The following is a 112767-nucleotide window of genomic DNA, read 5'->3' on the forward strand; positions in this document are numbered from 1 at the left end:
CCCAAGATTTCACTTTGGCTTCCTCAAGGAAGGGTCCTGGAGCACAGATGGTGGTGTGGAGCCAGCCCTGTTCCTGGCTCCTGGGCCAGATAATCTCCCTGCACTTCCCAGCACCTACCTGCTGCCAGGATCACCTCCACCCCACCTCTGGTCCTTCCTCTTGCATGAAGATGAACGCTAAGAGAGGGGTTTGCTACCATGAGGCTCAATGCCCCACCAGGATGGTGAAGGGCAATGTGGCTGTCCCCAGGATGCCTGGGCAGGTCACTGTCAAAGGACACTGGGGCTCAGATTGCACCTCCTCTCCCTCCCATGGAGGCTACGGCTGCTGCCCTTCGGTCACAGGATCAGGCTGATGCCTTTACCCTGGTTCTCACATATCAGACACCCAAGGATACAGCCAGCAGCAGCAGGGGGGATGTTACACCTGCAAACAGCAGCTCCTGCAGCAGACACCCAGCACTGTTCCTCCTGCCCTGGGGAAGGAGCAAACCTTCTGTTTGGCCTTTCTTAATATTTTTCAAGCAACACACCATTGCTTCAGGAGCAGAACCACCTCTGTCCTGCTGCCTCTGCCACACATGGGCCAAAGATCTGCTCCATTCATCAGGCTGAGATTTATGAGGTGCAAAGGGCTCTGGTTACACCGCTGCCCCCAACCTCCTCGCAGAGACTTGGATGAATGAGATGCTGCTGCTTCCTCCCACACCAGAAGCAAAAGGAGCCCAGAGGAGGGTAAAGCCATCATTTCACCAAACTCAGCCCCACCAGAGCACAAAATCTTCTGCCATGAGATGCTCTGGGTCCTGCAGAAGCCAGAGGAGCCCCTGCTGGGTGTGCATCGTGCCAGCCCCTCTGCACAGCCTAGCTTCACTCCTGTGAGACACTCCAGAAATAGAAAAGGGATTGAAGGGTTTGGCTACTCTGGATTTCTCAGGCCCATGGGTCCCACTGCCTCCAAGTGGCACTGGGCTCTGCTCTGCCATCCTCCCTCACACACTGCTCTTCCCCCCAGCTGCCATTTCCCCACCCCCTGTGCCTGGTTATCTGCTCACTCTGGCCGTTTCAAGGGGCAGTGAGAGGACAGACCATGGGTGCAGAAGAATCACTCCTCTCCAAGCCCAAGAGGACCATGGCACTGGAGAAGCAGACAGAGATGAGATACACAGCTTGGAAGAAACCTGGCAGCAGCCCTGGGGTCGGGAGACAGCAAAGGGACTGACAGCAGCTGTCTGCGTGGCCTGGGCAGGCTTTGGGCCAGAGAGCTGCCTTTCCTTCTGGCCCCAGGCAACCTCTGGCAGAGGCCAGCAGGATGGCAGTGCACAGAGCTTGCTCAGAGAGCTGGAGGTGACCTCAAATGTCTGGCATCAAGCTTCTAAAAAGCAGGAAGTGAAAACAATTCCCTTTGCACCGTAACCCTCATCAACAACAACAGCAACAGTAAGCTTTTCAAAACTGATATTTAAGACTGGAGTGAATGTGTCAACTTGGAAAGCAGAAACCTGGAGAACCCCCTGCAAAGATCCAGATGGGTACAGTGAGCAGATAACTGTTTATTATTGCACGTAATCCAGCAGAACAACCGACAGAGAACTCGGGACAGCAGTAGGCAGGTTGTAGTAAACAGCTCACAAAATCGGTGGTGAAGGTATTTTTGTGTGAAGAGTGAAATGTATCTGCATCTTTGTAAGACCTGAAAAGTATAACACGACATCCTAGTCAGTTTTGAAAGCATGCAGTTTGAGGTAAATCTGTTATCTTTGCATCTAAGAAAAGGAAATCCCTAAGGGGCTATATAGATATGTCTATATACCCACATCTCAGCACGACGTGGATATATTTATACGTCACATACAAGCAAATCTACCTACTTTTCTCAGAAGGTTACTAGGAGGAAAGCACAGTACTGAGTGCACATCACATGCATAAAAAATTGGGAGGGGGGAGGATTATCTTAGCACTGTTGAAAAAGATCCATTTCTTGTGCTTAAGAGATAAATAAAAGCCCCTCAGGTCTCTCAACAGAAATTGTCTTGGTGGTTAATAAAAGCAGTTGGCATATTGAAACTCCAGAGCTGACAAGTGAGTGCCAGCCAACAGAGATAAAACATCAGAGGCAGCAGAGCCTGGGGTTTGCAATACATTTATACTTAAGAAAAAAGAAAACAAACAAACAAACAAACAAAATAAAAGAAGCAAACTGCTACTAAACTATGCTCTGTGGAAGTGTAGGTGATGCTGCACAGCTTTCTCAGGACTGGTACAGCCACATGGCTTTTAGAAAGGGATCACATTCACTTCTCCCACAGGTAACACCACATATTTGCTACTGTGGCAGGCAACATTCCTGAGCTGAGTAAGGTTAAAAAATAAACTTGGTTCACAAAGAAAAGTACTGAATTATTCTCACTCCCTTATGCCATAATTAGAGCAGATAAATGAGGCAGGTTTTGCCCTGTATCTCCAGTCAGTGTAAACCCCTGTCTGTCTGCCACCCCATCTCTGAAATCCATCCAGATTGACCTTTGGAGCAGATTGGGCATCTGGGTTTTTTTCCTTAACCATCATTTCCCCGTTCTTTCCAGTCCCTCAGGTTTTCCCACCCAGTCCTGTGCTGTGGGATTTCAGGATACACAGAGGTGTACAACTGACTATAAATAATGTTTCCAATGATCTTCAAAAGGGAGAAGGCAACACGTACCGCTCTTAAAAGAAGGAAGAAACATGTCCAAGCACTCAGCCTCACACTAAACTGTCACTTCATCCATGCTGACTTTCTAAGCTCGCATTGCTAAGGATCAGAGCAGAAGATAGTGGGAACATCTCCTTCCAAAGGCCACTCTGTGTTGCAGCTTTGGGAAGAATCGGTGCAGGTCTCTCCACCTCACACGCAAGAGCAACAGCTACAATAATCCCCACTGTGCTCTGCTGTTGCTGAAAGCCTGGCCTCACATTCAAACACAGTGGAGTCACTCCAATCTCTGCACCTTGTTTTTTCTCTCAGCCATCACATAACCTCTCCCACAACAGCCACTCTCTATCCTCTGGCTGGAAAGTCTGGTCACTCTGGTGCAAGGAGAAAGCGCGAGAGCCCCCCTGCAGCCCGGCACACCAAGGGGAGGAAACTGGGGGCCTCTGGAGGTATTTTTCACCAAGTACCTCCTTTTCATTCTAACTCACAACACTTACAGAGAAAACAAAAGGGGGAAAGGGACAAATGGAGCACAGCTACTTCCTTCCCTGTTACAGTGGGACGCCTCCCACCGCAAAAGGCTCCCGCGCAGGGCACCGCTGGTGATGGGAGCGCGCTCGGACGGCGCCTGGTCCCACAACAGGCCCCATCTGCACCCACAGCACCCCCCACACACACCAGCAGCCTCGGACCAGCCCGTCCCTCACCCCCCACCCTGTGGCCCCGCTCTGTGGCAGCCATGGGCAGGACTCTGGTTACACTTCAACAAGCACAACTTCAACTTGCTCCTCCTCTCAGTGCTCCATACGTGGAAAAGCGACTCCAGGCGACGGGGAAAAAGGAAAGATTATTTTGGTTTGTCCCTTTGGATGACATCCCAGCACAGAAGGTGACATTGTCCACCCCTCTCGTGAGTCCTTTTGGTGGCTGTGTATTGCTCCATTCCCATGTCATGGATGATAATTCTTTGGGGAATCGCTGACACTGAGTCAACCAAGAAAGTCACAAAACACATCAGTGTGCACGCACGAGACCTTCTCACTTGTTTTCCTACAGCTACAGATAAATCCCTCGTTCCTGGCACGACAGGACAGTTGATGGCTCTGGGGAGAACAACTTAAGGCAACTGCTATTTTATACAAAGAAGAGAAGGAGGCTGAATGGCAGAAACCCTGGCTTTTCCATGGTAGATCGCAGAGGCCAGCCACAGCCTGGGAGCAGGGAGACTGAACTGATCTTCAAGTGCATTCCTTTAAGGTTGGTATTTTAGTGCAACCTTGAGATCACAAGTCCTCCTCTTAGGTGTTTCCAGGTGGCTGAGATTGAATCCCCGCCAAGGTCCGTGGTCTCCATCAGCAGCAAGGCCTGTCCCAGACACAGATGAACAGGAGAGTCAAGGGGAAGCAAAACACGTGACTGACATGTAATCAAGGCTGTCTGCAAGGCTTTCATCTATGCAGGCTGAGAGGGGACGAATAACATGACAAAAAACAGTTTTGTCCCCAGGAGGCCCTGGGAAGGCAGCCCAAAACCCTCACGGGTGCTTGGGAGCTGCCTCTCACATTATGCTCACGGGAGGCCCAAGGGTTGGATGCAGCCTTGAAGGTGGGGCTTTTTTATTCAACATTTGAGCCCAAGGTGACAGAAATCTTGAGCAAAGCCATGACACAAAACCTCACAAGACTTTATTGCCACCAAATCCAAATGCAAACCTTCATTCCAATTCAAGTGAAGACCTGAGCAAGCTCCAGTTTAACCTGAGTCAGACACCAATATTTACCTTTAGTAAAACAACTACATAACATCAGCTGCAGAACTTGCTCTTACAGTGCAGTTAAAGCTGCAAATTTCCCAGGTAGTATTTCCTTTGTGTTCTTGTCTCTTGCTGGGCCGACTGCCAAGAAACACTGCAAGGCACGAGTTACCTGGCAGCAGCCACCACAGAACAGCAAACTGAAAGTGTTTCTTGAAGCATATTGGCAGAAAACAAATCTCAAAGTTAGCAGCAACGTTCTTGCACTGGAAGCCTCACTCTATGAATCATGCCCATGCAACTGGGAAAGCAAAACTCTACTGTGGGATTGTATCTGATCAGCACAGTTCAGTTTCTCAACTTTGAGGAAATGATCTTACAAAAAGACTTGAGAACTTGAACTTGAAATTTATCCTGAGATCATTCTTGGAACAGACAAGGAGTAACTGAGAATCAAAATGCTCAGTGCAAGGTAATTGCATCCACTGAATTAAATGCCCACACATTTTCATCACCATCAGTGACTGACTTGTGTTGGATGTGAAGCTAGTCAGCCCTAAAACATCCACAGTCACGCCTACAACGTGAGGATAAAAATCTCATTGCTCTCCTTACCTTGTCTGAGGGGCTCATCATGTCAAAAAATGTACAAACAGGATGGCCAGACCAATGTTCAGTAAGATGACCATGCAGATCACGATTGTGTTGGGTCCCTGAAAGAAAAACCACAGCTCCAGGTGAGAGACAGATACAGCTTGATTCTGCTCTTCAAAAACACCAGAGTTGTCCCCTCCTCGACACACAGAAATCTGGCACTTAACAACCAGCCTGAATTTCAAACTAGTTGAATTTCTGCCAATCCCTATTCCTACTTTTTCCCTGAAAACTCCTTCTAAGGAGGTTAAATCAGGCTTCTTCTGAGACTAAATCCGATTAAAGCAGACCCTGACAACAGGCACACGAACTGCTAAGTCTGTGTCAAGCTGCTCCTCCCAACTCCTTTCTCCACCCACGTTGCCCATGTTTGTAAAGTCACCATTTTTAAGATGAACAAATGCACCCATATGAGATTGCTCTAACTTCAGCCCCAAACATTTCCAACATATGCTTTTCTAAAGCCTCATTGGAACCATTCAAAGGGCTGCAAGATGGGAAGCAGCAGGCTAATGAAATACCTGGGTTTACAGCTATATTTGCTAACAGCAAAATTCAATTTGAGGGACTATATTTTAAACCTGGGAAATCAGCTGGTGATTTGGTACCACAGTTCAGCTCATCAGGTGTCCCTGCTGCAAAGAAAGGTAGAAGTAACAGGTAAAAAAGAAACTCCACTCAGATTTTTTCTTCCCTGTCCTTACAGTTTTCTCCCAAATTTGGGGAGGAAAAGAAGGGAAGAAAAATGTAAGAAGTTAATCAGGGGATGCCTTTTTTCCTCAAATTTTTAAATAGGGATGTGTCTGAAAGTGTCTCAAAGTGTATCTGCCCTGGTGCAGAGGAAGTTAAAATGGCAGGGTTATGAATGCCAGCCTCAGCTGCCAGGGCAGGATGGGTTGGGAAGGCAGCAGAGAAAGGGAAACCAAGACCCTCCTCTAGCACAGTCTGGGGTCCCCAAAAGAGCCTCTGGGGATGTTCGAGGCTCTGCATCCCTCTGGGCCCTGTCAGACCTCCTGGGGAAAAATAAACAAAGCACCCAGGCAAAGACAGCTCCCAGGGGTGTCTGTCCCCTGGGCTACCCCACATCACCTCTTCGCACTCCTCTGCCTCCTTCGCTGCCGCCACCGGGGTCGGGCCCCGCTTGGCCCCCGCCTTGGGCTCCGTCCGCCCGGGCGGCCTGGCCTCAGTCTTCCTGTCGGCAGAGGGCTCGGCTCGGCCCACGGCCCTGCGCTCGGGGCCGGGCCGCTGCTTCGGCTCCTTGGGCCGGGGCGGCTCCGCCTTGGCTTCCACCTTGGCTGGCGGCTTCTCCTCCTGCTCCTTTGGCGGGGACGGGGTGTCCCCCCGGCGCTGCGGGTTCCCTCGGGGCTCCGGGGAGGGCGGCTCGGGCTCGGGGAGCTGCTCCTCCTCATAGTCCATGGCTGGGGAGACAGAGGAGGTCCGGACAGCGTAGCTGTGGTAGCCCTTGACGAGCTCCACGTCGGGCTCGTGCGCCATCCTCTGCAGCGGCCCGATCTCCATCTGCTCGGTGGGACGGCCCCGGCCCCGCGAGGCCGGCCGGGACTCCCCCTCGGGGGGTGCGGGGCTCCCGCCGCCCGCCTGCCCGCCCGCCTCGGCCCAGCTGCCTGGACGGAGGGCTCCGTCCTGGCGAGGGGCCACCTTGGCTCGCTTGGCCTCAGGAGGGGTGGCGGCAGGGCTGGGGGCCGGGCTGGCACGGCCACGGGCCTCGTCCTGCTCATGGAGCTGGGGGCTCTCGGGGGGCGTGGGGGGCGGCGGGGCGCCCTCGGGCCGTGGTGCCTCCTCCTCCATGTTGATGCCATGCTCAGCGTTCTCCATGATCTCCTGCAGCAGCTTCCGCTTCTGGTACTCGGGGCCTGTGGAGAGAGGGGTTGGTGTGAGGAGCTGCCCCGCAGGCTGGAGGGACAGCGGCTCACTCCAGCTCTTTGTCACCATCACGGCTTTTAAAGCTGTGCCTCCAGCCCCAGGTGGTTTGGGGAGGACAGAGAGGGTCCAAGCTGGAGGCTGGGAGAGGAGGTACTCCCAAACCAGAGCCTGATTCCAGGAGTGATTTCCACCAGGAGAAGGTGGAGGCTCTGAGCTCCAGCACATGCTCTATGGCTGGGAGGAGACTGAGGAGCAGACACAGAGCTCCAAATGAGGGTAAAGAAACAGTGAAAATCTGCAGCCCAGCCAGATGAGGTGTCCTCAGGATAAAGAGTGTCCAGCTCCCATACAAGTTATTGGTGGTTTTTTAATGGCTGGGAAACTCTTCCATGTGGCCTTTTTGGTGTCTAATAACATGGCATCTTCACGGGTGATATAGGAGATCTTCCCTGGGAAAGGCAGGGATCCCCAAACAATCTACCTGTCATCCCTCAGAGTGGGAGAAGCATGTTTGTCAGGGATGGAACAGGGCTGGCAGCTTCATGGCCTTTCAGTCTGCACTGAGCCCTGCAACAGCAGAAAAAATACCTGGCAGCATTGCATGAGGTGACTCAGGGCTTTGGCTTTCATTCTGGCCTCATCTCCCACACTGACTTGTCAGCTCTTAACAACATTGCCCTTGCTTCAATTATTCATCTATTGTTAAATCTTTACTGCTTGTTAACACTAGGCTGTGTCCACAAAGCAAGTTGCAGCCCAGCTTTGGTCTGGGGAAGTCAGTTGGAGCCTGATAATGAAGATACTCCATCGTGCTGGGAGGCTGGCTGAGCAAAACCCCTCACTGAACAATTGGGAATAGCTTTTGGAATAACAACTCTGCACATTGGGACTTGTGCTGAGAAAAGGAGTCCCTGCGTGTCACCATGATGCTCACAGCAAGTGAGAACAAGAAGAGCACGCTCCTTATGGGCAGTGTCAGGTCACAAAGTGGCTTGTCTGAAAGCAAAGCACCTGCTTTTGAAAGAGGCTTTGGCCTCATTCTGCTGAATCCAAATGATGCTAAGGGGTGCAGACACACAGGGCTCCTGAACGGCACAGACCCTGAAGCTGCCTCAAGGCTCATCTCCTCCACCTCATGGACTGATGCAGACTTGAGCCTGGTCAGGAAATTGGGATTGGTGCTCTTTTCCCTCTAATAAATCAGTGGTGTGATCTGCAGGCTGCTCCCTCCTGGCCACACAGGCAGTGCCTCCACTTGGAGGGGGCAGTGGAGAGAAAGAGGGCACTGATTTTAGCTGCCCTGCCCTGCCTGCACCCTCCTGTCAATCAGCAGGCAACCCATTCAGGGCCATTTATTTCTGGCTGCAAGTGGATTATTTGGAAGCCGTTTCAACAGTTGTTCAGACTCCTCAAAATAGGCTGCCTGCAGCTCTAGGCTCCTTGCTCTCTCCTGCTGCTTTCTTCTCCTGAATAATTCACACCAAAAAAACCCCAACTGCCTGGAGGGCACTGCACAGCTCCAGTCCTCCTCACTGCCGCACCTTCACCTCCCAGCATGACATTTCAGCAAGGGCTTTGGCTTACATTCCTCTCCTCTAAGCTACTAGGGTTGATATCCTAATGAAACCCAGGGCTCAATATTTATTAGTGACATGAGGCTTGCTGAGCTGGATTGCCCTGTGCCACACGTAGCAGGGTCTATCTGCCAGGACAGCAAGGAGAAAGGCAGCTGCCCAACACTGCCAGGCACTCCTGGCTGTGCCACCAGCAGCTCTGACTCCTTGTAAAACCCAAGGGTGGACTTCAGTCTGTTCAGTCGTGCAAGAAGAGATATTTCTCCTTGTTGTGCACTTAGGGAATTTGGAGATTTTAAAGGTTCATAGAAGAAAATGGTGCACCAGCAGCTTACAAGGCCATTGAGAGAGGCCAGGACCCAAGCAAGGCCCTCCATAAAAGTGGTGAGGGGATTCAGCACCCAAGGAGAGAGGAGCAGAGGCTGGGCTGCTTCAGGCATTTTGCAGAGGCCGTTTCAATTGTCTCATTCAATTGCCACGAGTGGAAAAAATAATCTAGCTAGATGTCAAAAATCTCCCATCAGGAATTCCATTTTCCTTTGCCTCTGTGCTATAAATACCCCAGTGTGCAAAGGGTGAGTGTGGAGCTGTGAGTGGCAGCTGGGGGGCTTATGTCAGGATCAAGAGACATTTAGGTATTGTTAAATGCAGTGCCATGCACTGGCTCAGGCCCATGCCCGGGTGCTGTGGTGTTTCCCCACTCAAAGCCTTGCTGGGCAGTGGGGAGGAACAGGCAGCCCTCCAGCATGGCACCTCCCCAGCTGTAGGTGTAAGGCAAGGTGAGGGTGCAGGGAATGTAGGCAGATCTGTCAGCAGGACTCTCCTCAGCCAAGAGCTGAGTGTGAGCTGTTCCCCTTTCCCACTGTGTGCCCCACAGGCACCAAAATCAGAGCAGGAGGCAGGTTTTGCTGAGTAGGAGTCAACCTTTGGCTTCTGCTCCCAGTTCTGCTGCTGTGATGGTCCCTTGTGATCCTGCCTCAGCAGCCACAGGGCACTTGTTCCAGGTAACGAAGCCGGATAATAAGAAAGACAGGATAAAAATGTAGGCACTCAGAGCCTTGTCTTCTGCCCTGTTATTCCTTTCCCTCTCTGGAAAGGAAAGCTTTCCAGGAAGAACATCTCTCTAGCTAATTCAGTCTACAGAAAGGTAATGGCATTCACAATGCTGCTTCTAGTATTACACTTCCTATCTACTAATCCTGAGTGCCTGGTCTCACAGCAGGAACATCCCAAGTGTTTTCCCAGCCAAATGATCAGCAGTGATGCTAAGAAACAAACAGGGAATTGGGAAAGCAGTATTTTGTATTAGAAACTTTCTCATAGGCTATTACTAGCTGAGTCTGATCTTACCCTGGTGCAGTGTGGGGCCCCACAAAATATGGGCTTGTGAGTCAGTGTGCAAAGCCATTCCAAGAAAAAGCCCTGAGGGATATATCTACAGGAGCACTGCAAACAGACTCAAGCTCACTGCCTGCCCTGCCTGGTACCAGGAGGGTTTCAGTGTGGGGAGAAACACCAGGGAAGTTGAGGGACTGTGTGTTTTTCCTTAAGCTTTGGTGACATATTCCAGCAGGTACAACTGGTGTGAGGAGGACAGCAAATCATCCAGGGCAGGGGCCTGGCTGAACATGCATGCAAAAGGATTTAGGATAGACAGGGAGGCAACTTGTGGAGTTATAAAGCAGATGAAGCATTTGGGCAACTTCCCCAAGAAAATTGCAAAATCCCTCTTAGAAGATGCCTCTGGTCCTACCTGGCTGGTAGAAGTCTGGGGAGAGCTCCCTGGCCATCATTCTGGCTATGCCCGATTCGTTGTTAGCTGCCTGAGCTGCCTGCTCAGAGCCTTCAGCCTTGGCTTTGGCATGAGCCGTCCTGCAGAGGGAAAAGGGGACAACAGTGAGCACCATCTGTGCCGAGACTGTCCCGGCTCGGGCAGCAGACCCTCTCCAGCAACAGAATCAAATCAGCCCATCGTGCATAACAGCACGATGCTTGCCCACCCGACCCAAAAACCCCCCACTCCGGGAGACAAGACCAGATTCTCAACAAGAGGCACAGATGCTGAGGTGTTGAGCTTGCACAGAAGGGCACAGAGCAGGTGTAGCTGCAAACGCCAGCACGTTCATGTGTTGCAGCAAGGTGGCAGGTGCTGGGAAAGGGGCTCCCTGGGCTGCATAGCCCTGAAAACTCAGCTCAGAGCAATGCCTAAAGCATTGCCCCAGGTGTCGTTGGAGCATAAGGGGACAATAACCTGAGGGCTGCACACTGCTGTGCTCTATCCAGCCCCGAGTGGCTGCACCTCAGCACAGGCAGTGTGCCCCTGCCTAGCACACCAGACACAGTTTACTCCAAATTTCTCTCCATAGCTCTCCAGCAAACAACACACATTGTCCAAGGGGTTCCTTTACCCTTCACAGCCCAGAGGGCTGCTCTCACAGGTGCTGGGAAAAGCAAAGCTATTGCCTCCTTCTGAGCTCGGCTTCCCGAGTCCTCTCCACTCCTCAGCACATCTCCTTGCTCCACAGGGCTATAGGGCTATCAGAGCTATTTTGCTGGCCGGCTGTCGTATTCCTCACATGCCTCACGCTCGGGGCCCTGTGATCTTTATGCTAAAAGCAGGGATGGCTTTACAGTCCAGCTGCTCAAAGTCTGGGAAGGAGCTGACTTCAAACAGCAAAATTGCACCTTAAAAACAAGAGAGGGTGAAGCACCTTGTATTCAACTGCTTTTTTCTGCCTGGGTCTTGCAGAGAGCTGCTTTCCCCATGCTCTCACTACGATGCTTGCCACAGCTCCCCATACCTCCCTTGCTGCACAGAATGGAGCATGCACTGGCTGCAAATGTAAAACCACAGCTTTCTGTGTGTACAGTTAGATAAGCAGTTAGCAGTCCTCAAACACCAATTCACTATGAATTACAACCTTTAATGAGGTCTTAGGGTGTCCAAGGAGCCCTTTTCAGACTCAGGTTGGTATCTGGTCACCTTTTAGGACAAAAAAATGAAGAAATAGGCAGTTCTCCTCCCTGCACTGGAAATGCTCCAGAATGAAATCAGAATTGACTCTTTCCCATTGAACTTAGCCTTAGTAGGCAGACTAGATTACCTTTAGTCTGAATACTCAACAGGTGCAATGAAAAGGTGCTAGAAATGCTGTTTGAGACACTTAGTTGGCAGAAGATATGTATATGCACATACTTACATACACACATCCCTCATTTTGAGTAGCTGCAGTGAAAGACCAAAATGTAGGGCATTAATCCCAGCTGATACAGGCAACAGTGTGACGTGCCAGGAAGATGAAAATGCTGTTCAGGGCCCTGGGATAGAGAAGAGGGTGTAGAGCTGCTGTGGCTCAGTCTCTCTCCCTGGGATGACATCCCTCTTTGCTGAAACCATGATTCATCTCCCTGCCTGCACTCACACCTTATCTCCCTGCTTTTTCTCCACGCTGAGATGCCTGGGATTGTTGCTACTCTTGGTCTTTTTGTCCAAAATTGTTACAGCTCCCGAAAAACCCAGAGACAAGACATGATGAGGCAATTTTAAGCTGCTGCTCACAAGCAGGAGGTCCGAGGCAGCTCTGAACAGAGAAAGCACCTCCTTTTTTGGTAGCATATAATCAGTGTGATTAATTCCCCTATAATCTGGCAGGGGCCAAGGGGGATGTTTCTGTGCTCTCCATGCCTGGGGGATCAGAGCAGGCTGGGCGTGTGGGGCACAGTCTGCCTGGCGCCAGCCCCAGCAAGAAGTGTGTGAAGTGAGGATCCAGCTCTTCACCCTGGCAGGACATACTCCAACCCCTGGCTTTGTCTTGCTGCTCTCAAAGGATGAGATACACCATGCAGAGAGAATATGCTCTGTCCCAAACACTTGCTGGGCCAGGCAGAGGCTAACCCAGCTACTTCCCAGCCAGGTATTCAGCCCACTAGCCCTGGCTGGGGGAGCAGCAGGCAGCTCCTGGCAAGCCAAGGGATGCTTTCCTAAAAGTGAATTCCAAAAAAGCAGTCTGGAAGTGGACTGGAGGCAGGGTTTGCTGCCTCTACTACTAAGGACAGAGCCAGACTCCTGCTGTTGTGTTACCAAATGGGTGCAGGTGGCTCCTGCATGCTCAGGTCTCCTTCAGCATCTGGGGCCAGGGCAAGGGAGGTGTTGGTGACAAGACAGCTCCCCAGATATGCTCTTCTGCTGGAGATTTCTTCCAGAGAAGTTGCTGTCTGCCAAATAGGCCTTGAGTACAGCAATGCTTGCTGGTAAAGAGACCCCAGCCTGGGCTGCAGAGGCTGCAATGAGGATGCTGTGGGTAGTGTGGTGAGTTGAGCTGTCACTGTGAGCCACCATGGCCCCAAGGCTAGGAGAGCTCTACAGCAAGCCCTCCTGGGCATGACACTTAAAATTACCTAAAGGGTAGGTGTCAGGAGGATGGGCAACACTATTTTCTGTAGTGTCTAGCAACAGGACAAGGGGTCATGGGCACAAGTTGGAAGATAAAAAGTGGTACCTGAACACAAGGAAAAAACTCTTTAGTGCTGAGGTGAGGGAGTCTTGGCCCAGGCTGCCCAGGGAGGGTGTGGAGGCTCCTTCTCAGGAGGTTTCCAAACCCACTTGGACACATTCCTGTGTCCCCTGATGGAGGGGAACCTGCTTTAGCAGGGGTTGGGCTGGATGAGTTCTAGAGGTCCCTTCCAACCCTGACCATTCTATGATCCCCCACTACCCCTGGGATGTGAGCTCCATGGCAGCTTTGTCTGTCTCCTTCTCTCTGTGGGACATGTCTGACCTCTGCTCTTGTTCCCCTGCTTGCAAAGTCATCCAGAAGTGTTTTATTTAGGGGCAGCTTCAGATCTGGTTCCTCTGGCACACCACACGTTGGTCCTGTGGCATCCCAGGGAGCCCACAGCACAAGTCAGAGCACGGAGTTCCCCTTGCTGCAGCCTGGCACTGTGCTGATACAGGGATGCTGATACCCTATGCCAGGTACCTCCATCACTGAGATCATTTACTACAGCAGCAGCCAGGAGATGCACATTTGGCGTATAGAGATGTGGCACAGCATTTTAAGTTTATGTCCCCTAGCTGTGCTGCACATCCCCAGGACACAAAGGGAAGGCACTGCTGTTCATAGCCCTCCAAAAAGCCACACTGAGGTTTAGTAACACCATGACAAGTACAGCCTGAGGAAAGGGCCCAGCCATAACAGTAACATCTAACTTTGCCTAGACTATTTCTGAATTTATTATTTATCTGCTGGCAGAGCCTGGGAGTTCAACACAAAGAAAAACTTGGCCCCAGCTACAAAGCAGGAGCCAAACACCAGCTACCTTGGCAGAGCCCAGCATACAAAACCCACAGCACAAAAGCCTCTCCCAGCCTACATCCCAGGGTCTGCTGGGCACAGGGGTAAAAAAAGTGCTCAGGCAAGATTGAGGGAGGCAGGAAGGTGATATTCAAACCTTAGACATCAAATAGAGGAGGGAAAATTTATTTCAAGGTTAAACCTACTCAATAAACAGAATCAGCTTTTGCAAAGAGGAAGATGCTGGCCTGCATGCATACAAATTTGATACTTTTCAGGCAGGACTTGAATCAAGGCCTCACTTTTTAATTTGCTGCTAGTTGTGCTGTCAGCTCCCAGCCCCTCTGCAGAGAGCAGCTTGTGGAAAAAACAGCTTTGGAGAAAGTCTGGAGATGGAGGATGTCAGGGTGAAGCTGAAACAGAAGCCCAGGCATTTTCTAGCACCCAACAGCAGAATTCAAAAAGCCTTTTTCAAGGCAGTACTGAAATTTGAGCCATGAACATCAAACACATCCGAACAGGGACAACAGACACAAAGAGAGGCCTTTACAAACCAGTGCTGGTGCTCCCATCCCACGCGAGGACACACCGCCCAGGGCAAGGGCTTCCCTGCTTCACCCTCAGCCATCTGCCCAGGCAGGGCCCTCAGAAACCCTCCTGGTGCAGGACTTTTCCCACAGAAGAACCACACATTGCCAGGAGCAGCAGCAGCCCCGTGCTGAGGCGAGGGAGGTGTGTGGGCCATGGCTGCAGCCCCATCCAGCCCGTGCGCTTCCCGTGGCTGCGGCACTGCAGAGGCTTCACCCCCTGGCTGGTGGGTCGAGAGGGAGAGGTAAACACATCTGCTCTTTTATTTGCTTCTCTGGCACGACTCTAATGCTCTAATTGCTTTTGTACTAGTGCAGGACAGAGCGCCTGTCCTTCCTGGCTGACTCCCAGCGGCACTGCCCGAACCATTCCTCTGCCTGCCGCTGAAATCCCCTGCGGACACACGAGCTGCAGCTGAGCACTCTGCCAACAGGTGAGGCCCGACGCCGAGCCAGCGTGCCCATCTCTTTGGACAGTTTATGCAGTTTTGCACATCCACATTGGATTAGACTGTAAATGAGATTGGAATTAGCAGAGAATACTGCAAATACCAGACAGGGCTGGGGCGTCTGCAGGTGCAGCAATGACCTTGTGGATAGAAATAGGGAAAGAACTCAGCTCTCTGCCTGAGCTATTTCATGTTTGCTTATTAAGGGAAAGACAGACCTGCCCAGTACTGTCCCACCTTCTCCAGTGTCTCTCTCTGCCTATTAACTCAGCAAACCTTGAGAAAAGAGCAAACACCCTTTTCTTGCCAGTCTTGATATCACGGGCTGCAAAAAAGGCCATTAAGCAAATGTAATTCATCAGCCAGATCTAAGAGGAGAGACTTCTGCTTAATTCCCCTCTCCTGGAAACTAGTTCTTTCACCTTCAGCCAAATCCCTGCTCCAGCATCCAGACAGGAATTATTTTGTCCTTCTGAAGAAATTTAAGATAACAGTTTGTCTTGGCAGGAATGTTTGCAGCACTCAGAAGAGATAGAGGGAAAGCTGCAGAAGTGTTTTTGCAGATGGCAACGTGGTCCCTTCTGTGTTCACATCGTGAAGGGCAAAGACACACAAACCTGATTAACACTGACCTGTCTTGGGGGTTGCATAGATGACCAACTCAACTCATTCTATGGTTTTAAGACCTGACCAGGACAGACACTTTCTGGCTTCTCCATTTTCCACAATGTCTTCGGACTGTGTCACCTCTATAGTTGGAGCATTCCTACTCAGTCCCAGTCCATCTTGTTTGAGCCTCTCCCTCCATGTGCACACAAATACCAGCAAAGCTCTGCAACCCTTAGTAACCAGCCCATGTGATTAAATACCACTAGTTTCAGTTCATGTCTTGTTCCTCTTTTCCTGCCCTTCTTTGTGTCCCACCCCACAGGCATCCTGCCCTGAGAGCCAGTTGTACCTTTCACCTTCTTTTTGCTCTCTCACTCACGTGCACATACTCTCTCAATGTAGACTGACATCCCTGGGGTGTGTGAGTCTTTGGTGGTTTATATTATGGACTCTGCACCTGCAGTGTGTGATATCAATTGCAAATTAAGCATCGATCAACACAGACTGCCTCCTAAAGAAAACACCTCCATGCCACCGTGAAAGAAATCCAAACAGACAGCCACCCTGACCTTGCAGAGCAGCTCTGTCCTCCAGCCTCCCTTCCCTTGCAGGTGTTTCACCCATGGTACCAGCACTGACACAGAAGTGGTGGCACTCTGTACACACCCAGGCTACTTAGCTGAGTACATCCGACCCTTTCTCCTCTCTTCCACAGAAACAGCACAAACAGGCCATTCAGAAAAGCATCCTTTTCTGTGTGGTGCTTCAGAAGCACAGGCTGCCAGAGCTCCCTGCCACCTAACGAGCTCAGCAAGTGTTTGCCTTTATGATTACTTGGTGAATTTTTTAAATACCGAAATGTTATCCTCGGCTCTAAATAGCTCAGAGCCACTTGCATCTTTCACCAAGGGATACTTCCCCTTGGAACAGCTAAAGTGATATTAATCTTACAGCAGACAGATCTGCAGCTGTCTTCAATAAGGTGACAACCTATGCAGCCCAGCCCTGTGTATGGGAGATTTGCTCAATTAGCCTCTGCCACCCTGACTGCTCAGGGAGAGGAGAGGGGCCGGGTGGGCAGGTAGCCCTGAGAGCTGGCTGTGCTAGCCCACATGGCAGCCTATGGGCTGTGGCAGGCCAGCAGGGCTGGCACAGAGCACAGCTGCTCACCGTTTTCCCTGCAGCCCTCAGATGCCACCGGCAGCTGCCCAGAGATGGCTCTAAACAGGGCAGTGTGAGCCAGAGCCTGTCTGCTCACAGGGCTGCAGCCACTGGCACAGCTGTGCAGCCCTGTGCTCACTGCACTGGCCTCAGGCTGGCACGACAGGCAGCTCCTTACCCTGAGTGAGCTCATCCTTCCAGACAGAGGCCAGCACAGGGCTACCAAGATGATCAGGGGACTGGAACATCTTTCTTATGAGGAAAGGCTGTGGGAACTGGGGCTGTTCAGTCTGGAGAAGACTGAGGGGGAATGTCATCAATACTTATAGACATCTAAAGGGTGGGTGTCAGGAGGGTGGGAAGATACTTTTTTCTGTAGTGGCCAGCAATAGGACAAAGGGCACAAGCTGGAACACAAAAAGTGGCACTTGAACACAAGGAGAAAACTCCTTTGGTGCTGAGGTGAGGGAGCCCTGCCCCAGGCTGCCCAGGGAGGGTGTGGAGGCTCCTTCTCGGGAGGTTTCCAAACACACCTGGACATGTTCCTGTGCCCCCTGATCAAGGGGAACCTGCTCTAGCAGGGCTTGGGCTGGATGAGTTCTGCAGGGCCCTTCCAATAAGAGCATCCACAGAGATACCTTTGGGGAAAAAAAATAAAGAAAAAGGGAGGATTTGCAGCTGCCAACTGGACTCCCTCTTTCTGCTCCTGGTTTTCAGGTCCTCCCTTCTCCATGCTGCCCTGGGTGCAGATGAGGCAGAGCCCAGAAGAGCGAGTCCCCCCGAGCAGCACAGCCTTGGGACTATGCACAAACACCAATTTACTTCAGCTTCTACCACACCATTACCACAGGGGCTCAGCTAATGCTCTGGGGATCCTTACTTAATTAGTTATCACTGCAAGATCAAAGCAGACAGTTTTGTCCCACTGGTAAGTGCACCAAAACATCTCTACAGCACTTATGCAATCAGGCCCTTCCAGCCTTTTGTCCCCTGTGTGCTCCTGCCTCCCTGTTTGTACCTGCACTGCTCCCTGTCCTGCTCAAGGGAATGAATTCCCATATCCAAGAAAACACCAGTGCTGCAGCAGTTTTTTGTTCAAAGGAGCTGAGCCTGACCCAGGAGCTCCTGCCCAGACCCAAGCTCTGCCAAACAGATGGCACCCAGAAGCAGAGCGTTAATTAACCTGATTGCCAGATCCACCACAGCTCAAATGGGTCAGAAAGTGTTTGTTTTCTCTCTAAGACTGCTGTTTATTTTCCAATGAAAAGTTTTAACTCTAATATCTGTCAGATTTCTGCTATCCAAACCAAAAGGGTAAAGAACTGTACTATCTGTTTTGTGACTTCTTTTCCCAGTCATAAGCCTGTTTTTGTTAATCTTTTCTTACTCTTTTTCTTTCTTAATCTTAAAACAATTGTTTTTTTAGGAAATGAAAGCAGGCAGATTTCTTAGAACATTTGGTCATCTGCATTTGGTCAGAAGCCTCATTATTCATCAAAATTTAAGGCAGAAGCTTTTTTCTGCCAGGCCTCTGGGTCTCTTGAGTTGACATTCACAGATCTGAAGTCCAGGAGTAAGAAGAGCAGAAGCAGAGAGCTGTGAGGGCTGCCAGCCCATCACAGCCCCCACAGATGCACCCACAGGTGCTGAGGGCACCCAGGTGGATGGGACACCAGGTCCCTCCTGGTGCTCACTGGGGGCTCAGCAGCCTCACAGGAGCAAACCAACAGAACCCTGGGACTCCAAAAGCCAGAGGGCTCTGGCTCAGCACCAGGAGAAGCTGAAAGCAGGTCACCTCCTCCAGGAGGAGGAAGGGTTTCTGTATCTCAGGCTTTATATTTAAATTGGACATTTTACTTGGATGTTTTTTTCTTTTCCAAGATAAGCCTACTCCACATTCCATTGAACTGATGATAACCTCTGAGCAGAGCCTGGCTGAATCAGATGATTTGTAAAGCCCAGCTCCCCACTGGCTGGTTTCAGGCCCTTGGATGGGAGTCAAAGCTTCCCTGCTCCACACAGCACCAGATCAATTGAAGGAGAAGCTACCATTTTCCACAGTTGTTTTTGCAGATTAAAGTCACACTTCATTTTTCCCTTTCTCTGTTTGTAAGCTCTTGAGATAGGGATTTCCCACAAGGTCAGAATGAACAGCCCATTAATTCCACTTTCCCTGCCTGGCCTGCTATCTGAGTCGTACCCATCCCTGGGGCTGGCAGGATGTCAGCCCCACTCTGCTCCCCTTGAAGGGATCCTTGCAAGCCCCACTTGCTGCAACCCCAAAGTCCCAGGAAGCCCTGGAGAAAGCAGTTTGCCATCCAGCAGATGCTTTCTCCCTGGAACTACTGAAAGTGCACACTCCCTCTTACCCTAATAGGGCATGAAAGTGCCTAAGGAAATTCATGTGAGTGGGGTGGAAAAGAGATAAAGCCGTGTGCACCCTTCTCTGGAATCAAAACGCATCTCAGCGTAATGGGCACGGTGGGCCAAAAATGTGTCAGTGCTGGAGCCACAGCCAGCCTGGGCTGGGGATGAGGTTGTTCTGGGAAAGGGCTAAAGGCATCACGTCATCACTTGTTCTAGGGCACTGAACCCAAGCTGCAGAGCCCCACACAGTGGGGACACATCATGGGAGTCCCACAGCTGGAGCAGGTGTCTGATCCCAGTGCCAGACCCAAACACTGGACCCACTGCCTGCTCAGCACAGCAAGGGTGAGCTAGAAGCAGGGGTGAGTCCAAAGGTCTTCTGGGGTGGGACAAAAGAGGTGATACAGGGGTCAGGCAGCAGTTCAAAACAGGCAACACTGCTACAGAGCTGGTGATGGCTGTTCTAAGGCAGCAAAACCAAAAAGCCAGCCCACCCAAGGCCAAATCATCTCCATTCAGCCCAGATCACGAGGCTAAGCCCTGGCTCTGGGACAGGAGAGACTGGCTTTCTATTAACCAAGAGTGAATGAAACAAGATCATCCTCTTTATAAACACATCGAGCTCTGTGGGAAACATCTTTGTTTGGGAGAGCAGGACCAAGCAGTGTCCCCTCACCGCTGTGTCCTGGCACTCAGCTGCGGTGGGAGCCATGCCCCTGTTTGGCCGTGCCCATGTGTGCACTGGCTCTCTCTGAGCTCTACCTGCAGGAGCACCAAGTTGCTCATTCCCATGACAGGGGCTGTGGGGCAGCCAGAACATGCAACCATCAAGGACCTGCCCTCAGCTCCTGCCGCTCGACTGCCTCCAGGTATGTCTGTACCTTGCGTGGCATGAGCCCAGCACCCCAAGAGTCTGGGGGGAATTTAATGAAGCCAAGGTAGTCCTGTCTCCTCCCTTCACCTGCAGCCACCTATCTTTTAAGCCTCCTGAGAGGTCAGGCTGTGGCATCTTTGGTGTCTGATCATACAGCTGCAGAAACACTGTGCCTGACTCCCATGCCTCTCCCTGGCAGTTCCAGAAGCAAATTGCAGCTAACATCCCACCCAGAGCCAGGACAAGCTCTGCCCATCTGCCTCTTCGATACACACCCATACATCACACGGTGTACGCAGTCCTGGGGCAGAGATGTTGAAGCAGGGATAGCAGAGGAGGATCAGCAGCTCTCCCAAGCAAGGAACCCTCCTGGCAGGGACTGCTGAACCAATGCTGCTGCCTGCTCTCATGAGGTGGCCATGAGCCACCCTCCAGCCTTGGACCTAAAGGAAACGCACTCCTGATGTGTCTGACACTGTGACTGTCTGAAAACCCAAGGAAAGCAGAGAGAAAAAAATCCTAAAATCCTTTCAGAGCAAAAACCTTGAGGACAGGGGTGGAACAGACAGGAAAATGCCAGGTGTGAGCCCCCCGTCTCAGGGAAGCCAAGCTATGCCCTCAGCCAAGGATGGCAGAGGCCACCAGGGCGATCAGAGCAGCCCGCTCTGCCCTGGACACGTGCCGTGCCTCATCAGAGGTGCATCAGGAAGACATGGCTTTGGTTGCCCACCATCCCCCTCATCAGCATAAACTGCTGAGAGTGCTGGGGACAAGGGCAGGAGCTCGGCAGGGCAGAGCTGTGCCAAATAAAGCCCCTTATCGTTGGAGGCATGGGGCTGAGCTCCAGCAGCGTGGGCTGCCGCAGGCCTTGGCCCTCAGCTGTCGCGCAGGGGGAGCGCTGATAAAGTCCTGCTCTGCCTGCCCTTATTTAGTCAGGAGGCTCTGCTGACTCCAGCGATTTCAGGACGTCATTTGCACCACACACCCGCATTCCCCGAGGAGATGCTGGCTGCCGCGGCCACGCAGGCTGGAAACGCTGAGCGCAGGCAGACGGGAATGCAGCTGGGCAGGGGAGGGCCGCAACGCGATACCGGAGCCATCAACCACTCTGCTTATTTGAAAGGAGAGCTAAGGCATGCCCCAAAGACAGAAAATGAACCCAGGCTTCACAAGCAGCCAGCAGCTCACACTGTGGGCGATGCCCGTGTGTCGCTGCCGAGGGAAGCACACCGACATGATCTCTGGGCCGTAGCTCTGCGACACTTCAACGCAGCCCAGGCTCACTGTGAGGAGCAAACCCCACGGTCACAGGAGTCAATGTCCAACACTGCAGAATGCAGTCTACAAACTCTTGCAGGTATCTATCGAAGCAGCAGTATTGCAGGAACTCTATAGATGGTACATTGAACCCCAAAATAAATCCCAAATCTGCTTCCCAGGCATAAAACACCTCAGCTGCACAGGGACTTCAAGGCCAGCACCCGAAGACAAGCAGGTGAAGCCAAGAAACCTTTACTGCCTCGTTTGTCTTGCTTTACTGTTGATCCTGGAACATCTGGCAGATATAACTGAGGTGTTGTTTACAGGATATACACCCATCAAACAATCCCACTGTGCCATGCAGGACATACACCCTACGTTGATTTTGGTCCAAGTCACCAAGAAGCACAACTGCATGCAGAGGGAAGCCATGGCAGATGCTCTTGCAGTGCGATGGAGGTGGAAGTTACAGTATTTACACTCATTTTGTCCCCTAAAAGTGCCAGTGAGTAGGAAATCCCCTGTACAAGCTGCCTGGCTACTACAGCTTTCAAAAAAGCACTTTTTCCTCTAGTGCCCAGTGACAGGACAAGGGGTGATGGGCACAAGCTGGAACAAGCTTGAACCAACCACTTGAACCACACCTCACCTTTATTGCTGAGGTGAGGGAGCCCTGGCCCAGGCTGCCCAGGGAGGGTGTGGAGGCTCCTTCTCAGGAGGTTTCCAAACCCACCTGGACACGCTCCTGTGCCTTCTGATTGAGGGGAACGTGCTTTAGCATGGGGTTGGGCTGGATGGTCTCTAGAGGTCCCTTCCAACCCCACACCATTCTATTACACAGCTCAGGATGACTTTTAATTGGGTTGCTCATGCCTCAGTGGTGCCTGTCCCCTCCTCACAGGGGCTGGCAGGGAACAGATCTGCTGGCTTTCCTCCAGTCAGCTTGTCTCCTTCAGCACCAGGGAGATGACATCCCAGCTGCGATCCCAGGACCTCATCACCTTTCACACCCACACCAACATTTTTTTGACTAAGTCCCCAGGCAGGGCAGAGGGTGGGAAAGGGAAGGCTCTAGGGAAACAGTAGGTGCCTTCACCTGGCACCACAGGACCAGCTGCAGCCCAGCTCCGATGGGAAACCCTTGAGATCACACCAGTACAGGCCACGGCTAATAGACATCGTATCCCCTGGGCAGGAGTAAAGCCATCTCCACTGGCTGCTGCACTGACTCTTCTCCTGAGTGACAGCAGTCTGGGCCAAGATTCAACATACTTTCATTTCCATTAGCACCATCCTATTAACTGATCCCCAGCACCACTGACAGATGTGCCCTGGGTTTCTGCCCGAGATCTGAGCAGCACCAAAGGGCTTTGCTGGCTGAGCTGGGTTGTTCAGGGCAGCATGATCCCACACCAAATGATTTTCACAAGAAGAATGAAAAAAAAGAGTGAAAAAACCCCTTGCTGTTCCCTTAGCTGGCAGCAAGGAGATGCCAGCTCTGTCCTCAGCCTCTTGCACAAGGGGGAAAGCAGATGGATGCTGACCCAGAAGAATTTGGGAAGGGGCCAAGGAGACCAAGTCAGTGCCCCTTGGGGAGGACAGGTAGAAGGGCAGGCAATAGCTGGCAGAAGGGACAGGAACTGCAAAGCAGCCTGGTGCCTCAGGTGTCCTTAGAGCAGAGTGTGGGACAAGGAAGGTTTGCTGATGGTGGATGGGCATCGACCCTGAGCATCATTGCTCTCCTGGCTGTCTCTGCAGGGCAGGTCATGGGGCACACAGAATCACAGAGTCACAGAATGGTGGGGGTTGGAAGGGACCTTTAGAGCTCATCCAGCACAAGCTCCTGCTAAAGCAGGTTCCCTTCAGTCAAGGGGCACAGGAATAGCAGCTCTTGCCTGCACAGCCCCAGAGCTTGGGTATATGCCTGGGATTCCTGCCATGCAACTGGCCATGGCAGCTTCCAGAGCCTGTGCTTGTTTTCCTCAGGATTTCAATCCATAAAGAGCCTTTTATGGTACAAAAGAGTAAAATCTGTTCTTCTCCTGACACTTCACCCCCAGACAGCAGAAGGCTGGATGTTATGGTAGTTTAGGTCTTCAAGGGGCTCCCCTGAGCAAATGAAACTCAAATATCCATGTACAACAGCACAGGGGGAAGCAGTCAGATGTCTGTACGGCCCGCCTGCTGTGTCCTGCTAATTAGCTCCTAGCAATAATCTTACATATAGACATGTCACATCTTTCCCCTAAAAAAGGATTCTTGTAGCCTCTAAGATTTTTTTCAAGGGTAAGGTACACACTGTCATCTGAGGAGAAATAGAGGTACTCCAGCTAGAAAAACTGCACCTCGCAGTTAGGAGCTCGGGCAATGCTAATGATAGAACAGCCCTTTTGTAAAGCAGAATAAGTGATTTTCACAATCTGTCTGCAATCAATCTCTGTCCTAGGTGTGGAAACTAAGGCAAGGTTCAAGGCCAAAGCAAAAGTCAGTGACAGAGCTGGGGTTTAACCTAAAGGACCCTCTCAAGGCAAAATCATCTAGATTTACTCTTGACCCCAAAGCTGAGCTGAAAGGGGGAGGGAAAGCACGAGTCATATTTTCAAAAGCCAGTAGGTAGAGTGGCTCTGCTCAGAGCAACACACACCAGGAATAAATGTTGATGGAAACAGTGAGTTACAGTTCACAGGACAGAGGAGCCCAGATCCTCCCAGCTCAGTGATGGGCCCTGCGGCGCTGCAGGAATGGGCCCAGGGACACCGTGCTGAGGGGGCCCAGGGACACCGTGCTCCTCTTCCCCTGCCACAACTGCCACACTGCAGGGTCTGCAAGGGGAGGACTCGCTGGAGGAAAACGGCTTTAACGCCTTATTTCCTCCAGCTCCAAGGTTTCCTTAATAGGCAATGAATAGGCGCTGGGGAGGGATGCAGCCCTTGTCGGGGCAGCGGGCGCATTCCAGCCCCGATGGAAAACACTGCAGAGCCGCCTTTGATCCAAAGTGTAAATAGTGTATAACAAAAAGAGGCTTGTGTAAACTGGGTGAGCTCTCCAGGAGCAGCTTTTGCAGCTCCAGCCTTCTTATTTACAGGCACGGAGCACCACGGCGGTGCAAAGCTGGTGTGGGGCTGAGCCTGTCCTGCCAGGACGCTCTGGCAGGCCCCACGCTGCTACAGCCTGTTATTTTTATCCCAGCTGGCTCTGCATGGCATTTCACTTACAATCCCACTGGTTTCTCTCCACTGGTTTCTGAGGCAACTGGGTTTTGACAGAAAAACAATCACACTCCCTGTAAAACTTCAGAGCAGAAATGGATACTGGGAGAGCAAAGCTGTGGTTTCTTGGAGGGGAGGGATGGGGTTTGGGAACAGGCATCTTCCTCACTGCCATCATTTCCCACCTCTGCTTGGTAATGAAGCAACTGATAACTAAAGAGCACTAAAGAGGAGCAAGGTGGGACAGCCATGGAGTCCCAGTCCCAGCCCAGCTGCTGAACAAAGCCTGTGCAGGATAAGACCTTGATGGAGAAGCAGAGGGTGAAACCTCAAGGTCTGTCACAACCTCATTTTCCCAAGGAAGAGGAGAAGAGTGAAGGTTCTGATCCTGCCTGATGATCTCAGCTCTCTGTCAGGCTACTCTGAGACTGGCAGGAACACTGTGGGAGGAGGAGCATGCTGCTGGCACAGCTCAGACACGAGTAGGGGCTGAGCACGAGGCTTTCTCCCGCCCTTCCTGAGCAGATCTTGGAAGCTGCTCTTTTATTTCCTGCCTCCTCCATCCAAGTGGGATGGTGGAGCAATTAACACTTTTCTTTCCCACTGATTTCTAACACAGCTAACTCTGTCTGGTCCCAACATCGTGGGTGGTGTAGGGAGGATGTGGTACCCAGTAGTGCCCACAGGTCTGCCCGTGTGAGGGACACGGGTGCAACGGGACATGCCACATGCCCATCCCTGTGACACATCCCAAGATATGATCAGGACAAACTAGGTGGACAAAAGGGGACAAATCCAGCTGAGTACTCCCCACTTCCTCCTTTCCCAGCATCCCAAAGCATCATGGGCTGCTGGGACAGGCTCTGTGTTGGGGGATTGGGCTCAGCCATCCACCCTGGCTCCAGCCACTGCCTTCATCACGGCAGAAACACTCACCCAAAACCTGGCTGAGGGCAGCTGGGTCCTGAGAGGCAGATAGGACTCCTCAAGACAGCCCCCTCCTCGGTTTGGTACCTGCCACAGGTCCTGCTTCCCCACCTGCAGCATCCCAGCACAGCACTGCTTGTCCCAGAGAGCTCATTACATCAAATTGATAAAATTAAGTGACAACCCTGATGCACCCCATAAACTCCCCACAGAGCCACATCAGAGGCTCTGGGGCTGCAGGCCCAATTTGTCTGGGACACGTCTCACTGCTCATCTGCCTGTTGGATTTATCACAGTCAAATCTTACTGGTTCTCATACTGTCCCATCAATGATCCAGCAGCCTGGCACAGCACCAGGGTGTTCCCCAGCCCACCAGCTCATGCTCCACATCCTACTGAGCACCGGGGCCGGTGCCAATCCTTGCTGCTCAGCAGCTCCCCCCTGGACCAGGGGGACAGGACAGGGAATGAGAAAAGGTCCTGAACTCCCCTAAGCTGCCATGAGGGCCCTCGGCCCTGCTCCACCAGCATTTAGGACAAAAAATTTGCAGAGTGGAACATTTGACTCCAGCACCAGTGCTCAGCATCTCCAGAGGGACACGTGGGATGGAGACCACCACCACCACAGAGACCTGCGCCTCAGAGTCCCAAGCACCCACCTGGATGCTGCAATCTCCGACTTCTGCCGGGCGATGGCCGCAGCCCTCTGAGCTCCCTCCACGCTCCTGTCCACCTTCTGCCGGATCTTGGCGCTCTTGAGGGGTAACACACGCTTCTTCATGCCCTTGACGAGGACGTTGTGGCGGTACTTGCCCTCCTCCTTCTTGCCGTCGGGCAGCGTGGTGCAGCCGTAGCCGTGCCGCAGGTTGTCCAGCCACTCGCCCTCGTACTTGAGCCCGCTGGAGCGCTCGCTGACGCCGAAGCCGGCACGCTTGTCGTTCTTCCACTCGCCCATGTAGGTCTCCGTGGTGGTGGCGTCGATGTCGGACTCGAAGGGAGGGTACTCCTCGCCCTCGGCACCCTCGCCCAGGCTGACGGTGGAGGTGGCGTCGCTGGCGGCCGAGCTGATCCCGCTCTCGCTCTTAAGGAAGCTGACGCGGCTCTTCTGGCTGGCCAGGGAGGACTTGGACTCGGACTTCTTCAGCTTGCCCAGCAAGGAGCCCCTGCGGAAGAGCCCCCCCTTCTTGGGCTTGCCAGCCTCGGCCTCGGCGTAGAGGCTGAGGGCGAAGCCGCCGCGGGTGATGGTGGGCGAGAGGGCCGAGCCCTCGGGGTTGGCGGCGGGCGAGTCCTGCTGCGGCAGGGTGCCGTTGCTGTGCTCGCTGCGCAGGGAGGACAGCGAGGTGCGCAGCGGGGAGCGCACCACCGAGGCCATGCCGTAGGGCACGCTCTGCCGCACGCCGTAGCCGTGCCGCATCCCGTTGGTGAACTGGCCCTGGTACGTGCCTGCGGGAGAGACGAGGGGATGGAGTGAAAAGGGAGCTTGTGCCCGGGTGAGCCAGTAAAGGAGAGTGGGCTGTAGAGTAGTGCTGCCCTGGAGTGGATGTAGCCACCTTCCCTCAGCAAGAGGAGCCCCAACTGTCCCAGTGCTCACCCACACACCAAAGCAGCAGGGAAAGAGGACACGAGCCCGAGAGCTGCTGCTGGCAGGTCACTGGACAGGGGCTGTGGCACCAGGGGACACCGAGTTAAGCCCAAAGTCACTTAACAGCCGGGCCTGGATTTGCATCCAGAGCAGGGAGTGGGAGGCAGCCCTGCAGGGCTGGAGTTTGGCTGTGCCGAGGGGGTGGCAGCAGCCCCAGAGGACACGCGAGCTGTGGTGGCACAGCTCCTCTTGGCTTGGTGACAGTCCCTTTCAGTCTGTCACTCAGAGCCTGCCAAGACCTGCTCTAGCCCTCTGAGTCGTGTGCCTGGCCATAGCATGGGCTGCTCTGGTACCTGCAGCTGCATGGCTCTGACATACAGGCTTCTCTGCAATCCCAAAGACGGGGCTTGTGCCATACTGCATGAAGCAAGAGACAGGAGAAAATGGGAGGAGACAGCTCTGTGAAGGGCTCCTCCAGCTCTGCCTCCAAAAATGCCACTCTATCACACTCCTCCAGACCCAGCACAAGAGTGCATGTGGTGTCAGACAATGGGGTGACACAGAGAGCATCATGTGCACCATGGCCAGGGCTGCAGCCCATCTACAAGACCCTGCTAAGTGCCAGCAGGACCTTGACAGTGGCACCTTGAAGATTGGGAAAAACACGCTGCTTCTCTCCATATCCCTTCCAGCTCTGCACAGTTGTAGGCTCCAGAGAATGAACTGGAGATCACCACTCTGTTTTCACCAGGATGTCAAGACTTAACTACTAGCATCAAAGTCCCTTTGAGAAGTAGAAGGGCAGAAGGACTGGCAGGGCAGCCTTCACCTACAGCACCCACACAGCAGGCTGAGAAGGTCAGTGCATCTCTGCTGAGCCCTGAGGGATGAGATGAGGTGAGCCATCTCCCCAGCCCGGCCCTCTTCAGTCTGTAGATACAGTTGCCTCAGAAACTGGCAAAGCACTCAAATTAAAAGCAGCATTCAGCTCTGCTCCTGGCATTGCAGGATCTGGAATGGGTAACCTCACCCCTGACCATGTGGGGCAGAGACTGCCAGTAGCTCTCCCATCCTGGGGCACAGGAGGAGGGTGCTGGGGGAGCACAAACACCCTCAGAAAGGCCACACTCATTTACTATCCAGGGAGCTGCTTCATGCAAACAAAGGGCCAGACATGTCAGGGGCATTCTCACGGGCATCTGTCCTAAATGTGGCGTTCATTAAGCAGTGATCTAGCAGGGGGCACCGAATTTGAGGAAAGCAAGCACTCCCAGGGTGCTGGGGAAGCTCAGCAGGGCTGGGCTGAGATAGAAGGGGTGACCTATCTTCAAGGCATTCATCTCCCCACTCCGACGCTGTTACCAGGGATGACCCCGCTCCCCAGGGAGCAAATCCAGTTCCTTCTTTGGTGATTGTGGGAGTGCATATTTTACAGTGTCCCAGGCCACTTCTGCAGCATAATCTCTCTTCTCAAGCTTCAGGTTTCGTTGAAATCCTCTCTGGACCCGCCTGTAGGGTGTTAACTTACAGTACTGGGGGCCAGGAAAGACAAGAAGTGCCCGAGCAGGCAGCAGCTGCTGCCCCAGGGTGAGCTGCCCCCTGCCAGCCCCTGCCCACCCCACAGCACATGGGATTTGGGGCTCCCTGCAAGAATTTGGTGTCTCCCTACTGAAAAACAAGTAAGGGTTGGGGTAGTGCAGAGCATCTGCGAGCTGTGGCCAGCCACAGGGAGCCGTGTGCCAGAGCAAGGGGCTATTGCCCAGTTTCTTGGCAGAGCTTGAAGCTCCATTAGGTTAAATAAAGAGGTCAATGTGGGTTTGGGGTCTGGGCACGAGCTGGGAGCCACAGCCCATGGCTGTAAATGCCCAGGAATCTGGGTATGCTCCTCACAGTGCTCCCAAATCCCTCTGTAAAATGGTGACAAGTCTTCCTAGCACAAAGTGAAGTTAGGGAGAGCCCCGTCCTGCCCCCATGTCCCTCCCCAGCAAGAGGTGCTCCATCCCCTCTGGCCTGGCCAGTGAGTGGGGCTGACACATGATCAGGGTGACATTGGAGACCTCCTCAGATGAGACTACCTCACACATAGCAGCCTGCAGCTGATAGTGCTGCACTGTTAAGCTCCCAGGAGAAGAACTCTAGAAAAGGTTTAGGGGGCTCAGCTGCTGCTTGGGTGGAGATCGGAGGAGTTGCTGCCCTCCAGCAAGTCCCCAGCCCCCTCTGTCTGCCTGAGCAGCGCCAAGGCCACCTGGATGAGAGAAGCCACGTAGCATATTGGGCCTTCAGGGAGCAGAGATAGAGGTGCCACTTCTTGGGGGCACCATGCCTACCCTCACCTTGAGGTTTGACACCAGCTCTTCAAGCTGGTCTCAGCTGCCTGACTTGAGCACATATGGCCCAGGAAACATCATCTCTCTGACATGTGGTGGGACCAAACCTGCCAACTCCATGGGGCTTAATGGAGGGCACTGACACATGTTGCTGCTCAACCGACATGGGGGCAAGGAGACGCTGCCCTGTCCCTGTCAGGCTGCAACTCAGTGCCTGGCTGAGGCTTCATGGCAAGGCAGAGGCATAACCCACCCCTGAAGCAGAGCCAGAGGCTGCTGAGAGCAGCTGGAGGCACCAGGAGCCGTGCATCAGGGCACGCAGGGTTCCAGGGAGCCAAGCCCTGGCTCACCAACATGTCCCAGTGCAGTCAGTTTAAAAGACTGGCGCTGGGCAAACATCTCTGACTGCTCAGTCAGAGTGGAGCTGCATGTCCCTGAGCCACCACTACCACCTGAATATCAGAGCAGCCTGGGCAAGGGGGCACAAGCTGGATGCAAAGCTGCCAGCTCTGCAGCCATAGCTCACACACCTCTGGGGTTCTTTCAAACTAAAAAAGCAGTAGGTGTGAAAAAACAAACACACAAACCACACACACCTCTGTTTAGGATGAGAACTGGACAGAGCCTGACATCCCTTTCTCCCCTGTCCTGCCTGATTCACCAGGACAGTGGGACAGAACCATCAAACCGCATTGGGGTGGGATTACTGGGGGACAAGAGCCAAATAATCCTTTACTGTCTGCATTTTTCTTGTCATCATGACAAAAAGCACTCATTTCTCTGAGACTCCCAGGCACATGGTTCATCACCAGGCCCTGCCTGGGTATCTTCCCAGGAGGAGGATTATGTTGTGGGCTCCACACAGCCTCTGATTCATCCTGGCAGCAGGATGGGATGGTGCCTGGCTGCATCGATAGTGAAAGCTTCAGCTCCTCGTGCACACCCAGCCACATCACATCTCCCCTTCCCCACCCTCCTGGAAGCACTGGCATCATTAGCAGTGGATGTAAATAATATAAACAACCAGGCAAATAATGCACACAACTCAAATTGTATTGCTGCTGTCACCCAGATATTGTGATGACAGACGTGTTAGAAGGCCAGGGGCATGAAATCAACACAGGGTGAGACAGGCCAGCGAAAGCCTAGTGCTTCTCTTTGGTGCCAACAGTTCCATCTCATGGGTTCTGTTGCAAAAAAACCCAGAGAGAGAGAGAAAAAAATAAATCACAGCATTAGTTCATGGGTCAAATTGAGTCACACAGGAGCTTTGCTACAGAGGCAGTAGGCACAAACCAGCACCATCTCAGCTTCCCCAGCCACAGTCCCACGCATGCTGCTCCCTCTGCCCCAGCCCAGGCCCCTTCCCACTATGCTCTCCCTGCCCCATGCACCCAAGGAGCTGGCACTGCTCCATATCACCCCATTTCATCTCTCTGGGTAACTCACACTTCTGCATTTCTTTTCCCCTTTCTTGTGGTGTCAATGGTCTAATTGTTCCCACAAGCAGTTCACTGATACCAGTTTGCCTTGAGTGCACTACAGACCAAACTGCAGCATCAAATTCAATTCAGGTCCAATTCAGGTTCAATTGCAGGTGAGTTTTAGGGCTACTAAGGTGATGAGGGGACTGGAACATCTTTCTTATGAGGAAAGGCTGCAGGACCTGGGGCTGTTCACCCTGGAGAAGACTGAGGGGGAGAAACGCATCAACACTAACAAGTACCTAAAGGGTGGGTGTCAAGAGGATGGGGTGACACTTTTTTTCTGCAGTGTCCGATGACAGCACAAGGGGTGATGGACATCAGCTGGAACACAAGGAGTTCCACTTAAACACAAGGAGAAACTCCTTTGGTGCTGAGGTGAGGGAGCCCTGGCCCAGGCTGCCCAGGGAGGGTGTGGAGGCTCCTTTTCAGTAGGTTTCCAACCCCACCTGGACATGCTCCTGTGCCTTCTGATTGAGGGGAACGTGCTTTAGCAGGGAGTTGGGCTGGAGGAGCTCTGCAGGGCCCTTCCAATCTCTACCATTCTATAATTCTGTGATTTCCCCCCCCAACTTAGGTAAAAACAGTTATTTGTATAGCAAAGCCCAGCTCTGGGGCCAGAACTTGTGTGTGCACTACGATTCTGCATCAGCAGAGAGATGTTTTTCTGCAGTAAGATCTGAGTCAAGCACTCAAACTCAAAAGCATTCAAAAAATAAGACCTTTTTAGAGCAGAAGCAAAACAAATCAGGTGGAAGCCAACTAAGCAGGCGTTTATTCATTGCTTAGTTTGCAAAATGATCAGTTCCTTTCTGCTGTGCCTTCCACAACCCAAATCACCATCCTACTCCCGTGAAAGGCTCTGAGCTCTTTGCTGGTGACAGCAGCAGACACACACGTGTATCCTCTGCCTGATCATACCAGGAGCTCTGAACGCCTTGGCTGATTTCAACCATTACAGAAGGTGAGCTCTTTAAGCCATCCATCTCCCACAGTTTTCACAAAAGTAAGCACACAGTAGCTGTGAGAAAAAGCAAAGAATCCCATGCAGTGCTTGGGCTAAACCACACCATGAGTCCACTTCTTTAGACACCAAAAACCTATATGTGATTCCCAAACCCTTCACTGCAGATTTGGGCTTTACTGAGCCACTAATCTCAGCCAGCCACAAGATAAAGTGTACTGACAGGGTTGTCTGCAATTTATAAGTGTGTTTTGAAGTATAAAGCTTGTGTGTGTGTGTCTGTGTGTGTATCAAGTTAAAATCTGTTTCAAAACATCAAAATCAGCTGCATGTCCCTGAAATTTGCAGGAAGCCCAACCATGACCTAAAGCTTCTAATGACCTGGCAAGAGCTGCACGTTCCCAGAGCCCTCCTCCTCGTGTGGCTGGCTTCCAGGGGGCTTGGGAATCATGTCCCCTACTCGAGGGATGGCAGGTTTCCAAAGCCTTTCCAGATGTTTATCTTGGCAACCTCAACTTCAAATATGAACAGGTCCAATTAGCAGCCTGGCTACACATGGATCTTGCAGAGGGTTATAAGGTACAGGTGAGGATTGAAACAGGAGCTGATCCTGCAAGCCAGTAAGATCCATCCCTGTCCTACACATGTGATACTGGTGGTGATCCTCACCATGGCTTCAGATGCAGCTTTCTATGTGTTCCCATCCCATCAGAGAAGCTCATGTGTTGAACAAATGGCTCGGACTAGCCAGGCTAATGACTCAAAACAAGGAGCAGCCTCTGTGCACTGGGGCACAGCTCTCGTGAGCCAGGTCTGCCCAGGCCTCAGGGGCTCAGCTCAGGATAGCTTTGGCAAAATACATCTCCATGGATCAGGACTAAATTGCCAACCTCAGGCAGCACCAGGTGGCACGTTCTTGGGTGTGGGCCCACAGCGCAGGGAGCACTATGCTGACAGAAGCAATATGTTGCATATCCTTACGGGAGAAAATCTTGACTCATCTTTCCCCCTCTTCTGTCCCCATTTTTCAGTCCAAAGTCAAACAAAATTCAAACTTCTACATCAAGTTTTGCCTGTCAAAATTCTCCACAACGTTAACTTGAACTTCAGCAGCCCTGCACCCTTAGAAGACACACTTCAGGAAGCAGCCATGCAAACTCACAGGAGACCTTGACAGCTCCAGAATGAAAATCCCAAAGGCAGCCACTGCTCATTGTTACTCATCACAGCACACCTTACATGTAATCAACACATCTTATGGCCACATGTGAAGGTTCTGTGAGGCACAGGTGCACACATGCATTATCCTGAATTCTCACCGCTGTGCAACAGTTCAGTGTTTAACTGTTCCGTGGGCACAGGGCAGAGGGGTGAGAAGATTTAGGGAGCTGGAGGGCCACATCTGTGCATGCCTGTACCTAAAACCTCCAAGGAAAATGAGTCAACCTCAAGACTATATTCCCAGGCTAAACCTTAGCCACGTACCTTGGCAACTCATTGAGAAATATTACTGTAAAAGCACATCCCTGACAGTCACTCTTGAATTAGCCCATCTCACAGCTATAAATCCAGTGCCCTTCATTCTGAAGATTTGTACCATTATGGGTATTTTTCTTTACCAACTAACTCCATTGCCTGTCCTAGATAAATATAGATGCAATTCTGATCCATATTTTGAAGGGTATTTCTTTCAAATCACCCTCTCTATTTAGCTATCCTAAATACAGCAGCCTGGAACGGTACCGAAGAGCTACAGAATTACTTGCACAGAGATTCTTGCAATGTTTCTAAACCCCTAAATTGCCACTAAGGCAAGAACACAATTAGCCTGAGCAATTACAGAGCACAACAAATATCTGACTACGCAGTGCACTTGTGTAGTAGCGGGGGCTGAGAGCTTCCAAGTAATCGAAGGGATTTATTTTAAGGAGAGGCGTGTGACTACATATTCTAAACAGCTTAGATGAACTTGACCGAGATGGTTCAGCAGAGCAGATGTGCAGGAAGCCCGTCGGGGGCAGGCAAGCAGCGTTTAATGCATAGGCAAAGCGTGCTACGAGCTGTGGGTGGCTTATATCCGACCTGAAAACATTCACAACTCCCCGCAGCCACACACCAGCGAGAGGGTTTGAGTTTGGTTCAGCAATGAACTGCAACAACCAGTCCCTGGGGAACCAGGAGTCACAGACTACACAACTCAGCTTGGTTGGTGTGAACTATTGATTGAGACCCTTGAGAGCAGCTCCCAAGGGTGGGATGGCAGGGGCAATGTTCCCACTGCTCCTCCCTCGTGTCTGCAGACAGCGAGATGCTCGCGCTGCACACGACTGTGACAACCAGGACACGTACACACGCACGTTTAGCAGGTGGTTGCACCCCAGGCCCTGCTTCTTGACTGAAACACCCCAATGACTGTAGACCGTCGGGTCCGTCTGAACCTCGCTAATGGGGACAGGGTTGGGTCAGGGCTGCCGCAAGGACACCACGCAGCCCCTGGCCCGCCTCGCTGCCCATCGCGCTCCCAGCCCCCGGGGCAGCCGTACCTCCGTCCGCGTACGTCTCGGTGCCGTAGCCATCCTGCAGCCCGTTGTTCCAGGTGCCTTCGTACTTGGCTCCGCTGCTCATGCTCTGCCTCGCGCCGTACCGTCCCTTAAAGCCGTGGGTCCACTCGCCCCTGTAAACCCATCGTCCTTTGGTCTCGATTCCCAGGCCGTGCCTCTTGCCCTGGGACCAGTAGCCTTCGTAGGTGTTGCCGCTGGGCCACGTGTATATGCCCACCACTTCGAAGCCGTAGTTCCAGGAGCCCGAGTACTCGCCCTGGCCCTTGGGGCCGGTGCAGATGCCGTGCCCGTGGGCTTTGCCCCCCTCCCAGCCGCCGCAATAGGCGCCTCCATCATCGAAGTCAAACCTGCCGCCGCTCATGGTACCCGCCGTGCCCCCTCAGCCGGGCGCCTCTCCCCGGGGCAGAGCTGCGGGCCGCGGGGGCGGCTGCCGCATCCCCCCGAAGGAGCGGGGCTGGCTGCCGGGAGCGGCCGCTCCTGCCGCGCCGGGACGAGGGGCCGGGGAACGGGAGGAGGGCGAAATTGGAGGGAGGGGAGAGGAGAGGGGCGGGCCGGGCCCGACCCCCCCGTCCCCGGGAGGGGCAGCCGAGCCGCGCCGCTACCTGCCCCGGCGCCGCGGAGCCCCCGCTGCGGGCATGGGGCGGCCGAGCCCCGGCGGAGGAAGGGGAAGGGGGTCCCGAACCGGCCGCGCTGCCCCGGCCCGGCCCGCTCTCCTCCCCCGCCGGGAGAAAGGTCAGCTCTGCCCTAACAAGGCCATCGGATCCCAGGAGCTGCTCCCAAAAATAACCCCCCGGAGCCCAGCCTCCGCCTCGGGGCCTTTTTATGACGGAGGGAAAAGATACGTGCGCCCCCCCCCCCCCCGCCCCGGGCATGGATCCAGGCAGAGAAGAGGCTGGGAAAGTAAATCTCTGCTTAAAATAGAGCCTGGGAAGGGGGCACGTCGCTCCCCCCACGCCGGGAGCCCTGCGGGAGCAGAGCCGGGGGCTGCCGGCTGCGGGGCCCGAGGGAGCCCTTCGAGCGCCGAGGTGGGGCTGCTGGCCCCGGGGCTGAGGCGGGCAGAGGTAGGACAAGGAGCAGGGGCAGCGCTGCCCGCACAGCACAGCTCACCTCCCCTCACCCCTCTGCTGCTTGCAACGTGCACTGCCAGAGCGGCTGCAGGGTAGTGAAAAAAGTTCACGAGTAGTCGTTCCTCCTCCCACCACCAGCAAACTCACCCAGCTCTCCCTCTGTTCAACGGGGCACAGCATCACTCAGTCTGAACTCTCCCTCTGTTCAACAGGGCACAGCATCATTTAATCTCACTGTGTTTAGAAAAGATGAGACCCTTCCCTTGGGACAGCTGCAGTCACATTAAGAGCAGTGACAACCTGTGTCATCAAATACAGACAGTAGAGAGGTCACGGAACAAAACACCAGGTAACAGGTTAATCCAAGCCCTCCTTCCTTCCTCCTGTCTCATCTCCTAAACATACTGTCACAGCAAGGCCACAAGGAGATGACCCTCCCCTCACTGACCACAAGCTGCTGTAAAGCTGTGGGGTGAGAGGGTGCTCTCAGGGGGTTGTGTCCATCCAGGTGAGCTCCTGAGATTCACACTGAGCTCTCTGTGAGCCTCAGACTCACAGCTTTACAACTTGGCCAGCCTCCTCATCAGTGTTTCTAGGAAGGAGTGCAGAAAAAAAATCCCCATATAGAATTGCAAGAAAAGCTGAGTATGTATATACAGCACACAAACCACAAATACCTGCTGGCACAGGTGAGAGGGGCCAACTGCCCACTACAAAGCTAATTACAAAAGGCCTCACTTTTATCCAGCTGCAGGAAAGAATGGGACCTTTGGTGGGGGTGACACGACTCCCAAGTGTCACTTGGCAGAGACAGCCCCCTAAAGCTTTCTTTTTGTAAAACAAAACCAGTCAGATTTTGAAATGGGCTCCTGGGGGATTTTTTGGTAAAGCTGAGCTTTTAGACTGCTCAGACACACCTTCAAGGTCCTTGTTGGAAATTAAGGGCTGGAAATTCACATTTTCTTAAAGCAAACCTGAAGGGTTTTGTTTCGTGGTTTCTGAGTAGCCCAAAACATCTTGTAGTAACAGAAGGAAAAGCGTTAAGGCAGCAGCTGCAGCTGCCCATGGCTTTCTGTTTCCCAGTGTTCCAGCACTTACCAGCCCAGCTATGTTGTAACTGCCCTGAGAGGATGCCAAGTTCAGGACCACGTAATTGTTTACTTAGCATCTCTTCCTAATTACACAGCACAGTTGTGAACTGATGATACACTTTAGTTTAAACGTTCATAACTCAGGCCAGTGTTGGCATTGAAAGAGTTTTTGTTGACAGCTAACATACCCCCACAAACTTCAGACGACACCACCCAGGGCTGGGCTCATTTCTTCATTTCGACAGGAAGATTCCCGTTCTGCCGGGAGGGCTGAGGAGGTGGAGAAGGCAGCACCCAGCTGCTGGCCTGGAGCTGACCTCTAGTGGCCTCCTCACTCTGCAACACTTCCCGGCTTCCTCGGGATTTTTCCTTCCCTTACCTCCCGCCTTTCAATTAGCTTTCTCTAAGGTGGCACTGAGCATCTAATCCTGAACCCTGCAGGGACAGCTTTATGGTGACCAATGAAAGAAATTATCAAAAGCAGCATAGTCTCAAAGGGTGTTTTCTGCCCTGCAAGCTCTTGGGGATAGGAAAGAGTAACTGTTTTAAAAGTCAGCTCAGTATTGCAGACAACAGAGACCAAAACTGCCTTCGATTCAGAATGCAGACATAGAGCTATTGAACAGGAGGGAGATGTGGGGCTCAAGTACATCCTGCAAGGTTGTACACTTCAGAACTGTAAAAACATTTGCATGGCCTCTTAGTTCTCAGGTACTGGGCACTGCCCCTGAAATGACAAAAACCCCCCTACCCCAAGAGTAACACCAAAGGGTTTCACAGGCAAATGTTTGTCTCCGTTTCTTCTCCACACCTCAGATGTCAGAGACATTTGGGTATTTAACTCACCTCCTCCTCAACAAATCATGAGATGGGATGGGATGGGATTCCCCTTTACACACAAAGGGATAAAAGACAGACTGTGCTGATGCACACAAATCATGGCAGGCTGGATGTTCCTGAAGTAGACTTTGGGAAGAATGCAAGGCTTCACCAATATTTCAGACCCAGCCAAGGCATCTAAAGTGACAATGGTTTGTTTAGTACAAAGACTGGAGGGGAGGAAAAAGAAAACACAGTGCTCAAGCTTTCCCTGCTGTGCAGCTGACAACTGTTCACTCAAGTCTATGGCCTTAATACTTGCAGGGTTATACTTGGTGTTACAGAGCAGGCTGAACAAAGCTAAAAAAACCCAACAAAAACAAACAGAAAACCACCAGAGTACATGAATGGAGGCCACTGAAGGGAGAAAATGCTGTTTTGGTCTTAAAACCTACACTGAAGCAATCCATGTAATTTTTCCTTTGGTTAACCAAAGCAGCAACCTCCCTGAAGAAAGAGGGCATGTCTGCTGCTGCAGACACAGCTCTAAGGCCTGCTGGACATTCAAGTTATGCTTCCATTACAATTTCCACTAACACTACAGAGATGAGAATAACCTCTTGAATCAATCTGGCTCTGATTGCCCGTGTTTCTTCTTTCACCAGGCAGCCTTGCAAGTGCTATGTTAACCTAAGAGCATCTGACTACATTAATGTCAAAGATAGGGCAGGAGGATGACTGTTCAGCTCATCAGAAAGCAAGCCTCCAAGAAAAGACACCTCTGCCTCCTGAATTTGCCTAGGGTGGTAACAGTACTGACCACAGAAGATGGTCACTTCTTCATGAAATCAGAGGCACAAGTGTCTGAAACCACAAGAGCAAATGTTAACAATCTGAGAGCAAAGTGATTTCAAAGCAGCTGAATTACACTCAGGTTCCTCCTAGTGAGAGCTCTAATCTCCAAGCAATTTAGAGACTTCCAACACACTAAAAGGGGAGGACTCTGAAAGCAAAGCAGAATTTCCCAAATATGAGGTCCCTTGAGAGCAGAGCTCCCTACATCTAACACATTTATGGCATTTACTTCATCATCTACTCCAAGCTTAAACTATAATGCCCAAGCTAAACCGTTTGTCCAGCTTAAATAACGAACATCAGCTGCAATGAAGTGTTTTTATTGCAAGCACAGTGAGCAGGGTGTGGGTTGCATCTCACATGAGTGTGAGGGAGGGCAGATTTAAACCACCCACCCTTCTGGTTTTAGTGCTCATTCCTGTCAGGTGTACATCATCTCTGCCATGTGAGACATTTTCTTGGGAATATACAAGTAATATTCCATGTATCCTGAAAGATCTTCAATAGTCACATCATCCACAAAGGTCCTGGCTTGCTCAGAGCAAGAGCGTGGAGAACTTGAGGGAGTTCTTGATGGCAAAGACTGAGGGTGATCCTCAGAAACTGTTCTTCTATCAGGTGCTAACAGGAGGGTGTTCTGCAGGCCGGAGAATTTGTACACTTCCATGTCTTGCCATCGTTTACACTGGCAGGCTTTATCTGCACATCCACACAGCTTATTCGTGTTCAGCTTGGACATGGATTCAAAGTCAGAAAGCTCTGTAGCCTTTAGGCTTGCTTTGGCTACCAGAGAAATAGCAGCTGAGTTCTCCTGCCTGTTCTCTGACACAGCCTGTGGAACAGAAGTTCCCAAAGACTTAAAACCAGCTCCCTTCTGGCCAACATCGGGAGCAATGCCGCACCATTCGTGTGCACAGGCTTCCTTTGGGCCAGGCATCCCAATCCCACTGCTGTTGTCCCGGGAATCAGTCTGGCTCTTGGGCACCAGCTGGCTGCATGGGGAAGGGGATTTTGTGCTGCAGTGGATAAACTTTGGAGGATGAAGAATTGGAGACTTGGAACGCCTGCGACGCTGGGTTCTCACAACTCCTCTTAAAGGCTTCTTCATAGACCTACCAGGGACAGATACAAAAGGGCGTGAAGATTCACTAAAAGACTTGTTGCTGGATTACAAATAAATACAGTGGAGATTTTGCCAAATGTTATGTTGCATGCAAGAGCTTTAAGGTCTGAGAATTTTCCCAATGTATTCTGCTATCTTGGAATTTGACTTTGTTCCAGTCAAGCAGCTTTACAGAACATGAAAAGAAGACCTAAGAAATGAAACCGAAAGTGCAGGCTTCTCCTATTAGGAAATGAGCAAAGCATATGAGACTTAACAGAATAACATCTAAGAGCAGGAAAAAGCATAAGAAGACAACACAAAAATAATGAATCAAGGGCAAAGAGTGATTTTGTTTCAGTAGACAGGGATGAAGTTCTGCATAGACACTCCAGAAGGCAATTCTTTATTTTAGTCTAGCTCCCAAGGCAGCTTCTACAATGTCAAACGACTGAAAGAGAATCATTTGTGATTGACTGATTGATTCAAAACCAACAGCTCACATTTATATGAAGAAACATCTACAATATTTAGTCACCTCTGGCTGAACAACATTTCCTTGCACTTCACATAATTGTAAATAGAAGAATAGCAGTCACATATGAATAGAAAAAAAGTGTAGAGTATCTGAAACAATCCGTTAATAAAGAAAACTTGGGTCTCTTGTTTAGGGCAGTAGTTACTAGGAACCTCATCTCTTTAAAATCCCCTCTCAATGCAGCAGCACTTATGATCCCAAGCATCTCTTACCCATGCCAGGTTTCCTTAGAAGTACACAAATCCTTAGGTTTGGTTTCCTCTGCCACTGTTCTAACTAGTGCTCTTGCATTTGTCCCTTCACTCACAGAGAGAGAAGCTGTCGATCTGTGAAAGACAATGAGAAGTTAACAGCCTAGACTGGCTGAAATGAGTATGCAAAAGCTTACACATCTTCTTTCTGAGAAAAGATTGCTCCAAATCATACAAAATACATCTTAAAAGACCTGCCCACAAAGAAGATCCGAATCAACAACACATTCCTATCTCAAAAGTCTGTGTAAGAGACTCTTTCACCAAACACGACACCGCTCAGCAGCGAGGCTGCAGATCCAAACCCCACGTGCCAATGATGAAGCACACACAATGGCTGCATTTCAGCTTCCCAGGAGAGGGGAGGGGAAAAACACCATCACTGAAGAAACACGTCTCTTTTTCCAGAGACAAATAAGCCATTCTTTCCTAAAAATAAACGTTCTTTGGACATAAATAGACTTTGCTTAACTGAGGAACACTTAAGCCTCTGTCCAGGACAACATAGGATAAAAGTCTTCATACTGTTGCAAGTTCAATTATTTGTGCAACACAGTTTGTGTCAGATTTTTCTGGTGCTATAAATTCATTCCAAACTCCCATTTTCCAAGGGCTGTAATAATCCCAAGAACAATTTTTCCACATCACACTAGAATTCACAAGGAAATGATTTTTCAAATCCTACATTGCATTAGTTTGTTAGCAGGGCAGATTCCCTGAGACTTGTGAAAACAAGTCTCCACACACTGGTCTAGGATGGGGTTAACTGGTATTTTAACAGAGTCCAAACTGCTAGTCAAACATCTGCTGTTTTCCATTTGAAGGACAATGAACACAGAGCACAAAACTGAAGGCCAAGAGTAGAAACTCCAAAGTAACTGAGGATGCCTAACTGGGGCTGGGACTAGAGAAGCATTGGTGTGGTGCTTCCTTTCTGATTAATTTTAGTTTAGAGTTTAATTACTGACATGAAGGACAACCTTAGAATCCCAGCTACTCGTGATCTAAGTCCTATAGTAATTCTAGTTACCAGCTTGGTATTTACCCACTGTCTTACCTATGCTTTCATTTCAGCTACTGACAGAATTGCAGAACTAGCAACAGCTTATGGAGCACAGCACTATGCAAGCAGAAAAAACCCACTATATAGAAGCCTTTTTTTTTGTTTCAGATAGAAATGATTATCACTAACAGAAGACACGTGCTGTTTGTGTTCTGCCACCTGGGACAGGGAGAGAATGTGCCAAGTGTCAGATCTGCCCCAAAACAAGACAACTCAACAAGCATTCGTTCTCATTTGGTGATTTTGGTTATGACATCTGGAAATGACAGCAAAGAAAATAGTTTATGGGAATGACACATTGAATCTAACACTCTATTGACATAGAACATTTCTCTCCTGGGAAAAGGTAGGAGTTTATTCTCATGACAGGCCTTCACAGCCATGACAATAGGCTAACTGCAGCAGCAGAGTTCTAGTGCTGTGGACACAACCTCTGGCAGCCAGATTTGTGCCACAATTCATTTAATACACGCTGTAAACTGCTAACTATGGTTATGGAGCTAACAGTAATCAAACAAGTTACTATTAATTCCTTGAGCAGTGCAGTCTACAGCTAGTAAATTCATTCCAGTTTGTTTAGCCAGGATGAAGTGCCTAACCTTTTGCAATTACCTCATTACTTCAAATTCAACAGCAAGGGTGTTCCCTTTAACTTCCCTGGGGTGGTACTTACCCAGCTGTGTCAACTCTTAGCTTTTTGAATGCTGTCTGCAGGCTTTCCTCTTCTCCATCCTTGGCTTCTGTTTTCATTATTGGGATGGCCAGAAGGTGACAGAGTTACCATGTACTGCTACAAGCAGAAAAAACCCAGACATATGAAAATAAGGACCTTGTTAAAAACATTAGTTGCCCAGCAGCATCATAACACAGGAAAATAAACTCAAAATAGCACTCTGAGTGCACAAAGCTGAGGTCAGTCTAGTAGCACATTTTTGAAAGATGATGCAAATGCTTTATGATGCTCAAGAATGGAACAACCTCTGGTACAACTGTATAGCTGAATTAGCAATTGAAACCAAAATTAGCTGTCAACAGAGTCTTGTATATCCAGTGTAGACCTACACAGACTCTTCTAATTGGCTTTGTGTTACCAGAATAATTCCAGAAGAGCTAAAAGGTGTGAAGGAACACCACCATTAGAAACAGTAGACTTTCTACAGCTGCTGTTTCCAACACTGGGATTTGATGTTACACATACACTAAAAAAAAAAAACAAACCAAGAGATTTTACTACAGACAAGATAAAGTCTTCAGGTAAAATTTTTCAATCTAGATCCCAGCAAGAGTTACACAATCCTGTTAGGACATGGTACTCTGATTGTAAACAGCCATTACAGTTTTCTGATGTCAGCTCTTAAACAAGTGCAAATAAGAGTACAAACAGCAAACAATGAGCCTTGTTTTAAACAAAGAAGGAAATTGATAAAAGCTGGCTGATGGGTTTGGGGATTTTGTATTTGTTTCTTTTTTAAATCTATCCTGGTCATTTAATCTAGCTAGAAAGCAATCTCAAACCTTTCTAAATTGGGTGCTCTTCAGCACCTTACAGCTCTGTAATCACATACACATCCTACACCAGCCACCTCAACCATCCTGTGATTATTCCCAAAGCTCTAAGAATCCATTAGAAAGGTAACTATCCAAACACAGCAAATGATAACAGCTGCTGTAACAAGAACACACTTATACGCCACACTAACTCTCCTAATAACACAGCAATTATTAGCACTGCTTCTACCAACTATGAACCAGCTTTTTTGTAGCATGGTTAAAAAAATAGGTCTTGGTGAAGGAGACAGGAGCAATCTGAACCTCTGCAGCTCAGTTACTTACTCAGACACACAGAGTGGCAATATCTGCTCCCTCGGCACCTCATTCCAGTTGGAGGGGGCAACTCTTCCTGCTGTTCGGGCTGCTCTCTCGGCTATGATGTCATCTGGATGCCCTGCATGGCAGACAGCTGATGTGACACACGCTGAAGGACAATGTCTCATCACAACTTCAGGCATTCACTGTCCAGTGACTCAGGCAGCAAGTAAATATGGGAGGAGGAAGCTACCGCAGAGACTCACAACAGGATGCTCATCTGAGCAAGTTGGTATTTTACATAGTCCCTTAGTTAAATACTCCTGTTGTAAACACATGGTCCTGACTCCAGTAAGATCTTTCCTTGCTCCCAAAACAAGATTCTTTAAAATAATGAATTCAGCCTGCTTTTTTTAATTACTCACCCCCTGTATCACACAACCTTAGCAAGAAGAGTAAAAAGCTTTGAAATCACTGTATATTGTTCAAAACATACCACCAGTTTTACACTAAAAATGTTACCATGACCCCCTTCATCACTGACACAGCAGACCCCCAAAGCAGCACAGAAGTTATTCAGATAAACACTCCCTCACTCCATGATAACTAAAAGTACGTGCTTAAGCATTTTAGAGGCACGTGCCAACCAGCCTCGATATCAAGAAAGAAACGCATTACTGTGAAAAACAACTGAAGTTTAATGTTGGGTCACAATCCACATAGAAACTTAAGTTCTTTCTCGCTGATGATAACACACATCCACCTGCTCCCGTTTCATCGTCAGCTGCCCACAGCTGCAGTCCCCAGGACTGTCCTCAGGCCGCTCCACAGGCTCCCACCCCCGGCCCAGGGGCACCTGCTCCTAGAATGACAAAATCCTCTCCGTTGTAAGGATGTTTAAGTTCATAGAGTCCCAGCCCTCCCCTCACTCTGCCCAGCCCACCACTGAGCCACGGCCCTCAGCACCTCAGCCCCACGGCTTTGGGATCCCTCCAGGGCTGGGCACTCCCCCAGCTCCCTGGGCAGCCTGGCACAGGGGCTGACACCCCTCTCAGAGAAAAAGTTCTGCCTCAGCTCCAATCTCAACCTCTGCTGGGACAACTTGAGGCCATTTCCTCTTGTCCTGTCACTTGTTCCTTGGGAGTAGAGACCAACTCCCACCTCACCTGCAGTCAGGCAGGTGCAGAGAGTGCTCCTGTCTCCCCTCAGACTCTTCCACACTAAACACCCCCATTCCCTCAGCCCCTCCACATCACCCGTGTGCTCCAGCCCCTTCCCCACCTCCGGACACGCTGCAGTCTCTCAGTCTTTGGGGCCCAAAACCGAAAGCCCTCTCGCCCATGAGGCGGGACCAACCGACAACCGCGGCTCCGCAGCTACGGGTGAGCCCTGGCATCGCCGGTCGGTCCCGGCCCCGGGCGGGCACCCAGCCGGAGGTGACTCAGCACAACCCCCGCGCCCCACCGGGGCTTCCCCAGACCGGTGGCGGCTCCAGAGACCCGCGACGGAGAGGACAGAGGGAGAGTCCTGCCGCGGCGGCCGCTCCGGCGCTGCCCACGGGGGAACGAACAGAGGAGGTACCGGCAGAGGCAGCGCGTCCCGCCGCCCGCACTCACCGAGCTGCCGGAGCCCGGCCCCGCCGCCCGCACTCACGGCACTACCGGAGCCCGGCACTACCGGAGCCCGGCCCCGCCGCGTCCCTCCCGCCGCCCGCACTCACGGCACTACCGGAGCCCGGCACTACCGGAGCCCGACCCCGCCGCGTCCCTCCCGCCTCTCGCACTCACGGCACTACCACAGCCTGGTCCCGCCGAGCCCCTCCCGCCGCCCGCACTCACGGCACTACCGGAGCCCGGCCCCGCCACCCGCACTCACGGCACTACCGGAGCCCGGCCCCGCCGCGTCCCTCCCGCCTCTCGCACTCACGGCACTACCGGAGCCCGGCCCCGCCGCCCGCACTCACGGCACTACCGGAGCCCCTCCCGCCACCCGCACTCACGGCACTACCGGAGCCGCTCTCGCCACCCGCACTCACGGCACTACCGGAGCCCGGCCCCGCCACCCGCACTCACGGCACTACCGGAGCCGCTCTCGCCACCCGCACTCACGGCACTACCGGAGCCCGGCCCCGCCACCCGCACTCACGGCACTACCGGAGCCCCTCCCGCCACCCGCACTCACGGCACTACCGGAGCCGCTCTCGCCACCCGCACTCACGGCACTACCGGAGCCCGGCCCCGCCGCTCCGCTCCGGCCGCCTCGCGCCGCCCCCAACGGAACTAACGGCGGCCGGGCGGGGGCGGGGCCCGCGCAGGGCGGGGCGGGGCGGGGCGGGCAGCCGGGCGTGCCCGCGCATGCGCGCTCCCGCGGGGCGCTGACCTCACTTCCTGTTGTCGTCCGCGCGCCCCACAGGCGGCGGAGCGCGGCGGCGGTGAGTGGCGCCCGCGGGCCGGGCCGCGCTTGTCGGCCCCGGCGGCACCCTCCGTGTGCGGGCGGGCGGTGGAGGGGTACCCGCGGCTTTTCCGTTCCGGGGCGGTTGTGACGGGGCGCGGAGCCGCCGTCTCGCGCCATCGGCCGTTGAGCGGCGCGGGGGGTCGGAGCCTGCGGGAGCGCGCGGGCCCGGCCCCAGCTCTGCCGGCGGTGCCGCCGCTGTGCCGTCGCGTGCTGCCCCGGCCCGCCTCGCACACAGCACCAGTGGGACCTGCTCTAGTTGTCAGAGCACACCCGATGATAGGCAGGCACAGCGGTATTTGTGACGCGGGGCTGTGTCTGTTCTGAGAAACGTGCGGGCTGGGGGTCACAGGGAGAAGTCCCGTCGGGTTTGGTCAGAACGGCACATCGTTTCAGAGACCACGGGTGTGCGTTTGGGTTGGAGATCATCGAGTCCAAGTCCACCACTAACCCATAGCCCTCAGCACCTCAGTGATGTGTCTTTGCACTGTCTCCAAGGGATGGGGACTCCCCCACCATCTCCCTGATCTGATCTCAATGTAACTAACTTCAGTATATTCTCTGTGGCACAGTTGGGTACACACTGAGAGCCCATCAATGGACTTGGAAGCTAAAGATGAAGAGGAGGAGAGTCTGCAAACAGCTTTCAAAAAGCTGAGAGTGGATGCAGCAGGGTGAGTAACAAAAAGGACCATGTAATGTGTTGGCTTCTTACATGTTTGTATTTCTTTTCTATTTTGAATCTGAAAAGAAATGTCATTTGCTTAAAGGGTCCTTACTCTCAAGAGGAGGCAACTGCATTGCTTTACATGAAACACAGTTGTTTTAACTGTCTTAAGAGTCAAAGCAGAACTTCATCACTGACTAATTTTGACACAATAGCCAAGTGAAATTACCCAGCAACAGCATAAAAACATGAAATGACTCACCCAAGGCACTGAAGCCACTCTTAACCATTGTCTGGTGTAGAACTTGTTGGTCCATTCATGTGAATGCTGGTGTCTTCAGCCACCTTATCAACCTTTGCTCTAGTACATGATGATTTGCTTAGAAAGAGGCTGAAGGGCAGCACCATCACTTTGTAGCGTGCTGGAGAGCCCGGTCTCACTGCAAATCATCAGGCTGAATGTGAGCACTGATTGTTTCTGGTTTCAGAGGATTTTGTAGAGACATTCTTCTACTAAAAATTCCAAAACACACTGATAATATTCTAGGGTGCCTTCCTTAAAAGTGGGGGTTAATGAAATTACACAGTCCAACACTGTGAGGTCATTCACTTGAAGTTTTTCATGAACTCCCAGACACAAGGGAAAGCTTTGTGTGGAGAATTGACACTACCTTGTCAGTTCATCTCCATAGTCATTAACTCTGCAAACTCATGACTTCCCCTGCATGTTAAACTTCATTTTGCTTCCCTATTTGTTTCCTCTGCTTTAAGAGGTTTTCTGTTAAATGTGGAAAAAAAACCAGCTGCTCTCTAACAAGGATCTTTGCTTGTGAAGGAGACCACTTTTGATGAGTAGCAGGGACGGGCTGTGTGGAGTTACGGTTGATTCCTGATGATATCTTCTTAGGCATAAAAAGGTCTTGTTTTTCAGGCATACGTTTTGAACAGCTCAAGTCTTGTGACTAATTCCTTGAGATCATCTTTAGGCAGAATCCTTGGGTTCTTCTGATAGAGTTTCTACCTCGTTTCTTACCATTTCCTATCCCAAATCACACATACAGCCATCTTAAATAGAGATCCCACGCTGAGGCAGTTGTATGTTTGGACCTCCAGGGCCATGTGGGTTGTTTTTTTCATTCCATGTTTATCTGGGAAATGTAATGAGAAATAAACGAGTATTTTGTCCTTGTCTGCTAAACCTCATGCACTTCTCCACTGTCTCCTCCTCAGCCTAATACTACGGGTTCCTGGCTTTGCATTTTACATGAGTGGGAGTCTATCTGTAACAACTATTGTCTGGCAAGAACATTTGGAACCTGAGTTTACGTTCCTCTAACGTGTCATTTTGGTACAAATAGCACATGACATCGGCCTCTGGACACTTTGGCCTCCTTTCATTTCATCTCACCTATCGTTAGGCACTTGACTGAGGTCACCATTGTAAGAGTGGTTAGATAAATCTCTGTAATATCCTGTTTCTAACCACTGACTACAGAGGAAGTCGAGGCTGCAACCTCAAATCTCTTAGCTAAGCACCTAAAAGCAAGCAGGCTGAACGCAGACCTGAGGAGCAGCGTGTGCAGGCGCAGCCGTGACGTTGGCATTTCCCTTTGTGCTCAGATGTATCGCAGCTCTGGCCGTGGGCGACGGGACGATCCTCAGAACACCGCAGAGAGCAGCTGTGGACGGAGCCAAGCAGCAGGGTGTCTGCTCAAAGGAAGCGTGGCACGGGTAAAACACCCTTTGCTGCATCCTGCATGTGCTTCTGCTTTGAGACACGTTAACCCTTGCACACTGTTCCCAGTCAAAGCCATTGATTAGTTGCTTTGACGTGGATTTTCTCTCCAGTACACCACTTTACCATAACTGTTTGATGTGATAAACTCTTAACAACACCACTGCTGCTTCTCTTAGGGTACTTACAACCTTTTTTCCCCACTGATTCCCTCAGAAGTCCTTTTCTTCAAATCTTACCTTTGCAACCCCCTCTCTCCTCTTTCTTGGCTTTGTTAATTCCTGTATTGAAATACCTGGATATTCAGTACAGTCCTGCCAGCAGCTGCAGCTGATACCCACATTCTGCACTACAGTTCAGTTTGGGATGACAAAGTATCATTTGCTTAATGCAGCAGGTTTGGGGGAAAGTACCTTTAAAATAGGGCTGTGGCTGTGTCTTTCCTTTGGGGGAGCCACAGTTTCTTCAGACTACTCCACTCTTGCTGTCAGAGATTGTAAGTGACCACTCGCCTCATTTTTATAAGCAGAAAAAAGAAACACCCAAACCTTCAAAAATGTTTTAAGCCACGTTTTAGAGCTCACTGAGTGTGGAGTTTCCTACTTGCTGACCTGTTGTAACCCTGCAGGTGTGTGAGAAAACCTTCCAGAGGCTCAGCCCGAGCCCCACGTCGCAGACGCTCCAAGTCTCCTGTCCTGCATCCTCCCAAGTTCACGTATTGCAATGCGAAAGCCAACCACCAGCTGAAACACAAAGCCCAGGCAGACACATCAAAGGGCACCAGCAGTGCAGAGGTTTTTGTGGCAGCAGAGCACGGGACGAAGGACGGGCACGAGTCTCACTTTGAGGCCAGCGACAGCAGAACTGAACCTTCGGAAGCTTTCACCGCCAAAGAGCCTTTGGAGAAGTCAAGCGAGAATCGCCCTGCTCTCTCCTCATCCTTTGAGACTAGCTTGCACTCTAGCCAAACCTCAGATTTCCAGTCCTTATCCATGCTTGGCAACGGCAAGCAGTGCCCTTGCAGGGACCAGAAGTGCCGGTGCAGGCAGTGGCGGGCCATGCGCGTTTACTCCTTCTCGGGCCTGCGGAGCGTCCTGTCCGAGTGCGAACGGGCCGTGCGAGGGGCGCGCGCCCAGGCGCTGCCCCACAGACCCCCCTCGGGGACAGCCGCAGCCGGTTCTCCCCGATCGTGTTCCGAGCAAGCTCGAGCCTTTGTGGATGATGTGACTATTGAAGATCTTTCTGGATACATGGAATATTACTTGTATATTCCCAAGAAGATGTCTCACATGGCAGAGATGATGTACACCTGACTGAAAGCAAGAGAGGATCCCGAGGCGGAGTTGGCGGTAACAGTTGGGTTAAAACGCCTCCTTAGTGCCATTTTTTCACTGTTGTGTGTTTGAGCAAGTGTTTCTTTGCCTCATACAGTTTAGTTTTCTAATAAAATGAAAGATGGAATATAGTTTCTGAGCTTAGTTCTAAACAGAATGCACTAAAGTCTCTGAATACCTTAACAGAAGCACTGTAGAGCTAACAAACTCCCTTTGGTTTTCAGTTTGTGCTGTGGATATCCAAGCTCTGTGTGCTGTTTTCACTATGGTTTGGGTTAAAAAAAAAAGCCTTTTAGGTTTTGTTCTGAAGTTTTGCAGTGTTGGAAAGTTCATTCTTAATGTTTGCCAGTGCTTAAAGAAATGTTTAATAGCTACAGTTCTGTCTTCCTCATCCTGCTCTAGAGAGAGGAATGAGAAGATGGTCAGTACTTGGGGTAGGGCAGTTCTCTTTTCCCTGAGCACTGCCTTGGCTCCTTTGTAGTCTGATGAAATTGCAAATGCTTCCTCCTCACACATTTGTTGGGAGATCCAGCACGTGCAGGGTGTGTGCTTGGACCCTTTCATGATCTTAACTAGCTCACTCTTAAGCAGTTCTATTTTTCTGCAGATAAGTGATGCTCTTTGAAGCAAAAGTCTATTTTGTTACTTGTGCTTTACAGATGGGATAATTTAGAGGGCAGTGAAGCAGGCTAATGGCTTTGTTTTGGGCCATGCTGTCTCAGAAGTGGAGATGGTGGAGCCGTCTCTACAGATGGTTTCTGAGTATGTTTGGTACACGAAACAGTGTGGAAAGTGAGTAAACAAGAAGTGTGTATCATACAGGCTTTGTGATGTGGAGCTATAACATTCCTTCTGGTGGAAAAATATTGAAATAAAGAAAAAACAAACCTTCTTGCTCATTAGTAAATGATTGTGCAAACCCAGCACATTACAGCCTGGATAATTGGACTGACACTTGTCTCCCCAAACCCAAAGTCACCTTTCAGTGTCATCTGGACACACGTGCTAAACAGCCCTGCTGGAGTAAAATACTGCAGTTCTACTTACAGCTCAGTGGTCAGCAAGCCAAGGAGTCACAAGCAGTTGCATAAAAATAGATGAGAGCAGATGGAGACAGTTGGCCTGGGATTCTGTGCTAGAGAAGTCTCAGACATTGGAGACGATAATCACTGGCTGTAGCTCTTACTCTGATCATCCCTAAAATTCCCACTCTGAAACCAGGAAGCTCAGATTTAAAGTTGAAACAAATCCAAATAAGTTAATGTAAGAATACAACTAAACTGTTGTTCTGCTCTGGAGTGCCCTGCAGTTATTTACATGCGATATCAGCTCATAACTCCAATTAAATTTAACTGATGTCTAAGTTTTCTCAGGTCAGCACTTCACCTTCTTCCTTCAGCCCTACTCACAGCACTTTGGTTTTCTTCTCCTTCCTTTCTCTGCAGTAAATCTGAGACAACACATACTTGGCTTTTAGGTGTAAATAATTAGTCCAAGTTACCTTTGCTGCTGCTGCTCCTTTCCAAAGGGTCTTTCTGCTGCAGCAGAGGCTGTCTGCCCATGTTTCTGTTCCATAATTTGGGTTTGTACCCTCCTTAAAACCTTTAGAGACATGGTTTAGTGGTGGGCCTGACAGTCGTAGATTAATGATGGGACTTGATGATCCTAAAGGTCTTTTCCAACAAAACAATTCTATGATTTGAAGGTATTGGTGCTAGACACAGTATTTCTCCCTTTTAGGCTCTTTAACCTTTCCCCTGCCTCTTGGTGAGCATTGGCCTGGAGCCTGTGCATATGAAGCTGGAGCACAGATCCTTAACATGCACAAATACACTCATTTAAACCTAGTGTTTGTGGTTGCCCTACAAAGGAGCCCAGCAAGGCTTTTTTTCCCCAGAAACATGGGGTGGCAGCCTGGCTCAAATTCACCTCAGTGTAATTGTTCCTGCTGTGGAGCACAATAAAGCATGCACAACCCCCTGAGAGCATCCACACCTGAAAACCAGTGGTGATGGGTGATGCTGGAAGGTCACAAGGCTGTTTTCAGCTGTGGAGCAGGACAACATGCAGCAGACTTGCTGTGTCCAGGGAGTGGGAAACTGGGGAGGTTGAACTACTCCAAGATACACCCTGAAGTTCAGGGCTGAGAGTGAATTCAGACTGCCAGAAGGCTGGGGCAAAAGTCATAGAATCACAGAATCATTTAGGTTGGAAAAGACCTTCAAGATCATGGAGTCCCAGCCCTCCCCTCACCCTGCCCAGCCCACCACTACCCCAGGGCCCGCAGCACCTCAGCTCCACGGCTTTGCAATAGCTCCAGGGATGGGACTCACACAGCTCCCTGGGCAGCCTGGCACAGGGGCTGACACCCGTCTTGGTGAAGAGCAGGTTCTCTGGCCACGTTTTTCTAGTTCACTGTGAAGGACAGAATTAAGTAGTAGAGGGGAAGGAGGAAAAAGACAGTAACTCAGTGGTTTTGTATTCTGCCTGAATTACTGTAGGTGCCAGTGTTCAGGCATGTCTAGTGCTGCCTGTGCCAGAGGCAGGGCAGATATTTTGGGTTCCTGACTGCAGCTATCAGTCAGACTTGGAACAAACACCCTGAAACATCACTGCTGACATTCATGTTACTCAAATCATCTCCTGTGCATGAAACAATGAGCTCTAAGAGAGGCACCAAGCCTAAACTTAATGTTTGCTTCCAAACCTTCCCAGTTCAGCTCACCCACTTCACTCTGATAGCTCAGTGACTCCTGCCTGAAACCTCAAACCTTACCAGCAAACATCACCTTCTGTGGGAATGCCTGCACAGAACCATCAGCTCCATTAAACAGCATCAGCTCTGGGCCTCAGAGGTAGCCTGGCCTGAGAGCAGCCCTGCTGTGCCTGCCCCAACAAGCCTGGGGTATTTTTTGTGTCCACAGATGCTCTGGGATGGGTCCCCTGCCAGTCTACACAGGAATATGTCTGGACTATTCTGAGAAAGCACTAGTGGGCTCACAGCTCCCCCAGGACTTCCCTTGGAACAGATCCCACCTCTCTACTTGCTATCTCAGCAGATCCAGGCTGGTTTATTTTATCCAATAAAATACTTTATACTAATTCTAATACTTTACAAGTTACTCATCCATCTGGTTTCAGGATTAATTCAACCCAAATGGGATGCAGAAGGGCACCCTGGATCAAGGAAATGTCTTTCTCACCTTACAGAAGCCCAAGTGAGTCCCAGCAAAGCTTCACATTGGTAGAGACTGAATCAGGCCACCACGAAAAAAAATCAATGGAGCTGTCCTATAGCCAGATTTCCTCCCTCTCCTAGAACAGGGAAGGTGCCTCAGTGCCTGCAAAGTCCTGTGACCATCTGCAGCTGCCTGCTCTCTCCACTTTGCCGTGTTGGCAGCAGCTCTGAGACGAGACACCCCGTGATTCTGTGAACCACCAGCTCCCACAGTCCTGCCCCGATGGCACCTTCAGCCAGGGCTGTGCCAACAGCACACAGCATCCCACCTGGCAGCCCAGCACTCACCCCTTTCACAGGCAAGGAGGCTGGGGACAAGAGCTGGGGCTGCTCTCAAGGTCACACAAGGTCAGGGCAGCCCTAAGTGGGGCTGGCACCCATCCTGCCCCTGAAGCCTGGCTCACTTGAGCAAGCCAAGACCCAGCTACAGAAACGTCTCTGGAGGCACCACAAACCTGCAGGACCCAGAGAGATGAAAGAACCTGACATTTTTTATTCCCAGAGGTGCAGTATGAACTCATCACAAAATATGCCACTAGATGGGGCCTTCTGGACAGCAATCCACAGGAGAGACCCGCTGCTGCTGCCTCAAGCTGCTCCTTAAACCCAAAGGTGAAGGAAGCCCAAAACGTTGCCTCCTGGGAAAGGCTTTCCCTGCACAGAATGAGTGGGAGGGGAGGCTGTGAGGCAGAGCATTGGGTCAGCTCTTTGTTCAAAGCCCAGTTTGCTCCGAGTTTGCAGCAGCAGCAGCAGCCACCAGCCTGACTTTGCAGCCCCAAAGCAGAGGCCAAACAAGAGCCTTTCCCTGTGGGTGTCCCCAAGGTCAGAAAGGGATCTCCAGCAGCATTTGGGAAGCCCTGGGCTGAGGAGGGAGGATGGTTTTGGGAGCTGCTGTCAACAAGGGAGGAGGAAGGGCATTGTGCTTCTCAGCTCACCTTTTCTCCATTGCCCTCCTGCACATCCCTGGGAGCAGGACATCACGACACCAAAGGATTCATTTTTATGTCCCATCCCCTAGAAAACCGCTCCTTTTACTGTGTCCATGCAGCCAGATGCCAGTTTGGCCCCACTCCCTCCCAGTGCTCTTAGGCAAAGTGTGCCTCAGTTTACCCACTTGAACTAGCTCTCCTAAACCCTCCCATTTCTCATCCCACCAGCTCCAGCGTGGGTGGAGATGGGGGAAACCCATGGAGCTGCTGCATTGGCACCCAGAGCCCTCACAGCCACGAGCTGGCTTCCTACACCTGCAGAGCCCTCACCTCCATTCTCTCCAGGATCTGCCCCTACAATGCCCATCACTGCACTGATATTACCCACACCCCAGCACTGGCAGCCAGTCCTACATCTGGGAAAGGATCTCTAGGCTGCCAGACTGCTGGAGATGGAGTGTGACAAAGCCAAGTGTCGTAAAACACAGGCCCAGATGTCCAGGTCACTGTGCCCAGATTGGTGTCAGCTGCCTACTGCAAACCTCTGGCTGAGGCTCAGAGTGCTCAGAGAGCAGCAGCTCCTTCTGAGCTGAGGGGTGGAAATCTGTGTCGTTTGCTCCTGTGACACACCGTGACACACCCTACAAATGACCCGCATCCATCCATGCCTGCTGTGGTGCAGGAGGCTTCATCTGCTTTGGCCCAGCACGCCAGGGCTCTGGTACACAGTGAGTGCTCCTGGGGTCTACCTTAGTACAGCCTACACAGCACCCATTAGGCAAGAATTATTTTATGCTCTCCAAAAAAACCCCACTGAGTATCTTTTGAAGAGCTATTGCTGCTTCTTTCCATGAAGGTTATAAGGCAGGCAAGACACCTGCTAGGCATTTCAAAGCCAGTATCCATCAATGCAGCCATTTATTACACATCTGCCGTGTCTAAACCAGTCAAAAAAAACCCCCCAAACCGAACCTTAATACCTGCTGCAAAGCATCGCTAAGGGTGCGCAGGGGCCGGAGCTGCCCCGGCTTGCCGCGCTGGCAGCAGGAGCCGCCGCCTCGCCTATGGAAGCGCTGCCCGCCCGTCTCCGCGGGAGCCCCGCCACGAGCGGGGCCGGGCTGCGATTCCACCCCCACCCGCGCGATTCCACCCCTCGCCCTGCCGTGTGACCCCCCCAGGCGCCCACCGCCCCGCGGAGATGGGGCTGCCCCGGGAGTGATGCTGCTGGCGGGAGCCCATGTGATGCGGGGCTGGTGCCGCTCGCTCCCCGTCCCTCTCCCGGCTCGCTCGCAGGCTGTCATGGCGACTCCCAACAACGTTACTCCCACCAACTGCAGCTGGTGGCCCATCTCCGCGCTGGAGAACGACGCGGGGAAATCCACGGAAGGGGAGGAAAACCAGGAGCCGACGGACCCCGCTCTCAGATCCCAGGACAGGCTGGTTTTGTACCACTGGACCCAGTCCTTCAGCTCGCAAAAGGTAAAACAAACCCCGTCAATGCACGAATCGCTCGGCTGGGTTCCTGGGGCAGAATCACCTCGGGGCATCCCCTTGCCTGAGGAGGGGCAGCGGGGGGCTGGTCCCCCGGGGCTGGCGAGGGCAGCGGCGCGTGGCCAGGCGGCTCCTTTGTACCTGCAGTCCTGCGCTTTAGCAGCATCTGCCTGTGGAGGGGCCGGGGATGGGGAGGGAGGTGGACGGGGGTTCAGGCAGATGCTGCTTTTGCTCTGGGATCGCGGCTCGCACCGGGAACCGCCTCGGCTTTGTGCTCGCTCGCTGCCCGGCTCCGGTGTGGCCTGGAGCGCAGACAAAGGCGGAGGCGGCCCCGGGACCACCCTGCAGCGGGGACCGCGGGAGCAGCCCCAGGCTGGGCTCCTGCCAGGGATCTGCCACAGTTTACCCCTGACATTGCAGCAGCACCCTGGAAGCTCTGGTCCCGGGCAGCCCCAGCGAGACATCACATTTTCCAGGCCGTAGTAAATGCTCATTTTGCAGCGCAGCAGCTGTGCTGCAAACCTGACCTTCTCCTCCCAGCCCCAACCTCCCGCCGGCCCCTCACCGGTATCATGACATGGGGAATACATTCGGAGGGGTGCCAGGGCTTCCTCGAGCCGGGGAGGCTGTGGGCACAGATGCCCATTCCTACTTGTAAGCACAAAGACAGGGAAGGATGCCCAATGCAGCAGGGTGGCACATGGTCGGCTTCCCGGCTGGGTGACTAATGGGCTGCTGAGCCGCGCCGGAGGGATGCTCGTGCCCGGGATGCTCGTGCCCGATGCTCTCGCACCGGCTTTGCTGGCGGGTTTTTGTCTTGCCGGTTCGGCCGACAGCAACGGCGAGGCAGCGCTGAAGGCGCTTCTCGGTGGGGTCTCCTACAAGCGGCCTCAGCGGCGCAGGGCCGGGGGCGCTGGGGACGGGGCAGGGCAGACCCCGAGCCACAGCACCTCCGTGCGCAGGGGCCCTGGCACCGCCTCGCCTTTGCTCTTCAGGTCTCTTGCCGGGGAAAAGCGTTTGCTGGAAGGTGCACAAGCTGCTGGAGGGGAGATCGCAGGGCAGGGAGCGGCAATGGCTGTGTGGAGCCCCCTTGCAGAGGAGTTTTGCTCAGAGCTGCCTGAGGGAGAAGCTTTGCGTGCTCTGCCCTGGGAGCTGCTCGGAACCCTCCCTGCCACAATGCTGGGGCTGTCTGGGGGAGGGAACCTCAGCCCCCCTCAGATCTGGCCCTTCCTGCAAAGCGATTTTTTTGAGTTCTACAGCCTGTGTTGGGTTTTCACACAAGATGCCTCCTGCCAGCACTGCAGGGACTGTCTGGGGAGTCCAGGCACATTTCATCACCCCCAACTGGGACCTTTCCTCAGGGTGCTGTCGGTAGCTCCCCTTGGCTCCAGGCACTGTAGGTACCCCAGGAGCTGAGCCTTCCTGCCCACACATCCTCATGCCCAGCAGCTCCCTCTTGCCAGCCCTTCAGCCTCAGCTCCTGATAGCACAACAGGGAAGCACTGGGAGTTTGGGGACAGATGCCCCGGGGTTTATCCATGAACTGGGAGGAAAAAGCCGAGAGCGAGTGGCAGCTGAGGGACTCAGACTTTGCTTTGGTTGACTTTAAAAGAGAAAAAATCATTTGCCAGCCCTGTGAATATTTAATGACCAGCTCCCCAGCAGCTCTGAAGCACTCCTAGAAATGCTTATATTTGTTAAGTTGTATTTTTAGCTGCTGCTAGTCAGAGGAATAGAAGTGCCTTTCGCTCATTCTGTAAGATGGGACTGTTTCACATCCCCTGAGGGGTTTGGGGTTTTTTGCCTGTTTGACATACTTAGTTCACAATAGACAGGTTCATAAAACAGTTCATAAAACACCATCCCTGAGTGCATAACAAACACCACCACAAGCCCAGAGCAAAGCAGCAGGATCAACCCTGAGGGTATCAGCTGTGGGTAGCAGGATGGTGCCCCCATCCATGGTCCTGCCTCCTCCTGCACTCGGTTTTGCCACCCACAAAGAGGGGTGGGTGCGCCCCCCCAGGTGCCTCTCACTGCCCTGGGGCTGAGGGAGGGCAGAAGCAGGGAAAGGCAGAGGGTTTGGCACAAGAGGCATGAAGGTGGTGGGTGATGCACCCAGACATGGAGCAGGAGGGATGCTGTGTGGGGGCTGCTTGAAACCCCTCGTGAAACAAAACCTTTTCCCTGCTCAAAACACATCCAGCAAAGCCATAGCCCACCCCTGAGCACAGGACATACCTGAGTGAGCATCCAGGCCTCCCTCAGCCAGGCAGTAGCATCCACAGGGCATAAGGCATAGCACTGCTACAGCCTCCTCCTCCTCATGTGTGTGCTGGGCTAAATTGGCACCCACAGCAGCACCACTGATTGCTCCCATCTGGGCAGCTGCTGCCTCGCTCCACCTGCTGCCAACGTGTGGGCTCCCAGCCCACCAGCACCCACAGCCCATGCTGACCAGTGGCAGGATGATGGCCCAGGATCCCGCAGAGTTAGGACAGGCTTGGGTCCCTGTTAGCTGGGAAGTGAAACCTTCACTTGGCTGCCTGGATTTTCCAGTTGCCCCATGCCACGAGCTGCTTGGCTTCTGACAGCTACACAAGCGTGTGTCATGGCCCATGGCTGTGCATAAGCAGAGGGGAGGGCCAGGGAGGTGCGATGGGGTGAGGAGAGGGCCAGGGAGGTGCGATGGGGTGAGGGGAGGGCTCTGGGGGCAGCTGAGTGCGGGGGGCTGAGCACTGTGTCCCCGGCCTCTCGGCCCAGGTGCGGCTGGTCATCGCGGAGAAGGGGCTGCCCTGCGAGGAGCGGGATGTCAGCATGCCCTCCCTGGAGACCAAGGAGCCCTGGTTCATGCGGCTCAACCTGGGGGAGGAGGTGCCTGTCATCATCCACAGGGACAACATCATCAGCGACTACAACCAGATCATCGACTACATGGAGAAGAACTTCACGGGCGGTAAGGTGGGGGTGGGCTGTGTCTCGGGGCAAATGGGGGTCTAGTCACAGAGCTCAGGCTCAGCGTGAGGTGAGTGGTTGGACTTGAGCTTGAAGGTCTTTTCCAACAAAAATGATTCTGTGAATCTCTCCTGTCATTCTATTCCAGGTGCTTTTGCCAAATGCACCCACTTTTTCCTTTAAAGTTTTCCCTTTACCCCAGAAGATCAACAAGCCCTTCACCCTCCCCAAACTTTGATGTTTTCCCATGAAAACAAAGGATTTCCAGAAGAAATCCCCCAATGTCTCTTGGAAGTGCTGTTGGAGGCCTCTGGAGCAGTTGTTGCTGGGTCCTGCCCTTTTTCTGCCTTGAGGCCACACTCACAAACTGGACTGTTTGTCCCCATGCCCATGGTGGCGTCTCCCCAGAGCCACAGCTGAGACACGGCCCATGGGATTTGGCTTTGGCCACCTTTGGTACTTTAATACTTTAGTATTAAAAACCATGGTAGGTGCCCCCACTGGGAGAAGGTGGGTTTGACGTGGGTCTTGCTCCTCTCGCTTTCCTTAATGAGCCCTATGCTGTGTCAGCACGGGCAGAGGACTCTGCAGAGAAAACTGCTGCTTTAAAGTCAAACCAAGACAGTGGTGTTGGGAACCATGGGGAGGATGATGTGACACAAACACAAAGGGACAGTGGGAGAGGGAAGCTCCAGTTCTCCCTGGGGTAGGGCTGTAGGCAGCAGCCAGCTGAGCCTGGCACACCAGGATACTGAGACAGCCCTTGAAGGTGTCTGGTTGCAGGGCCACTGCAGCAAGCAGCCACTCCCCAGCATCTCCCATCCTTTCGCCCTCATTTCCCTAAATCTGCCGGGGCCACTCCACTGAGGAGGCTTCAAAGCTGAGCAGGGAGCTCGGGCTGTGCCATCACGACGCTCGCCCCAGCATCCATCCCCCTTGCAACAGAGACATCAAAAACAGCTCAAAATAGCTGCCGAAGCCGGGGCGTCCTGCCAGCTCAGCTGCTGTCCTCTGGCGGCCCCGCCGCGGCGCTGCCTGCCGGGCACAGGCTCCCTGCTCCGGCCGGGGGCTGCCGGGGCAGGAGGAGCCCGTGCCAGCCGTGCTTCCCGGGGAATGGCAGCCCTTGTCCTGCCCAGGGCAGCGTCAGCCCCTGTTGGCACAGCACGCGGCAGCCTCCCCCGCTCTCTGCGAAGGGCAGGTGGTCGGGCATATGTGACGACAGCCCGTCCGCGGTGGGAGGGGGACACAGGGGAGATTTTCCAGCCAGGTGTGTTACCTTTTCACTGAGAAACTCCAGAGAAGAGGGCCCTGGGCATCCCTCCTTGCTGTGTGCTCTGCCCCGAGCCAGTGCCCACCACCTGCAGCTGGCAGAAGCATTGTGAGGGCACTGTGGCATTGGTCTGAGGTGGAACCACCCACCTTGCAGAAACGGGCAAAGCTTGAAAATGCCTTTATAAGAAGCTGTTTTCAGCAAGTTATGTTTTCCCCTGGGCTGGCAGCATGGCCTTTTAGAGCTGCTTACATACACCCTGAGGGTGAGCTGTTAGTAAAGGGTGGTGTCATAAGCAATGGGTTTCTTTCCCCCAAAAAAGCAGCAAATAGTGCCAATAAGCCACCTTTGAGGGTGTTTCTCAGCAGGGCACTGCCCAGCAGTGCCAAGAAACACTGATAGGTTGGCCGGTGGCAATGCATCTTTGAGCCTGGATGAGAAGATCCTCTCTGGGCTGCACCCCAGCCCTGTCCTGCAGAGACTCCCCCGTCCCACCTTTGCATAGCCCATTGCGGTGAGCAAAGGCAGAACGAGCATGATGCCACCAAAAAAACCCTCCCTGGGAGGTGCTGAAGGTGGGGGGCTGGCAGCCAGCACTCTGCACTTCATTGTGGTCACTCAGTCTCTCTGCCACACAGGGCAGTCACTCTGCAGCTGCTGGTTTCCAGCCCCAGCCCATCAGGTGCTTGCTGGGAGCTCTATGGGAGGAGCAGGCAGGGCTGTAGGTCAGTTATTATTATTTCATTCAGTTAATTGCTTTTTCTCAGATGGAAAATCCCTGCTTGGAGAGTTGGAGCCCAGGCAGCACAGCCAGCGTGCAGCCCGCAGGCAGGGAGCTGCTGTCACAACCTCCCCTCTCTCAGGGGACACTGATGCTGATGCCCATCCGTCACAGGGACTCTGTGGAGCCTACCAGCAGAGACAGCCCCAGACTGGAGCTGCTGAGAGCTTCAGAATACAGGAGCTGCCAAAGTTACCCTGACTCCTGTCCAGCTGCAGGAGCCGCCTGGCCCGGGGCAGAGCGAGCTGTGTCTGTGGCAGATGGGCATCGCCAGGCTGTGCCTGCAGCCCTGCTCCTGCCACCAGCAGCAGGGCCAGGCAAAACTGCCAGTTCAGGCTTTTAATTAAGGAGCCACATTGGCCACGTCTGTCCACGTCCTCCTGCTGTGTGCCTTAGCTCAGCCCCAGGCACCAGTGAGCCCTGCACTGCAGACAGTGTGTGGGCAACCAGCTGTACCGAGTGCTGGTGGTAAATTTACTCAGACCCTATTAACTGCCACCTGAAAATGCCATAAACATTTATGATCCCATAAAAAAAAATGGACCAGATATTCTCAGGGGAGACAAGAGCAATGTTTTGCTCCTTGTGGTGTCATCTGCTGTGTATTTTGAGCTGAAAGTGTAATAAAAAGAGCAGATAAATTAAACCTAACAAGGGGAGGGTGGTACGGAGCCAGTGGGGCAAGGGGTGTTCCTGCAGCTGGGGCACGGGCTGACACAGAGGGAAGATGTGCTGGGCACCTCCTTCAGCTATTTTCTCCCCGATTGCCCATTTTGAATGGGATTTTCAAGTGAGCCCAAGAAAATGAGGTGTCTGAATGCCATTGGTGTGACAAGTACATAACTCAGGAGGTCCCAAACTCACACCCTCGTGATTTAGCTCTTTTCTGCAGAAGAGGAAGATTTTGTTACCCTTCTAAGATGTGAAGCCACAGTGCAATACTTCAAACACTGTGTTCAGTGTTGGGCCCCTCACTGCCAGAGGGACACTGAGGGGCTGGAGTGTGACCAGAGCCGGGCACAGAGCTGGGGAAGGAGCTGGAGCACAAGGGTGCTGGGGAGGGGCTGAGGGAATGGGGGTGCTGAGCCTGGAGAAGAGGCTGAGGGCAGACAGCAGCACTCTCTGCACCTGCCTGACAGGAGGCTGCAGTGAGGTGGGAGTTGGTCTCCCCTGTAATGAATGACAGGACAAGAGGAAAGGGGCTCAAGTTGCCCCCCGGAACGTTGAGATTGGAGCTGAGGCAGAACCGTTTCCCTGAGAGGGTTGTCAGCCCCTGTGCCAGGCTGCCCAGGGAGCTGGGGCAGTGCCCAGCCCTGCAGCTATTGCAAAGCCATGGAGCTGAGGTGCTGAGGGCCAAGGGTTAGTGGTGAGCTGGGCAGGGTGAGGGGAGGGCTTGGACTTGAAGACCTAAAAGCTCTTCTACAACTGAAATGACTCTGATTCCAATACAAGGACTGCAGAGATGTAGGGCTTGCTGCCCTGAGCTCCTGGGACTACAGGGACCATGGGGCTGGGTAACCACAGCACACATGTCCCTGTGCTGCTGCAGGTTTGCCCGTCCCTGGCACGGGCTGGGCGCGCTGCTGGGCAGCAGCATGGGGCAGCACCGAGCTCTGGGCCCGTGCTGGGGGTGGCTGGTGCCAGGGCTGCACAGGGGAGGGTGGTACAGAGCCGTGTCCCGCTGACCTCCTGCCGTGTCCCCGGCAGAACACGTGGCGCAGCTGATCCCCGAGCCGGGCACGCCGCTGCACTCGCGGGTGCTGCAGTACCGGGAGCTGCTGGACTCGCTGCCCATGGACGCCTACACACACGGCTGCATCCTGCACCCCGAGCTCACCACCGACTCCATGATCCCCAAGTACGCCACTGCCGAGATCCGCAGTAAGTGGCCTCTCGCGGGTGCCCCGGCCCAGCTCCCCCGCCCACGCAGCCCGGGCAGCCTCCCTGCTTGTGCTCATCTCCCCTTTGCACAGACACGGGCAGGGACAGAGCTGGGAAAAGGCAAAGCACAGCTCGTTTAGGACCTGCTCTAGAGGCTTCTTAGCCCTGGGGTGTCTGGGCTCCCGTGGGCCACGCACACTCCTCACTCAGCTCTCTCTAGGGAACACGACTTTGCTTCCTCTCCAGCCAGTAGCTCTAAGGGTGGGTGACTACAGCCAGCCTGAGTTGCAGATAGTGGATGAATCGGCATAAGACTGCACCTGACCTTCAAAGCTCATGAAACATTGACGATGCTTAATATAACTCACCAGCAAGGATTGCTCCTGGAGAGGCCCTCGCCAGAAAAGTGCCCTTGTCAGGAGGGCACCGGCATGCCTGTCTCTCCCCTCCTTCAGGCTACAGACCCAAATGGCCCCCGTAGCAAATGCTGTTGCCCTCAACTGTCCCTTCAGGTATCTGGGTCAAAGATGGTCCCTCTGAGATGGGATGCACACCTGCACAAAGAGAGGCTGTTCCTGAGGTGTGTCTCAAGTCCTGCCCTTGCTGGCAGCTTGCACAGGCAGCTCTCCCCCGTGTCACCATGGGTCAGCTCCAACCCCCGACCTTGGGCAGATGCAGAGTACAGAGCCTGTCCTTCCCCAAAGGACTCTGCTGCAGAGGTTTCAGTCCCCATCTGCCTCACGTGGCCTCCCCAGCACTCTGTCGAGGCCTTTAAAAACATCTCCCTATCCAGACCTCCTCACTGCTGGCATTTTTTCCAAGCCATTACAACAGAGAAGCAGTGACCAGGTCGGTGGGATGCTCCAGTGCCAGTGGTGCCCTTCCTCCCTGGCACATCCCCCACACCCAGGCAATGGCTCAGCTACCCTATTGCAGTCAGTGCTGAGGCAGATGCATCTAGTCGTGTCCCAGTGAGAGGGTGAACTGAGGGCCAGGGTCTCCCAAGGGGAACGAAACTGGAGTGATATTCAGGTTTGCCTCCAAGTTACAACCCCAGGAGAGCTGGCTGGGAGCCTTAGTGAGCACAGGCTCCCAGGCTCGTGGTGTGAAACAAAGAGTTTCACCATTTAGTGGCAGCGTTCAGCCCGCTGCTGGCTGCTGCCCCAGCCAGCCCTGGCACCTCCCACACCCACACACTGGCAGAGCCAAGCCCTGTTGGAGGGAACAAAGAGGGAGAGACAGATGGTCCCTGACAGGAAGAGATTAGCCCTGCTCCAGGTAATTTATGTTGCCCCTAAGGTGTTCCTCTGCATCTCCTATTCTCTTCTTCCATTTACTCTGCTCCTGTCCCCTTGCACAAAGCCCCTGCCATCCCCCTGTGCTCTGGGAGGGAGGAGGGTGGGTGTTTCTCCCTTGCCTGTAACAGGCTCCATGATATTGGATTGCATCCCTGGACTCTGAGCCAGGGTGGCACAGCTTCCTTCAGGAGGGAGCATCCCCTTCTGTGCCACTGCCCGCTGTGGCAGCAGCTCCAGCACCCCGAGGGATGGACGTGCTGGGGATGGAGCTGCAGGAACCAGCCTAGGGGAAGCTTTTGGGGTGTTTTTGAAACAGTAAGAGACAGATAGAACTGCTCGCAGCTCTAATATGGATCCAGCAGAGGAAATGAAGAGCTGAACTGCCACTGAAACCCGCAGAGCTGGGCTTTGCCAAGGCCCAGGGGGAAACGGCCATGCCTGCTGCCAGCACTGCCCTGTGCTGGGAGGATGGGAGGGCTGAAGATGCCATGTGTCCTCAGGAGGGTCTGCAATGCCCCAGACACCCACTCCTATAGCAGCACAGTGGCAGCAAGCCATGAATTTGGCTCATTTTATCCCTCTGGGGTGTTTTTCTTGGTGCAACAACACTATTTTGCATGCAGGTCCTTTGCTACCAGACACAAGGTCATCAGTACCCCTGCAAGCACAGCCCCTCCAGCCCCACTGTCTGTCTCCTCCTAGGACATTTAGCTAATGCCAGCACAGAGCTGATGAAGCTGGACCACGAAGAGGAGCCACAGCTATCAGAGCCCTACCTCTCCAAGCAGAAGAAGCTCATGGTAAGTGGGTCAAAGCCACACACACCTCTGGCAGAGGGGAGACGTGACCCACAGACCTTTCATGGGCACCTGGTGCCTCGTGTCCTTGCACAGTTGCAGGGATGTGTCTGTCCATCCATCCCTCATCCTAACCCCACTTTCCACCCAGGCCAAGATCCTGGAGCATGACAATGTGAACTACTTGAAGAAGATCCTTGGTGAACTGGCGATGGTGCTTGACCAGATTGAGGCTGAGCTGGAGAAGAGGAAACTGGAGTACCAAGGTAGGTACTGGGCTGCCTTCTCCACTTGAGGCTGAGGTGCAACACCAGGAACAGGTGATGGCTTTGCACTTGATGAACATCCCTCACAGGGCAACTGCTGGTGGGGCCAAGGCTGCTGCTGGGCTCTCCTGGTTTTGGGGGCACTGGTGCCATTGCAGCCATAGTCTTGGTAACCTCCAGCAAACCACCTCTGCTCAGGGGGAGCTCCTGCACCCCTTGCCACAGGGAACAGAAGGACCCCTGTCCTCATGGCTGCTTGGTGGGAGCTCCAAAGTCATCACTGGGAGGTGGCAGAGCCCCTCCACCCCAGTGAGGGGCTGCAGTGACTGATGCTCTGGCTGGCTCAGGCTGGCCTCGGGCTGTTGCACCACGAGGAGCACAAACTGAGAAAAGCACAGGGCTTGGGCACGTCCCAGCGGAGCACGGGCAGGGAAACCCGATGGGGACTGCAGGGGCCCTGCAGAGGCGGGAGCCTTGGCACGACCTGCGTCAGACGCCAGCGGGAGGGAGAGAGGGACAGCAGCCCTGCCCGGCATCAGACACCTGCTGCTGAGAGCCACCCGGGCACCCTGGCAGAGGGATGCGTGGGCACAGCTGCGCGCCGCTCGGCCCGCCGCCAGCCCGGGGCCATGCCGTCATCCCTCCGGCCCTGCCGCCCGCTGGGCCCTCACCCCGGCCTGGGACAGAGCCCAGGGGCAGAGCCCCAGCAGGGTTAACGAGGGGCAGGGTAAGGAGGGGCTGGCCCCGCAGCCAGCCCTGCCCCGGGAGCCGTGCGTCAGCGCGGGGCCGCACCGAAGGGCCTGTGCAGGGGCCAAGGTCAGGCCCTGCCAGGCACCACGTTGGGGAGCTACTGAAAGCCCTGAGGCATTCACAGCAGCCCCCTGCGCTGCCCTAATTGCCTCCAAGGAACACCCTCATTAACCAACTCAGCCTAATGAGGTGCCCTTGGAGGACAGCCCGGGTGCCTGGAGCAGAGGGGTGGCTGCTGCTGCCAGCACGCAGCACTGCACTGCCTGCAGTCCCTGTGTGCTGCTCCTGCCCTCTGCTCCGGGCTCCAGACCTCCCTCCCCGTGCCCGAAGCCAGGTCAGAATCTCAGCAGCGGGCACGAGCTCCAGCCCTTTGGCAGCTCCCCAGGAGCCGCAGTGCAGCAGCTCTCCTCCCACGCAGCCCAGGCTGCCAGCCCGACGTGCAGCGATGCGGGGCAGGCGGGAGGGTGGCAGATGCTGCAGGAGCACAGGGTGACCCCCTGCCACAGGCACCTTGTTCAGCTGGGACAGGCCAGGCCGAGCTGGGGCTACTGGCAGGAGCAAAGGGGATGAGCTGCCTTTGCCCAGGCTTCTGCCCCACCTGGGTGCTGGGAAGGGGTGCCGGGGGCTGAGGCACCCCTCAGTCAGACTTAGACCTAAGCAGTGGATGCAAGCCCCAGAGCCAGGAGGGGTAGGGCTGCATCGACAGCTCCATCCCAAGCCACCATCCTCACACATACTTTCTCCTTCACTTGCAGCAGCACCCAAGAGTTGAGGCAGCCACCTCAGCCCCACATCTCATACCTTGCAGTCAAAGCGTCCTTAGGGTCCCCACAGCACCCAGGAGGTCCAGCTGAAGCACCCCTACAATTCATTAGTCACTGAAAACATTTATTAACTAATTAGGCATGGGCAATCTGTCCACTCAGGCCGTGCCTCCAGCAGGATCAGGCAGGCTGCCAAGCAACTACAAATGAGGGCTGCTAATTACCAGTAATTCCCCTGGCCTGGCCTTGCAGGCAGCCCAGTAAAGGGTGCCACTCCCTCCTTCCCTGACAGAACAGCCACAGCACAGGGGGAAAGCCCCAAAATTAAGGATTTGGTGCAAAGACAAGGGCTGAGCCTGGATGGGGCTGGGGTTTGTTCCCCTTCTGCTGTTTCTCCTTACTTGCACCTACCTTCATGTGCCTTAGCTCCATCCCAGCCCTGCTCCTTAGCATTCAAAGGGCACTGGGGGAGTGTTTAATGATATCCTGGCCTGAGACTGCTTCTTGCAGCCTCTCAGCAGCTTGGTTTATTCCCAGACGTCTCTTTGATGAGGTTCTTTACAGGGACACCTATTGTCAGGGGCTTTCAGTGCTTTAGTGTCTTTCCTTATGCTAAGTATTCACACCAAGTTCTGTGTCCTCCAAAATCCTGGCTCTCAGTACAAATGTGCTGCCAGTTTTGGTGTCCTTGAGACAGGTGCCCGGTGCAGGAAGGGGGACAGAGGGGATCTCCCTGACAGTGCATAGGGAGGGCAGTCAGGCTGGGCCAGCAAATGGTTTTGATTTCTGAGGATTTGTCACATCCCTAAAATAGGAGAAGTTAATACAACAGCCCTGAAACAGCTCCCCTTCCAGGCAAGGACAAATGCTGCTGCTTCCCTGAGCACTAACACAGTAGAAGGGATCACTGCACCACATCTTCCTTCAAGAGCAGCTGAGGGCCCGTTTCTGGGGACCTCCTGGGTATGGGACAGTGCCATCTCCTGCTGCTCTTGACTTGAGAAAGAGGCAGCAGGGCCATTTTGACAGTGATTTGTGTTTTCACGTGAGCTATGAATGATCATCTTGCATCCCCAGCTCTGTACCCTGTATATTCTCCATCAGAGCCTGGCAGGTGGGGTCTCATCTCTTGGGATATCAGAAAGCTGAGGAAAAAACCATCCCAGGTGCAACGCAAATGCTCCAAAGATCTTTTGTGCAAGCCTTTAGGTGCCCAGCCAAGGGTTTCTTTTTACCCTCCCTGTTCTGTTGCTTCTCTCTCCAGGGCAGAAGTGTGAACTTTGGCTCTGCGGATGTGTCTTTACTCTGGCCGATGTCTTACTAGGAGCCACCCTGCACCGCCTCAAGTTTCTGGGACTCTCTAAGAAATACTTTGAGGATGGCAGCAGACCCAACCTACAGTCCTTCTTCGACAGGATACAAAAACGCTTCGCCTTCAGGAAAGTTTTGGGAGATATCCACACCACGCTCCTCTCCGCAGTGGTACCCAACGCCTTCAGGCTGGTCAAGCGGAAACCTCCCTCCTTCTTCGGAGCCTCCTTCCTGATGGGATCTCTGGGGGGAATGGGATATTTTGCTTATTGGTACTTAAAGAAAAAATACATCTAGTGCTGGCTGCTTGGTGTTTTAGTTTGGTGTCTCTGTGCTGTGTGAAATTATGATGAAGCCTCAGTAACTGTAATGAAATCTGAAGCAAGGTAACGAATAATTATATTGTTTAATGTAACATTCCATAGTCTAGAAGTAGAAACGTATACTGCAAGGAAATAACAACAACAAAAATTGCATCAACTTGTAAATGCCTTTTTTTAGGTTTAAGTATTCCAAGTGCAGCGAGAGGCTCAGGGGCTCAGGGGCTGAGCTGTGCCGCTGCCTCCAGCACCACCCGGCTCCGGGGGACACACAGACACCCCGGCACGGAGCCCGATGCCCAGATGAACTCCTGGGACTCACACACTCTGTCCTCTGTCTTTGTGTTTCTGAATTGTTCATCTGCCACATCTCACACATGCAGGTAGTGGGGACTTCCTTCTCGCAGGAGGTGTTGTGCTCGGAGGCTTTCCCAGGGGCGGGGTGCAGTAGCTGGTCACACTCCACGTGTATTTGTGTTCTTCAAGTCTCCATTTTTCTTATTTTCAGGACAAGGAATATTTTTAATTGAGCTGCTCTTAGAATGTATTCACTTTCTACAGCTGCTTCTGGTGGGCTTCTTTTTAAAGAATTGAATGTCTGTCTTTAACTGCCACACTTTTTTTCCTGGGATAAATCATTTCGACTTCCATCCTGAGTTTTGGCACACGAAGGAGATTATTGTTTTAAACCTTTTAGCTCTGTCTCTTGAGTTTCCCTTCATGGATCTGCAAAGCATCTTTCACTGACTGAACATATCTGGACTCTGAAACAAAGTACAACCATGTTCAGGACTTTTCAGCACTTTCCTGAAGGCACTTTGGCTTTCTCTGCCATCGGGGGCTCCTCTCCTGTCATTTCCTCACTGTGTGTTTTCTTAGGGACACTTTGCACAGAATCACATGGATGACTTTCTTGTGCCTTTTGCATGTTGGAAAGAATAACAGGCCTCACTGCTACTCATGCTGTGAAAACAGATCCTCAATAAACCATATGGGAGGAGTCACGGGCTTCACATTTCTAAATGTCTTCAACATCCTTCTGATCTAACACCCTTCTGAACTTAGCACAAAGGGATGTGCAGGTGGTTTGTGCTTTCTTTTTCCCCCCCATGTACTGCATTGGTATAAAACTTGCAAGGAAACTATGCATTGCTCTCCCAAGACACCTGTTTCTGTAGGCACTCAGCCTGCTAGAACCTCCTCTGGCTGGTCTTCCAAGCGCTGCGGTGATCCCTGGTGAGCCACACTCCATCTCTAAGCTCAGGACTCTATTCCAAGTGGGGCTGGAGTTATCCAAATTGCATTTGCCTCCAACTCAAAAATTATCTTTATGTATTTGAAAGCATCAGCATTTCCCAGGAGCTTCAGTTCTTGATACAAGCTGGCAGCAGCCGCAGAATTGTGAATATTTAGCAGGAATTACAAGGGCTGAGCACAGAAGATTAGACAGTGCAAAAGCCACAAAGATCTGCTGGGCTCACCACAATTAGGCTGGTCTGACATACTTCTGGAATACAGTGACCTGCAATGGTGCTGTGTTATCCATGGCAGCTCCCTGTGGTTTGATTCACATTGGTGTGTGAGAACCCAAACCCACCACCTGCAAGCGCAGCCCAGGCTGCCAAGGGAGCCCTTGCAGACACACATTCTCCCAAGCACATCTTTGCTTCATGGTAGCAAGGACATTGGAACAAATCATCATTTTGCTTCTTTTTGAAGGGAGAGGCAAGAGGGTCCCCTGAGGCCATCCCTTTTCTCTCAGTGTTTAGGTTTGGCAGCTGCTCTCCCGTGGTGTTCCCCAGGGCTCAGTGCTGGGGCCTGCTCTGCTTAACATCTTTATCAATGACCTGAATGAGGGGACCGAGGGCAGATTCAGTAAGTTCACAGATGACACAGCTGTGCAGGTGCATAGGTCTGCCTGAGGGCAGGAAGGCTACAGAGAGCCCTGGCCAGGCTGGAGCAATGGGCCAAGGCCAATTGTATAAAGTTTAACAAGGCCAAGTGCCTGAACTTGGGCCACAACCCCAGGCAATGCTCCAGGCTTGGGGATGTGTGGCTGGAAAGGTTCCAAGGGAAAGGAGTGAAGGGTGTTGGTTGACACAAGCTCAATCTGAGGCAGCAGTGTGCCCAGGGGGCCAAGAAGGCCAAGAGCATCCTGACTTGTATCAGAAATGGTGTGAGCAGCAGGCCCCAGGGCAGGAATTGTCCCCGTGCTGGGCCCTGGGGAGGCTGCAGCTCCAGGGCTGTGCTCAGTGCTGGGCCCCTCACTCACTGCCACAGGGACACTGAGGGGCTGCAGCTCCAGGGCTGTGCTCAGTGCTGGGCCCCTCACTCACTGCCACAGGGACACTGAGGGGCTGCAGCTCCAGGGCTGTGCTCAGTGCTGGGCCCCTCACTCACTGCCACAGGGACACTGAGGGGCTGCAGCTCCAGGGCTGTGCTCAGTGCTGGGCCCCTCACTCACTGCCACAGGGACACTGAGGGGCTGCAGCTCCAGGGCTGTGTCAGTGCTGGGCCCCTCACTCACTGCCACAGGGACACTGAGGGGCTGCAGCTCCAGGGCTGTGCTCGATGCTGGGCCCCTCACTCACTGCCACAGGGACACTGAGGGGCTGCAGCTCCAGGGCTGTGTCAGTGCTGGGCCCCTCACTCACTGCCACAGGGACACTGAGGGGCTGCAGCTCCAGGGCTGTGCTCAGTGCTGGGCCCCTCACTCACTGCCACAGGGACACTGAGGGGCTGCAGCTCCAGGGCTGTGCTCAGTGCTGGGCCCCTCACTCACTGCCACAGGGACACTGAGGGGCTGCAGCTCCAGGGCTGTGCTCAGTGCTGGGCCCCTCACTCACTGCCACAGGGACACTGAGGGGCTGCAGCTCCAGGGCTGTGTCAGTGCTGGGCCCCTCACTCACTGCCACAGGGACACTGAGGGGCTGCAGCTCCAGGGCTGTGCTCGATGCTGGGCCCCTCACTCACTGCCACAGGGACACTGAGGGGCTGCAGCTCCAGGGCTGTGTCAGTGCTGGGCCCCTCACTCACTGCCACAGGGACACTGAGGGGCTGCAGCTCCAGGGCTGTGCTCAGTGCTGGGCCCCTCACTCACTGCCACAGGGACACTGAGGGGCTGCAGCTCCAGGGCTGTGCTCAGTGCTGGGCCCCTCACTCACTGCCACAGGGACACTGAGGGGCTGCAGCTCCACGGCTGTGCTCGATGCTGGGCCCCTCACTCACTGCCACAGGGACACTGAGGGGCTGCAGCTCCAGGGCTGTGTCAGTGCTGGGCCCCTCACTCACTGCCACAGGGACACTGAGGGGCTGCAGCTCCAGGGCTGTGCTCGATGCTGGGCCCCTCACTCACTGCCACAGGGACACTGAGGGGCTGCAGCTCCAGGGCTGTGCTCGATGCTGGGCCCCTCACTCACTGCCACAGGGACACTGAGGGGCTGCAGCTCCAGGGCTGTGTCAGTGCTGGGCCCCTCACTCACTGCCACAGGGACACTGAGGGGCTGCAGCTCCAGGGCTGTGCTCGATGCTGGGCCCCTCACTCACTGCCACAGGGACACTGAGGGGCTGCAGCTCCAGGGCTGTGTCAGTGCTGGGCCCCTCACTCACTGCCACAGGGACACTGAGGGGCTGCAGCGTGGCCAGAGCCGGGCACAGAGCTGGGGAAGGGGCTGGAGCACAAGGGGCTGGGGAGGGGCTGAGGGAATGGGGGTGTTGAGCCTGGAGAAGAGGAGGCTGAGGGCAGACAGCAGCACTCTCTGCACCTGCCTGACAGGAAGGTAGAGTGAGGAGGTGATCAGTCTCTTCTGATTGGAGATGAGGAAGGACTTGTTCACCAAGAGGGTTGTCAGACACTGTCCCAGGCTGCCCAGGGAGGTGGAGATGGAGTTCCCATCCCTGGAGATATTTAAAAGATGCACAGATTAGGTGCTGAGGGCCATGGGTTAGGGGTGGGCTTGGCAGTGTCAGGTGAGTGGTTGGACTCAATGATGATAAAGGTCTTTTGCAACCAAAGTGAACCTATGAGTCTATGAACACACACAATGACCATATTTCACCTGGTCCATTAGCTGACACTAAGCTCCCCACAAGAATTTATAAAGATACAGCAACATGAAACCATTATCAAGATTTCATCCTCTTACCTTTGTCTGTTGTCTCCCACCCACGTTCCCTGGTGATCTTCAAAAGCTCATGAAATGCACACTCCAAATATAGAAAGGAATATTTATGGGGTACCAGGCCAGGAAACCCAGACACTGAGAGCAAACACTTGCACAGTTCCCAGGATTTCAGCCAAGAATGAGGCAAAAGGAAGCTGCATAACAAGACTGTTAATGGTTACTTTGGTTTTAAGTCAAAGAATAAATTCAAAATCATGGAGCAAATCAGAGATCTCAACAGTGGAGAAAAAAAGGGGTTTGTTTTGTTTAGAACCAGCAGCTGAACCATGGTACAGTCAGTTCAGACCAACACGTGAGAGCTGTCAGTGTGGCTTTGTGAGATGCTGTAGTGATCGGTTTTGTACAGGTTCTTAGCCAGGAATATTCACTGACAAGCTTTTGTTTTGGACTAAATCTTTTTATAAAGCAAAAATCAGTGAAGCCAGTGCCACTCCCTGGCACTGAGCCTTATTTCCCTGCTGTGGTAATGAAAAACACACACAGGACTTTGCTCCAGGGAAAAGCAATCTGTGAGAGTGAGAAAAGACAATTACTGTGACTGGCAGAGGCTGGATGGATGTTCAAGATCATGCTGAAAGGGACCAGGAGATGAATGTCACCCCTCTGACTGATCCAGATGAGTGAGCTGCTATAAGCAGCCCTGTGGTGATTACAGGCTGTCAGCAGAAACAGTTGTTTTTGCTCAGCTGAGTACTGGCCTGATGGTCACTGCCCAAGGGACTTTCTCTACACAGAAACATGAAAGTGAGAGCAAAAATCTGCTTTCCCACTCCAGGATCTGGCACTTTACCAAGTGGTAAGGCTGAAAGGTGAGGCACCTCAGAGATGCTATTTGGGACACCTGACAATTTGCTGCCACTGAAGCACTGGCTTGGCTGCACTAGGGAATGGCTTGTGCTGTATCTTGTAACGAATACTTCCATGTACCTTCTAAGACTTTACCCTACATGTACTTACCCAAGCAAATTTTTATCCTACAAAGTCTGTGGTTTAGAGGCAAATGTGCTTTTAGCCACCTCAGGGCCTTAAAATCTCTATCTATGCTTTTAACTATCAGAAGGATGAAAATCAGGGACTAGTTGTCAAGTCTAAGGTCTTCCAACCCCTTTGAGATGGAGCTTTTTGACACTGAGTGAGCTCACAAGTAGTCGCTCCCTCCTCCCTCCCAAGCTTCCTGTTAATGGGTTCCCAGTGGTCAGATTTGTAGAACTACAGCTTCTGACATCTTCTTACTCCTACAGGTTTTGCTCCAAAGACTCAATTATGAAAATGGAAAAGGTACCTGTCAGTCTTGCAGCTGGCTGGCAGCCTTCTTTGTTTGTCAAAGGATGGAGAAGACCTCTCCATGCAGAGTAAGGATTTCAAACCCAAGCTTGTCAGAGGGCAGGGAACACACCACAGAGCTTGTCTGTCACAAAGAAACTGAGATCAGGGGCTGCCTATGAATACCTAGTGACCCTCTCCTGGCCCTCTCAGAAATTACTTGCCAAGTCTTGCTCTGTTTCTGAATGAAAAACCCATCCTTACCATCCCACTGCAAATTCAGTATCCTGGCTAAGGAGGAAAGGGGGATGGTGTAAGAGCTGCTCCTTCAAGCAAGGGGGAATCCTTTCTGCTATGGAAATCAATGAAGGACTTCCCTTCCCAAGCACAGCAAACAGAAAACATTAAAGCTCGTGAAAATATTTCTCATCAGGCTGTGTTTGGTGGCATTCACATTGCCATCACTAAGATCAAAGCCAAAATCACCCTGACTGGATCCACAACGCAGGCAATGACAGCAGCTAAACCTCTCAGAAACCTGAGAGGTATATGAGATTCGAATAATGTGAGATCATGCAATAACAGCATTTTGAGATGGCCAGGGATCAGACAAAATGTAATAATATGCATTTAAAAATGAAATAACCAAGGAGCCAGGAAACAAAGTGTGACCCAAGAGCCTGCTGTCCCTCCATACTGCAGTTATCAGTGGTATGGGGTGGGTTGTGAGGGTAATTTCACATCTGTTCACACTATCAGTAAAGTTGCTCTTCCTACAGGACTCCATAGAAAAGCTACTTCTGCCTCGGTGGGACAGAATAAAGTCCCCAGGCCACGTTCCTCAGACTGCACCCAAAGTTCAGACCCACAGGTGTGAATGGGAATGAAAATATCTGTGTAAGCATTCTGTGAACAGGGACAGATTTTGTATCCCTAAAGGATTTCCTAAAGCACAGCCACAGTGATCAGGGATGTTTCAGACTGAGCCGTTTCCAATCGAATCTAAGGTTGTAAGCAGTAAACACACCGGATCTTGTGTTCTCAGATAAAGTACATCCACAACAAACAGCTTTCCTATTTTCCCCCCTCATGCTGATTTCCAAATGTGCCCAAAAGACATACTTACTATATCTTTCACTCTCTATTGTCCACACTTTCCTCTGAAGGCTTAAGCAGAGAGAAACCAGCCTGCTTTAAACGCCTCACGCTGAAGCGCCACAGATCCCATCAATAACTGAGGCGAACAATCGCAGTGTCAGAGCAGAGCTGTCCATCACTGCAGCTGCAGCGAGGGCATGCAGAGGCTGCAGTAACCTGTGTGCTGCAGGCTCAGGCTCTACCTGCAGCCAGCAGCTGTGTTGCCAAAGCAGTTTATATCTATTTCCACACAACTTTGATGCTGAAGAGCACCGATGAGCAAAGTGTCAACCCCCACTCATTACTCGGGAGCTCACTGTAGTTTTTTTCTTCCTTTTTGTCTTTCTCCTCTTCACAATGATCTGTTTTTTTCCCTTTGCTCCTCTCTGCTGTCCCACCCCTTTCCCCTCCCCTGCCACAGACAGACAGGGCAGTGAGACCATTTTCAGAGACGTTTCTGCCCTCAGGAGCATGGGGATGTGAAGCTCTGTATCGGGGACACAGCACCTCCCATTTGCACTTTCCGAGGAAGAACAGCTAAGAAAGGAGGGAGAAGCAGTCTTACTAAAAAAGCCACTTAACTAACAGCATAGACCAATGAAAACTTTGAGAGTCTTTCTTTAAAAATAACACTATCCATCCCCCAACTTTCATTGCCTCTGTCTCAGCCTTTTCCTACCAGCTCATCTCTCCCATGACCTAAATCCTTCTAAGTTCCAGGAGAGTTATCCAAATAAAGCTACTTTGCAATCAGAACAGAGTGCAACCAGGTCTGAGGGTGTATATGAATGCTGCAGGCACTTCTTGACACAGAACTAAGCCCTCTGCATGGAAGAGCTGTTTTGCACATGCTCTGTACATCACGAGGCCATGTCACTCCACTGCAAGCCTCCTCAAACATGCTTCTATTTTTTGCTTACCAACTGCAATATCTTTGCATTCCATGCCATTGGACCTAACCACTAGAGAACAGCAATGAGGAATATCCCTGGACACAAGCAAAAACCAAAACCCCCATAACCAAGCAAACAATCCCCAGAAAACAAAGAAACAAATAACACAAGTCACCCTGGCATAACTTGCAAATCATGACAATTGATAGGGAAGAAAAGATAATCTTAAAGAACTTCAAACCTCTGTCACTCCTATCAGAAACTGAACCAGTGTGGTCAAGCTGTGGCAAAGCTGGAACAAGTGCCCAGCTGTGCTCTAGAAGGAGGCTGTACCAAACACATATTAAAGCTGTGCTCGCTTTCATCATCCCCAAAACACTAAGGGCAGACCCTTAAGTGCCATTCCAAAGCAGCACAACCCTGCTGAGCTTGGGTGCAACAATTCCCACACTGGGATATCAGGCTAACAGACTTTGTGGGCTTAGTATCATCTTCATTTGCAATTAGTTTTGCATGGCTGTCTCTGTCACAGGCAACTATTTTGAGCTACAGCTTCTTTAGCTGAATTTTCTCCAGCAATGAGTCACAACATTAAGCCTATCACTGACACCGTCCCACCACGTGTTGTAATCTCCTCCTCCTCAGTCCCCACAAGACAGGGAAAGCTCTGCAGGACAGAGGCGGCACAGGATCCAGGGAAGGCATTTTGGAGAGAGCTGACATTTACATTGAGGATATGCCCTTTTATTGCCCTGACAGTAACTCTTTGCCACAGATTAAATGCATTACATTTTGTGACTGAGGGAATACATGACCTAAAACTGCAAAATGAGGCCAGGCTAGACATGGAAAAAGGCTTCAGAGATGCAAGACAAAAAGTAAGCATCATTTGTACTTAGTTTTGTTCTACTATTTCCTTACTTCAGCCTCACATCTCTGGGGAGCTCCACAGTACAACTGCCCACCTCCTGCCATCAGTTATGCTGTCAGGAAAAGGGCATTTTCCCAAGCACTGCTTTCCCCTGATACTCAGCTCTCCCACGAGGCTGGTACAACTTTTCACCCACCCTCATTTTCTGTGCCACATTACAGTTCCAAAGCTTTACAAAGAAGTTATTCAGCTCGTTACAAAGCACATGACACTGCCTGTTTTGTGGTGGTCAGAGATACAGTTAAAAAAGAAACAGTCTTTCAGACTAAATATTGTTATGTAATTGCCTGAAATTTCAGGGACCATGCTCAATCCCCATAGTCATTTCCATTTCTGCATTTCCAGCCTGTAACCCCTAGGTCCTCCTTTGTTTATGCACCAATGCACCTTTCCCACATCCAACTTAATATTCCTATTCAACATCTGGGTGAAACAGAAATGCAGGGCTTGCTCCTCAAGGAAAGGGCAGAGTTAATCCTACCAGTACACTCAGTGCCACCATAATGTTCTGTTCTGATCTCTTCCATGAGCTCAGGCACATGGGGTATAGTTCTGCATCAGGAAATGTGCTTTTTACCAGGTAAACACCGTTACAGTGACTGACTCCTTCCTTTTAGCAACCATTAGCAGTTCAGAGCCTTTTTGCTAGTAATAATTACCTTCACCTTAAGCTTTGATAAAATATCTGAAAGAAGGGAAGGCAAAATATAAAGAGAGAAAGCACACACATCTAGCAGAGGTAATGAGCATTTATTACTAAGCCATGCTCCAGGAGGCAAGATGAAGTTATGAAAAGAAATAATCCCAGGGAACAAGTTTCTGAACAAGCAGAGATAAACAGAGGCTGATCAAAGGGAAAGAGCTGGAGAAGGCTGATTGCAGAGAAGCTGCAGGGATCTACTTTAAGCCACAGAGGAAAAAATAGGTTCTGTTTCACAAAGAAAAGTGACTATAGACTTGTGTTCACAGCTACAGCCCAATTTCCCCAAACATTTAATATATCAAAGCAGCCCCTAGGGTTGTTCCCATTCAAATGCACTCCACGGCATGACAGGGTGTTTCTTACTGCCATGAACTGCTGTGCACCAAAACAGACAACGGGATTCTTTGCTTTCAGCTGCTTCACAAACGAAGTTTCAGTACCCACAAATAAACTGGCAAACCAAGAATACTCTTCAGCACCAGAGAAGCATTCACGGGACAAGTCTGCTCAGAACAAAGGCTTTGAGGAAGAATAAAACCCGGGGTTCAGTTTAAAGTCTGAACTGCTCAGGTGGCTCTTACGAAAGACCCAAACTTTCCTGTTTGCCTGATCCTGCCTCCAGTGATGCAAACATCTGAAAGAGTCCCAAGAAAGTTAAGAGTGACACAAATCCTCATTCAGTTAATCTCCCCACAGTGTTCTAGACGAGGCTCCGTTCCTTACTGACCCCAGCAGAGGAAAATGTTTAAGGCACCACAAACTGCCTCAGCCACACCAGTTGGGCAAAATGCTGCTGCAAAAATACTATGATAGAGCCCACAAAATAGGCTAGACAAACACAGGCCAGGAAAAATGGCAACCATATGTTGAAATAAGTAATATGTTAGTAAGGTGCTGGAGAAAAACAACTCCCAAGGTAATTCCAGAGACATAGAAAGACACCTTTGCAGGAACAGGAGGGGTACTTTAATGCAGAAAAGTGAGGAAAGAAGAAAAAGGGAGGGGAAAGATCACGTGTTTCTTGTGATGACAGTTGCTGTCTTTTGGAATTAACTACACAAGAAGAAACTTTACCTTTAAAATGTTACACCTTTAAAAAACACACAGAACAAATCAGCAATTCCCACTAACAGCTGAGTTGTGCCTTCGGCACAGGACATCAAATCTTCACAATCAAATAGAGCACCACTTTGCTTTGCTGCAGATCTGTCATAGAGGCCACGTTTTCATTTCAATGGTACAAGAGTATTTGGGAAAGGGAAGGAAATCAGATAAAGGTGATGGTAAATATGCAAGCAGAAAATATGCAACCTTTAGTTTCCAGTTAAAGTGCAAGGAAGCAAAGACTTTGAAAAAACCACACAGAAAACGTCTGGAGCACAAGGAAACCTTCTAAACCAACAGTTGGCACAAGGTTTCCCTGTACTGAGGACACCAATGCCAAAATTTCCAAACTCTTAAGCAGTATTACAGCCCACAGGAACTTTCTCCTACATTTCAATGGACTGGGATTCACTTTGCTACAATAAAGCAATGTGCACATTGACAAAAATCAACTGCCTGGTGTAACACCAAGGCATTAGGAAACATGCTTTGGTCAGGCATGGCTTTGTTCTGTTTGGTTTTATACCTTGTACTCTGAGCTGTGTTGTATTAACCGATTTCAATACTGTAGAATTATCAATGTCAGCTTGATCATGCACCCCAGCAGTCACAGGGAAGCTGAATTGCTCAGGGAAGTGAAGAGCAGCTGCAGTATCTTTTCAGACCTCAGAAACAGATTTCTCAAAGACATAAACACTGATAAAGTTTTTAAGTGTTTTTCTTTCAATGTTTAAATAAAACTTTTGAGAACCATATCCCACATAATGTTCTTAAAAACAAGTCCATATGACACTGGTTAGAAGTGGATAGAAAAATCCATATAGTGATGGCACAAATCAGCAACTCAGTTTAAATAAAGAGCATTTCCTGTTCCAAGGCTTTATCTATACAGCAAAGTTCCATAAAGATAACCTAAAATAGAAACTTCAATTATATTAATCAGAAAACCTTCTGGGTATATAATCCTTTTTCATGGTGAAAGTGGCTTGTGGTCTAGCTTCATTCTATTGGGAGCAGGCTTACACTCCATCAGAAAGAGTCTGCAAATGAATTTGCATTCTTGAAACACATTCAGTTAAATCCAGTATGAGTTAATCAGTGCAGATTTTCCAGAGTCAGCTTAAAAGGCAGTTTAATGCAGAAGCAAAAAGGAGGAGCTCAACAGAAGATACATAACCTCCTGAAAGAGCTTCTCTCTAAGAAGTGATCTGTACTTTCTACGGATGGACAGCAGCTCCCACTGGCCATTGAATCCAGTGGAAATTCAGGCAAATTCAGCTCTCCTCAGAGGCAGAACACAAGCATGGAATTAATACTGCTGTATCTATTGCAAATGCTACTGCTCTCTTACTGGAAGAGAGCTGTGAACATGGCAAAAAGAAACGTGCCAAGATTAGACTGCAGCGCATCATACCCTATATTCAGCTAAACAATCACCTTGGAGGAGTCAAACGTGACGGACAGATGGAGTCTGCTCTCAGAACAGCTTTGCCCACAGACCTTTCAGGCTGTCAGACTCATTCCTACAACTATCAAATAAACTTTGTGCAAGTGCATCATGAATAAACCTTTATAAAACAATAAAAAGCTTTTCAAGATACCATCTACGCTAAATGCCTGACTGGCTAACGAGTAAACCCATCCCACCTCGTATCTGCTCACTCAAAATAGTAGTGTTTTATTCAGTAGTGAGTTTCCAGCCACATCAGAAGTAGCCACAGCTTCATGTGCAACCAAAATTAAGTAGCTTATTGATATGGCTGGATAAGTAAGGATAAATATTGCTTCAAGCACACTGCTTTGCAGCTCTTCAGATTAAAAAACACATTTCACTCCTTACTAAGTAGACTCCTGGGGCAACAGCAGGTTATGCTAACTTGTTCATAACATGAGAATTTCATTCTTCCTCTAGAAGAAACATACCATAAAGTACTTGTTTTTGCAAAGTTGGCACCTCATCAGATTAAAAAAACAAAAACCTCCAATTATCATATTGAGACTCTTTAACAAAACCGGAAGTAGGTGTGTTTTTTCCTGCCAAGAATAAAATCACGAAGTATTATTAGAAGTACTTCACCTAAGGAGAAGGTTAAGGCTTCTTTTTCAAGAGCTTCCTTTTCAAAAGCAGGCATCAATTTAAAGTCACGGTCTGCTTCAGACATTACATCTCAGACTTACTCTCTCTGTTGCAGAAGGTGCAGACAGTTGTGGCAAGTTAGTGTATGCAACACTTGCTGACATGAGAGGTTCTACCTTCAGAGCAGAGCTCTATCCTGTTGTGATGAGTATGGGTACTTTTGCAACACTTGGCAGCACTGCCATTATAGAGCTTTCCCATAAGGCAACACAAACAGGAACACTAAAAAAATAAACAGTATTGGATCATCCATGGTATTTTAACATAAATAAATCAAAAAATAAAGAGAGAGAATTCATTTGAGATCAGTCAAGCTCTTAACGAGCAAAGGCCCCTGTCAGCCTTGGATCTGCTCCTCCATTTATTAGTAAGAGGACCAGATCCTACTTCTGATCCTTACAGTGTACAAGTCACCATTCCTACAGTCAACTACTCCAGTACCGAAGGCAAAATCCAAACGTTTTAAAAACTTATCTGCTATAACTGTACTTCTTTGAACTCAAAGGCACATTTGGAAGAGGTAGTCCAGGAGAAATTGGTTTCAAGTACCAAACTCTGTATGTTCCATACCAAGCTGACAGACCTATCACCACACCGATAAGCTTTTGACTGAAGTCATGGAAATACAGGGCAGTACAGAGAAACATGAACACCCAGATCCCGGCGAGAAAACACAAGGAAACAAACAGGCCGTTGATCACGACACGCAGCTTTGAGTTCTGGTCTATGGACAAGCCTTCCAGCACAGCCACCTCCTCCACAATCATCATGGCGCAGTACGAGAGCAGAAAACAATGCCCCGAGATATCAAACCCATTCCAGCTCCCGCTGTCCCGCCGACACTCCTGCTTGGTGGCGTACAGGCGCCGGGGCTCGCCCACTTTCCCCGCGGCAGAACATGTCCCAGTGAGGTTCTCGATGTAGAGGAAGAGGCTGGTGCAGCAGTACCAGATGGCGGTGCCCACCAGCAGCGTGCCCAGCCGCCGCAGCACCGACACAACGCGCCTCGCAGGGCTGTACAGGAGCTTGCTCTTGGCAAACTGGTAGGCAGTGAGGGTGATGAAGGGCAGCAGAAGCCAGAACGTCCATGCCCAAGCCACCTTCACAAAGTATCTGCCGGAGAAAAGCCAAGAGAGAGAGAGACATGCATGTGTGAGACTTCACGGGAGCTGGGCTGAGTGGTGGTGCTTGAAGAGGCAGGTTTTCAAAGCTGGTGTTCAGAACCATCTAAATTAGACGCTCATGCCCTCCCCTCAAAGCCAAGCACAGGTAAAATCTTAACCCTCTCCCCACTATTCTCACTTGAATACTTCCTCAAGCAGGTACTTCAGTTGTTTCCCAGGGAGCATTTCCTCAGACCTACAGCCTTTGTTCAGACTTGTAGGGCACTTTTGCAATAGCTTTTACCCTATAAACCTGCTCAACTTTGCCCTACTCAAAATGCAGCTGCAAAGAATGTATTTTTAGCTTGCCACCCTGACCACAGTAACCCTTTCTATGACTCTTCTTTCATCTCAATTATCTTTGCTTTCAAAGTCCTTCACGGCCTCAGCCTCTTAGTACTGAAGCCCATAGTCAGAAGGGCTGACTCTTTTCCCTAACTGGCCCATGAAGCTTTTCTTATATCATCACCCTATAAAAGAAATGGAGCAGCACAATGTGATTGCTTTTTTGCTGTCTCTCCAGTTGATCTGAGATTGAACAGTCATTGAAAATAAAATCCTCATTTTATTGAGACAGTTAAAAGCAAAAAAAGAGGCTTCTAATGTAATTGCTGCAGGCAAGTCATTTGTGGGGAGAAAAATTACTTCAGGAACTCTCACTACAGATCAACTCCCTTTACTTAAAACAGACAATTGAACTGTAGCATGTTTTTAACCATAAGATCAATTCCACTCTTTTAAGGGTTCATGCCAAACCTTTTCAATCACACTAAAAGCAGCTCCTCTCCCACACGTCACCAAATGACAAATGTGAATCAATAAAGTACAACATTGCCCAAGCCAGAAGGAAAACCTGCAACCGTAGGTTTCCTTTCTGGTCTGCAGCAGGTGAAGCACATGTGCACTGGCCCAGCTCATCGTCTTCCTCATGCCCTTCAAAGTGTTCCAGTGCAGTTTTATAGGAATGACTAAGCCAGTTAAATCATTGCTGAAGTACTAGAAAAGGATGGCAGTCTCTCTGCTTTTACAAAAGCCATTAAAGGATTGGTTTTCTTCAGCTTGCTTTTACATCAGTTCCGTAACTATGTGCTAACTCAAATTCGAGGTATTATACGGGATATAAAGATGGAAAAAAAAAATCTTACAGTCCTGTATATTACAGCAGCCATGAAACGAAACAAACCCCGTCAGCCCAAAGCAGCGCGACACGGGCAGCACTTCATCAGCCCTCGATGCCTCCGACAGCCCCCAGCAGCGGGAGGGGCCCGTGCGCCCGCACCTTCCACAGAGCCCCCGTCAAGCCGAGCTCGGAGCCCTGCCCGCACCGCCGGGCCCCTCAGGCCCCACAACCGCTGCCCCTAGCCCTCGACTCGCCCTACGCCGCCCCGACAGAAGCCTCCGGGCCGCGCCGGGGGAGGACGCGGAGCCGCGGCCTCAGCCCCGAGGGACCCCCGCCCGCCCCGCAGCGCCCGCGCTCCCTCCCCGTTAAGGCTCCTCACACGTTGAGCGGGTTGCGCTTGTTCCCCAGGGGCGTCTCGGGCACCAGGTCGCCGTCCTTGAGGGCGGAGCCGACGAGGACGATGGCGAGCAGCAGCCAGTGCAGGCGGTGCCGCACTCGCCCGGTGGCCAGCGCGGCCCGCAGCCAGCGCCCGGCGCGCTCCAGCCGCTCCATCGCCCGCCGCCGCCGCTCGGCCGCCGTACCGCGTCACGCGCCCGCCGGGGCGCCCCCTGCCGGCGGCCGCCGCTGCTGGGACTCGCGGCCGGGGCGGCTCTGCGCGTGCGCGGCGGGCCGGGCGAGCAGGGCGCCCCCTGCAGGGCCCCGCGCGGCGTGGCGGGGACGCCGCCCCATGGCGGGCCCGTGGCGGGGCGGGACGCGCCTGTCGCACGCCTCCCGTGTCGCAGGGACCGGGCGTGTCCTCAGCAGCTCGCGGTTCACGCTCCCGCCCGTCGGGATGAGAGCCAAGGTTACAGTTTGTGTCCCGTCACCTGACGGGCAGGTTGCTCCCGGATCAGAACAGCCAGAGAGACACCCTAGGGGCTCCACAGCCACCGCCAATCAGCCACCGCAGAATCGCTTAGGTGGGAAAGGACATTTAAGTTCACCAAGTCCAAACGTTAACCCAGCCCTGCCACAGCCACCACTAAACCGTGTCCCCAAGTGCCACATCTGCACGTCTCCAAACACCGCCAGGGATGGGGACTCACTCCACCTCCTCCCCGAGCAGCCTGTTCTGACACCTGACAACCCTTTCGGAGAAGAAATTCATCCTAATACCCAATTCAAACTTCACTTGATGGAACTTGAGGCCATTTTCTCTGGTCTTATAAATGAGCATCCATTACTTGTAGAGAAAGGTGCCAGCTCGTGTGAAAGAGTGCCTTACCATAACATTCAAGAGAAAATCGGCATTTCTTCACTCGATAGAAGTGAGGGGCTTAAGAGAGAGGGAGAAAGTATTTCTGGGGCTCTTAGGGCTGTAGTGCCTTTCAGTGTCCGTGTTTATAGTTGAAAGTGGTGTCCAAGCACTGGCCATCACTGTGGTATTTGAGACCTGTTTCATCTATCGAACTGCTGTCATTTTTAAACAAGTTAAAAAGCATCAGCAAGCAGAGCAATGGCTAAAGGAACAAAGAGCCCTTGTTCACCCCAATGGCCTCAGTAAGAAAAATGTCAGAAGGGTAAAAGAAAAAAGCAGACCGGATCTGAGACAGGATGGGAAAGTGTTTCTTGCCAGAGCGCATTTCAAAGCTGGTTTGCAGTCATCGTCAGCAAATCTGCGACAACATCTGGGCTGAAAGAGCAGAAGGACACATCAAAGCAGCCCCAGTAGATATGGAGGGTTTCAGCTAAGGAGGTTATCCAGGGTAAATGGCATTTGGCAATTTATTAGCTGTTGTTTTTAATAAGACTGCCACACTAGCCCTTCCAGCCACAGCATTGTACCCCTGATTTAGAGAAGACAGCTGCATTCACTCAAACGAGTGAGGATAAGAGGGGCTGGGAGCAGGTTTGACAGAGTCCAGCTTTGTCTGCCTAAATCCCCCTTTGCCTTTGAAACTTTGCCTCCTTTGCTTCCCAGGTTTGGGTCTGTGATCTCCAGACTGTCTGCAATGCCTGTGAGCTGGAGGTGGTGAGCTGCTCGGCTGGTTGCTAATGAAGCATGCTATGGAGCCTACCACACGGCAGGAAGATTTCGTCAGCCTGGCACCTGTTCCAGATGAATAGAATTGATGGCATGGGCTGGAAATGTGTCTATCTTCAGCCCAGCTTGAAATGTCTGAGGATTATCTCTATAAATCATGGATTCTCACAGCAAGCAAAGCTCAGCTGGGTCCAGGTGTCCTGCAGATTTGGAGTAAATCCCTACGTTCAGGCCATGTACTTGCTGCCATGTGCACCAGCCAAGACCAACAGCCCTTTTGAGGGGCTGATCTCATCTCCTCTGTAAAGAATCGGAGAAACAGGATTTAGGTCTTTAAATCTGCAGGAAAGGCTTTTACCTGTCAGGAGAGAGAAGGGTTCATTCAAGAGGGATTGCAGAGGGTTCACAAAGAGCTTTCACATACACTTGGTTGAGCTGCAACAGGTCTAAACCATCCTAAACTAAATTAATTAGTCTGGTATAGCAGAAATGGCTGTCCTTCCCTTTCTTCATACATTTTTCCTTAACCTCAGCAAAACACTGCCTAATTCAAGCAGAAAACTTCCACAGTGTTTGATTTTTTTTAAAATGGTGTGGGGCTTTTTTCCCCCTCTGGTTTAATTTGAACCAAGGCCTCAAACAAGCTGTTTCTTTTTCACTGAGAAATGACATTTTGGCTTCAAAGTACACAGGAGTAGATTCATTAGGGGATGCAGAACCACTTTCAGAGCTGAAGAGTGGTTAGTGAACTTTCTCCCTACAGAGTTTAGAGCACTTATTTGGACAGGTAATGTAGAGATGCCAGTCACCTGAGCAGAGACTGAAGTAAGGTCCAACACACCTGGGAGGAGCATCCTTACTCCTGAGCTGTGGCAGGATTTGAGGGAAATCTTGCCTGGCCACCATGTTCACGTTGTATCAGATATTTCACTGTTCATTGGAGCAAGAACAATGACACTCTGAGTTTTTAATTATTTTAAATAATTAAGTTGCTTAGAAAATGAATTTGTCTCATTTTGGTGGTTCTGTTAATTGTTGAGGTGAGACTATGGTGTGGATACCTTCCACAGAACTGAGGATCCTGATCTGGAAACAGTCACCCCAGTCTCTGTATACAGTCTGTATACACTCTGCATACAGACAACATTAGCAACCATTGTGAGGAGTCTAGGGCACTGTACAGCTCATTTAGGTGCTCAAAACTATGTGGAGACATTCAGACCTTCTTACAAGACAGTGGCATTTTGCTCAGCACATGGTGCTGTCCTGTCAATGCTGAGGTAGTGTCACAGCCTTGAGTACAAATGCCACAAGACTCCTACTCACAAGTCCTTCCTGCTGAGCACACTCAAAAATGCTGCATGTTAAAAGAAGGAAAGATTGTTACGGAAAAGTTGATTGTGCCTTAAAGCCATTTGCAGGGTGAGTTACTGGAGTTTAATTATTCAGCCCTTTCACAAAGCCCTGCAGGACCCAAGATGAGTGCCCCAGGAAGGGAGCTCTCTGTCAACTGGCAAAGTTTTTGCTGGGGAGCAGGACCAAGAAGTCTGAACTGAAATCTTATCTCAAACAGTCAAACTAAGCCTCTGATCTGTGCTAAACAGGAATCTTTATTAAGAGTTCTGGGCCCACTGCTCTCTGTTGTGACCAAGGAAAGATGCCCAGAGTAGAAAAAGATAAAAGCCACACCATTTTGTTTACAAAACACAAGCAATGCTTTGTTTTCTGACCTGGGTTTGGGCTAAGGTGGGTTCTCACAGGCTGAGAAGGATGAGAAGACAGTGGGTGCCTGTCCAAGCACGCTGCCTCACGGCACCGGCAGAGCCACCAGCTTGCGTCCATAGACTCCGCGGGGCCTAGTTACCCTACTGGTAATGGCTTATTCAGACCTGAGAGACCTCCTCTCTTCCTGGCTTGTCCTCCTGCCTCACAGACATTCCCACACACTCCTGGCATCTGCGTCCCCCTCCCCGCTGGCCCAGGGGCCCTCACCGGCCCGTGGCCTGGCCCTGGGGCAGCCAGCTGCTCGTGACGGCTGTGCCCCTCATTCTTCCCGAGCCTCTCTTTGCCTCTCCTGCTCTTTATTTTCCTTGGTGAACGCTGCTCACATCTCCATGATTGATTGTGTTTGAGTTTGATTGTGGAGCGTCCCTGGGATGTTTGCACGAGAGCTGCTACATAAGCAGAATTTGTGCCATATTTTCTTTGCCTAATAGGAGCTTAAGCTTGGAGTTTGAGATAGTTTTGGCCCTTTGCTGAGACACTGTCCATCAGCCTCGGTGCTCTGAGCTGTGCAGCCTTCTCTATTCACTGTCAGCTTAAACCCACAAAGATTTAAATAAATATATTGTGCTTTGTTCCCTTGTGTCAGTGATGCCTTTGAAACGCAGCCTGGGGCAGAGGCGTAGCAGCCTTCCCATCACTCTGACCAACATTTTTGCCACCCATCTGTGCTGGGAAGGGATTATCTTCTTATGATCCCTAGTCTTGTCATCAGCTTGGGCAGAACCAAAGGTAAGTTTCCCTCCTGTGAGCAGATGCTATGTTATTTACAGCAGAGATGCTGAGTTGAGAGACAGATGGGAGACGACGGTAACTCACCACCTGTGTGGTTGCCCAAACAAATGGGAAAGGTCCTTCCCAGTCCTGAAACCCCAAGAATTTTGGAAAAAGATGTGGAAACTAACCCCAGGGAATTTGTACAGACTGAACCATGGCTGGACCTGGCATAAAAACCTCTGCAGGTCACACATTTTCACTCCAGCTCTCCTTAAATGAATAGGAAGGGAATATTTTGTGGTTATGTCCAAAGATCAAAATATTTTGGGATACAGGGCAAAGGGTAAGAAAGAACCAATTCACTTTTCATCAGCAGAAACTGTATTAATGCTACAAATTAATACCTACTGCTACAAAATATTTACATTTCTGGTTCTGCACAGCCAGATTGCAGCAAAGCAGACTAATGATGGGGTTTAATTTACGGGAGAGAATGGGCCTGTGATGAGCATGGGCTCTGAGGAGCTGGGTTTAATTCATGGCTCTGAAAAGCTCCCTCTCCAGCCATAGACAAGTCCCTTAACCTCGGTATCCCCATACCCTGAGCAGGATACAGGAGAAGTTGTGTCCTCCTCCTCCCTCAGTTTCTTTCAGAGAGAACGGTGAGGTTGCAGAGAGGTACAATAATGGTCTGAAGAGCTTGAAAATAACCCAAGTTCACAAAGATGTAAAATAGTTACTCTTCCTACAGTATAAATTAAACAGCCCTTTAGCAGTTGAAGTGGGGATGAAATTACACATGAAACAATATAATTCATGTGATTAACTCTACATGTGCTCAGGCATTAAATGGTCTTAATTAGTCATATTTGTCTCTAATTGCCTGATTTCCTTGAGCAGCTGTGGCGGCTGCATGCGCAGCTCCTTGCTGAAATATTCCCCTTTTTGCACAGCATCAAATACACCCCTTCTGTGTTTGCCAGAGAAAATCCTCACTCCTCAACACCTGTGTATTTGAATTAACTTGATTCTTGCTGTGTAGTCTTTCAGAAGTAGCTGCTAGGTAGTTTTTTCCCCCTGCAGGCTGATTGGGCTGTGCTCTTTGAGCAGGACAGTCACTGGGAATTAACTCCCTCCCAGTCTGGTTAACCTTTCCATTAGCCATGTGCTAAAAGCTCTATTTGTTGTTTCCATTTATTCCCTCTCTAAAATGATTATCAGTCACAGACTAAACATCATACAAAACTCACAACAGCCATTGCCACAAACCCCTTTGCTGGGTGGCCCCTTGAGCTCCTGTACCAAAATATTGCCCTTTATTATTATTATTTTTGAGATGAAGAAACTACTGTTTATTGGAACTGATCACATATGGGAAGGAAATGGTCTGTGTTTATTCATTTAAACTCAGAAATACGGTGCATTTTTAGCTCATGTGTTTGCAGGAAAGAATCAAAGTCATATATTCAGGTGTAAAAATTGGAAGTGACTTTGTGTTAATCAGCTGCAGGGACCACAGTTAATAGTCCTGGTTTCTTGGCTGGAGAAGTGGTACAGTCAGCCACATAAGGCAAGTTGTGGTTATTTCAGTCAAACATCATTACAAATGCTAAGTGTAAAACTAAAACATACACACACGTAATATTTAATCTGTGCTTTACTGGCTTGGTTAATTATATGTCATCTCCATGGCCTCCTCTGCACTCACTCCAATGGGTCCATGTCCTCCTTATGTTGGGGACTCTCAAGCTGAATACAGCAATGCAGGGGGGTCTTACCAGAGCAAAGTGAAGGGGGAGAATCCCCTCCCTCGACCTGCTGCACACACCCTTTGATACAGCCCAGGATCCATCTGGCCTTCTGGGCTGCAAGAGCAGCCTAAAAGACAATCTGAAAGAGGGGCAGAAAGGTATCAAGGTGAGAGGACTTGTCAGTGTGAAGGGTGTTGAGCAATGCCCAGGGCAGCTATCCCAGGGTTAGGTCTGCAAAGAAATTCATTTGCATCAAGGAGAAGCCCAGAGCTGGTGTCTGAGCTCTGGATTAGCAACCTTTTTCCCAGCCAGGAGACTTCCCCTTAGCTTCTGCGGGAGTTTGGGAGCATTTGCTTTGCTGTGTGTGCCTGTGGAGTCCTGCCAGGTATAGAAGAACTGCCATTAGGGTTAAATGCTCCCAAACAGCAGATTAAGCCTGAAGTGTTTGTTAGGGAGCTTCTGCACCTTCTCCAAGGCATTGCATGATGTTCTATTATCAGGGATGAGAGGTTGGCAGGACCATTACTGGTTCATTATGGTCTGGCCCAGCTTCCTGACGTGAAGTGGACCAGACTGGCTGCTTTCAGCTCCCACTGAGGAAGAACATCAGAGCATCTCCAAAAATAAAATGATGCAGTCTGCCCCTTACCAAATGGAAGGAAGGTGTGGAAGGTGGTCAACAGTGCACAGGGTGGGAGGTGTTACCATTAGCCCAAGGAGGAGGTGAGTGATGAAGGCTGGGCTCCTGCTGCCTGGACTCTACCTGTTCTGAGACTAAACAACATTTCCCCCCCCACTCCTCTTCTATGTTTAAGTTTGGTGAAAAATAAAATTCAAGCCAAATCCTGGTGCTTTAACTAAATCAGAGCATTTACCAGCTTCCCTTAAAGAAACAGGATCCTCTTCACAAGTGTTTATTTGCACAGCTCAAACAAGCTATCTTTTGTAAATATGAGCCCACCATAGATGTGCAACTCAGCCCAATCTCTGTTGACACTGTTCAGAGGTTAGGAAAAAAAGAGGCATGTTCTACCCCTTTGCTAGAAAAAAGGTCTTTCTTTGGGCTGGTTATTTAATGTAGTCTCCAAACAATTGGCAAAGCAGGTCTTACCCTGCTGTGGGGAGATAAGCAGGAGCCCATGGATGATGGAAGATGCCAGCACTGATCCGGGTGCCCTCCAAGGAGGACACGGTTCCCCTCTTTGCAGAGCAGAGTTTTTGCATGCTGGTAGGAGCTCACTCCCCAACATGCACGGGCATTGCTGGGGCTTTGAACTCCACTTCAAAGCTGGGGCCAGAGTGAGGTTTCTGTAAACCCAGAGAATCAGGTAAATATTTGTCAGAATTAATTAACCCTCCTCATCACCGCAACAGTCATCTGTGCGAGACGGCTGGAGGGGTTTCAGCACGCACAGAGGGGAGCCTTGTTGACTTACTGACCCACTTCAGGAGGTGAGTAGACACAAAACACTGTGGTGAGGAGACCTGGAGGTTTTCCACTTAGCATGGTCTGTGAACTCGGAGAGACATGTCATCCTTTCATCACTGGAGCAGACAGAGAGGAAAGTCCTTTTCTTGTCTAGGGAGAAGACCAGTCCTATTGTAGCTTTATACCCACTTTGTTCATCCCAGTTACCTCCAGCTGTGCATCATCTGTTCACAGAGCCTGAGACCACGTTGTATATCCCATCTGCTATTGCAGCTTTCATGGTGGGCATGGTGAGCCACCCATGCCAGAACACATACATCATGTGACACTTCCATGAATTTATCAGTTCCTAGTTTCTGACATTCCCCATCCCACTTACAACGGTTCTGAGCTGGTGGTTTTGGAAGTAGGGCTTTGCTGGGCCACTGCAGCAGCCAGTGGAGGGAGAGCTGTGGACACCTAGCAGCTATCCCCGGGCCACCAAACCACCCAGCAGCACTCCCAGACCTCCTCTCTCTTATCAGCACAGCATGAAAATACCAGCTTGAGTAAGAAACGGGGAATGGAAACACTAGAAACAGCTGAGCACCAGGTGAGAAGAGTGCAGAAGGATGAGGTTAGGCTCATTCCTCATCCCCCTGCCCAAACCTGCTCGGACATGGCCCCTGGGACAATGCCACCCTCCCTTTCTCCCAGCCAGGAACCCGCAGCTGGATGTTGACAAGCACAGAAGGAAGCGCCGGGGCTGTAACGGGTCCGGCTGGGAACTGTGCAGCCCTCGGGGGGTATTTCTCCTGTGGCTCTGGGACACGAGCCGGGAAGATGCTGGTGAGGCTCCAGGGCTGCCTGGTGGTCCCGCACAGCTCCCATCTGCCCCGGTCTCAGGGCAGGGCCAGGCGGGCCCCAGAGGGCTGGGTTCGGCAGCAACACGCAGGCAGCGGCCGGGACCCGCGGTCAAAGCGCGCTCCGCGGCTGCCGGGGGAGCGGAGTGGGCAGAGGGACGTGCCAAGGGCTGCAGCGGGCTCACTGAGCTCAGCAGGGCACGTGGGCTCTGACCTTCCCTGCACCCAGCCCAACCTGGCGGTGAGAGCAAGGCTGCCTTGTACCGAGCTTGTCTGGCTAGCAGCAGCAGGCAGGACGAGGCAGCGTGACCCTCAGCAGCTCTGCTCCTCAGCACAAGCCCCAGTGCCCGTGGGGCACACGCTCCAGCTCCTGGTGCGAGCTCTGCTCTGCTGCTCTTTCCTCCCCATTGCTCGTGGCAGATGGGCAAGGCCATGCTGGCACAGACACGTCAGCACAAGCCATCCTCAGACCTCTGTGTCCCTGGGTGGACACAGTCTGGGTGACACAGAGCCACAGATGAGCTGGGAAGGAGACATCAGTGTGCTGCTCACCACCTGTGGCTCCTCTTTCTGAGCTTCTGCATCTCAAAACCATGGCTGTGCCCATCTCCCAGCTTCTGCAGCACAACACAGCTCCATAGGGACCCTGTGACACCAACACACCATGTCTGGCCAGGGCCTCCAGCTGCACAGCTCCTCACAGGCTTTTACCGTATTGGAACAACAAAATGTATCACTCACGGCAGACAAGGTGTCCGAGTTCAGGGACTACAGCTCCTTGCAGCGTCTGGCACAGGCTGAGCCCAGGGAGCTCCTTTCTTTATATCACCTGGCAAACGCCTTTGGAGTCAGAGCTCTTGGTTTCCATTCCTTTATACCTCACACACATACTTGGCTCAGCCTTGAGGTAGCAATCCAAACAGCAAGAGGTTGCTTTTTGGATGTTCAAGTGCATGCAGGCCCCCAACATTTGCAGCAATAAACATGGAGTCCAAGAGAGAGGAGAAGCAGATGATGCCTTGCTAAGTCTGGCACAAGGCAGCAGTGATATGCTGAGTCTAGGGACTCTGCAATCTCTGCCTGGTGTGCCAGAGCAGGGGCTGCATGAGTCGTGCTTGCAGGGCAGTGCAGTTCTTCCTTAGCTACAGGCTGAGGAATAAAAGCAGAAAATAACATCCCAGGATTCTAGTTTTCTGTTTTTCCAGGCTTTGTCCAGCTTGGATCAAAATGGTTCTTGCAAACATCTGAGCCTCCATGGTTGAACCTGACAAATTCTGTGTCTAGGCACACAGAAATCTGGTGGCTTGGATCCAGCCATCTGGATGTGGGAAAGCTTGGAAGTCCCACGAGAAGAGGAAGATTTCTTGGCAAAGGTTCACAATAAATCTCTATGAGAGAATGGAGGAGTGAAAACACAAGAGATATTTGAGGACCCTTTCAGCTTCAATGCCAGAAACAAGCAGATATAACAGAAACTCTGTGTGGTCCTGTCCTGCTCACCCAAAGTGGCAGAACCAGCTCTGATGCAGCACTGGCCACTGGCAAAGCTCTCTGTGGATGTGATCAGCATGATAGTACACATGGAGAAATAGGCACGGAAAGTGGTTTACCCAGTGTTACTCAGGAGACCAAAAGCTTCAGGTTTACACCCCTGTCTCACCTGTTAGGTGCTCAGTCTGCTTCAGCACTGCAAACCTCCCCAGGGAGCCTCAGGAGAGCTGAGCTGCTGCTGTTTCTCAGCCTTATGAAGAGATGTTAATATACTTACAGCCTATATGGGCATATCTTTCCTCCACCTCTTCTGCATGCGCCTCGAGAGCTGTGTCTTTCCTTCTGCACCACCTTCCTGCACTCACCAGGGACTGCTTTTAAAGCCAGCTGGGCTTTGAGCAATCACCACCTGCCCAATCCACGTCTTCCTCCCTGCTAAGCATGCCCCAGACAGACCTTGCAGAGAAGCAACACCTTCAGGACACCTCATCCCAACATCCCAAGAGATGATAAGCCACTGCAAACATTCCCCTCTTCCTCCAGAGCTGGGGAGGAAAAGCAGCAACTTAGATAATAATAAAAAGCTCCATCACTACTCAATCTGAGCCCAACAAACAATGTTTTTCTGCAACAAAGACATTTGCAGCTGGAGCCAGTAGATTGTGCACTGGTGGGGATGGTTGGAGGGTGTTTGCTGGTGTCACAGTGAGCACCCAGACACACGAGCAGCAGGGCCAGCCCTGACAGAAGTGGTGCAATGGCAACAAGAGCTCCCCGTGTAGCCATGACAAACCCACCTGCAAACCAGGGCCAGGTGCTCAGTTTCCATCATAATTTGGGCCTTGAGGGGGGCAAAAAAAAAAAAAGGAATGGACTGAACACACAGGAGTTGCAGTTAAATTGCTGCACACACCAGTCCAAGCAAGAAAATTACATGGTGGGGCTGCCAGGGTGTCCTGACTTCACTCTGCTGGGTCTGGGCTTTTGGGGCTGGGATCCACTAGAGCCCAACCAGCAGCTGATTCAGCCCTTTGCCAGAGCTGCAGCATTTCCCATTTACACAGGTAGCGCTTACAGGGGTGGATGCTGAGGAAAGGAATTAGCTCAGCTCAGCCCAGATGATGACTTTGAGTTTTTTGGGGCTGGTTTGGCCTCATGGGATGAGGAAATCCCACCAGGAGCCCTGGGTGGGACTGATGGGGTTCCCACCACCAAGCCTGAGAGCTGACCATGTGGAGAGCAGGCAATAAGCACAGTAACAAACCTCTCACCATCTTCATGCTTCCAGGGTTGCTGACTCTGGTGTGTATCCATCTGTGTGGGCAGAGCTGAGTGTGGGGATGGGGGCGGTGAGTACTGCTGTGGGACAGGGTTCCTGATATCCAGCTGGCAAGGAGGTCTCAGCTGAGGTTTAGCTCCCAGGCTTGGGTCTATCTCAGCTGACTCGTGGGGCGATGGGCTCCTCTTGCCATTGACCCGTTGGATTGTTGTCCCACGGCAGAGCACAGCGAGGCCATCACACACCTGCAGCACTGAGAAAAGAAATCATTAGCAAACAGCTAATTAGCTACCTTCCAAATTGTGCTGAGAGGAGCTGCTGTGTTATTTGTGAGGTGGAGTTCTAAACTTAGCCCAGTAAAACCTCCTTCAGTGAGCAGCGACCGTCCGCAGCGCTCGACTTCACAGACGTTTATTTCTAGAGCTGGTGGAAAAATTCCTCACCTTTCAAAGGCTCCAATTATATCTTGGTGCTGGCTGGAGCCAGTGGCCTTCACAGCTTCCTTGCAGGCAGTCATGGGCTGCTGGTTGCGACCACCAGCCTTGATGGACACCTTAGTTAACAGCCCAAAACAAGTGGGTTTTGCTTTGTGCCGCGTCGGTGCCACCATGTTTTCAGCCATGGCTGCTCCCGGCTGGAAGAGCTCCCAGGATCAGGCTCCTGTCAGGACATGGCCAGTTGCACCAGGAAAAGGTGCAGATTGCAGCTCCCAGAGCTAGGGCAGTAGCCAGGTGGCCTTTGGAGAGTGGGTTGGTAGCAGAAACAGTGGATTATGAGAGGACATTGTACCTAATGCAGAGGCAGCCACGAGGCATCGTATGAAAGGCTCCAGGACTGTGGGCTCAGCCACAAAGAATGCAACTGCCTGTCCCTGTTGATGGAGGAGCCTGTCCCTGACACGGGAACAATCCCACGATGGTACAGCAGCATCCATGGGTGACAAACAGTCCTACGAATCAAAGAGGTGTTTCATGTCTCTGTAATCAGAAAGAGCAGGAGGGAGTAGGGAAGCCTCTCAATGTTTATTGATGGCAATGCTCTAAACCCCAGAGTTTGGGCCAGGCTTTGTCAGTGTGCTGTCATGGGCAGGCCACCATCCCTTGTGTAGTTGAGATTAAGACTGGTAAAGACTTTTCCCTCTCCAACCTGTCCTGCTGATCTCTCTACTGTGGTCCCTGCTCCCATGGCTGCACATTCAGCCACACATGTGGTGCCCCAGGCAGGAGCTGCTTGAGCACTCCTCCCTCCTGCCAGCCCTTCCCTCTGCCCTGTAATCACAGCCCTGGCAGAGGTGAAACGTTCACCTGTGAGGGGCTGGTGGTGTATGGTCACAGGTGCACTGCTATTGCTGGCCATCAAGAGCAGAAACACTGCTTGGGGGGGACAGTCACTGCCCAGGTGGGTTAGGCAACAGCCTTCAAGAGGAGAATTCAGCATGGAGTCAGGAAAAATCCAGTAGAAAGCAATAACTGAACCCTTCATGAACAGTCCTGCAAGCTCTGGCAAAAGCACACGGGCTCTCTTGCTTCAGGTTTATCCCAAATGTTGCTGTAAAGCCCTGAGTGTTGCAATTTGTGGCGCAGCTACCATCTGTTGCAGTTGACTCAAACCTCCAGCCAGAGGATTTGCTCTGCACTCCCACCTCCTGGCTGCTGCCTCTCCTGTGCTCCCACCAGCCAGACCCCTGGTATATGTAACTATAGGTGCAAACTATACCACTACATGGTTTGTCTTGTGCTGGGTCCATCACCGAGCCCATCCTGTTACTACGTGCAACATGATCTCCTTGGTAGACCTGAAAACGAAAGTAGTGAGAGTCTCTCATTCACTGGAGAGCTTAGGAGCCCATGCTCAACTTTTCCTCCTTCCTGGTGTGGCTGAACTCCACTGGCATGGAAAAGAAGGTTCTTGGGTGTGAGATGGTGGGTGCAGTGAGGGAAAGTGAGATGAATGCACATTGCACTGTGGCTTTCTGCTCTGTCCCAGGTTTTAACAGTGAACAGAAGTTTAAGTGACCAAAATTTACAGTTTTAACTGTCATTAAAATGGTGACATTTCCTGTGAGAAACTTGCCCCATTCTCGCAATATCTGAGATACCTGGGAGAAGGGGTTCAATACCTGTCAGACTTGTCTAATTTGATGAAGAAAGGCTGAGTTCTTTGGGAAAGCCCATCCTGACATGGTGTCCCCATGTTCTGTCCAAGAAGGGCACAGTTCTATTGGCATTTGGGACTTCACCTCACAGCCTGGCACGTCACTGTTTCAGCCTGAGATTTCACTTTTCTGCACCCCTTCCTCCAAGGCTCAGCTTGGTTCAAAAAGGGAGCTAGTCCTGATTAGCAAGAGAGCTGACTGAGGTCCTCAGACTTCAGGACTGATCTCAGTTGGGTTGTATCTCAACAGGGAATTTCATTCCAGGGCAGTGACAAATAAGCATACAGGAGTTCATCTGGGGTTTTCTCACATCACAAGATGTGGAGATCAGATCTGACCTCTTTATCAGGAGGAAGATCTCCTTTCATGATGCATGGGGAGAAACCAAACTTTGGGTGTGTTACACCTCTACAGGGCTGTAGGAGTGTAAAAAGCTGTCTGAAGCCCTCTCTTCCTTCCTTGCCAGGGTGGGCACCAGGGTAGCTGGAGCTGTTGATGGTGTTTGGGGTAGGACTGGGGGAAATGAAGAGCTGCCAGCAAAGCTGGAAAATGAGCCTTTCTGCCAGTTGAGAAGAGAGGGATGTTTTACCAGAGCAACAAAGTTTATGCATTACCTGGAAAAAGAGTTTTGTTCAAATGAGGCCTTGGTTTGCTTTTGGTTTAGCTTTGGTAAAGCTCCCGCTATGGGAACCAGCATCAACCTCCTCTGAGCCTGGGGGTGCTCAGGGATCACAGCAGATGCCAACCCTCAGCACAGGGCAGAGCCCTTCTCTGTGCTATAGACACCACCTGCCCCCTGATACGCAGGTGATGGGTGATGCCCGAGGCCAACACACAGGAGAAACAAACATGACAGAGAAATCCTCCAAGTCCCCTTACAGCTTACCCTGGAGCAACCTGCTCTGTGTGTCAGTCTTAAAAGCATTGGTGGATGCCTCTGCCAAAAGAGTGCTGTGAACCCAGTGATTTATCTCCTTTTTTCTGCCCCTGATGCTCATTAAAATGAGATTTGGCCGCTGCTGCTGCTGTATCCAGCCGAATGCGTGTGCTTCTTGGCTCCCAGCAAGGTCCTCGCTGCAGATACCGTGTGCTTTGGCAGCCTGGCCAGTCTGGGCTGCAGGATATTACTCCTGGCAAAGACACAAACCCTTTCCAGTTCCTGGAATTTGGATTGTCTGGCAGAGTGCTGATTAAGCATTGCTTTCACCTGCACCCAAGACAAAACCCTCGCCCCGTCTCCACGCAGAGGCTCAGTGTGGCTCGGCGGCTGCGTGGCAGCGGGAGCTGCTCTGGCTTTGCTCTCCCCGAGCCCCAAGGGAAAGAAAATCCCCCAAAGCATTCTCAAATGTAAAGCTTTTCAGTTCATGGCACTAGATGAACATTTAAATGCTGCTCAGGGGTCTGTCCTTTGTGAAATACTAAATCATTAAAGCCCCCTTCCCTTAACAGCCCCAGTGCCCTCCCTGGCTCTGTGTGCACTTGGTGACAGCTGCTCCTCCCAGTCTGCTCAGACCATACCCAGTCTGCCCAGCTGAGATCACTGCTCCATGTCTCTCTGGTGGGAATGAAACCACCTTTACCAGCTTTATTGAGATTTAACAGCTGGGGCTGAGAGGAGGGAGGCAGCTGTGGCATGTGCCATCCTGGTGCAGTACCAAGGGCTGTCCTGCCACCAGCCCCTGGAGCTGGCACTTGATTCTGCATCTGTGAACATCAAATGCGGGTGTTGGTAGGACTGGCAAACTGGGGATGGTGCTTTGCCCAGCATCTGCAGAGAGGTGCCTGCTGTTTTGGAATGATCTGCTGCTGGAAAGGTGAAGCTGAGCTGGTCAAACACCTTAAAACAGGCAACCTGGCAAGCTGGTGGGCTCTGGGAGCCACCCTGATGTGCCTAGTGCTGGCATCTGGGCATGGCATGCCCCCAGCAGTGTGCCCAGCCCTGTCAATGCACAAGGTGCTGCTGCTCTCTGCTCCAAAGAATCTCATCCTGTGGGGCCACAGTGGGGCTGGGGTGCCTTGGCAGTGATTTCCCCATCTCCTCACTGCAAAATCATCATCCCATCCTCTGGGTGGGGAGTGGATGGAAATATCCCTCCAGCACATGTGTCCAGATGCTCCCTGGACCTGCAGCATCTTGTGTTGCTTTACAAAAGAGCAGATGCCAGGAAAAATATACAGGGGGGACTATTTTGGCAGAGCCTCACAGCAGAATGAGGCTGCATTGCTATAGCACATCAGCTCAGCACCTGGGTGTTACGCCCACTGCACATGTGGGTCTGTTCCTCCGTGAGCTCTTGGTTGGCTTCTCTTGCACTGTGGGTCTCTGGGGCAGCTGCTGGGCTCTGGGATGTGCCATCAGCCACAGCACAGACAGGAGCTGTGTACTCAGGAGCCTCAATTCTTACTTCATTCAAACCAGTGAGGTCAGGAAGCAGCAGTGGGGTGCTGCTGTAAGACTGCCTTCTCCCCTCCACATCCCAGCAGCCTCCTGCCTGAGCACCAGCTTTCCCCTGGGCATGCCTCAGGTCTGTGTCTCCCTCTCTGTGCCTCCCACCAGCTCAGGAGAGGGAGTTTGGCCTTGATGCTTCTCTTCAGGCAACCAAAAAGCCAAATCTTGGCTCCAAACCTGCCTGTGCCCTGCGGAACCCAGGCCCGGTGCGGCATGGGGCGAGTACCCTGCTTAGCTGGGGCCCCGTGGCTCAGGGGGATGATGGCAGTGAGCCCTGCTGCAGCTCACACTGGCCCCAAGAGATGTGACAGGCATTGCAAGCAGCCCCTCCAGCCTGCCAGGCTCACATTTTTGTGTCCTGCCATAATTCAGCTGTCCCCAAGCATCATGACTGCTTGGCATGTAGTAGGGAAACACACTGGATGCTGTAGGATTGTCTGCAGCTTTCAGACTTCTGCAGCAGTTTCACCTGCCCGGGGACTGACACCCAGACACCAGCTGGGCTGCCCAGGGGCTTGGCCTGCAGGGGATGGGCTGTTCTCCCCTGAGATGCCCCTGGCCAGGCATCACCAGCCCCGGTCAGTGGTGGTGACATGGGCTGTGACCAGCCTGGGAAGGGGCTTCATTTCTAACAGGGAGAGCTGCTGGCTCAGGGACACCACCGTGGTCACCAAGTCCGCTCCCAGCCACCTCCAGAAAGAGACACCTCTGCCATCTGCACAGCTCATATCCAAGTGGGGTGACCCCGGGGGTTCCCGGCCAGCACCAGCCCCGCCGCCACCTTGGAGGAAACCACCCTCTGCATCCCTTCCCGAACTGGGTTTGCTTCCCTGTCCCCAGCTCCCAGCAACACTCCAGCTCGGGGAGGCGGCGAGAGACGACTCGGGGAATCCATCCCCGGCGGTAGTTTGACCAAAATAAACCCCCATCGAGCAGCCGGTGCGCAGCTCTGTGCCCGGAACGGGGCTCCGCTCGCTGCCCCGCCAGCACCGGCCCCGCACGGCTCGGCACGGCTCGGCACGGCTCAGCGTGCGTGTGCGCGCATCCAGGCACCAGCCTATAAATCTCCTAGCAGGGCTCTTTCCGAACTTCAGGACATTCCCCGGGGGGAAGAGTTAAGATGCAGCTTTTGCGTCAGCTGCCGCAGCGGGCTGCCCGGCGGGACTGAGGCCGAACCTCGCCCCGCAGCTGCCCCGGCACGTTGTTCGCAAAGGTCAGTCCCAGCGGCCGCCGCCGGCTCGGCTGCGCTTGGCTCAGCCCTCAAGGTACGTAGTGCGGGGAGCATCCTCCGCGCCGCTCCGGAGCGGGGCTGCCGGGGCTGTCAGGGATGCCAGGGCTGCCAGGGATGCCAGGGCTGCCAGGGCTGCCGGGGCTGCCAGGGATGCCAGGGATGCCAGGGCTGCCAGGGATGCCAGGGCTGCCAGGGCTGCCAGGGATGCCAGGGCTGCCAGGGCTGCCGGGGCTGCCAGGGATGCCAGGGGTGCCAGGGCTGCCGGGGCTGCCAGGGATGCCAGGGATGCCAGGGCTGCCAGGGATGCCAGGGCTGCCAGGGCTGCCGGGGCTGCCAGGGATGCCAGGGGTGCCAGGGCTGCCGGGGCTGCCGGGACCTGCGGCGGCTGCTCAGGAGATGAGGGACATATTCCAGCATTTTTTCCCCCTCTCTTTTCTTTCCCCAGTTATTCTCCCTTTGCCGTGGTTTTTCTTTCCCCGAGAGACTCGTTAAGATTTCTCGAGGATGCTTTTGAACCGTGCCGTGCCCTTTATCTGCAGGAGAGTCCCGTTTGTGCTGGGCATCTCTCAGCACACCCACTGCCTGGGCAGTCCTGCAGCGAGCCTCTCGGCGTGCTCCCCAGTTAGCTCCTGCGTGCCAGGAGTGAGACAACGGGGGAGATTTTGTACTGATTTTGATTTTTCTTTTAAAGAAACATGAGGAAAACCAATTCCCCAGGCGCGTCCCGGGCGGTCCCGGGCAACCGGCTGTGCTGCAGGAGCTGAGCCGAGACAGTCATTGACAAAACTTCCGAAAACGAAAAAAAAAGAAGGGAAAACTCTTTGCATCTTGTTTCGGGAGGTGCTGTTTGCACGTGAGCTGCAAACCTGAGCCGTGCCCGTGCTGCTTCTCTCCCCAGACCCGGGCGCCGGCAGCAGCGGGGACCAGCGACCCCGCGTCCCCGTTTACCTCGGCGCGGGAGCGGATCCCGCCGGCATGCCTCTGCTCCACTTGCACCTGTACCTCACTGCCTTGGGCTGCTGGCTGACACAGCAGTGCGGCTCCTTGCTGCTGCCCAACGGCACCGAGCTCTCGGCCCCCCCCGGGCAGCGCTCCGCGGGGCTGCTGTGGGGCGGGGGGCTCCCCCGCAGCCGGCGCAAGCGATACCTCTCCCCCCAGGACGCGAGCGTCATTTTGGACTACCACAACGAAGCAAGGGCACAGGTGTCCCCCCCCGCTGCCAACATGGAGTATATGGTGAGTTGGGCTTCGGCAAGGTGGTTTTGGGGCCATGGCTCTGTGGGCACCCAACCCGGTAGGGAGAGGGCACCTACGCTGGGGGGATGTCAGGGTGCTGGCCAATGACATTGTGTCAGGGGACATTTCATGTCTCTGGCGCAGGGCAGACCCCTGCACCCTCTGCACAGGAGGGACAGAGTCCCAGTGGGGTGAAGTTTCCTCCCCAGGGGCAGATTTAGAACCCATGGTCCCATGCCTGGGATATCTGGGAGCTTGCTGGCTGTGGGATGACAGGATCCATCCAGCTGAGCTGAGGAAGGAGCATTAAGGGAAGGGAGGTGGCTACAAGCATGAAAAGCTTAGGTCTCAACCCAAAGTCCAGCTGGGAACCTCTTCTCTAATAGCAGCCAGGAGGGACAGCCCCATCCCAAGCTCCAGAGTCCTTTGGGAGTGTGCCCAGGGCTGTCAGCCCCTGGGAGAAAGAACATGCAGGAGCGGGTCAGAGGGGGGCTGTGCAGCCTCACCAGGTCAGGCCTGGGCAGAGCTGTCCCAGGTTGACTCTGCCTTGCTTGGACATCCTAACCCAGCCCTAAGGGGAGGAGAAATGGGCAGCCACCAAGAAGAAGGATTTCCAGGCAGCACAGAGTGGGACCCTGTGGACAGGAGCTGCTCTCCTCCCAGAGAGGGGACCTGAGCTCTGACAGAGGGGCTGAGTGGTCCCTGGGTGCTGGTTTGGGAGAGACAGGCAGCAGCCCAGCCTGCAGGGTACCAGCACAGGGCAGACATGGTCCAGAGCATCCACTGCCACTTCTTGCTCAGCCTAAATTCCTGCCTTCCAAAATAACTGTCCCAGGCCACTCCCCAGAGCAGTTCAGGATGGATGAGGAACCTTTAAATAATGCATGAAAGAACCCGCTGTCCTCACCAGTTCAGTCTGTGGCCAGGGCTGTGGTGGAGGGCTGAGGATGGCAGCACAGGGCTGTGGGGTTTCACTCCTGGGTTTCAGCTCCACCCTCTGCAGAAGCTCATTCCTGGAAGGAATCACACCCACTGCTTGGGTGGTTCATCTCTCCTGGACATGCTTCCTGGTCTTTGTCCAGCCTGATGTACGAGTCATGTTTTCTGGACACTGAGGTGCTCAGAAAGCACCCAGAGCCCAAGGGAGAAGTGGGTTTTCTCCTTTTCCCTCCTCCAAGCAGCCCAAATCCCTGCCTGCCCTTCTGCTTTCCCCCTGGCCAGGTGTGGGACGAGCGGCTGGCCAGGGCGGCAGAGGCGTGGGCTGCACGCTGCCTCTGGGACCATGGGCCCCCCCAGCTGATGAAATATGTGGGGCAGAACCTCTCCATCCACTCAGGCAGGTGAGTGCTCCTGGGGAACCCCCACACCCTGTGACATTGCAGGAGGAGGAGCAGAGAGGTTCTGAGCTGAGGCTGCAGAGGACTGAGAGGACACCAAGAGCCTCCCCAGGGAGGAGGAGAGTCCAGCTCTTGCAGCAGGGTAAAGGTGGGAAACCAGAGATGCCCACTGCTCATCTGGGGAGTATGGCACTAATCCTCTCTCTTCCTGGTACACAGACCAGGGGAACGTGGGTCCTGGATCTCCAACAAGTGCCTGAGCTCTCAGGTGCCTCCTGAGCGAGGAGTCTCAAGCAACTTGGCACTTGCCCCCTTCTCGCCAGCACCACTTGCCTGTGACAGTCACTGGCTCTGTCCTCCTTCTCTCCCCCATTCCCTCAATGTTTAGCCTTCCTCCCCCTCTTCTCCCTCACCTTTGGCCTCTGAGGTGGAGGAAGGCCACCTGACACACGGTGCCTGTTGCAGGTACCGCTCCGTCACGGACATGGTGAAGTCGTGGCACCAGGAGAAGCAGCACTACTCCTTCCCCCACCCCCATGAGTGCAACCCCCGCTGCCCCTCCAAATGCAGCGGCTCTGTCTGCAGCCACTACACACAGGTGAGCTCCACAGCCCCCCACAGCCCCCCACAGCCCCCCAGGACCTGGCTGCAAAGCAGTGGGCAGCTCACCGTGCTTCCTGGGATGCAGGATGAAGCCTGGCAGCGGGGCTGCCCGAGGGGTGTGATGCTCTCCCACTCTGGGCCTCTTTTGGGAATCAGGCTGCTTGCATGGAGGTCCTCAGGGCTCACAGCCCACCTGAAACACAGCTGGCACCTTCTGGCCGGGTGACTGGGAGGTTTTCACAACTTTAAGCTTTTTTCCCCTCCTATGGCCTTTTCTCACTGGCACCTCGAAGGTGAAGAGACAAAAATACACCTTTGTGCTTTTCCTGAGAGTGAATCCTCTCCTGTGTGATGGAGCAGCTTCATAGTGCCCAGCTGCGTCTGGCTTTCCCCTTCATCCCCTGGCACATCCATCAGCAGCCTGGCCAGCACAAGGTGGAAACCTCCCTCTGCTCCCCTGCTCAGTGGTAGAGCTGTGCCAAGCCCCAATTACCTCCTCTGCAGGGCTCCAACCTTTACCCAAGCAGCTGCATCCCCGTGCAGCTTATCCACAGGGATGCAAATGGGCAAGATGATACATTTTTTAGGGAAGAAAATCAGCCTGGAGAGGCTTTAGGAGGAGATTCTTGTCCTGTTTCACCTCCCTCTGTGAAGGGTAAGCTGCAGGTGATGCTTCAGGCTGAGGTGTGGGAACTGATCTGGGTAAATGGGAGAAGTGCCCCAGACTTTGCTGCTCTTTGCAGTGAGCTTGGCAAGGCAGCACCTCACAGGGCAGCACGGGCAGAAGAGGGACAGGGAGAAACCAGTCTCTGGTGCCAAAGCGCTGCTGGGCACAGCATCCAGCCCCAGCACTCTGAGTGAGCGGGATGTGATTCCCTGGCGGGATGGAGCCCTGTGCCAGGGTCCCAGGTGACTGTCTGCAGGATCCCCAGGGCCAGGCAGTCACTGACAGCGGCTGTTCTCTGCGCTGGCACAGATGGTGTGGGCAACCTCCAGCCGCCTGGGCTGTGCCCTGAGCTCCTGTGCCAACGTGCGGGTGTGGGGCAGCACCTGGCGACACGCCGTCCTCCTTGTCTGTAACTACGCCATCAAGTAAGTGCACAGAGGGAAGCTGACCCTGCCCCCCTCCTCCTCACCCTGCTGTTGGCACCGACGCACTGGCACTCAGAGGTGATGCCCTCCTCTCTTTTTAGGGGCAACTGGCTGGGAGAAGCACCGTACAAAGTGGGGCGGCCGTGCTCAGCCTGTCCCCCCACCTACGGCGGGGGCTGCTCCAACAACATGTGCTTCAGCGGCCTCAAATCCAACCAAGTCAGCTGGTTCTAGGGCTGCAGCCCCACCAGGAGCCCCTGGAATGAGCAATTATTTATGGCACTGACTCCCCCCAAGCAACCAACCAACTTCCAACCTGCTTCATCCCCAGTGCCTTGTAGGAAACTGCGTTTTTAACACACCTCTGCATCGGCGCTTGTGTTGTCCAGCTGCTTTCTGCTTTGGGGGAAAGAGGAACAGTTCAGGCTTCCATTTCCTGAAATACAGATTGTTTTGGGGTGTGTGGGGGGAGCAGGGCATGGCTCCTGCACTGCAGGCTTGGGGGGCTTTCCCCACTCCCCCTGCCTGTGCAAAGATAGAGGCTGGTGTAAGTGAACACCAAGATGTTCCCCTTGTGCTGAGCAGCTGGAGGAGTGGGAAGCTCTGAGTGTGCCCTGCTCCATGGCAGCCCCTCCAGCCATGGGGCTTCTGCCTCCAAGCCCCCCAATAAAGCAGCCTGGAGACCCCCATGTTAGTATCAGTCCTCCCTCACTCCCAGCCTGGAGCCTCAGGGTGACACTGGGCCAGCACCTGTGCTCTGGTTTTAGGGGAAACAGCAAAAGAGTGCAGAGGGCCATGGGCCAGGGGAGATGCCTGGGTGCTTTGCTCCATCGTGTGGGAGAAGCCAGCACTGCTGGGACACCCCAGGCACTGCTGGGACACCCCAGGCACTGCTGGGACACTGTGCATGGCTGGGACACCCCATGCACTGCTGGGACACTGTGTACTGCTGGGACACCTCAGACACTGCTGGGACACCCCGTGCACTGCTGGGACACCCCGTGCACTGCTGGGACACTCTGTGTGCTGCTGGGACACCCCATGCACTGCTGGGACACTGTGTACTGCTGGGACACCTCAGACACTGCTGGGACACCCCGTGCACTGCTGGGACACCCCATGCACTGCTGGGACACCCCGTGCACTGCTGGGACACTCTGTGTGCTGCTGGGACACCCCATGCACTGCTGGGACACTCTGTGCATGGCTGGGACACCCCATGCACTGCTGGGACACTCTGTGCATGGCTGGGACACCCCATGCACTGCTGGGATATCCCATGCACTGCTGGGACACTGTGTACTGCTGGGACACCTCAGACACTGCTGGGACACCCCGTGCACTGCTGGGACACCCCATGCACTGCTGGGACACCCCGTGCACTGCTGGGACACTCTGTGCATGGCTGGGACACCCCATGCACTGCTGGGACACTCTGTGCATGGCTGGGACACCCCATGCACTGCTGGGACACTCTGTGCATGGCTGGGACACCCCATGCACTGCTGGGATATCCCATGCACTGCTGGGACACTGTGTACTGCTGGGACACCCCGTGCACTGCTGGGACACCCCGTGCACTGCTGGGACACCCCATGCACTGCTGGGACACCCCGTGCACTGCTGGGATACCCCATGCACTGCTGGGACACCCCATGCACTGCTGGGACACTCTGTGCATGGCTGGGACACACCATGCACTGCTGGGACACTCTGTGCATGGCTGGGACACCCCAGGCACTGCTGGGACACTCTGCACTGCTGGGACACCCCAGGCACTGCTGGGACACCCCATGCACTGCTGGGACACCCCATGCACTGCTGGGACACTCTGTGCAGTGTTGGGACACCTGGTGACAATGATGTTAGAAGCTGCCTGTCTCACCCAGCCTGCCCCACTGCCTCGCTTCACTTCCAGCCCCACTGAGCACCCCATTCTCCACATCCCCTCCATCTCTAGGACCTCTCAGCACTCAGTGAGCACAGGGCTCTCCAAATTCACAGGCCTGGGGTCTGAGCTCCAGCTGTGGATTCCTGCTCCCCAGCCCCCTGCATCCCAGCAGCTCCCACCTCACTGCATGCTCCCTTGGGATGTGCTTTGCCACCCAGAGGAGCAGATGTCTCTCATCTTGTTCCCTGGAGGCTGCAGGGGTTCTATGGCCAGGTTGCTGGAGGTCCTGGGATGGGCAGGGAGCCCCCAGTGCCTCGCCCAGCTGTACAGCCCATTCCTGAACTGTACAGGAGATGCAGGAGGCCCCGTGCTGCTGGCTGATCATGTTTTCAGCTGCAGCTCTGTATCCCCCGTATGTTTGGCATCACCTCAGCAGCCACTCTTGCAGGTGGCCCTGCCTGCCTCAGCACAGCCCCCGGGAGCAGGGGCTGCCCCTGCTGCACAGGCACTGGCGCTGCCCCAGCCCTCTGGGGACATTGGGGACCACAGCTGCACACATTCCCTCTGGGAGCTCCTCGGGGTTCTCCCTGTGTGCTGCAGTCCCTGAGGGAGCACAGAGAGTCCACGAGCAGCCATCATGGCTTGTGGGACCCCTATGATTAGGGGAGCAGAGGGAGATGGGGAGGAGTTGCAAACGCCCTGTGTCACACTCAGGGTATCACCCTGCATCCTACTGCAGCATCCCCGAGGCTTCTCAGCCCCAAACAACCCACTTTGCACTGAGTGAACAAGCCTGGGCTCACGACCAGAGCATTCTACCCCTTGTGCCTGGGCTTGGCTGGGCTCTGCTCTGCCCATGCCAACCCCACAGCTCATCCCACAGCCCCTGGTCCCCCACACAGTGTTTGCCCTTTGCCCTGGGGCAGGCTCAGCCCTGGTGTTCCCATCACAGGCACTGCAGAGCTGCCCCGTGCCCGGGGGTGAGCCCCAGCCCGGCGCCCGCCCCGGCCTTGACACCAGGTGGAAACGGGAGCCCCAAAAGAGTCCAGTAAAAGCCGTGTTTGAGTTTCTAGCTTGGCAGCAGTTACTATAGCTACAGCAACGGCACCTTGCAGATTGGTTTCCATAAGAGCTTGGTTACTATTTAACATCTCCACCCACATTAGCCCTGATTAAGCGAATCAATAAGATAACAGGAGAGGCAGGTTTCCTCGCCCTGCCTCTCCACGCTCCCTCCTGCCTTCACCTAGTTCCTTAGTGAGAGACGGTGCTTTATTTATTTATTTAGCTTTCTCCTTTTCTTCCCCCCCGCTCCCCCTTACTCCTCTGCTTCCTCTGGTTTGGGTTTTTCTCCCCAAGGCCCCATAGCAGTAGCCGGCGAGACATGGTCAATGTAAGCACCCAGCTAAGCGCTAAGATGGAGGCTCCATATGGTGAGTACAGCGTTGCCATCGCCCGCGCCGCCGCCCGCCGGGAGCGGGGCTGGGAGCCAGCACAGCCCCCAGCCCCGGGCCCGGCCCCCCGGGGGCCCCGCCACCAGCGCCAGCACCAGCACTGGCTGGACACGGAGGCACAGGAAGGCTTCCCCGTTGGTGTTGCTGTACTAGGTGTCCCTAGAGATGTGTTTTCTCTCTCTTTCGCCCCGCCGGGCTCGAAGGCGGCGGCACGTGCCGGAGGGAGCCCGAGCCGCTGGCGGAGGGGCTGCTGCGGGCTCAGCGGCGGGCGTGGAAGCACTTGAGAAAGGAGGTGACGTGCTGCCCTAGCACAGGCAGCCAGCCCTGGTGCAAAGGCTGCCCGTGGCACAGCCGGGCAGCCTGAGCGGGCACAGCGGGTGCCCGTTGGTTCCGGGCAGGTTCCCCGGTGGGAACAGCAGCTCCAGTGTCTGCGGTGCAGGGCATCGGGCAGCACAGCACTGCCCAGGGCAGCCCAGGCACAGGCAGATGCCTGCCGGGCCTGTGGCCACGCTGCACGGGTGGCACGGCAGGCACCAGCCCGCCTCAGCTGTGCCAGGGCTCAGTGGGTCCCCCTGTCCCCTGCCATCAGCCCAGCATCACCCTTGGGACAGGTCTGACTGCCCATGCTGCAGCTTCCCCACGCGGCCAGGGGCTGGGGCTGGCTTGGTCCTGTGTCCTCTGGGAACCTTCGTTCCCTGGGCATGGCCAGGGCGCAGAGTGAGGCTCCAGCACACAAGGTCTCACAGTTATGAGGGTGTCCGTCATGTTCTGCAGCTCTCCATCACCTGCCCTGGCTCTCCATCATGTTTCACAGCTCTCCATCACCTCCCCTGGCTCTCCATCACCTCCCCTGGCTCTCCATCATGTTTCACAGCTCTCCATCACCTCCCCTGGCTCTCCATCACCTCCCCTGGCTCTCCAAGGCCACCTCCTCTTGCTTTGCTCATGGCCCCATGCTGGGTGGTGGCTTCTCTTCTTGCCCCAGGCCTGCAGCCTGCTTCAGGTACCACCTCCAGCTCCAACCCACCCTCATTCTGGGCATTTACACCACAACAAAGCCCTGTGCTTCCTTGCTCTAGTCCCCAGCACTTTAGTACTCTCCAGATCACTTTAATTTTGGCTCACATGGCCCCATGGTGAACCATGGCCAGACATGGGGCCCATTCCAATGGAAACATATAGGAACTGCACAGCATCTGTTACAAGATGCTGAGGCTTTGCCTGTTTTTACCAGGTCCCTCGTTTGTATGTCCCAAGCTGGTGGGAGCTGGGGCTCTGGAGGAGCTCCCACCACCCACAGCTCTGAGCCCGAGCCAGAGACAACAGTGGGATGGGACCCTGCATAAAGCTGGACACAGAGAAATGCCAAGGTTTTGGTCTGTTCAGTGGAGGTTGTGGTTTTGTCCAGCTGCTGCTGCTTGGACAATAGGAAAGGAGCCATGTGGTGAAAACTGTTGGTGAGTGGGAAAAAGCAAAGCTTGATGTCTCTGAGATGTACAGAGGTTGGATCCTGGGGTGAGGGTACCTCTGGTTCTGCCCCAGCAGAGGCAGGTGCTGAGCACCCTCCAGGCTGTAGCCCTATCCTCCCTCTTTCTTCTGGTGAGGAGATGGCTTCTGACCCATTGAGTTCACAGAGACTAAACTGCATCTCATTTTCAGAAGAGGAGGCTTAAGTGATGAGCCCACCAGCCTGGGAGACACAACAGTATGGGGTGGTTGGATCATGGTGTCCCCAAAATCCAAGCTGCTCGTGTCCTGCTTTGCCCCAGCATGCAGGAGCACGAGCCTTTGCCTGTGGATGAAATCCAAGGAGCTGAACGAGCTCTTTAATCACTTACAATTAAGTTCTGTTCACTAGCAAGTGGCCTTAAGGCAAGCAGCCACTTGCCAGCCCCAGCATATTGGTGACCTTAAACACAGGCAGGCACAGCTTTCTGTTGCTCATTTTCTCCCAATTTATGTTTTAAAGTCCTGATTTTCTCCTAATTTTTCAGCCTGCAGGTCACTGATGGAGCCGAGGGGCTGAGACAGGGCAGATGCAGGCAGGGCTGGGGCTGATGCAGGCAAGGCAGGGGCAGAAGCAGGCAGAGCTGGGTGCTGGGGGGCAGCCGAGGAGGAAGGGCCACGCATCCCACCTGCAGCCGCCCTCCCCATCTGCTGCCACGGCCAAGCAGCCCCGCTGCCTGTGAGCCGGAGCTGGGGCCTTGCAAGGGGGAGAGAGCAAAAATAACAAGAATAAAAAAGCGAGACAGGCCTCCCAGACCAAAGCAAGAGGAAACTCAGAGTGTTGGCAGAAGGAGGGGAGTCCTCATAAATAAAACGGGTGAAAAAGTTATCCAAACAGAGGCGAGGAAGGGCTGGCGGGGCCGGGGGCCCGCAGGCCTCTGGGGCCGGGCTGGGCAGCAGGATGGGCACAGCAGCCAGGACGTGCCGTGGGGCAGGAGCCAAAGTGGTGGCTGAACCCTCCCCGGGGTCAGCATGAAGCCGCTTCCCTCGCAAAGCCCCGTGCTTTGGGCAGTGTCGGTGCTGAGGCCCCGCGGCCGCCGGCTCCTGGCCTCGGCAGGACGGGCAGCCCCAGGAGGCTTCTGGCGTGCTGGGGTTCCACCAGATGAGCCCTTGGCCTCAGAGGGCTCACGCAGTTATTTTCAGCTTCCTTTGATCACTGGAAAGATTTCCCCGGTTTTGTGCATCTGTCTCCAGCTGAAGGCAGGGATGTATTCCAAGGGCAAACCCGCGCCTGGCGCTCAGCCTTGCCACCATGAGTGGGTCTGGCCCACTCTTTGCAGTGGTGGTAGCAGGAGGAGAGTGAGGCATTCAACCCCTGCAGCTACTGCAACCCATCCCTGCCCCAAACTGCCATCAGCATTCCCCCGAATACTTTGGAGGCAAGTATTGCCCTGTAGTTTGTGTAAAGGAGTTGGAGAACATCCTGCCAGGCAGTGACAAAGGGTGTCCTGTCCCCAGCACTCTGCACGGGTCCCTGGGTGAGAAGGGGGCCATGTCTCAGCTCCCCGAGAACCACGGGGCTGGGGGCACCTGCAGCATCCTCTCTAGTGCCTGCTGAGGATGGGCTGTGAGCTGGAAAGGGCTCCTCCAGGCATGCTGGTGATAAAACCCCTAGGGAAGCTGGAGGCTGGAAGGGGACAGTCCTCCAGTCCTCTCCTTGACAGCGACGAGGTGACAAGGCGCCGGCTGCAGGTTCATCTTCCCAACAGCACTTGGGCACAATCCAGGCAACTGCCCTCCATCCCAGCACAGGCAGCAGTGATCCTTTGTATTTTGGGAGCAGCTCTCGGGGCTGGAGCTCCCTGGGGTCAGTGTTTACAGCAGGGCCCAGCGCAGGATCAGGGCCAGCTCAGTAAAGCAGCTTTGGAAAGGCGCTGAGATTTGAGCTGTCAGAGGTGTCAGGAGTTTGGGTCAGACGAGCTGAATAGTTGCAGTTGAAGAACACACAGAGGCAGAACTTCTGAGTCTGTTTTACTTTTCACTGTGGAGCAATTATTTTTCATTGCCAAATAGATCTAATTTTTTTACAGGTTTGCCTTAAATATGACCCCAGCTGAGCTTTTCCTTCTTTGATTTCCCACGTCAGCTCTTGTTTAATACCTCTGCTTACATACTCCCTGTGTTCTGTGTCTGTGGCACCGAGGCTGTGGGGATCAGCGGGTGTTATGACACCCAGCACAGCTCCCTTTCCTGTCCCCACTCCCACTGTCCCCACCAACTAGCAGAGTCAGCACTTACCAGGGCAAGGAACGTCTGAGCAGGTTCCTGCTGTCCCCAGGAGTAGGCACTGGTGTTGAGATGGGATGTAAAAGTGATAATTGCTGCTTTAGCTGCCTCAGTCTGATCCTGAGTGCTGTCTGTCAGGGCCTGGTGAAGGTTTCCTTGGAGAAGGGCTGGGGACGCTCCTCACATCACGGTGGGGCTGCAGGAGCTGTTCAGTGTCTGTGAATTCACAGAATTACAGAATGGTGAGGGTTAGAAGGGATCTCTAGGGATCATCCAGCCCAAGCCCCTGCTAGAGCAGCTTCCCCTGGCTCAGTGGCACAGGAACGTGTCCAGCTGGGGTTGGAAACCTCCCGAGAAGGAGCCTCCACACCCTCCCTGGGCGGCCTGGGCCAGGGCTCCCCCACCTCAGCACCAAAGGAGTTTCTCCTTGTGTTTAAGTGGAACTTAATGTGTTCCAGATTACGCCCATTACTCCTTGTCCTGTCACTAAGCCCTAGAGAAAAAAAGACTGTCTCCATCCTCTCAACACCCACTCTTTAGGTATTGATCAGCATTGATAATGTCCCCCCTCAGTCTTCTCCAGGCTGAACAGCCCCAGGTCCCACAGCCTTTCCTCAGCAGCACACCCTTGGCTTCAGCTGCACTCAGAAACAGGATGGTATTTTTATACAGGAGAGTGAGCACAGAGGGCAGATATCAGCAGGCAGAGAACTCCAGCCCTGGGAGATGAGCACAAGGCTGGGGAAGGTTTATGGAGTGTCTGAGAGCTATTTTGAGCCCACAGGGCAGAGGTAGGTCTGCAAGTCAGACACGCTCAGTGCTGTCATTTCTTAAATGGCATTAAAAATGACGTTTATTCAAAGTGAGTGCAAAGAGGTGGTAAGTGATGGTGGTCCTGCAGACAGTAAGGTCTGAGTGGTTGTTGAACACAGCAATATTTGCAGTGGAGGACAGGGCAGAACATAGGGCAGAGCAAGGGGGGCGCCTGCAAATGTCTCTACTGGTGGAATTGAGGTTAGAATGGGGCAAAGACTGCAAAAAAACATCCATGCCTGTTTGTGTTCAGGCTCCTTCTCTGTTTGCTCTCCTAAAATGTTCAAGCAAACAAAGCTCCTGGCAGAAATGTTTGTGGAAATGGCAAATGTTGCAGAATTTTCACAGAAGACAAATGTCAAGGTAGCGTCTGGAGCCTGAGGCCAGGGCTGATGGCTGGGCAGAGACACCACATTCCCACAGGGGCCTCTGAGCACTGCCAAGTCCCACAAGCAATTACTCCCAAGGATAGCTCCTGTCCAAGCTTCAGCCTGAGCATCAACAGAAATTACCCAGCAAATCCCTTCAGGAAATACATGCCTCAAAAATTAACAGTGGGCTCTGGATGATACACCAAAGGGGTGAGAGGAGCTGCTCCATGCAGAGCAAGGGGCTGTGGAAAGGCACAAGCAGTCGGGGAGAGGAGAGGTCCTGGCTCCAAAAGGCTGAAAGTTCAGTGGGGCCAGACCAGACTTTCTATCCCCAAATGCAGCAGCCACTGGAGAGACTCTGTCTGTATCTCCATTATACCAGGAGCCTCGGTGCTGAGGGGTGGATGGGGACCATCACTTTGGGCTCAAGCCTCCTGAGTCCCCAACATCAAGGTCTCCTGTCCGTGCAGGCTCAGTCAGTGCTGGCATCTCCTGTTGTGAAGAGGACTGGAGGTGGGGAATGGGTAACATTGTGTGCCCCCTGCCCATAGGTCACCACACATGAGCTATCTCCTCTGCAACGATGCTCTGGGAGCCCTGATACCTTCTCCCTCTCTGGACATTGCAGCTGGTTTGACACCCCAATTTTCATCACAGCCCTTCAGACCTCTGCCTTTGCTCACCCCAGGGCAGCACCTTCCATGTGCCTTTGCCCATCCACCCTAAAACTCATTAGGGTGCTGCTCAGCTTCTGCCACCAAGCGTGGGGCAGCTGAACCCACCAACATGGGACCGACAGGTACCTTTCACCCACCTCTGCACCAGAAACCTGCCCAGGCCATGGGTGTGTGTGAGATTTTATAGGTGATTGCCCCTGGGAAAGTGGGAAACGCAGGGAGAGCCGCACACTCAGCTTCCTGGCAAGGCCCAACGCTCCGCTCAGGAGAGCCAAAGTCAACAGATAGACCTGAAGGAAGGAGCAAAACCAAATACATGGGCACTTCTCAGAACAAGAGCTGTAAAGCCTGCACAAAGTGCCACAGCACTGTTTTATACAGTCAGAATCAACAGTCGAGCCCACTTGACGTGTTTGCTGACACATAAACAACAGCCACCGCGCTGCGTTTATGGCCCAGCGCCGCTCACAGAGGCCCCAGGGCCAGGCTGCTCCTGCCCTGCTCAGCCACCCTCTCTGCTCATCGTTTTGCTGCACAGTCCCCAAAGCCTGGGTGCCCCATGAGAAGCTGGTGCTGCTCCTCTCCAGCGTGCCAGCCTGCGGGGCCAGCCCTGCTTCCTGCTCCGTCATTGGAATGGCAGCCCCACAGCGACAGCTCAGCCTGGGGAGATGATTCACTGGTGCTGCCACCCAAGGAAATGTGGTCACCGGCTGTGAGACTGGGCAGGGTGTCAGGTTA

General features: G+C 52.7%; 6 protein-coding genes across 18 annotated transcripts; 3 read left to right on the forward strand and 3 right to left on the reverse strand.

The window, feature by feature from the left end:
• Positions 1–1538: 1538 nt before the first annotated feature.
• Positions 1539–34944, reverse strand: JPH2 (junctophilin 2). The gene is made up of 6 exons (XM_062009228.1): positions 34192–34944; positions 25951–26734; positions 10308–10426; positions 6189–6970; positions 5061–5158; positions 1539–4057 (listed from the first exon to the last, which is right to left on the reverse strand). Exons 1-5 carry the CDS (start codon positions 34568–34570, stop codon positions 5078–5080), a joined length of 2145 nt encoding a protein of 714 aa, XP_061865212.1. The 5' UTR covers positions 34571–34944; the 3' UTR covers positions 1539–4057; positions 5061–5077.
• Positions 34945–38345: 3401 nt separating this feature from the next.
• Positions 38346–45102, reverse strand: OSER1 (oxidative stress responsive serine rich 1). Of its 8 annotated transcripts, none has more exons than XM_062009360.1 (6): positions 45019–45091; positions 43480–43663; positions 42829–42940; positions 41669–41785; positions 39894–40007; positions 38346–39153 (listed from the first exon to the last, which is right to left on the reverse strand). In XM_062009360.1, the coding sequence occupies exons 4-6, from the start codon at positions 41743–41745 to the stop codon at positions 38463–38465; spliced, it is 882 nt and encodes a 293-aa protein (XP_061865344.1). In that variant the 5' UTR covers positions 41746–41785; positions 42829–42940; positions 43480–43663; positions 45019–45091; the 3' UTR covers positions 38346–38462. The 8 variants fall into 8 exon arrangements, with proteins under 8 accessions (XP_061865344.1, XP_061865349.1, XP_061865343.1 ...); XM_062009365.1 differs by lacking the exon at positions 45019–45091 and adding an exon at positions 44801–44906 and having other exon boundaries at positions 41669–41782; XM_062009359.1 differs by lacking the exon at positions 45019–45091 and adding an exon at positions 44801–44905 and having other exon boundaries at positions 43565–43663.
• Positions 45103–45168: 66 nt separating this feature from the next.
• LOC104549154 (oxidative stress-responsive serine-rich protein 1) lies at positions 45169–49880 on the forward strand. 2 transcript variants are annotated; one of them, XM_062009374.1, is made up of 4 exons: positions 45169–45232; positions 45825–45926; positions 47540–47650; positions 48283–49880. In XM_062009374.1, exons 2-4 carry the CDS (start codon positions 45850–45852, stop codon positions 48965–48967), a joined length of 873 nt encoding a protein of 290 aa, XP_061865358.1. In that variant the 5' UTR covers positions 45169–45232; positions 45825–45849; the 3' UTR covers positions 48968–49880. The 2 variants fall into 2 exon arrangements, with proteins under 2 accessions (XP_061865358.1, XP_061865360.1); XM_062009376.1 differs by lacking the exon at positions 45169–45232 and adding an exon at positions 45378–45723.
• Positions 49881–54454: 4574 nt separating this feature from the next.
• Positions 54455–67016, forward strand: GDAP1L1 (ganglioside induced differentiation associated protein 1 like 1). Of its 4 annotated transcripts, none has more exons than XM_062009156.1 (6): positions 54455–54634; positions 57383–57602; positions 61360–61533; positions 63534–63631; positions 63780–63894; positions 66673–67016. In XM_062009156.1, exons 1-6 carry the CDS (start codon positions 54455–54457, stop codon positions 67014–67016), a joined length of 1131 nt encoding a protein of 376 aa, XP_061865140.1. The 4 variants fall into 4 exon arrangements, with proteins under 4 accessions (XP_061865140.1, XP_061865141.1, XP_061865142.1 ...); XM_062009157.1 differs by having other exon boundaries at positions 57410–57602; XM_062009158.1 differs by lacking the exon at positions 61360–61533 and having other exon boundaries at positions 57410–57602.
• Positions 67017–77954: 10938 nt separating this feature from the next.
• FITM2 (fat storage inducing transmembrane protein 2) lies at positions 77955–82230 on the reverse strand. Its single transcript, XM_062009383.1, has 2 exons — positions 82054–82230; positions 77955–80504 (listed from the first exon to the last, which is right to left on the reverse strand). The coding sequence occupies exons 1-2, from the start codon at positions 82224–82226 to the stop codon at positions 79862–79864; spliced, it is 816 nt and encodes a 271-aa protein (XP_061865367.1). The 5' UTR covers positions 82227–82230; the 3' UTR covers positions 77955–79861.
• Positions 82231–99207: 16977 nt separating this feature from the next.
• Positions 99208–103780, forward strand: R3HDML (R3H domain containing like). 2 transcript variants are annotated; one of them, XM_062009119.1, is made up of 5 exons: positions 99208–100059; positions 101281–101399; positions 101862–101994; positions 102976–103091; positions 103193–103780. In XM_062009119.1, exons 1-5 carry the CDS (start codon positions 99799–99801, stop codon positions 103323–103325), a joined length of 762 nt encoding a protein of 253 aa, XP_061865103.1. In that variant the 5' UTR covers positions 99208–99798; the 3' UTR covers positions 103326–103780. The 2 variants fall into 2 exon arrangements, with proteins under 2 accessions (XP_061865103.1, XP_061865104.1); XM_062009120.1 differs by lacking the exons at positions 102976–103091; positions 103193–103780 and adding an exon at positions 102085–102244.
• The last annotated feature ends 8987 nt before the right edge of the window (positions 103781–112767 follow it).

This window comes from Colius striatus, chromosome 16, assembly GCF_028858725.1.
Source record: "Colius striatus isolate bColStr4 chromosome 16, bColStr4.1.hap1, whole genome shotgun sequence".
Taxonomy (NCBI): domain Eukaryota; kingdom Metazoa; phylum Chordata; class Aves; order Coliiformes; family Coliidae; genus Colius; species Colius striatus.

Excerpts from the sequence above, each read along its gene's own strand:
- LOC104549154 (XM_062009374.1), top strand. The coding sequence starts at position 45,850 with ATGGACTTGGAAGCTAAAGATGAAGAGGAGGAGAGTCTGCAAACAGCT. Across the intron at positions 45,927-47,539 it reads CTGAGAGTGGATGCAGCAGG|ATGTATCGCAGCTCTGGCCG; the intron begins GTGAGTAACAAA and ends CTTTGTGCTCAG. Across the intron at positions 47,651-48,282 it reads TCAAAGGAAGCGTGGCACGG|GTGTGTGAGAAAACCTTCCA; the intron begins GTAAAACACCCT and ends GTAACCCTGCAG.
- GDAP1L1 (XM_062009156.1), top strand. The coding sequence starts at position 54,455 with ATGGCGACTCCCAACAACGTTACTCCCACCAACTGCAGCTGGTGGCCC. Across the intron at positions 54,635-57,382 it reads AGTCCTTCAGCTCGCAAAAG|CACTGTGTCCCCGGCCTCTC; the intron begins GTAAAACAAACC and ends CGGGGGGCTGAG. Across the intron at positions 63,632-63,779 it reads CCAAGCAGAAGAAGCTCATG|GCCAAGATCCTGGAGCATGA; the intron begins GTAAGTGGGTCA and ends CTTTCCACCCAG.
- FITM2 (XM_062009383.1), bottom strand. The coding sequence starts at position 82,226 with ATGGAGCGGCTGGAGCGCGCCGGGCGCTGGCTGCGGGCCGCGCTGGCC. Across the intron at positions 80,505-82,053 it reads AAGCGCAACCCGCTCAACGT|ATACTTTGTGAAGGTGGCTT; the intron begins GTGAGGAGCCTT and ends TTTCTCCGGCAG.
- JPH2 (XM_062009228.1), bottom strand. The coding sequence starts at position 34,570 with ATGAGCGGCGGCAGGTTTGACTTCGATGATGGAGGCGCCTATTGCGGC. Across the intron at positions 26,735-34,191 it reads CGAGACGTACGCGGACGGAG|GCACGTACCAGGGCCAGTTC; the intron begins GTACGGCTGCCC and ends TCTCTCCCGCAG. Across the intron at positions 6,971-10,307 it reads CCCAGACTTCTACCAGCCAG|GCCCCGAGTACCAGAAGCGG; the intron begins GTAGGACCAGAG and ends CTCTCTCCACAG.
- OSER1 (XM_062009363.1), bottom strand. The coding sequence starts at position 41,745 with ATGAAAACAGAAGCCAAGGATGGAGAAGAGGAAAGCCTGCAGACAGCA. Across the intron at positions 40,008-41,668 it reads CTAAGAGTTGACACAGCTGG|ATCGACAGCTTCTCTCTCTG; the intron begins GTAAGTACCACC and ends TGTCTTTCACAG. Across the intron at positions 39,154-39,893 it reads TCTAAGGAAACCTGGCATGG|GTCTATGAAGAAGCCTTTAA; the intron begins GTAAGAGATGCT and ends TGTCCCTGGTAG.
- R3HDML (XM_062009119.1), top strand. The coding sequence starts at position 99,799 with ATGCCTCTGCTCCACTTGCACCTGTACCTCACTGCCTTGGGCTGCTGG. Across the intron at positions 101,400-101,861 it reads CTCTCCATCCACTCAGGCAG|GTACCGCTCCGTCACGGACA; the intron begins GTGAGTGCTCCT and ends TGCCTGTTGCAG. Across the intron at positions 101,995-102,975 it reads TCTGCAGCCACTACACACAG|ATGGTGTGGGCAACCTCCAG; the intron begins GTGAGCTCCACA and ends GCGCTGGCACAG.